Here is a 144,179-nt window from a genome sequence, read left to right as displayed (position 1 = left end):
TGGCTTGGTGTAGGAAAACAAAGTGTTCCTCAAAATGCTGAAAAGTAATGTTAAATTTGTACGTCTCCTAAATGGTTAAAAAAAACGAAAGTTTTTCCAATGTGCGCCCAAAATAAAGTAAACGGATGGAAATCTAAATCTTAGCAAAAATTTCTATATTATGTTTGCACATATTTGAGATATTGCAGTTGGAAATGTGAAAAAATGACGATTCTTTCAAAATTTACCCAATTTTGGCGCTTTTAATAAATAAACACAAACTCTATCAGACTATTTTTTCCGCCTAAATGAAGTACAACATGTGGCGAAAAAACAATGTCAGAATCGCTTGGATAAGGAAAACCTTTCTAGTGTTTTTCCATGTTAAAGTGACACATGCCAGATTTGCAAAATTTGGCCTGGTCATTAAAGGGGTTGTCTCGCGTCGAAAGTGATTTTTTTCTTTTTAAATGGACCCCTGCATTCTGCCCTGTGAAAAAGAAAGCATTTGTTAGTTTTTAAAAAGCACATTGCGCTTACCTGCATCAGCGTTCTGCAGCTTCTTCATTTCTTCTTTTAAAGATGGCGCCACTGGTCTTCTCCCACGGTGCACCGCGGGTCTTCCCATGGTGCACCGTGGAGTTTCTTCTTCTGTCTTCCGCGTTCCATTGCCGATTCCAGCCTCCTGATTGGCTGGAATCGGCACACGTGACGGGGCGGAGCTACGATGACGACGCGGTGACCAGCTCTCCGGCACGAGCGGCCCCATTCACCAGGCAGAAGACCGCACAGCGCAAGCGCGTCTAAAAAAGCAAGAAGACAGCGAAATTAGACGGAGCCATGGCGACCGGGACGCTAGCAACGGAGCAGGTAAGTGAATAACTTCTGTATGGCTCATATTTAATGCACAATGTATATTACAAAGTGCATTAACATGGCCATACAGAAGTGCTTAACCCCACTTACTTTCGCGAGACAACCCCTTTAAGGCGCAAATAGGCTTGGTCACTAAGGGGTTAACCTCTCAAGCGCTGCAGTTGTGCAACACATACTGGAAATGACAAGACAGGCTTGCACAGTGCATCTACATGAGACAAACATGTATGACATTTATGGAGGGGACCAGGATGATGCGCTGGGACAATACATAATTAAATTCAGTTCTTTGAAAAAATGTGTGCTGCCTCTGTCTGCCACCGTCGTGCCATGCAACAACACCCACCTGCAGCACTACCACCGGAACCTACTTATCCCCTTTATTTTGCAATACGCAGAGAGTAGAGCCCATTGATTTCAATGAGTTGATTCACACCTCCTTTTACTACACACCCATTTCTCACACGTGCAAAAATTAGAACATGCTCTATGATGTGGGGATTTGAATACCAAAGGGCCTCATAAAAGTCTATGGGGGGTGCCCAACTGTACACACAACACACAAGGGGATGTACGAAATACAGCGCAAAGCCGCAGGGAAAATAATACGTCTGGACCTCATTAGGCTAAATAGGCTTTTAAATCAGGGGGATTGTGGGGGTGCGTGTGAATAGGCCCTACATGTGCAAACAAGTACAGTACATTGCGCAGATGTGCACAAATCAAGCTTGTTCATAGCGCAAATATGTTGCGCAGAAGCGAGCATATTTGCAAGTATGTTCATCTGAAGGACCCCTAAGGCTGTATTCACATGGATGATTTTCCTGTGTGAGTTCTGTCCGATGACGCGTACAAGGGGGCGGAGCCAAAACGCCGATGGTGCCAAGCCGAGCCGAAGGGAGAAGACGGATCTGCGCAAGCGCGTCTAAAAAAGCAAGAAGACACCGAAATTAGACGGCACCATGGCGACGGGGACGCTAGCAACGGAGCAGGTAAGTGAATAACTTCTGTATGGCTCATATTTAATGCACAATGTATATTACAAAGTGCATTAATATGGCCATACAGAAGTGTATAGACCCACTTGATTTCGCGAGACAACCCCTTTAAACTATCATAATACAAGGTGGGCCACGGAAAAGTAGCCTGTCTAAAAACCACAAACTTTATTTGTTGCCCAAAGCAACCAATCACAGCGCAACTTTCATTTTATCCTTTTATAAGAAATGAAAGCTGTGCTGTGATTGGTTGCTTTGGACAACAATAAAATATTTTCTTTTAGACACCTTTCGGGGTCAGAAGCGGGCTACTTTAAAGATAACCTTCAATCAATACTAGAGGTGATAATGAAATACAGGAACAATAGCCTACAGCAGCAACAAGCAGGGCTAATAAAAACAAACCAATGTAATGCTATACTGAATAGTTTAAAGAGACCCTGTCACCTAGTCCTGTGAGCTAAGCTTATGGGCTGATAGTAGGTGACCCTCTGAGTCTGGGGATGTATGTGGTATACTTACCTCCTCTATCGTCCCCCCTGTGTCAGCGCTGGAAGCCACCGCTCAGTGCACACCACCTACTTTTAACCCATAAGCTTAGTTTATTGGGCTAAAAGTAGGTGAAAGATTCCCTTTAAGTTAAAAACTGTAGATGATGGAGAGGTTTCCTCTCCCCCCATCTTCAGGGTTACGATGTGCAATGCAAGATGATCTTGTAATATGGGCTGAGGGCCCCTGGGGGTCAGGGTGGGATACAGGCCGTAACTCTAAGGGCTCCCACCCACTGGCGATATTTTCTTTCTTGCGCTGCGAGAGCACGAGAAAAATCTCGCATCGCAGCGCAAGAAAGAGGCCGGTATAGAACCGGCATATCGCAAATGGTTTCAATGGGGCTAGCGACAGCAGCGCTAGCCCCATTGAAAGCATAGAGAGAATGCCGCGGACTTCTGCCACAGCTGTCACAGCTGTGGCAGGAGTTTCCTTCATCCCCGCGGGGACCGCGGGGATGAAGGAATCCTCTGCCACAGCTGTCACAGCTGTCACAGCTGTGGCAGAAGTCCGCGGCATACTATTCTATTGCTTTCAATGGGATCTGCACTGCTGCCGATCCCATTGAAATCAATGGTTTCAGAAAGCCCTGCAGAATGATTCGGGGAAGGGCTTGAAATATAAGCCCTTCCCCAATAATCATTAATAAGTGTGAAAAAAAAATTTAAAAAATCATACTCACCTCTCTTGCTCTCAGCCGCGTCCTCCTGTTGGCTCCCCGGCACTGCTACTGAGCTCTTTCAGCAGTCGGGGATTTAAAAATCCCCGCCTCCTGAACGGGCTGTGAAGATTGGCTGAGGGCTCAGCCAATAGCAGCTACTGCTTAGCTATTGGCTGAGCGCTCAGCCAATCACACATAGCTCTTAGCTATTCATTCATAGCTAAGGGCTATGTGTGATTGGCTGAGCGCTCAGCCAATCTGCACAGCCCTTTCAGGAGGCGGGGATTTTTAAATCCCCGACTGCGGAAAGAGCTAAGTAGCAGTGCCGGGGAGCCAGCAGGAGGACGCGGCTGAGAGCAGGAGAGGTGAGTATAATTTTTTTTTTCACACTTATTGATGATAATTGGGGAAGGGCTTATATTTCAAGCCCTTCCCCGATAATCATTCCACGGGGCTTGCCAAAGCAGTGCTTTCAATGGGATCGGCAGCTGTGCCGATCCCATTGAAAGCAATGGAATAGAATGCCGGGGACTTCTGCCACAGTTGTGACAGCTGTGGCAGAGGATTCCTTCATCCCCGCGGTCCCTGCGGGGATGAAGGAAACTCCTGCCACAGCTGTCACAGCTGTCACAGCTGTGGCAGAAGTCCCCGGCATTCTCCATGTCTTTTCAATGGGGCTAGCACTGCTGCCGCTGGCCCCATTGAAAAGACTGGCGATATGTCGGCGTGATGCCGATTTTTTTCTCACACTGCGATGCGAAACTTTAACTTTAGAATCGCATCGCAGTGGAGAAAATATCGCCAGTGGGTGGGAGCCCTAAGGATGGCACAGTATGAGGCAAAGGAAGATGAACAGATGCCACACAACACTAGAACTTGCCTTCACAGATATACCTAGTGTGGGGATCTAGTTCCTTCAATAAGCCTCTCTATGGGGATAGTTGTGCACATAAAATGGTGCTCGTATACACTAAAGTTGGTGGTTACACACGGCAAGTCCCTGCTAGGACACGGAGCGGTCTCTGACTACTTCACCACTGGAAGCAAGGATTCATTTTTTTAATGGTTTCTACACTCCAATTATTGGGTAACTCTTATCAAACATGAACCAGGAGTTTATGAGGCTCCAAACATTGTTTGATCATGCAAACTTGATAACCTTTCTTCATACAAACTCAGCCCCATTGTCTTCCAAGCCTTCTACTTGTCCTCTTTACCGGCTGGCTAACGGGGAATTTTAAGTATATAAAGATGGGGATAAAGTAGAAGGGGCTCAAATCGGACCAAACATATAGGCACTGTTAAGCTGCCTTCACATCTGTGTTGGTGGTTCCATTTTCCTGCTGTGTTCGGGGAGCAGGAAACCCCAGCCGAATGGTTCTGTCTTATGACGAAACCGAAGAGCACTAAATTGATCCCAATGACTAGAATGGGGTCTGTTTGGTTTATGCTCAACTGCCCGTAATTTTAGCAGATGAGAAAGCTCTTCATGTACTGCTTTGTCTTCTGGTATTTTGTGCCCGATCGGTGATGTAAGATGTGAATGTGGCCTTACGCTCATTGAATTCCTAGGTTCTTTGTGCATGCCACTTTAAGAACTGACCGTAGCTGAGTGATCTATTGGTTTCTCATTTCACTTTGTTATTATTTGCTGATTATTATCCGTGTGAGGTTGGTTTTACACAGCCAAGACAATTGCACGATTTTCGCCTGATGCAAAACTCTGTAAAAAAGCAGAATAGGAAACCAATGATTTACAATGGTTCCTTCCCATCTGCGATGTTTTCACTGTGAGCATTTTTTTATCATTCACACTGAATGATTATCACTCAAATTCGTTTGTTTGAATCGTTAAGTGTAAATGGGCCTTTACTCCCCCACATCTGAATGCCTGCCCCTCTGTTGTATGTAGTAGCTAGCATGGTTCCCTGTCACTAGAGAAGCTAAATGCCTAACAACAGGCAGTGGATTGCAAAGTTGCCTGAAGAGAGACACTTCAAAGATTGATGATGCACACATAGGCTGATAGATGAACAGAAGTTGTATGAAACATTAGTGTCATTTAAATGTCCACACCACAGGTGATCTTCAATGTGGACATAATTTGGAGCCATATGAATTAGATCAAATCTCATCTACTCAGCTGGTTCTGTAATCCACTGCAGTTTCCAGAAGCTGTTAAAAAAGGCTAGTCCCTTTTTGCTGCTGACATGTTGAGTATTCCCTTGTTCCGCGGCTGGTCTCCGTACTCCCAGCTTCAGCGATGACAGGTTATCAAGCTGGTGATTGTCTGTTGCAGTCAGTGTGTCCAGACATCATCGCGGGAGGACCCTGAACACGGCCAGGAGACAAGTGAAGGCTCACCATGGAAGCAATCACATCATTTTCCTCATCTGTAGGTTTTACTACTGATCTGCAGATAACTGGAAGCAAATGGGTTTTGGCACTATGGTGTTGCCATGGTTTCACAAAAACTGCAGTTTTGTGGAAATTGCAGTTAAAAAATGCAACTTGACCGATTCTTTTGAATAAGCCTTTAATATAATTCATCATTGTGTAATCAGCAGGAAAGATTATTGATTCATGCTGCTTGCGCCAGTTTCTGAACCTTCCAACATCATGGGGCAGCAGAAATCTAGATTCATATAGCCAGGTGATGTTTTTTCCACTGTCACTGATCCAACTTTTGTGCTCTTTTGCCAACTGGACTTTCACCTTTCTGTTACCCTTAGACAGGCATCATACTGGTTGTCTGCTGTTATAGCCCATCCATGCTAAGGAGCAACGAGTTCTGCTTTTGGACATATTAGTTGGAGCACCAACATTGGATTCATCTGCAGTTTGATTGACTGTGCCCTGCCTGTTCATCAGAACAAGTTTTGACATCCTCCTCCGACCCATTTCATGGTTGAGTTTTTTACATCTACAGAAGCCCCTTGGATGTTTTTACTGGATCCCACCATTCACAATATACAGTTAACACTGTTGCATGAGAAAACCCTACATTACGGACAATTTTTGAAAGACCGGCTTTGGCTAGTCTGGCACGCATGATCATGCCTTGTTCGAACTAACTCAGAATTCTCAATTTTCCCACTGAAACTGATCTACAGAAGCCTTGCTAATGTGATTTCATACTGCAATTCTGAGAAGAAAGTAGGAACAAGACCCAGGCAGTATTCGGGAGGCTCAGAGGTAAGTTGCAGCTTTGGGTGATGGGAAGTTTTCCTTGTGAAGGCCTTTGTCATCCAGAGGACAGGAGTTGGGCGGGTAATTAAATTAAAATCAGGGAGCAGGGATGGGAGTTGGAAGTGGTACTCGCAGTTTTAGTGAGAACCAGGCTGCCCTAGGTATATGGGTACATTCCACAGATTTTTTTCCAATGCCCTAGGCCAGTGGTGGCGAACTTATGGCACATGTGCCAGAGGTGGCACGCAGAGACCTCCCAGCTGGCACACAGAGTCGTCAGCCGCTCACCACGAGAGTGAATACTGGCAGAGGTGCCGCGGCTCCCCTGCCGGCATTCACTCAGTGGCGCTGCTAGCGGTGGTGATCCTGGCACACACTGTGACATCAGTGTGCAGCCGAGATCCTCCTCCCCCCTCCCCTGATGTCTCCTACATGGTTCCGCAAGAGCAGGGGGAGGAGGCGTCCTGCAGCACACTAACGTCGTAAAGGGGGAGGGGTTACGCATATGTGTCTCAGGGGGGAACTATCAGTACTGGGGTCACTGTGGGGTATCACTATTACTGCAGGGGCCACTGTGAGGTGTCACTATTACTACTGGGCCGCTGTGGGGTGGTCACTCCCCTGTGTCTCCAGTGCTAAGACTGGGCTGGAGAGACCGAAAAGGAGTCAGGCTCTGATGCTAAGTGGTTATGTGACTGAGTGGAGGTGACAGGAAGTTTGAGCTGAAAGGTCAGAGGCAGACAGCAGACATCATAATGTGGCAATCAAGGGGGGCCCGGTCCTAATTGTGACCCCTGAGACCCTTATGGCTGCGCCACTTAGCCTTGTAGCACTCACTGCACATGTTCAGCAGAAACAATCATGCACGCTACTGGGTGATCATAGCTGTTGACTGAATGATCATCTATCTTTATCACTTGGGCACCAAGAGAGCTTGTCTGTACTCTTCAAACAGCAGATATCTAAGCGGTTGCTCTGCATTCATCTACTTATTTTATGTTCTGCTGCACTTTGTTTCCAGCAACAAGACAGCTGTTTGCTATCGAAATAATAATTGCATAGATTTTTTGATTACCCAAAGAATACAGAATGTTTGCTGGAGTGCGGGGCCTTGCTGATTAATAGGCCCAGTCTACTATTGAAAGATAAGTCACGATCCGGGGAAGATAAATGATTCTAAACGGATTCTCAAGTCTTTTATTGTCAAGCCCTCTAACACTTGAAAGCCAACTCGCTCAGGCTATTAGTTCTAGATATGTTTGTTGAGACTGGCGTAGCACGGAGAACGCCTTTGGCTTCAATTCCAAGTAATTATCTGATTTCATGAAAGCCGGCATGCCTGTGCAAACAATGTACTGATAACACCTAAAGTGAAACATAATATAGAGGTGGGAAAATGATGGCATCCACTTTTCATACACAATCGTCTACATCTCAGAGAAAGCAGCATCGACTGAAGATTTCAGGATCGAGTGATCAATTAAAGAACAAGCTCAGCTCTGGCCAGGCATAATGTGCAACTGGAACATAATGGTATACTTTACTAGGTTTGTCGTGACCAGAAACCTCAGTAACATGAAGGCTGTGGACACTTTAGGGCCTCATTCACACAAACGTTTTATTGCGGCTATACTCCAGACGGCCACATAGGAATCATCAATAAATCTCAGTATTATCTTCAGAGGTTCAGTAGGCTTCTGCACTGTTATATAACTGTATACACTTCTTGTCACTGGCAAGGGTAATTACTCACTACGGCTCCCTCTTGTGGTGGGACTTTGTGGGGAAAACATTTAGGCTCACTCACTCCCATGTGCTTCATATACGGTCCGGCGGTCTCTCCTTTTCCTCCATCTTCAGCTGCACAAGGGCTGATGGTGCCCACATGTGCCTCTGTGGTAGCAAACCCTCAGGTGTGAGATGGGCGCTCCTCAGTAGCCTCAAGGCGGACTCCGAACTCCACTCTGGAACCCAATCACTCATACTTATAGACTCATGCACTCCACGTCACATGACATAGCAAGATAGGTACACACAACATGCAACCAAACTTACAGCAATGAGTTTAATGTAATTAACCCTTCAGACACTGCAGCTGTGCAACACACATACAGAAAATTAGACATGACAGCTTTGCACAGTGCATTTACATAGGACAAACATGTATGACAATATGGAGGGGTCCAGAATGATGTTCTGGGACACTACAAGAGCACTGTGTGTCTTAGTGTATGTGTATGTGCCTGTGGGTCTAAGTGTGTGTCCTAAGGTGGGTGTGCCTGGGGGTCTAAGTGTTTGTCTGTGACTAAGTGAGGGGGTATTAGAGTGTGCAATGGTCTGTGTGTAAGGTGTAAGTGAAGGAGGATTAGGGGATTGAGAGAGAGTGCGAGCGTTGGTTAAAAAGAAAAAGTTTGTTAGCGGTTGAGCACGGGCGGCGAACTGTGAGCGGTTGCCACCGGCGGCGAGGTGTGAGCGGTTGCGCACAGGCAGTGAGATGTGAGCGGTTGCGCACGAGCAGCGAAGTGTGAGCAATTGCGCACCGGCGGCGAGGTGTGCATGGTTGCGCACGGGCGGCGAGGTGTGAGCGGTTGCACACGGGCAGTGAGGTGTGGGCATTTTCGCATGGACAGCGAGGTATGAGCGGTTGCGCACGGGCAGTAAGGTGTGGGCGGTTGCGCACGGGCAGTGAGGTGTGAGCGGTTGCGCACGGGCAGTGAGGTGGGAGCGGTTGCGCACGGGCAGTGAGGTGGGAGCGGTTGCGCACGGGCAGTGAGGTGGGAGCGGTTGCGCACGGGCAGTGAGGTGGGAGCGGTTGCGCACGGGCAGTGAGGTGGGAGCGGTTGCGCACGAGCAGCACGCGTTTAGAGTGTGAGAAAGTCTATCTTCACTATTTCCACAAGTAAATTGTCAAACCCCTTTTAGGATGAGCTCCATGCCTGGCAATGTCATCCAGTGTGCTACTTGTGCAATGCATGCGGTCCTTGATCAGCTGATCGAGGGTGCATACTGTTGGACAAGATGCGTGCACGTCACACATTTGGAAGCCCAAATCCTGGATCTAAATGAGCGACTTGTGACACTCAGATCCATTGACAACATGGAAAGGAGTTTGGTGCTCACTGAGCAGGCACTCGCTGGGGTAGAGGTTGGGGCGGATGGCAGCACGGATGAGCAGGGGGAGCAGGCAGTCAGCTGGGTGTCAGATAGAAGGAGGGTAGAGGGAAGAGAACCAGGAAGGCTGGTCCTGAACTGGCACAACCCAACAAGTGTGCAAAGTTGGCAGATGAGGGGGATGCCATTACAGAGCTAGCACCGCTGCATCATGACATGCCCTCTGAATGCCAGGGAGATGACTGCTGCAGTGAGATGGGAACTGGGAGCACAGGGCAGGTTAGGCAGATCCTAGTGATGGGGGATTCAATTATAAGGGGGATAGATAGGGCAATCTGCCTTAAAAACCAGGATTGTCGAACGGTGTGTTGTCTTCCTGGCGCTCGAGTTCGACACATCGCGGATCGGATTGACAGATTACTGGGAGGGGCTGGTGAGGATCCAGCGGTCATGGTGCATGTTGGCACTAATGAACAAATTAAACGTCAATGGAGGGCCCTCAAAAATGATTTCAGGGATTTAGGGTCCAAACTTAGGGCGAGGACCTCCAGAGTCGTTTTCTCGGAAATACTGCCTGCACCTAAAGCCTCACTAGAAAGGCAGCAGGATCTTAGGGAGGTAAACAAGTGGCTCCGAGGTTGGTGTAAGGAGGAGGGATTTGGGTTCCTGGAGAACTGGGCTGACTTTGCTGTCAGCTACAGGCTCTACTGTAGGGATGGGCTCCATCTTAATGGGGAGGGTGCAGCTGTGCTGGGGGAGAAGATGGCTAGAAGGCTGGAGGAGTGTTTAAACTAGGGATTGGGGGGAGGGCAAAAAGAGAAATAAGGGGGTAGTCAGTGTAGCTAGCGACCTGGGTCTAAGTAATGGGAATGGGGGTCGAGCAGGGGGTGGGGTTAGTACAGTTAGAACTGACAGAACAGCAAATAGTACCAAAATTAATTTAAAGAACAAAAACAACCATATAAATTGTATGACCACGAATGTAAGAAGTCTGATCGGTAAAGTGGGTGAGCTTGAAGCGAGAATGATCGACAAAAACTCCGATATAGTCAGAATAACGGAAACATGGCTTGTAGAGATGAGCGAGCGTACTCGGAAAAGCACTACTCGCTCGAGTAATTGGCTTTATCCGAGTATCGCTGTGCTCGGGTCTGAAGATTCGGGTGCCGGCACGGAGCGGGGAGCTGCAGGGGAGAGCGGGGAGGAACGAAGGTAAGATCTTTCTCTCCCTCTCTCCCACCCGCTCTCCCCTGCTCCCCGCTGCGACTCACCTGTCAGCCGCAGCGGCACCCGAATCTTCAGACTCAAGCACAGCGATACTCGGATAAAGCAAATTACTCGAGCGAGTAGTGCTTTTCCGAGTACGCTCGCTCATCTCTAATGGCTTGATGATAAGTGTGATTGGGCGGTGAATTTACAGGGGTACAATCTCTTCAGAAGAGAACGAAGGAACCAGAAAGGGGGAGGGGTATGCCTGTACGTTAAATCCTACTTAATGCCGAGACTACGGGAGGATATAGGGGTAGGAGATGAACAGGTGGAATCTCTGTGTGTAGAAATACAGGGAAGAAGAAATAACAAAATCCTGATAGGGGTTTTCTATAGGCCACCAAAAGCAACATAAGAAACTGAAAACTTACTATTAAGGCAGATAGAAGAGGTGTCAAACCGCAATGAAGTAATTATCACGGGAGACTTTAATTATCCGGATATAATGTAGGATAACGAGACCTGCAAATCTCATAGGGGTGATAAGTTCTTGAGAACAATTAAAGACAACTACCTTATCCAACTTGTGCGGGAGCTAACTAGAGGGAGGGCTACTCTGGAGTTAGTATTAAAGGGGTTGACTCGCGAAATCAAGTGGGGTTATACACTTCTGTATGGCCATATTAATGCACTTTGTAATATACATCGTGCATTAAATATGAGCCATACAGAAGTTATTCACTTACCTGCTCCGTTGCTAGCGTCCCCGTCGCCATGGTTCCGTCTAATTTCGGTGTCTTCTTGCTTTTTTAGACGCGCTTGCGCAGATGGGTCTTCTCCCTTCGGCTCGGCTCAGCAGCATCAGCGTTTTGGCTCCGCCCCTTGTACGCGTCATCGCGTAGCTCCGCCCCCGTCACGTGCCGATTCCAGCCAATCAGGAGGCTGGAACCGGCACACGTCATGGGGCGGAGCTACGCGATGACGCGTACAAGGGGGCGGAGCCAAAACGCCGATGCTGCAGAGCCGAGCCGAAGGGAGAAGACCCATCTGCGCAAGCGCGTCTAAAAAAGCTAGAAGACACCGAAATTAGACGGAACCATGGAGACGGGGACGCTAGCAATGGAGCAGGTAAGTGAATAACTTCTGTATGGCTCATATTTAATGCACGATGTATATTGCAAAGTGCATTAATATGGCCATACAGAAGTGTATAACCCCACTTGATTTCGCGAGACAACCCCTTTAACTAACAAACCGGACCGAATAATGGGGGTACAGGTTGAGGGACACTTGGGGAACAGTGACCACAATATAATCAACTTCCAGCTGTCATTCAATAAGGAGCCTTATCAGGGAGCGACAAACAAACTAAACTTTAGTAAAGGAAAATTTGAGCAGCTGAGAACTACTATCGGTAACATTAATTTGGACAACATCCTCAAAAATAACAGTACAGAGGAGAAATGGGAAAAGTTTAAAAGGATCCTAATCGCCTCATGTGAGCAGTTCATTCCCTTTAAAAATAAAAGAACCACAAGTAAAAGAAAACCAATGTGGCTCAACAAGACGGCAATAAACGAAAAAAAGAAAGTGTTTAAACTACTAAAACAAGAAGGCAGCGAAGAAGCACTAAAGGCATACAGGGAAAAAAACTTAATATGCCAAGATAAGATCAAAACTGCTAAGGAGGAGGCGGAGAGACTGATCGCCAAAGAGAGCAAAAACAACCCTAAACTATTCTTCAATTTTATTAACAGCAAAAGGATTTGCAGGGAGAGTACTGGCCCTTTAAAGAAGATTAAAATTGATAAATTGCCAGGCCTAGATGGAATACACCCAAGGGTACTAAAGGAACTAAGTGATGTGATAGCTAGGCCGCTATATCTAATATTTGTGGATACTATCAAGACCGGGGTTGTACCACTGGATTGGCGCATTGCCAATGTAGTTTCAATATACAAAAGGGGTCCGAAAGAGAGCCTGGAAACTACAGGCTAGTAAGTCTCACTTCAGTAACTGGAAAAATATTCGAGGGGTTTCTAAGAGACACCATTGAATAATACCTCAAGGAGAACAAGGGAATAACTCCTCACCAGCATGGGTTCATGAAGGGTCGATCATGTCAAACAAATCTGATCAGCTTCTACGATGAAGTAAGCTCTAGGCTGGACCTGGGAGAGTCTATTGATCTCGTATATCTGGACTTCTCTAAAGCATTTGACACCGTGCCGCATGATAGGCTGATATATAAAATGAGACAGCTCGGTCTGGGCGAAAACGTGTGTATCTGGGTAAAGAATTGGCTCAATGATAGAAAGCAGAGGGTGGTAATAAATGGCTCATACTCTGATTGGGCCACAGTCGCTAGCGGGGGCCACAGGGTTCAGTGTTAGGCCCCATTCTGTTCAATTTATTTATCAACGACCTGATAGAGGGACTGAACAATAAAATATCAATATTTGCAGATGACACAAAATTATACAATATAATCAATGCAACGGAGGACAATGTGCAGCTACAAACGGACCGAGATAAGCTGGGGGCTTGGGCAGAAAAATGGCAAATGAAGTTCAATGGTGATAAATGTAAGGTTATGCACATGGGCAGGAGAAACGGATGTCACCAATATACACTAAATGGGGTACAGCTAGGGAAAAGTGCATGGAAAAAGACCTGGGGGTACTAGTGGATTGTAGACTAAACTGGAACAATCAATGCCAGTCAGCTGCTGCAAAGGCAAATAAAGTCTTGGGGTGTATTAAAAGTGGTATAGGGGTGAAGAACGAGAACATTATCCTTCCATTATATAAGGCACTTGCCAGGCCCCACATGGAATACTGCGTACAGTTCTGGTCACCGGTGCTCAGGAAAGATGTTACAGTGCTGGAGGGGGTTCAAAGAAGGGCAACTAAACTAATAAATGGAATGAAGGGACTGGAATACCCAGAGAGGCATCAAAATGGGGATTATTTACCCTGGAAAAAAGACGGCTAAGGGGCGATCAAATAACTATGTATGAATACATGAGGGGACAATACAAGGATCTCTCCCAGGATCTGTTTATACCCAAGACTGCGACGGTAACAAGAGGGCATCCACTACGTCTAGAGGAAAGCAGGTTTCATCACCAACATAGAAGGGGGTTCGTTACTGTAAGAGCAGTGAGACTGTGGAACTCTCTGCCTGAGGATGTGGTGATGGCAAAATCCATAGAGCAGTTTAAGAGGGACTAGATGTCTTTCTAGAGTGGAAGAATATTACAGGATATAAATTTTAGGTGATCAGCGGGTTGTTGATCAGGGTATACAGACAGGTAGGAACTATTAGGGATTGATCCAGGGATTATTCTGATTGACATTAGGGAGTCAGGAAGGAATTTTCCCCCCAAAAGGGCTAATTGGCTTCTGCCTCTTGGTTTTTTTTTGCTTTCCTCTTAACAGGCTGAACTAGATGGACATTATCTTCATTCGGCCTTACATACTATGTTACTATGCCTGAAGTTTAGTGTGTCAGTGATTGCCCGGATATTTTTGGTAGCGCGTTCCAGAGGACTGGTGCTGCTCTGGAGAAGTCTTGGAGGTAGGAATGAGAGGTTCGAATTAGAGGGGCACTTAGTATGATTTCATTAGCAGAGCAGATGGCGCAGGCTGGGTGGTGAATAGAGATGAGGGAAGCAATGTAGGGCGGCACGTTGCTGTGGAGAGCTTTATGGATGAGGGTAGTGAGTTTAAATTGTATTCTGTATTTGACGGGCAGCCGGTGCAGTGACTTGCGCAGGGCGGAGGCGTCCGGGTAGCGACTGGACAAAAAGATGAGCCTGGCTGCCGCATTCAGGATGGATTGGAGAGGGTAGAGTCTGGTGCAGGGGCGGCCGATCAGCAACAAATTACAATAATTGAGCCACTGAGATAGACATGTCACGATGAGGTTGATTAGTAGAGAGCGGAACCAGAAGAAGGTCAGTTTTTTAGAGTTTCAGTTTTAGGAGAGAGGACATAGTATTAGAGACAGTGGATAGACAGTCGGTGGCATTCTGGAGAAATGTAACTGTGATGTCATGGGAGGAGGTGTATAGCTGGGTATCATCAGCCTAGAGATGGTACTGGAAACGAAATCTCCTGATGGTCTGTCTAGACGGAAAAGAGGAGGGGGCCAAGGACCGAGCCCTGGGGGACCCCAACAGCAAGGAGAAGAGGAGGGGAAGTAGAGCCAGCAATGCAGACACTGAAGGAGCGGTCAGATAGGTAGGAGGAGAACCAGGAGAGGGCAGTGTCCTTTAGTCCAATGGAGCAAAGCATACTGGGGAGGAGTTTGTGGTCAACAGTGTTGAATGTTGCAGAGAAGTTGAGGAGGATAAGTTGGGAGTAGTCGCCCCTCAGTTTGGCCATCAGGAGGTCGTTTGATACTTTAGTCTGGGCGACTTGAGTGTAGAGGGCAGAAGATGGACTGTAGAGGGTGAAGAAGAGAGTTTTCTGAGACATAGCGTATAAGGCGGAAGTAAACCAGGCGTTCTAGTAGTTTGGAGATGAAGGGGAGCTTTGAGATGGGTCGATAGTTGGCAGCATTGGTCGAATCAAGAGTTGTTTTTTTTTAGCAGCGGGGATATGATAGCATGTTTGAATGAGGAGGGGAAAATGCCAGAGGTCAGAGAAAGATTGAATATAGTGGTGAGGTGAGAGATGACAACCAGGGAGAGGGACCAGAGGAGGTGTGAGGGGAGAGGGTCGCTAGTGCAGGTGGTGGGGCGAGTGGAGGAGAGCAATCTGAAGACTTCCTCCCCTGTCTTTGGTCTAAGTACAGAGAGTGAGCAGGCGCTAGATGCAGTACTGGCAAGACTAGGGTCGGGGCCAGTCTGGGATTGGGAGGTTATTTCCTGCCGGATGTCGTCAATTTTTTTTGAAGTAAGCAGTACTGAGATCTGTCATGGGGGGGGGGGGAGGGCTGCAGTTTTGGGCTGAGAAGGCAGTCTATCTTTGTTGTGATCATAAATTGCTGATAAAAGTGCAGGAGAGAAGAGATCAGCGCTGAGAACTAAGCAGTCACTTCAGTCCCGCTGACCGATCTCCTATTAAGACTTAGGGCTCATTCACACGGACGTATGCGTACAACGCTGCGAGTCTCCTGCAATATTACACACATTACTGCCTAAAATATCTTTGGAATAAAATAAAATAATTTTCTTCCCCCATCTTCTGTTGACACAGATTTATTTATTCTTCCTCTGACATACTTGTGCGAGGGCTCGGGTTTTTTGTGGGACATCGTGTACTTTCTATTGCTACCATTTTGGAGTACATACAACTTTATGATTGCATTTTCAATACATTTTTTTTTTGGAGATGGAATGACCAAGAAAGCGCAATTGTGACGTTGTGTATTTTTTTTTCTGATGACGTTCACTGTGGAGGGTAAATAATGTGTCACTTTGATAGATCGGACGTTTATGGATGCAGCGATACAAAATATGTTTTATTTTTTTCTATTTTGATTATTTTTCTTATAAATATGGGAAAAGGGTTTTTTTTCAAAAACTTTTATCACCTTTTATTTTCTTAACAATTAATAGAACTTTTTAAAACTGATTTTTACACTTTTTTTAGTCCCCATAGGGAACTTGAACTTGCGATCATTTGATTGCTCCTGCAGTACAATGTAATACCATAGTATTATAGTACACCGCAATCTGACAGGCATTCTAAGCCACACCTCGGGCAATCTCCAATGGTAGCCCAGGGGACTTTTAGAAAGCCCTCAGCTCCAATTGGGGCATTTAAATACCACTATCAGAATTGATGGCATCATTTGAAGGGTTAACAGCCACAATCAGCGTGAGTGCTGATCACAGCTGTTGCCAGTGAGTGTGGAGCGGGATCGACTTCTGATCCCACTCCATACAAACCCTGCATGCCCAGGACGTAACTGTATATCCTGGAGTGTTAAGGGGTTAATATGAGAAATAAAGGGATGAGGGTGATTGGATTATGATTCCTTTATCAAGTTGTCTCGGGACCACCTGACAGACTGCAGCTTGCTATTGGCATTATGTAATAGTATATAATATATGTGTACTGGCTTTGTTTATATACTGTACCTGCCTTGATCGCAGCTGTTCTGACAGGAAAGCCCAATTATACAGCACTTTACGCCAAATAATTTGAAGAACGAAGAACAGCTATTACTTCTGTGTATACTAAGGCAATTATGGGCAATTTCTGCCCAAGTAACAAAAGAAAAGACCGAGAGCGCAAACAGCAGTGCCAAGAGAAACATGATAATACATGAAAAACAAAATTGATTTTTTTCCCTCGTCTTTAGGTAAACAACTTTTTTCAATTTAACTTGCTGGATTTTATTACTCAATGTCAATACAGTTCAGTAAATACTCAATCTCGTTGTCCCTAGGTCTACAATATTTGTCAAATGTCTAATGTTCTGTATACACTTAAGATTGATCTGTGGTATTATGTCTATCAATATCCTAATAGGATTTAATTGTACAAATCAGGAATGTCAGCTTACATAGACCCGAAGATAGAGATGTTTGAAATCATTCTCCAACGTGTACAGAATCGACACAATGCATTGTGCTTTTCACCGCTTCCAGAGGCATATATAAGGAAGCGCTCGGTGGGACATGTGCCTTGGGTGCTGGATGTCAGGGGTAGGTGTGGGATGGGGGTAGAGGGGTCAAGAACCCACTTTGTCTATGCCTGTGTACTGTGCTAGAAGTTTAGTACAGCAAACTGAATCTAAGGGATTATACACAGGGGTGTATCACGATATACGCTGCCCCTCTGATGCATTGGCTTACAATGCATCAGTGCACAGGGGTGTATTTCCACAGTGTAAGAGCGCCCAAGTTGCAAAGATTCCTATAGGAGCCTATGCTAGCTGCCAGATAAGGGAGGTAGGAGGGAGTTTAGCAGCATGACTGGTAAACTTCTTCCAGCCTCAGTCCCTTGCCGCTGTTTGCAATGGGAGGGGGTGGCGCGGGGGTGGAGCTAAGCTCTGCCACCTACCACTGCTGGCTGTGGACAAGGGGTGGGGAGGGGGCGGGAGCTCAGCTCCGCCCCATCCCATCCCCACCCTGCCCCCTCCCATTGCAAACAGCCAGAGGGGAGGAGAGAGGAGGTGAGATGGCGAGGGGGAGGGAAAGGGGAATGTTTACCCAGGCCCCATGGCATTGCGCCCTCAGCATATATGCATCGGACCCTTTGCCGTTCAGGCGTTTTTACGGCACTGGCGGGCACACGTAAAGTGCCTACGACCATGTAAGTGGGCCATTAAGGCCATTTTACATGGTTTGAAAACCTTACAATTCGTGTTTGCCCAAGCGAATGAGCTGGTGACGTTATCAGAAGCTCATCCACGATATTGCAGCTTGTATGAACTGCATGATTCTTGCTGAGAATTGTGCAGTTCCCATGCAGTATTCGTTTAGTGCCTCACAGCATGAGCCGGCTTTGGTTTTTATGCTGGCTGAAACTGAATGACGAACAAGAACCTCACGATTCTCATTCGGTTTTGCTTGTTTGAACGATAATTGTTTTGTCTACATGGGGCATTAGACCCAGGTTAAAGGAATATTAGTCTTACCTCAATTTCTGCATTGATCACTAATAAAATATGAGCTGATTGTTATCAATTATAGACAAACTAACGATCAGGTGCGGGTGCAAAGCATCTTATTGTGACCAGTGAGGGCCGCTAGCATGGTCAGGTGAAGCCAGAGGTCGGTACACAGGTTGTATCAGTTGTGGTATAAAGGAGCAGACAGGTAGCATAGTCAGGGTGAAGCCAGAGATCGGTACACGGGAAATGGCAATTGTAAAAGGAGAAGCAGGCAGGTAGAGGAGTGTGAGTACAGGCTGTAAGCACAATAATCATGCATGGAGGAAATGGCAGATTAGGTTTAAATAGGGTGAGAGGAGACAGTCATACAGACAGGAACTGGACTGCAGGAGCAGTGACTAGGATAAAGTTCAGCAGACTAGCTGTCCAGAATGCTGGATAGCTCAGTAGGGGGAGCTATTGCTTGGAGCACAAGGGTTCCAGGCTTAGAGCCGTGGCACAAACATAGGGCAAATAAGATAATAGCACACAAACTGTTGCACTGTTCATATAGTTTTTGAGCACATTACATAAACACCCATAGTGCAGGGAGAAAAAGTAAATGAACTTCTGCGTTATTGACTTCTCTAACAGCTATAGTAATTGGCAAATGGTGTTTCAATTAAGGAGATGAAATTAGAAGTGTTTTACAGGTGATTTGTCCATTACATAAAGGTACACAAAGAAAACTTCAGTAGTGTGAAACAGCACCCGAGTACCAGGGATCACTTTCGGTTTCGCCCACTACCTCCTTGACTGATGACACTGAGCCCATGCAGGTTAATCAGGTTAAACTATCTGAGGAGGACAGCATGCACAAATGCTTTCAGAGACTGTGCATGTACTGTGGAACTCTAGGTCTCCAGGTTTGTATTTACCTCTGACACTGTCTGTTTCCGATACGCCATTCCTCTTGTCAGCCTGGATTCTGGTTCGGCAGTAAATTTCGTGCATTAGGCCTTGGTGGACCACTACCAGATTCCCATTCGGCGTCTGGAGAGACCTCTAGTGGTGACAACTGTGGGTGGTGGTATCCTTTCCGAGACTGACCTGTTTGTCACAGAGCTGCTAGTTCTGAAAGTAGGTCCTCACCACTCAGAGAGAACGTCTTTGCTGGTTATTTCAATTTTCACCAGTGCCGTCATGCGGCGTCAGCCAATCACAGCTAGTCAATGTTGAATGGCTGTGATTGGCTGACGCCCCGTGAGTTATCCAATCACAGCCATTCAATGATGTCATTGAATGGCTGTGATTGGCTGACAGCGCGTGAGTTAGCCAATCACAGCATTAGCTTTCTGGAGGCGGGGATTTCAAGCCCCGCATCCAGAAAGCAATGCTCTGTCGGGGGCGAGGAGGGAGCGACAGCCTGCAGAAGCGCCGCAGAACACCGGGGAAGGTGAGTATTGATTTTTCTTTTGACACTTTTGTTTTTTGGTATACTGTATTCCAGGCGTATAAGGCAACAGTTGGGAGATCGTCTTATACACCCAGTCGCCTTATACGCCGGAATATACGGTAGGAATTATGTGTTCACATAGCGACATACACCTGGGGCATAAACATATGTTAATCATCAGTGTCGTTACATACTAGGCCAATTATGAGTTGTTATGATGATGGGAGGGGTATGCACGTAATTGGTGTGTCATATTCAAGTATAACTGTATTGTACATCCTTTCAATAATCCAGAAGGGTATGTGGATCACGGGGAGTATCCATGAGTTCATCATACATATATTCATGCATGAAGCCTCTCATGATAACCAATCTGGAGCAAACCAGTGAAATCTTCTGGAATATGATTTATTCCTATAACATTGCGAAATCCCAACCCTCATCCTACCCGACTTCAACATCCCTACTAATGACCACATCTGCCTCCCAGCTCCTAACACTTACCTCCACCCTCAGTCCATTATCACAGATTCTCCCAAGCACAGAGATGGCAATGCTCTCGACCTAATATTCCTCCGCCTCTGCTCTGCCTCATATTTCACCTACTCCCCCTTCCCAATCTCGAACCACAAGCTCCTCTCCTTCTCTATCAGGCACCCCAGCACCTCTCTCGACCCCCCCCCCCCCCCACCTATCGCACATACAGGAACCTCTGGACTGTCCATACACAACAGTTCACCGAGACTTTGCCGCATGGTGAGACTACCCTGACATAGGCATAGCAGGGAGGAGGAAGCAGAAATAGTACGACCAGGCTCATCAAACATCCTCCAAAATGTCTTCACAAATATACTTAGGTCATTGACCATAGCATCATCTCTCTCCCAGAGAGGGTTCACCCTGGCCAATGCCTTTCTGGAAAGGTGTGACATCATAAAATTCACTTTAGCGTGGTCAGTAGGGAACTGGTGAGACAACAGCTAGAATTGTAATGAACACTAATTAATAAACCCACAGCATTGACTAGGTTCTCCCTCCTAATGGGAGGAGAGGGGGCAGATAATTGAGGACCGGATCTAGCCGCAGTAACCGACTATGCGAACAGAGCCGGAGTTGCATCTGCTACGGTAGACTGCAGTACCACTGCATCAGTAGAAATGGAATTCAGGGGAGCGTTCAGATTGTATAAGTATGAAAGGATCTGTTCCTGATGATCTCACTGCTGAACCAAGTCTGAGATTCCCCGTAGGCAGGGTCAGGGGAATCCACGGCCTCAGCATACTGTTAAGGCTCAGGGTGTGGACCCATTGTGATAACCAACCAAACCTGGCTTTCAGACCAGTCCTAGTATGACTGGTAGCTTACCCCAAAGGTCAGAGGTACTGCAGCAGGGACTAAAATGGGTAACTTGCCCTTAGCTAAGCTGAAAGATGTAGAGCGATCGTCCTGATAAGAATGGCCCTGTGCGGGAACCTCGGGGCTAACTATCTCTGACAAGACACAGGGACTATGAGCTGAACACAGGGCACATAGAACACAGAACAGGTCTGACTTACCAAGAAGATGGGAATGAGACAAAGACTGGAAGCAAACCAACAGACGCACACAGGGAGAAGAACAAAGCAAAGAGCATACAAGATAAACAGATACAGGTACAGATACACAGACAAAACAATCCAGAGACTGGCAACCTAGATATGCTGAGTGTCTGGAGCAAACACACATCAATACTGAGGCTAGGTAGAGGGTCCCCAGCTCACTTAAATAAGAGGTTAATTGCTGTTAGTAGCAGCTAGCCTGTGAGCACTGAGAGAGGTTAACTCCTTTATTGCTGGTATAAAATAGAATAAAGAGTACATTCAAACAAAAGAAGCACAGTGATGCCTGTGTCTGCCTGGAATAGCAAAAGGGCGGCAGACACAGGTAGCAGACCGAACCGCCCCTTTAATTCAATCCTCTTATTCTTGCCTCCAAGATTTCTCTAGAGCAGCACCAGGCCTCTGGAATGCTCTACCCAAAACTATCCGGGCAATCACTGATGCACAAAACTTCAGGCGGGCTCTAAAAACGCACCTCTTCAGGGAGGCATACCATATCCCCTAAACCAAACCCCTCTGTACTCTACCTGATAACATGCGCCCTGACCTACTGACTGCATGCTCTGCTAGCTGTATTCAACCACCGCATGCTGTCATAATGATTCGGCCACTATACGGCCTGACCGTTGTCTATATGTATAGCACCCTTCACACTCCACCTCTCCATACCATGCACATCTCCAGCCCCTTAACCTTCTGTATCACCCCATTATCTGTAGTATGTAAGCTCATTGGAGCAGGCCCCTCACCCCTACTGTCTCCATCCACTGATTACCACATGTAACTGTGGTTTTGTCTTTATTCCCTGTCTTGTAGGCGCTGCGGAATATGTTGGTGTTATATAAATAAAGATTATTATTATTAAGAAGGGACTGTTTGTGATTATTACATGTGGGTTATAGGTAATAGATAATATCTACCTTACCATGATTTATTATCATGCCCTGTCATTTTGTGGAGTTGCCTATATTCAGCATGAAGCCTGCCTGATCGGAGTGCACCTCTGTATCTAAGCCGACTAGTAATCATTAGTAAATTATAGTCCCAGTGTTTCTGGGGGCCATTTGTGGACGAAACGTCGCAATTTTTTTGGATGGAATGAATAAAATGTAGTTTTAAATGACACCATTGATGCTGCCGCTGCCTCTTTTCTACACGGATCATCACAGGTCCTGTCAGCACACGGCTGTTGTCCGTCAGTGCATATTTTTGCAGCACCTGTGATAAAGTCACTGTAATGTGATCAGGGGTGGAGCTAAGAGCCGGTAACTGATACCATGGCGGTGACATCAGTAAAGGTGCTGTCAGCACACGGCTGTTGTCAGGCTCTGCATGTTTTATGTATGACTTCCTGCGATGACGTCACCATCATGTAGTCAGGGGCGGAGCATGTAACTCACAACACATACAGACTCACGGACAAGTGTTCGTTAGCACCTTGATTATTAGCAGATGACCATCCCTTTCCCCTCTTCCAAGTATTTTTTCCATTGGAACCCCCCCCCCCCCCCCCCCCCACCTTCTCAGGCACACCTACCAGCCTTACGTTATTTTATGTAGGTGATTTTTCCAAATGATCTTTATTAACAACGGCCTCCAACGCTCTATCGTGCCTCTGTACTCTGCCTGGAGAGGTGGCTTTCACATCACAGCACAGTAAAGCAATGTCCTCTTTTATGCTTCCCGCTTGCATGTTAAGTGTATTGCAGCAATAGCAATTATTCCTATTTTATAAACCCTGACATGATACCCGTTGGCCGTCAGACGGTTGCCTCCACAACTATGCCACACAGTATGCAGCGGCGTCCCTCTGTGCCGGATATCAGGTTGGGTGAAGGAGTATGCCCGCACAATTCCTTTAATTAACCCTTTCCAATCTACTGTTTGACATCTAAAGACATTCTGATTTAAGGCTGAACAGCTCCGATGTCGGAAAACGTCCGACAGGGTATTCTTACTGTATATTACTGCCCGCTCTGTTGTCGGAGGCCTCTCCAACATGTCACATACCGCAGTACTGGCTCTCATTGTATAATGGCAGAAAGAGAAAGCCCCCTAGGAAACCCTGAATCCAAAATTGGATTGCAGAGGGTGAATCGAAGTATGCAACGATAGGCAACAGGCAGCAAACCTTTCTACTTAGTCCAGGGAAAATATCTGAGGTTGCCCATAGACGCTGCATAAAAGCAGGTGGACTTCCAGTGATTGCCATCAATGCCAGGCGGCACATGGACTTGTGCAGGGGGCAGCTGGGAATCAGCGGAAATCACCATATCGTTATGGCAGAGACCCATGGCATGTACAGGTAACCTTATACAAGCAGAGCTACACAATGCATCTCATAGAGATCAGAGCTTTCATGGTTCAAGTTCTCTACAGGGACATAAAAAAGGTAAAAAAAAAAAACCTTTTATGCACACTTTACCGCTTTTTAATTTAAAAAAAATCAAACACCCACATATTTGGTATCAATATATCTGTAACGACCCGTACAATGAATTGAATACACTATTTATTCTGCACGACAAAAATATTTTAAAAAACTTTCAAATTGAGGCAAAAAGCCTGAAAACAACTCTGTAAAAGTGATCAAAAAAGCAGTATGTACCCCAAAATGGGTTCCAGTAAGTCAACCTCCATAGAGAGTTGTTTGCAACTCTGGGGAACTATATAGATTCCAACAGGCTCTTGCAGCGTTATGAAGGAAGGTTTGCTGGGGCTTGTAGTTCTAAGCAGCTGCTGAGTTAGTTTGGGGCTTTGTAGAAGGTAGTTTATTCTGGGTGGGATTACATTGTCATTCTCAGGGACTACTGATCCCAGCATGCCCTGTCAGCTGGTGAGGGGTGTTTTTTTTTGTCAGAGGCTGTTACAGCATACTGTGACTTTTAGTTCATCACCAGTCTGCTGCCTATGCCACGGCTGTAAGTTTTTGCACCTTGCCCTGTGTTCTACAGCTGAATCCTCCTATAGTACAAAGTTCTGCAACTTTCTAATATACTTTATGTAACAATTCCTTAGTATTTTTAAAGCTGTCTGCTTGCTGTTAGTGAACGTTGTTAAAGCCTCCCTTAGCTCCTGAGAGATGTGTGACCTGGGCATGAGGAATGGGCGGTGCATGTGGGGAGGTGTATGTGCGCCAGCCAATCCCCAGCTCTGGCCATCACCTAGGCGTACCATATAACTCAGGACTCCCAACCCATGTCTCCACCCATATTTCTGGTGGAGACAAGATGCACCAGTACCCAGCCGGCCATACTGAAAAGTTCTTTTATTTACCTGGTAGAGTTGGACTACAGATCCTAGCAGGCAATGACAGTTGGAGGTCTGCTGGTTCATGATCCTAGTCCCCCGCCCTTGTGCCAGGGTCAAATCTAGTCATCTCCCACCCACCCTATATCGGCCCCAGTAATAATTGTATTACAACTGAGTCCACTGTGGGGGTCACTATTACTACTTAAATCACAGTGAGGGTCACTATTACTACTAAGATCCCTGTGGGGGGTCACAATTACTACTTAGCAGGGGAACACTATTACTACTGGGGCACTTTGCATGTGGCAGCATAAATCAAGCTGACTTACGCTATGTTTACGTATGGCAGAAATGTTGCAGAATGTCCACAGCAGAAATTTTCAGTCAAAAGCCGCACCAATGGTACAGATTTTTACAGGTTTTTTTTAGAAATTGCTGTGAAAATTCCTGCTGTGGACATTCCTCGGCATTTCCGCCATGTTTCCACCACAGTGGTCTCAGTAATAATGGTGACCCCCACAGTGGTCTCAGTAGTAATAGTGATCCCCACAGTGGCCCTCAGCAATATTAGTGTCCCTCACAGTGGTCTCAATAATAATAGTGACCCTCACAGTGACCCCAGTACTAGTGACCCCCACAGTAGCCCTCAGTAGTAATAGTGACCCCTAAAGTGGCCTCAGTAGTAATGGTGACCCCCCACAGTGGCCCTCAGTAGTAATAGTGTCCTCTATGGTAGCCCTCAGTAGTAATAGTGACCCCCACAGTAGCCCTCAGTAGTAATAGTGACCCCTAAAGTGGCCTCAGTAGTAATAGTGACCCCCCACAGTGGCCCTCAGTAGTAATAGTGTCCTCTATGGTAGCCCTCAGTAGTAATAGTGACTCCCACAGTAGCCATCAGTAGTAATAGTTTCCTCCACAGTAGGCCTCAGTAGTAATAGTGACCCCGACAGTAGCCCTCAGTAGTAATAGTGACCCCCACAGTAGCAATAGTAACCCCCACAGTAGCCCTCAGTAGTAATAGTGACCCCCACAATAGCGCAGGCCTCATGTGCTTTTGGCCTTAGTGGTTGTTGGCAGTTGTGAGTTGGTGTTACTGTTAGTGGAACGTACATTAGGTATATTTGCATTTTTTTCCGTATTTCGAGCCCCTTCTGTTTTTGGCTCACGAAATACTGATGAAAAAATGTCCATGTGAAGAAGCTTTTGGTTTTTATGGGCTTGTCCTCATTTCTCTTCTTTGCACATGCAAAAGCCATTGACGGGATGCCGGCAGCAGGATTCTCTACCACAGCTGTCATGTGTGACAGCTGCAGTTGAGAATTGAAGAATTCCTCTGCTGCATCTGCCACAGCAGCGACGTCACTGCAGGTCCTTCAGCCCACCGGATCTCTTCTACCAAACTACACAATGGTTCCTCCCACAGTAGTGACGTCATTGCAGGTCTTTCGGCCCACTGGATTTCCGTGGTGGGAGTAGGTCGGTGTCTCCTGTCCGGACTGCTGTGCTGTGTCTAACATAATAACGGCTTAGTTGTATTCTCATTTTGTTATTTTTGTCCTCCCCTTCTAAGAGCCCTAACTTTCTTGTTCTTCTGTCGGTCAGGATCTGTGCTTTATACATGTTGTAGGACCTGCAATGATGTCACCAGGGGGCGGAGCATGAGAAGCACCCACACACAAACATACATACACATGGTCAAGTGGTCGTTAGTAGTTTGATAACATGACTGTGAAGCGGGAGGGGCACATTAAACACTGAGTCCTCTGGCAGGTATAGCACATATAACAGGGCTGGAGAGTTTCAACAGACAACAGATCGGGGTCCTGCAGTGACAGGAAGAAGGCAACACATTGTCTGTCATTTGTAACTTCGTGTTAGTGGTGAAGGGGGTTGTTGGGCCCTTCTGGCTTACGTTCCTTACAGTTGTGACCATTATTGCTACTCCACTACTCAGGGAGGGTGCCACAACCAGTCTGTACACTTGCACTTCGGCAAGTCTTATGTATGTTTCAGAATACTTGGGGATCCCCTTAGGGATGCGGGCCCTGGGCAATTACCCAGTTTGCCCTCCCCTAATGTCAGCCATGTGGGAGCATGTGCACATTTACCTATGCAATCGTGCGCATTTGTGCAAACAAAAAATAAAAAACACTTAACCCTTCATGCTCCCATTCATTTAAACGCGCAATTATTGTAATCAATGGGGTTCTATTCATTGCATATTACAAGCGCAAATTTTTCATGTGTAATACACTGCGCAAATACATTTGCATGAATCGGGCCTTGGTGAAGTCAGTTAAGTAACAGCAAGAAATTCAAACGATCTTAACCCTTTCCAATCCAATTTGTATCCTGGTTTTCCTAGGGGGCTTACTCTTTTTCTGCCGTTATACAATGGCGCTATCTGCTGGCTAAAGCCAGTACTGCATGAGGTGACACGTTCGATAGGCTCCAACAGCAGAGAGGCTGGCAATATACAGTAAGAGAACCCCGACGGACGTCTTCCAACATCGGAGCTGTAAAGCCTTAAATCATAATGTCTTCAGTGGATTGGAAAGGGTTAATTGAAAGGTTGTTTTATGTGGTTCTAAATGACGTATCTGTATGCTGATTTTTCCTTCTGGGTTACGAGTTGTACACATGGCTTTCCAGGTAGAGCGTGGTGGTAAGTGGTGTCACCCGGTGAAGATTTGTGTACTTTACCTTATTTAAAACAGCTTCTGTCATGTATTATATCTAATAAAAAAGGAATTATCAAGCAGCTCGTCCGATCCGCCTCGGAAGGAACTGATGCTTGCTGTAAAAATGTAAAGTAGCCATAAAGGTCACCTTCTGTGAACGAGAGCAAAGCTTAGGGACAGCGCTCCGGGGAGCTTGGAATAATTAATAGAAAGAGTGACGTGGGACTCACCTGGGGTTCGCGGCCAAACCCAAAAGGATTTCAAGCCGACCACAATGGCTAAGAAGGTCCCAGGAGCAGACGAGCATTTATCCTTATGTATAACCACACATCTACAGGATCGGAGAGCGTCCGGAATGACACCGAATATCAGGGTAGAAATCCAGGGAATCAGAGAGAATAAGTGTGAAAAACACTATCCAGCACTCAGAAGGATATAGTATAGGATAAGTAAGAGAAAAGTTACTTAGGAGGGAGGACTCATGTCCTTGAGGCCCCCCCCAGTAAGGAGTAGATAGCCAATCAAAATGGTATTATTCAATTGCATTAGTGGTACAGTAGCAGGAAAGTACAGAAGGTAAAACAGAACGTGGGAGTTGTACGACGCATTTCGGGGCGCAAAGACCCCTTTCTCAAGCTATCTACTCCTTACTAGAGCGGAGACTCAAGGACATGGGACCTCCCTCCTAAGTTTGCTTTTCTCTTACTTATCTTACACTATATCCGTATGAGCGCTGGATAGATTATTTACACCATAAGTGCTCTCACATGACTAGAAGATGTTGCCCTCTCAGTGCATGTAGTATGTTACTATGTTACATACTAACCCTATGTTACATATGGAAACCCTTTAGCCCCACCCCTATATCTCCAAATATAGGAAGATCTCTAGGAGATCCCCTGTAGCTACACTGCCTCTCTCTCCTCACTATGGGGGATTCCTTCAGCTTTGCAAGGATGCAAGGCGGTTTTTCATGTAAAAATGCGTCACATCCAGGGGTTTTAGAAGGTTTGCAAGAACAATATCGGGCTGTGAATCACAGGCTGATATCTCTCTCGCTAGTGTGCAGGAGCCCTCATAGATACACACACACCAGAGAGGGGGGGAGGAAAGTGGCATAGAGGGAGTAGAAAGAAGCGGCATAGAGAGGGGGGAAAGAGAAGCGGCTTAGAGAGGGGGGAGAGAGAAGCGGCATGGAGAGGGGGGAGAGAGAAGCGGCATGGAGAGGGGGGAGAGAGAAGCGGCATGGAGAGGGGGGAGAGAGAAGCAGCATAGAGAAGGGAGAAAGAGAAGCAGTATGCAGAGGGGGGAGAGAGAAGCAGCATGGAAAGCGGGATAGAAAAGTGGCATGTAGAGGGAGGAGATAAAATTGGCCTGGAGAGGTGGTAAAGCGGCATGGAGAGAGGGAGAGAGAAGCAGCACGGAGAGTGGGGGAGTGAAGCAGCACGGAGAGTGGGGGAGTGAAGCAGTGTGGAGAGTGGGGGAGTGAAGCAGCATGGAGAGGAGAGGAGAAAGAAGCGGCATTGAGGGGGAGAGAGAAGCATCATGGAGAGGCGGCAGAGACAATCGGCAGGCAGAGAGGGAGAGAGACGTGGCATGGTGGGGGTAAGAAGCGGCATGGAGAGGGGGTGAGAGAGAAGCAGTATGGAAAGGGAGAAAGAGAAGTGGCATGTAGAGAGGGGGAGTCGTATGGAGAGGGGGAGAGAGAGAAACAGCAAGGAGGGAGGAGAGAAGCGGCATGGAGGGGGGGGGGGGGAGAAAAACAGCATGGACAGGGGGGAGGGAGGGAGAGAGAGAGGGTGAGGATAACAGCAACATGTAAAGAGAATGGTCAGAGAGGGGGAGATTCACAACAACCATTCTCCCAAACATTTTATGCTTACATAGCGCACATTGGGTCCATCTACTATATATAAATACAACCAAAATACTGAATGAATACAACAAAGAACAAAATAAGATTTTTGACCTCTCTTTATTTTGCAGCACCCAGAAAGGAAAACTGTACAAACCATCTTGTTAAATAAAATACTAATCTTTATTAAACAACATGATTAAAATATCATTCCATATGATGAAATACAGCTATGATAAAAAAAAAAAACAGACGGAAGGGGACCACAAACCGAAGTGTGCTGAAAACTTGTGCAATGTATAGCAACTAGCATAATAAAGTATATAAAGTAAAAATGCAGACTAGTCAAACCTCAGCTGCAAACAAGTATGCTGATAGAATACAAAGTATATACAAAAGTTCTATAAATTCTATATAATCTATTGATATGAATCAATACATGAGCAAAGAGCACAGTGCAGATACAGAGACATTACCGATATGCAAAAGGCATCAGTAGACAAGCAACCCGGAAATACAGCCATGAATATGTCAGTCACTAGGAAAATGGGATAAAATGCACATTGTGAACATATATAAACCAATAGCAGCAAATCAACATATAGGAGTGGAAATCTACTACTAAATATATATATTAAACAGTCACAACCTTCAGGTGGGTACGCCCCAGAGGTACGTTTTTCCTTCTGCTCTCTCCTCCCTGAATCCAGAAGTATTATGCTCGGTGTGCACAAGCAGAATTGCAGGTTGCGCCTGAAATGGAATAGGGCCATTTTTTCTTCATGTGGACCGTGTGTATAGCCTCATAGGCTATAATGGAGCTATGTGCTGTCTGTGGAATTACATAGACAGTACACGGCCTAAAGTGCACCTAGCCAAAAATATGCAAAAACTCCAAGCTGCCGTCATACCGGATTTATTTTTTTCATTAGTAAAGAGGTTTTTAGACATTTATATAGAGCCTGCTGACAGGAAGAAAGAACAACATGCTGCTGGAAGGTGAAGAAGATGCCACATTACGAGATACTTTTCTAAGTTTTGCATATTTCGGGTGTCCGTGCTTCTGTCCTCTGGCAAGATTGGTTGGTAAGCTGGTGTTTTCCCTTTTTGTCTCTTTTGCATTGTTACGCCCTCCATACAGAAATCTGCATGGGGATGGAAACCAGGATGGAACATAGATAGCGACATAGGGGGGAATACATAAGACCTCTTTGGTCTCCACCTTATAATCTTCCCTACGGTGCTGTCCAAGTGTTATCCTGGTTTCTGTCCCTATGCGGGTTTCTGCATGAAGAATAGAATAAGTGATTGACTATAAGAAAAAGTGTGTAAAAAGAGCTTAAACCTTTAACGATTAGAGATGAGCGAACGTACTCGGTAAGGGAGATTTCGCAATCGAGCACCGCGATTTTCGAGTACTTCACTACTCGGGTGAAAAGTACTCGGGTGCGCTGTGGGTGAGCGGGGGGTTGCAGCGGGGAGTGGGGGGAGGGAGAGGGAGAGAGAGAGGGCTCCCCCCTGTTCCCCGCTGCTACCCCCCACTCCCCTCTGCAACCCCCCGCCCCACAGCGCACCCAAGTACTTTTCACCCGAGTAGTGAAGTACTCGAAAATCGCGGTGCTCGATTGCGAAATCGGCCTTACCGAGTACGTTCGCTCATCTCTATTAACGATCAAGCACAATACATTTACAGCGCTTGGTCCTCGGCTTTAATCCCGGCTGATAGTAAAAAAACAATACGGTGCGGATTAAAGCTTCTGTTCCTGCAATCAAGCAGGAGCAGGTGGGGTCCTCGGCTGTTAGTCACAACTAAGGACCCAGAGGAGAAGGCGGAAGCATTTTTTAACTACTTCTGCCTTCTTTACAGGCTGCATATGGCTCAATGAATGCTATATATTGAAGAGAGGAAGCGGAAGTGTTACATCCGCTATTCATCCTGGTCATCATGTAACCACCAGGTGCCCCCTGCCATGCAAAGCTGCAGGGTCCTACCTGGATCAGCTCTGTTAGGGCCTACTATTACCACAGGGGATGTTTTTCCCTGTAACTGAGGCTCCTATGGATGCCCAGCTACAGTGGAAGAGTATGAAAAAAAATAACAATGTGAATGTCCCCCAGAGGTCTTATATCACATCCTGGGGGGACATAGATGGTAAACAAATAGTTTTAAAAATAAGTTTAAAAAAAATTACAAACTAAAATAAAAAATACTTACATAAAAAATTAAATGACCCACCATTGACGCCAACCATAACTGTCACCATATGAGCCCTGTAATCCAAAACCACACATATTATATATCAAAACATCCCAAGCAATTATTCCTGTACTTTATTTTAGCGAAAATATACTAATTTTAGAGATAAACAACTATAAATTAAAAAAAAAATCATTTTTTAGCCTTTATAAACTCCCAATAAAACTAAAAAGCGGGAAAAAAAAGGTCAGCGAAAAAAATATTTAAAAAATAGCCCTATATGTAATGGAAACATTGGAAACAATGCAACAAAATAATTGTGGTAGCTGAAGAAAAAATAAATAGGGCCGTAAAACTACCACATGGGTAAACTCCATAAAAAGTTCACGCATGAAGTTTTTGATGAAGTTTCTTTTGTCCAATGCCAAGCGTGGGGGGTGCATGTTTTAGGCTGATATACAGGCTTGGCGCTACAGAAGCTGAAGGAGAATTACTCTTGGTTCGACTATCTGATTTCTCAGCGGCAGTTTAACCGCTTTTCGCTCGCTGCGCCGTTCCGGACACCTTGGTATATATTATTGAACGTATCTAAAGAGCAGCGCCTCTTTATGGAGGAATGTTTGCAGAGGTGAATGTGATCCTCACAGGTTTGTATTAAAGAATCATAAGGCGGAACGTTGCGGTGACCTTCAGACTTATGAGTCCGGCTATGTGCTTTGCCTCTCGTGGGATATCGCTTGCTATTTACATTTTAGAGCAGTGTATTGCCTCCGGTCTGGTAGCATGGCCGAGGACATTTACAGGCCACCTCGTCTTTAACACTTTCTACGTTACGTTCCGGCTTTGTAAGCAGCATGAGGCTAATGAGTTAATATTAATATTTCTGTCTCCTGTAGTGCAGTAAATTGTGACATTTCTCATAACATAGATTCCCTCTGAAACAGAAGAGGCTTCATATTGACTGGGATCTGGAACACACAGAAGCATGTATTCGACTGTCTTGAACAGATTAATCCCTGAAGGACACAGCATTTTTTTTTCTTTTTTGTTGTTGCATTCCGAAAACCTTAACATCTTTATTCTTCATATATACAACTGCTGAGGGCTTGTGGTTTGGGGGTTAGCTTGTATTTTCCATTGGTACCATTGACCAGGGCTGTGCTTACCCCTAGTCACTGGACCTTCAGTGCACCTTTCAGGGGCAGGCCACAGCTTTGGGACAAATGTCGATTTTTTTTCTTTTGTTAACTCCTCTTGTGCCGGAATTCCTAGCAAAACCACTGGAGGAGCCGTGGGTGGGAGGTGTTGTGGGCGGACAGTAAGGTTCCAATTTTGACTCTTCCCATCATCTCTGGAGCACACTCTTCTTTTGGTGTAGGAGACGGGAAGAAGAGTCAGCTGTGCCGAAGATGAGGGAATGAATTGACATAGTCATGCGGGTGTGCATAGTATTGACGATAGGGGGAGGCGTCAGTATAGCCATGTGTGATAAAGAAGAGGCTTGGAACCTTGCAGCCTGACTGGAGGGTCTGGACTGAGAGGGAAGTGGTTTTACTAACTGAGCTATAGAAGGGTACAGGAAGGGAAACTATTACTAAATAGGGATCACAAAGGGAGAACTATCACTAAGTAGGGGCCACAGAGGAGCACAATCATTAAATGGGTCTACAAAGGAGGCACTATTAATTGGGGTCACAGAGGGCGCACTATTAACAATTGAGAGCATAAAAAGGACATTAATATTACATGAGGCCACAGAAGGGGCACTATTTGTAAATGGAGACACTGAGGGGGTGCTATTACTTAATGGCACCATAGAGGGGGCACTATTACTAAGTGGGGGCAGAAAAGGGGCATGAATACTTCATGGGGCGCTGTTACCTAGCGGTGCTAGTGGACACTATTAATAACTGGAGCACAAAGAGGGCACAAATACTACATAGTGCCTCAGAGGGGGGCATTTCTGGTGAGAGGGGGCTGGAGACTCCTGAGAATACTGAGGTCGAGGACAGATCAAGAGCGAATCAGCCCCCACCAGACGAAAAAAAAAACATATAAGGCCTCTTTCAGATGAGCGCTATTTTTGTGCACAAATAGCTTTGCAAAAAGATCGCCGCTCACGTGTGAAAAAATCGCGTGAACGAAGCTAAAGGTGCGATCTGCATTCGTACATAATTTGCTCATTCACACAATCCATGGTGTGTGCTGCGTGTTTCATCCAGCCCCCCTGGGAGTCAATGGGAACTCCTGCCCAACACGCACCAAAGGTCTTATGTTTCCTCGCAGCACGGTCCTTCGATGCGGGCATTGTAGCCACGCATGTCCTATCTTTTGCAGGTGTGAGTGTTTTGCACATCTAAAAATCGCTCATGTGAACGCTTCAATAGGAAATCATTGGTTCCAAGGCCTAATGTCCACGGGGAAAATCAGGCCCGCTACGGATTCTCCATGGAGAATCCGTAGCGGGTCCCTCCTGCCCGCGGACATGAGGGCTGAAAATAAGAATAAACGTACCTGCTGCGGACCGTGCAGGTCTTCTCTTCTTCAGGGCCGGATCTTCTTTCTTTGGCCTGGCGGATGTGCTTGGAACGCCAGCTGCGTGCTGCGCGCATGCGCCGAGCCGAAGAAAGAAGATGCTGCTGAGAAGGAAAGAAGATCTGCATCGCCTGGAGCAGGTGAGTTTAATTCAGGCGCGGGTCTCCTGCGGATCCGGACGGCTTCCATAGGCTTTAATAGAAGCCTGCGGGAGCCGTCCCCGCGGGAGACCTGCACGAAAATGGAGCATGTCCATTTTTTTCATGCTCCAGGATTTTTTTAATTCACTTTTATTGACCATCCGCGGGTATTTATCTACCCGCAGGTGGTCAATGCATCCCTATGGGATGTGGATCCGCGTGCGGGTGATCCGCTGCGGATTCTAAATCTTCTTTTCCCCGTGTACATGAGGCCTAATAGTGTGGCTATTTGTGTGCAAAAGAAAACACTCGTCTGAACGAGGCCTTAAGCTGTTGCCCTTTATCAAGTGCTGTGCCTTCATCTATATCAGAGGTTCCCAAACTTTTTTGCCCCTTTTGCCGATTTTATTGTTTTCCGTAGACTCCCTGCCTGTCTAAGCCCGGCTGCACATGACCAGGTTGGATTTCGCATGTGGGAACCCTCAGCAGAATCCGACCCTGTGTCCATCCGGCATCCGCGTGTACCTATCATTTCTTTTTCTTTTCTGTGCTGTGGATGGTCTGTACTGCTTGCCGTCGGACCATCCATGACCTCTCCACAAGGTAATTGCGGGAGGGACGTGGGTTGGATTGCTTCAATTGACTTTAATGGAAGCCGTCTGTTAAAGGGATATTTCAGGACTTTTTGATGTTTTCCTTTTGATCACGGTCGGTTAGCTGGTTCCTGGGGTCGCTGTCACTGCAGTCAGTGCAGGAAGCAAAAAGTGCTGACTGAAGTGTGGTGGCTTGGGTTGGTATTGCAGGTGCAGCTCCTGTTGAAAACAGTGGGATCTGCGCCTGCAGTACCGTTCACGGCCACTGTTCTACTTTCACCATGATCTGCTTTCAGAATCGACTACAGTGACAGGGTTCAGCTGGTCCGCGTGGATCCCAAACAAAGGATCCCTGCCAATCATCTATTGATTACCTGTCGCTCATCAAGAGAAAACAAAATAAAAAAGTTCCGGAATACCCCTTTAACAAGGTAAATTACAAAGGGAGAATATAAGTTGGAACTACGTTCCTAGCATACCCATGCTGTTATGTGATAGGGAAAAAAACATTACAAGGAGTATAAAAGAACTACAACTCCCAGCACACACAGGCTATTATAATAGGAAGTCAGAAGAGAAGAGAACTACAACTCCCAGCATATACCCATGGCTATGAGATCTCACACAAAAATCTACTTCTGAGCTCTGACCGTTGTGACATCATCATAGGTTCTTCAGCACCAGCATACAGTATATTCTCCACCTCTTCACAGAACACAACTGGGCTTAAGTGAGGAGGGTGGGGGGGTTGGGCATACATCTTACTGCCCGGGACTGCCGGACGGCATCCAACATCTGTGACAGTCCTGCAGAATCCAGGATAGTTGGGAGGCCTGCAGTTACCTAATACACATTTTAAATGGCTCCAAAAAGTAGATTTATATTTTAAAGTTCTGATTGTTGAGAGTCCAACCCTGGAATCCACATTGATCAGCAGAGGATACAAAGAGTTGGTACTGGTGCATCTTGTCTCCACCGGAACTTTGGGTGGAGACCTGGGATTGTCGGGGTGGAGTACTAGTGAATGCCCACAGCAGCCAATTGGCTACCTGGATGGAGGGTGAAGAAAGCAAGTGACAGCCGCCAGAGAACTGGGGAGAGAGCATTCTGACAGCTGGCGAGGAACAAGGAGAAGTGACAGCTGAAGAGGAGATCTGACAGCCGGCGGGGGACAGAGACAGCAAGGCCGTCAAGGTGACAGCATGGCTGCCTTCAGGGACGGAAGGCTGTTGGGGTGACAGCACATGAGCCGTGAGGGAAGAAGGGTGAGCGGGCACAAGAAGACTGGAGCAGCAAGTGGAGATTCTGGACAGCCACCAGGGAACGGGGACAGAGACAGCGAGGCCAGCAAGGTGAAGGCGCAGCCGGCTTCAGTGACGGCAGAATGTATAACAGCTGATATGGGAGGCCGTGGGGGGGGAGAAGGGTGAGCGGCCGTGAGGGTGACAGGAGCCAGAAGGAGATTATAGTACAGCAGCAGCAAATGTAACAGCTAATCAGCCTAGAACTCCACAGGGCAATCCCAGGTCTCCACCCATAGTTCCGGTGGAGACAAGATACATTTGCTGCTACTGCAGCAGGTTTACTGAACAGCTGACTGCAGTCAGAACAAACAGCACAGTGAAGAACTGGAACGGGTGGAGTGGGGCAAGCTGGGATAGGTAAGTATCAGCTGCTTTTACACCATGGGAGACCTGTTGAGATGTCTTTTACATAACTTGAACAACCCCTTTAAGATCCAGGCAGAAACAAACTGTGCCTAGATTAACAATGAAGGTGCAATGTCCTGCGGATTGGTGGGGGTCCCAGGGGTCAGATACCCACTGATCATACAGTGATGGCATATTCTAAAGAAAAGTAGTCAATTGGAAGTCCAGGAAACCTCTTGATATTTTCATATGGTAAAACAAACACCAAAAATGTTATTGCTGAAATAGCAGACCCCGAAAAACAGGAATTACAAGTGACATCAGACATTACATCACGCCGTGTTCCTACAATTAGATATAGGAAATAAAGAAGCAAAAGACTGCAAGTAACTTCCTGGTGTGTAATATTTATTACATGACTGATGGGAAAGCTTGGAAAAACCTTTCATTTTGTTATAGTGTTAAAGCGCCATCATGTGGCCGAAATATTTATTGTCTCTTGTACTTCACAGGCAAAACAGCATTAGATACTACTGAAGGGCAGCAGAAAAGTGGATGGATGTTTATTAACAAGGGGAGAATATGGTATGTAAGACATGTGTCCATCCAGCTCAGCCCATTACCCCCCAATGCAACAGACCAGAGATAAGCGTGTACATGATAGTGCTGTATTCCTTGGTTATGCGCAGAATGGACATGTGGGGTTTATTTCTGTGCAATACAAGTTTTATTAAACAAAAGGTATTTTATTTTAAAAAAGGCGTTTTCTTTTCTTCTTTTCTTCTAAGGTCCATTAAAGGACTTCAGTTTTAAGTATTTGAGTTTTAGTTTCAGTTTCAGTCTTCCCCCTGGCATCTGCATGCGCCATCCTGTACTCAGCGCGGACGCCGAGGGGGAGAGGTCAGTGGTCACAGACTCAGCACTGCTGCCAGGCCGGAGCTGTAGGCTGGATAAGTGGAAAGCCTGTACGGATACTGGCTGGCCAGAGGCCAATAGGAGGGGTTGCTATTACCATAGGGACTACTATGGGGGTCAATTATTAATACTAGGGACACTATTACTACTGGATCCACCATTGGGGAAACTCTTGCTACAGGGACTACTATGGGGTCACTTAGAAGTACTGGGGCCACTATTACTATTGGGAACACTCTGAGGGTCACTATTACTACTGTGGCCACTATGGGGGTCATTATTACTAGTGAGGCCACTATGAGGGTCACTATTACTACTGGGGCCACTATGGGGGTCACTATCACTACTGAGGCCACTATAAGGGTCACTATTACTAATGAGGCCACTATGAGGGTCACTATTACTACCGGAGTCACTATGGGGGTTACTATTACTACTTGGGTCACTATGGGGGTCACTATTACTACTGGGGCCACTATGGGGGTCACTATTACTACTAGGGCCATTGTGAGGGTCAATCTTACTACTGGAGCCACTATGGGGGTCATTATTACTACTGGGCAACTATGAGGGGCCACTATTACTACTAGGGCCATTATGAGGGTCAATCATACTACTGGGACCACTATGGGGGTCATTATTACTACTGGGGCCACTATGGGGGTCACTTATAAGTACTGGGGTCACTATTACCATTGGGAATATTATGAGGGTCACTCTTACTACTGGGGCCACAATGGGGACCATTATTACTACTGGGGCCACTACGGAGGTCACTATTACTACTGGGGCCACTATGACAGTAACCATTACTACTGAGGCCACTATGGAGGTCAGTGTTACTATTGCGGCCACTATGGGGGTCACTATTACTACTAGGGCTATTACGAAGGTCACTATTACTACTGTGGTCACTATGGGGGTCACTATTACTACCAGGGCCATTGTAGGGGACACTATCACTATGCAATTACTATTACTATACTATTACAATTACAATCAGCCAGTTGAAGGCAACAATTGGGCTGATGTGGACCTCAGTTAAAATGCGTTTGACACCTCTGTTTTATGGGCATACAGTGGCATTGTACCCATGCGTAAAAGCCCCAAGGTATACTGAAGAGACACGCTTTTAGCATACCCTGAATGCGTGGAGGCTGATGTTCTGCGTATGTAGAAGAAACTTTCCCAGCATGCACTATGTAGTAGTGAATATGTAGCATGAATATGTAGTAAAAGCAAGATGAGAACCAAGCCTTATGGAGAGGTGTAAATCTTCCCACTATACTCAGGGGTATCATGCTTAACCCCTTAATGACATGGCCTATTTTGGCCATAAGTACACAGATTTTGGGGGGAATTTTAATCTCCACTTTTTAAAAGCTATACATTTTTATTTTTCCGTTGATGCGGCCATATAAGGGCTTGTTTTTTGCGTGGCGAACTGTAGTTTTTCTTGGTACTATTTTTGGGGTGCATATAATGTATTGTAAAATGTTTATAAATCTTTTTTTGAAGGCAGTGAGAAAAAAACACAACAATTCCGCCATTGTTTTTTTTGCAGCGTTAATTATGTAGCACAGTTGACATGATACATTTTTTCTGTGTGTCGGTACAGTTACAAAGATACCAAAATTATATATATTTTTTTAGGCTCTTCCACTTCCAAAATAATAAAAACTCTTTTTTGGATTTTTTTTTATATCGTTGCAGTCAAAGTCCCATACCTTTTTTATTTTTCCATTGATGGAGTTATATGAGGGCTTGCTGTTTGCCGGATGAGCGGTAGATTTTATTGGTACCATTTCAGGGTACATACTGCTTTTTTGATCAATTTTATTGTGCTTGTTTTGGATGGAAAATTTAAAAAATAAGCATTTTGCCTCTGATTTTTGGTAGTTTTTTTAGTTTTTGCTGTATACATGGGTTTTTATAAAAATATATATTTTTTATATAAACAGGGGAATGTTGTTTTTTTTTTACATTTATCACATTTTTTTTACACAATTTTTATTTTTTATTTACATTTTTTCATGTCCTTAGGGCCCGTTCAAACGAGCGTGTTTTGGTGCGTACTTAGGTGCGTACATACATCCGCACCTAGGTACGAGCAAAAGCACGCGTGAATACAGCTGCGTGCTTGTTGTCAATGGAGCAGCGGCTGCTGCCGGCGGCTCCATTGAAAACAATGCTCTGCCGGTCCCCTGCATTCTTTTCCAGGGAAGGGCTTTACATATAAGCCCTTCCCTGAAAAAGAAACATTTTAGTGCAAAACAAAAAAAGAATAAAAAAAAAACTTACCTCTCCGCGACCCTCGCTAGTTAAAAGAATTCCCTGCTGCTACATCTGCCACATCTGTGGCAGATGCAGCAAAAGGAATTCTTCAATTCTCAACCACAGCTGTCACACATGACAGCTGCGGTAAAGAATGCTGCTGCCGGCATCCTGAACAGCTGATCAGCAGTTCAGCACCACAGTGCAGGGGACAGCAGGAGAAGACGCAGCTGTGCCCCGGCAGCTGAAGGGAGGTGAGTATCTATTTTTTGTGTTTTAAATCACTTTTAATTGATTTCCAGAGAAGGGCTTATATGTAAAGCCCTTCCCTGAAAAACAATTCAGGTGTGCCACAGACCATTGTATTCAATGGAGCCGCCGCCAGCAGCAGCGGCTCCATTGAAGTGAATGGCTGCATTTTTTTTTTTTTACACTAAAATCTTTCTTTTTCAGGGAAGGTCTTATATGTAAAGTCCTTCCCTGAAAAGGAATGCAGGGAGCCAGCAGGTCATTGTTTTCAATGGAGCCGCCGGCAGCCGCGGCTCCATTGAAAACAATGCGTGCATTCCCTATGGTGCACGCATGTCCTATATTTGCAGGCACGCACCTGCAAAGTACGGACATGTGCACACACCATAGGGAATGCAGTGATGTAAATACAAGCGTGTTTTTGTGCGTGCGTATGCACACACCAAAACACGCTCGTCTGAACGAGCCCTTATAGTGGAGTTGAACCAGTACAGCTCTGATCATTATGATAATGCATTGTAGTACTTCTGTACTGCAATGCATTAACACTCACAATAGCGATCGCGGGCCATGCCATGACAAGCACTTGCAGACAAACACAATAATTGCTCACAGTGCAGCAGCCAAAACAAACTGACAAATAATAAATGGGAAGTCTTTCCCTAAATATGTAAAGAATGAGGGAGAGGGCCCTGCCTGACACAGCAGACTGATCGCGTCGATAGATGCGGGCCTGCACTTGTTCCTGGGACCTAAGTAACCCTAATTGGCCAAACTGATAAAGGACAAAACAAAATAAAATATAGCACTCAGCTTTAGTAGAATAAGCCGTAGCACACAGAGCCATCCGAAGTAAGGAACCATAGACACCACGCTGTCCTTCAGAGACACTAACTGCCAGCTCAGACAGCGAGCAAATGACAATTTACAGCACCTTAGCTTCCTATCCATCCCAGCTAAATATCCAGCTAATTATTCACAGATGTGAGCATACTGTGTCACACCTACTAAGATAGAAGGTGCAGAACCATGTCTAAAACCCGCACCGGACTCCGTCAACCCGGCACGATCTCAGCACTGATGCAGCAACTATCTCAAGGATCTTTCAGCTGAGACATGTGACCTAAAGGTCCTGCTAAAGTAAAACACTTACGAACCAATGATAGGAGCTAAAAATGCAGTTAAGCCAACTTGTGGAATAACTTGGTAATTGCAAGCATTATAATCATATCACAATTAAATGTAGGTAATTTGTTCAAAATTACTTGGCATCCTCAAACAGTAAGCAGAGCTATTAAAATGTAACAGTCGGCCCCCTTAGATGCTAGTGCAGCTTTCCTGGTGTTACAATAATAAACCTTAGATAGCGGCCAGGCATTATATTTGTATCATGATCTGCATGTCTAGACCTTGTGCCCTTTGCACTTCTATGACCTTGCAGCCACAAAGGTGCAACTCACATCGAATGCATACCTTCCCAGTGTCCCTCTTGTGGATGGATAGTTCCTGGTTTTGACCCAAGTCCCTCCTTTGGCCCTTAACCCTTTCCAATACAATGTCGGGCCTGCCCCAACATCATCATTTCCCTCCACAGCTCCGATGTCGGGGCAGGCTCGACACTGCAGTGCAGGAGTGCATCTGCACCTGATCATCAGACACATCGGGGGCAGATGCACTCCTGCACTGATCCTCATCATGGACCCCCGAGGAGAAGGCAGAAAGGGTTTTTAACCCCAGCGGTCACATGATCGCCGAGTCAGGAGGCAGAAGGGAGAATGCGGAAGTATCACTTCCGCATTCCCCCACGGTGCAGTGAGCACATGCACCCTCCTGAACTCTGTCAGATCAGGAGGGTGCAGGGAAAATGTATTTTTTCTCATCCATTCTCCCCAGCTCCAATTTATTTGGAGCTGGGGAGAATGGATGAGAAAAAATAAATGCATTGGAAAGGGTTAAATATCCTTCTTTTTGACACTGGAAATAGATTTCATTAATAAACTTACCATATTGCTCCATAAACTATCTGTAATGTTCTTAACTATATTTGAAACCCCATCAGTGGGGCATTGTGACTCAGGACATGTGGATTGGTCCAGCCTACCACTCTTCAATGAGTTCTTGCTAATGTATATACATATCATTGGTGAGTTTCAATGGGTATAAAAAGTCTATTAAAATGCCGTGTGTTTGTCATGTATTCCCCCCCCCCCCCCCATGTGACCCGTTATCTGTACAATTCCATTGAAAAACAACTGAGATCTTCTAGGGTGGAAAAACAAAAAGAACAAAACTTAGATGATGCGGTTCCATAAGTGTTCACACCCTCTTATATTTGGGGGTGTGGTTGTGTTCAGTATTAGCCAATCAAATGTAACCCCCTGATAGCTAGTAGTCAGCACTCCGCTGTCATTATTTACAGGGATTCGAATTTCCCCCATATAAAGTTTGTCTCTTCTAGGAGGATTTTCCTGACATTTTCTTAGTTGGTCCGTAAAGATCTTACAGAAAATCAAAGGGGTCTGATTGTTGGAAGGTGTCAGTCAGGAGACGGGGACCTAAACATCACATTGGCGAAGAGGCGAACAGCAACATTAAAGGAGCCACAGGAGTTTCTGGCAAGTAGTGGTTGTGCAGTCATGTGACAACCATCTCTTGTGTTCTTTATATGTCTGGGCTGTGTGTGTGTGTGTGTGTGGGGGGGGGGGGGGGGGGCAGGTTGGAAGCCTTTACTAGCAAAGAAAAGCATCCTAGCCCGGCTATGTGTTGCCAAAACCTCCATCCCATCTGCCAGAAGGCTGTGGAGAACGCGTTCTGTCTGAGACCGAGGGGATTTGTTGGCCAGAATTCAAGAAGGTATGTTAGTCACAAAGCCAACATTGTGCATCACCAGAAGACCACCAACCCGCAGTAAGGATAGGAAGGGGGGGGGGGCAGCATTATACTTTGGGGCTGTTTTTCTGCTGGTGGGGCTGGGGCTTTAGTCAAGGTGGAGGGAATTATGAACAGTCCCAAATATCTGTCCATTTTGGCAAAAAAGCTGAAGATGAAGAGGAACTTCACCTTTCAGCGCAATATGGACCCAAAGCAGACCTCCAAATCACCAAAAGAATGGCTTCACCAGAAGAAGATCAGAGGTTTGGAATGGCCCAGCAAGAGCCCAGACCTGAATCCCATTGAAGATCTGTGGGTGACCTGAAGAGGGCGCTACACATGAGATGCCCTCCAATCTGACAGATTTGTAGCGCTTTTGCAACGAAGAGCGGGCAAAGATTGCCAAGTCAAGATGAGCCATGCTGATAGACACTGACCCAAAAAGACTGAATTCTGACAGAAAGGCAAAAGCTACATCAACAAAGTATTAGTTTTAGGGAGTCCATATTTATGCTACCACATTATTTTATTTTTCTTTTATCATTTTTCCACCCTAAAATATTTCAGTTTATGAATGGAATTTTACAGATTACGGGTCACATGGAGCTGGAAAATCTGATATTATTTGTCTTTGTCTGATTTTTTTACATATAAACCATGGCATTTAAACAGGGGTGTGTAGACTTTTTATATCCACTGAGGAGGTCCATGAAACATGATTGGGTACTTCCAGAGCAATGGTCTCTCCCCTTTTCCATTTAAGAAGTTTCAAATATGGGGTTTCCTGCTCATAGCCCCATTTCTCTGATGTCAGCAGTTGGTTGGGGAAATGTGTCAGGGGGTCGTGTAGTGTAGTATTTCAAGTCAGGTCTCATTTACGTTATGTATGAGCTCTTGTATCCCTGTCCACAGCGGAAATCCCCTAATTAACTGTTGGATACAGTTGTATGCACTCATTGTCGACAACAATCCCTCCCCTAGAAGTTATCGGGATGGAATAAAACTTTCTCTGTGTGATTGTAACGTCGATATAAGTAAGTGATTACAATATCAGCGCAAAAGCATCATATATTGTGGAGAACCGACCCCTTGTAGGGAGGATCCAGTACCATGTTGTACCACCTCTAGCTTGGATACAAGATGTGATACGGGCAGACATGGTAGCTCTAGTTCTCTATTGTACCGCCTCTAGCTGGGATACAAGATGTGATACGGGTGGGCATTGAGGCTCTAGTACCCTGTTGTACTGCCTCTAGCTTGTATGCAAGATGTGATAAGGGCGGGCATTGAGGCTCTAGTACCATGTTGTACCACCTCTAGCTTGGATACAAGATGTGATACGGGTGGGCATGGAGGCTCTAGTACCCTGTTGTACCACCTCTAGCTTGGATACAAGATGTGATACGGGCAGGCATGGAGGCTCTAGTAACTTGTTGTACCACCTCTAGCTTGGATACAAGATGTGATACGGGCAAACATGGCAGCTCTAGTACTCTGTTGTACCATATCTAGCTGGGATACAAGATGTGATATGTGTGGTCATGGAGGCTCCAGTACCATGTTGTACCACCTCTAGCTTGGATACAAGATGTGATATGGGTGGGGATGGAAGCTCTAGTACCCTGCTGTACCACCTCTAGCTTGGATACAAGATGTGATATGGGTGGGCATTGCGGCTCTAGTACCCTGTTGTACCGCCCCTAGATTGGATGCAAGATGTGATACAGGCGGGCATGGAGGCTCTAGTACCATGTTGTACCGCCTCTAGTTTGGATACAAGATGTAATATGGACGGGCATGGAAGTTCTAGTACCCTGTTGGGTAACCTCTAGCTTAAATACAAATTTTCCAAGATTGTACATCTTTTCCCACTGCCTGGTCTCCCATCTGAGTGTCTCTTCTTTTTTGTTGAAGTATTTTCCATCTCCCCCAGCAGGAGGGCACTTTGCGGCTACTTGGCATCAAGTTGGATTTTTCCATCACTTACCACCCCTAATAACTTTAATAGGTAAATTAGACTTTAAAAGTCTACTTGTAGTACTTTGTGTCTTCAGAACAAGACACGTGGGTCTCACTTCTGACCTGGGCAGAGTTTTCATATAATAATTATGTGACTGAGTCTGCTGAAGTCTCTGCGTTCTTTGCAGTTTATGGATAACCTACTTTAGTCCTGCTTCCGGTGACTCCCTCATTTAAAGTGCATGCTGCTAACATCTCTCATTAGCAGGAGACAAGAAAGTTCTTGTTGCAGACAGGCATCAGCATGAAACAAAGTGCTGACAAAAATCAGAGACCTCCTCCTAACTATTCTCATGGACACCGAGTCTCACTCTCTTCCAATAATATTCACCTGAGGATACTGCTTTTGAAATTTACACCCGGGTATCTGGGACTATTCCAAGTTATCAACCAGTTGAACCTAGTGGCCTTCAAGCTCTGTCTTGTCCTTTCTGGCAGATTACAATTTTTTTTCATATCTCCATCCTGAAGCCTTTCTCCAGGTCCTCCATCATTACTTCTGTATGCACCTGTTCTAAAGAAGAATTTGAGTTGAAGGGGATCCAAGATGTCAAGAGAGTAGGAGGAAGACTACATTACTTGGTGGAGTGAAGAGGCTTTTGTCCAGAAGAGAGATCTTGGAAGTCTACTGAAAACTTCAACGCCTCAGCCTCCTTGAAGAAATTAGATCAACAGTTCGAACTAAAGAAGAGGGGAGTAGGTGGGGGTACTGTCATGGCCAGTGGCTTTGACCTCTGGCTCCTCTTACCTCCCTCCTTTGGCAGTCACAGTCCCCATCTATCTTCTGTCAGATGTGGCAGACACCACACTGCTCTACATGCTAGGGCCTCTGTCACTGCTGCCCGAAGGATATGCCCAGCCTGCCTTTTAACAATTTTACTCATGCCTTTTCCACTCAGCTTTTCCGTCTTCTCCACTCTTGACCTTGGTTTGTTTATTAACCATGCTTACTCTTTTCTGCTGCTTGCCCTGACCTTTGGCCTGATACATCTTTATGCAAGAATACCGCCTGCCTCAACCTCAACCCTGTTCTACCACCACATCTCTTGCCTGCTCCTCTAGTACCGCATTACGCATAACCTGACTAGTTTGCATTAGCTGTCACATTTTCTACACTACTTCTGGGAAAACGGTCTTAGGATCCCTGCAGTGAAGATCGTATCCTATTGGGTGCGATTAAACAGTGAACACCAGGGGATTCCTGGTGCTGCTCCAGGATTAGCCAAATATGTCTACACCCGCTACATTGACACATATGTAATTTGTCAGGGGCACATAACTAAACTCTATCAATCATGGGGGCAGGATTTCAAAGCGTTTGCTGAACTTATGTATCATAGTCTTAAAGGGGCTGTCCATAAAAAGTAAAACATGTCTGGTATCTTTCATAAATTGTGTCCTTGGGTGATTCTGGCCTTGCTCAGCTCCATTCAGCTCAATGCCAGCTTGAGCTCCACAAGTACAGTACAATTCCTTGCCCTGTAAATGCTCTACCTTGATAGACTTGCAACATCTTTTCAATGTTTTGCTTTTCTTGCTGTTTTGACACAAAGTATCTTTTCAGACATTCAGAGTAAATAACCAGCAATAGTCATGATTTAACAAGCCCTGGGCTGTGATCCTTGCCAGGAAAATGAGCGTGCAGTTCCTAATCAGCCGAGCTGCAGCTTCCTGCCAGATAACTTGTTCTTTACAGTATCTAGTAAAAAATGGACATAAATGCAGGGCGTCGCATAGCAGAGCCAGCCCATAACCGTGCTATTGGCTTCCATAGCAAAACAAAAGAAGGTAATGAGTGAAGGCAAAATACAAGTAGGAAGTTCGCTCCCTGCCCCTTCTGTGTTGCATGCACTGAGCAAGAGGGCTGAGAAATTGATTTCATAACTTTGTAACTATAATCACTACTTCATCCTGATTTGCTGGGGACATCTGTGTCTATTTGGCAATCACTATCACTAGGACAAGGCGATCTCTCGGAAAGTAGACAATCACCATAGAGAGATAAGCTGTCGTCGCCATCACACTGCAGCAGGCTCTCCAGTCCAGCACCATTGTACGGGAGAACAGCACAACCTCTGCACATCAACAGGTGAGCAACTACAAGTCCTTCTCTGCAAACTCTGCTCGCTTATTATTACATAGGGTTAAGTGAATATGCGTCCACCTCAAGGGCAGATGGATAGACTGTTAGAACGCACTATACAAATCTATATTGACTGCTGGACACTCATGATATAAAACAGGGGCCGACTGCAAGTAGGAAATAAAATGTTAAGAGCTCTTCCACACTTGCGTTTTTCTTGCACGCTTTTTTATGTGATATCGCTGCATTTTTTTTAAATCTCGGAGCTTCGCTACAAAAGAAAATCCGCACTTGCAAATAAACACATTGAAATCAATGTTCAATAACACACTAATGTTCCATCCATACCGCTATCAGATTGAACTCGCTCCGGAAACTCGCACCTGTGAATGCACCCTTAGGGCTCCTTTCCACTAGCGATGTTTAAGGGCAAGCTGCGATGTGAGGATTAAAAATCACAGCAGGAGGATTGTTTCAGCGTTTTGCATTTTTCTGTTGCCCATACAGTGCAATGGCAAAACAGATTCTCGCATCGCAACGCAAAAGCTTGCGTTTTGGCAGTGATGCGATTTTAACATTGCGATTTTCTCACAGCGATATGACTATCGCCAGTGGAACTACAGTTCTTCTTCACTGCAAAATTTGCAGCGTATTTTTTCTTCAGGGGTCTATGAGACTTGTTAATGTTAAAATCGCGATCTCGCAAAATTGCAATTTTGCGGTAAATTGCGATTTTGCGCGATCGCGATTTTAACATAACAAGTCCCATAGACCCCCGGAGAAAAAAAATGCGCCAGATTTGTGCGATGCGAGACACACAAATCTTGCATGAATATGAACTCTATTCTTTTGAATTGGGTCATATACAAGAGTGATTTTTTTCCTGCAACACATCACAGTGTGGGAAAAAAATCGCGGCATGTCCGATCTTTGGGCATTCTCTCTAACCGCCTCACCCATTGTTTTCAATGGGGATGAAAGAACATTGCACGGTGTGCAAGGAAACACTTGTTGGTCCTCACACAAAAACATCTTACATCCGCAGGGACATTGAACGTTCTCGAGCGCGATATTGGAACGAGTTTCATGGCCCGATATCGCGCTCGCCTGTGTGAAGTTAGCCTTAGTGAGGAACTTCTGTGCTCATATTCCCTGCCTTTTCAAGAGCCTTACGGGGCCCAGAAGATCTCTCTTCCTTCTAGCAAGTAACCAGTACTATGAATGATTATAGTTGGGGGGGGGGGGGGGGGGGCAGCAGTTTGAAGTTACACCTTTGACTAGGACTGTATCAGCATCACCATTGGCAGGTTTGGACCAACATGGGATATCTGAGCTTTGCAGAGCAGGTATTTGGGCACTATCAGGTGTTAATATTTGCACACAGTGTATCACTGACTTCACATTAGTTTTGTCTGGGCACTATATGGCAGTAGTGTCCATGCTCTGCCTAGTACTGGCCTACTATAGGCATCTGTGCATTGTATGGTAGTTTTTTGCTACAGTTTCCAATCTCCTGATCTAGTAGTACAGTCCATAGTATAGTCCCAGTAGTCTTATCTAGCATCTCTTGCCTGGAGCTTGTGTCTGAGCGCTCCTTTCTCGCAGACATGGATCTGACTCTCTTAGGTTACACTTATCGTTCTTCTAGTCTATCATACAGTCTCGGTCCTCATCCTGCGGTACCAGAGAGGGTCCGTTCCTCGTCCCAACTGATTACTTGCTCCATCCTAAATCTATTTATATAACTGCTGCACAGTGTATGATCGCAGCCTTGGGGTCTTTTATTGGAGTTGGGGGGAACTTTAGAGTCACTAGCCTTGGCTATGTTCTTTGACTAGAAATGCACAGAAAGCTCATCTGTCAGATTAAATATATTCTGCCTATATGTGATTTTCACAATATTTACCTAGAAAGCAATATCTACGTTGGCTTTGAAACCAGATGCAGTTATATCATGTTGTTAGGATATGGCATCATTTTCTGAAGGATGGTTTGTCTGATTTCTGGACCCCCCACTGATTTTAGGAAAAAAGGGTCAGTATTGCTAATTAAGCAGCAATTCCTTGCACATTGATGTTCCTACCACCTTAAATGGGGCTGTTTTGCACTTCCTTGCACAGCAGGTGCCAGGAACACTTCTGTCCAGATGAAGCCTGAAAGGGACGTCTGTTTTTTTTGCTTTTAGGATTAGGGGGGTTCCCAAAGCTTGATCAGAATGTTATGGCATGTTCTGGCATTGTGTCATGCGAACCTCCCCTTTACATTTGCTGGCTCTTTCACAACTTATATTCTTGCTTCGTTTCTCCATGCATTTGAGAAGTTTCAGGTCTATTTAAAGTGTTTGTCTAAGGTTCCTCATAGGTGCGATGATCGGTTCCTGGAGGCCTCCAGACGGAAGGTCCCCTCTGCCAGATCAGGCATACTGATGGCCAGTCTAGGCTGCCTAAAGCGTTGTCCAGGAGGGTCCATCAGGAATTAGCCCAGGCTAGGATGTATCGGGGAGATAGGTGTAGGGCCATAGGCTGTCCAGTGTGAAGTATAGCGCAATATCAAGTCCTGCAGCTCTCTGGTCAATGAATGTGAGGACCACGTGGTTGTTGGACAAAGACTCGTCTTTACTGAATAACGGTAGAACGAAGCTTCACAATAGTCTCTTTCTTCAAGCGGGGGCAGCCTGGTATAAATGCACAACTGATTCGGTACCGATGGCGCAGAATTTGATGCCTTTCTCCAATCAGGGGATAGAACTAAAAAACTGGCAGTGGAGAAGGCGCAACACTCCAGGTTAAAGCAAATAGGAAGTGACCAAAGGTTTAGGAAACTTCTTTTATTTAATAAAGTACGTGATCAGCTTATGAAAATGTGTTTTGGGGAGAACCCCTTCATCAGTTCAGCTGGTGTTTAAAACATACAAGCTATAAAATACACATTAGAAGGCAGAGTGGGTGGTAGAGGGTGCGAGAGTAGAAGAAAAAAAAAAAGGGGGGGGGGACAAAAATATATTATATGTATTTGTTATATAAACTCATGCGGGTTAAATAAATATAAGTAATGTACATTGTGCATTAATTATGAGCCATACAGAAGTTATAAAAAGTTTTATACTTACCTGCTCCGTTGCTGGCGTCCTCGTCTCCATGGTGCCGACTAATTTTCGCCCTCCGATGGCCAAATTAGCCGCGCTTGCGCAGTCCGGGTCTTCTCCTCTTCTCTATGGGGCTCCGTGTAGCTCCGTGTAGCTCCGCCCCGTCACGTGCCGATTCCAGCCAATCAGGAGGCTGGAATCGGCAATGGACCGCACAGAAGCCCTGCGGTCCATGAAGACAGAGGATCCCGGCGGCCATCTTCAGCAGGTGAGTATGAAGACGCCGGACCGCCGGGATTCAGTTAAGCGCTGTGCGGGTGGTTTTTTTAACCCCTGCATCGGGGTTGTCTCGCGCCGAACGGGGGGGGGGTTTAAAAAAAAAAAAAACCGTTTCGGCGCGGGACATCTCCTTTAAAAATATATATATATCGGTCTAAAATCAATGACCCTAGGTATAGTAAAAGACTATTCACCAAAACTATGTGATAAAGGTGGAAGTACATAGAAAATAAGTAGACACATAAATATAATAAAATAAACGAAAATCCTAGTATAAAATAATATAATAATAATAAACTAGAATTTTTATTTTAGTTTTTTAGTTCTATTCTCTTACTCCATCACGCCCACCCAGGTGGTGCGTCATCTGGTCAGGCAGCACCTCCACTATTGAAGTTACCACTTCACTCTCTTCACCCCTTTTACAGTATCATTTTTCACAACAAACACACCTGTACGGGTTTTGCTCCACCCCTCTTTTTCCTCCTTGTCCACATTTCTCCTATCAGAGTCACTTACTGTCCGTAGGGCAGGTTTAGGTAGCGGTAATCATCTCTTGGATGACAGGGACTGCGCCTTTTCTTGAGCCGACTGTGCTTTATGCTAATCCATCTCTCGCTAGGATGCTCCTCATCTCACAACTATCGCCAGACTACCGCGCTCTCCGGACTTTAGTCCTGCCCACATCCCCTGATCCTCACCTGCGCACTCACCAGGCCTAATCTCTTTTAGGCCGCCTGCACACTGCACAGCCGGACTCCGCATGCGGGAGACTGCAGGAGAATCCAACCCTGACAGCAGCGGCATCCGTGCGTACCTGTCATTTCTCCTCTTCATCTGTACTGCGGATGGACCCAGCGGCTTGCCGTCAGACATGCACAGTACAGATAGTTTTTCTTATGCCGTCGCTAGGCAATAATGAGGAATCCGCGACCTGTCTGCAATGTTAATTGCGGACGGGACGCGGGTCAGACGGGTTGCATTGACTTGAATGGAAACAGTCCATGTGGAATCCGAGCAAAAATGGAGCATGCTGCAATTTTTCTCCGCTCGCAAAAACTGCAATTGGTTTTTGCAAGTGTTCAGGAAAAAAGTTTTTCCATAGCATGCTATGGACGGTATTTGCTGCGGATCTGCGGTGTGGGCGCCCGCCGAGGATTGCGCAGCAAAAATTCGCCTGTGTGCAGGTGGCCTTAAAGGAACATTTACATCAACAAAATAAACATTACGAACTAAGCATATTATGCAGTCTGAGCAACCTGGGGATAGTTAGTAGCTGTGTAGAAATATCTGAAGGGCTGAGAGGAGACTTACTAGCTGCCTACAAATATCTGAAGGGCTGTCACAGTGCAGAGGGATCAGCCTTATTCTCATCTGCACAAGGAAAGACCAGAAGCAATGGGATGAAACTGAAAGGGAGGAGACACAGATTAGATATTAGACAGTGAGGGTGATCAATGAGTGGAACAGGTTGCCACAGGAGGTGGTGAGTTCTCCTTCAATGGAAGTCTTCAGAGGCTGGACAGACATCTGTCTGGGATGATTTAGTGATCCTGCACTGAGTAGGGGGACCAGATGACCCTGGAGGTCCCTTCCTACTCTACCAGTCTATCGTTCTTTGATAAGGGAGCTCTACCGCCATCCCTCTTACATTTGTCCATCTATAAGCAATTGATGACCTATCCTCGGGATAGCACAATAAGGCCACCTGCAGACGGGCGGAAATTCCACGGTGGGATTCCCTGCAGAATTTCCGCCCGGACACGCCTGCATAGGATTGCATTACAACACGCAATCCTATGCAGACGGCCGTAGTTTGGCTGCACGAAATCCCGTGCAGCAAACAAATCGCAGCATTGCCTAATTCTGTGCGGGGCTCTGCGAGCCCCGCACAGAAACGTCACTCGCCGGCTCCGCTCTGCGCATGCGCCGGTTGCCTAGCAACTGGCACATAAAAGAGCCGGAGCTGCGGGAGCGGGTGAGTTCCGCTGGGTCCTGCTCCAACGAGCTTACATACTACAAGTAATGGGGGGATACAGAAGGTAAAGGCTGGAGATGTGCCCGGTATGGGGAGGTGGAGAGTGAGGGATGCTATACACATAGACAGTGGTCAGACATTTAGCCGTGTGACGGCAGAATCGGTGTGACTGCAGGAGCGGTTTATGATGGCTAGCAGGGATTGCAGTCAGTAGGTCAGGGAGCATGTTATCAGGCGGAGTACAGAGGGGTTTGTTTAGGGAATGCGGTATGTCTCCCTGAAGAGGTGCGGTTTTAGAGCACGCCTGAAGTTCTGCCATTCCTGGATTGCCCGGGTATCCTTTGGTAGTGCGTTCCAGAGGACTAGTGCTGCTCTGGAGAAGTCTTGGAGGCGGGAATGAGAAGTTCGAATTAAAGGGGCGCTCAGTCTGGTTTCGTTAGCAGAGCGGAGAGCGCAGGCTGGGTGATGGATTGAGATGAGGGAGGCAATATAGGGGGGCGCTGCGCTGTGGAGGGCTTTGTGGATAAAGGTAGCGAGCTTAAATTGAATTCTGTATTTGACGGGCAGCCAGTGCAGTGACCGGCACAGGGCAAAGGGGTCCGAGTAGCGGCTGGACAGGAAGATGAGCCTGGCTGCCGCATTCAGGATGGATTGGAGAGGGTAGAGTCTAGTGCAGGGGAGGCCGATCAGCAACGAGTTGCAATAATTAAGCTGAGAGTGGATGAGGGCAACAGTAAGCGTTTTTAGTGTGTCCATGGTGAGAAAAGAGCGGATTCTTGTGATGTTCTTGAGGTGCAGCTGACATGTTCGGGCCAGAGATTGGATGTAGGGGGTAAATGATAGATTGTAGTCGAATATTACCCCAAGGCAGCGGGCGTGCTGGGAGTTATGGTGCCACACACTGAGATGGAGATGTCAGGATGAGGTCGGTTAGTGGAGGGCGGAAACACCAGTAGGTCAGTATTAGAGAGGTTTAGTTTTAAGCTTTATTACCGCAGGTGCATATCGGCCGCCATTTTCATGGCCGGCCAATATACGCTACGTTGGGAGCAGAAGATCTGGTGAACGGGCACACAAATCAAAAGTTTGCTTGCTCGTTCAGATGGTGAATGCACCGAGCTCACCAGGCCATTGCCCATTTCCCCTCCCTACCGATCGCAGGCTCACCTCTGTTCCTACCTGCTCGTTCTGTGAAATGGGAGGATGGCTATGTTTTAGAGGCGGCGAGAGGTCTCACCAGGCCATCTGAATGGGCGCACAAACATTTGATTAGTGCGCCTGTTCACCAGATCTACCGCTCACAACGTAGCGTATATCGGCCGGCCGTGAAAACGGGCTGTGGTGTATATACGTTGCACCTGGCCATGTGAATGGGCAAGAGAACACGGAATTTAGCCGTGACTTGGTCGCAACTTTCTGACGTTCATGTGATTTTCGGCCGCCATGTGAATGAAGCCTAATAGTGTGTGATATTAAATAGGAGAGAAAGGGAACTTCATTATCCATAGATGCAGAAACCATTAAGTGTTGTGAATCCACCTCACTGCGTTCCTATCAGTAGCCGCCTTACTGGCCCATGCAGTGACAGTTGGGGGTTGTGCAGCCATTTGATCCTGGCGACCTACTTAGCATTGCCATTCACTGTGGATCTTGACTCTCCTGTGAACACGCCCTATAGTTTCAGCATGACAGGGGTTAACTATTCTCTCATTCTACTAATCAGCAGGTGCTCCTTAGCAATTTAGCCAGACTATATGACTGCTATTACACGTGTGCTGGCGATTGCCTTTAGCGCACGCATTTTCCCAATGATCACTGGACTGCAATTGCAAAGGTAGCTTGGAAATTAGCGCTACTATACAAGCATTGACGGTGTCTGTGTAATAATGGCCTGAGGCTGCAATTACACTAAAGTGTTTTTGTTGGCATTTAAAAGTACATAGAAAACGCACGTAAAAAGTCATGTTTTTGAAAAACGCATGTGTTTTGTGTATTTTGTTACTCTGTAGCTGTAGTGGATTGCTTTCTTGGACTATTGTCCTGCCTACCCTCTGACACTTCTCTGGATTTGCCCTCTCTAAGGCTGCCTGTCCACGGGTGTTGTGGTATCCCACGGCTGAGATCCACCGCCCGGGAGCAGGAGACAGCAGACGGATCTTCACTGTCAGCCTATCTGACAGATAGGCTGACCACGGAGAATCTCAATGATACTCCGCTCGTGGACAAGGGGGAAGCGCTCTCCATAGCAACGCTATGGAGACCTTTCACTGCGTTCCCCGTGACTGGATTATTGCCGCGGGGAACACAATTCAAACCCACCTGTGGACAGGCACCCTTAATTTACTTGGTACCTGACCCCGATCTGCATGGCCTTGCTACCCTGCAATCCAATAATACTCTGGCCTATGCTTGTTCCATACCTAGATTTTACTCATCAGTTTGGGCTGATATGATGTGCTTCCCTAGTATTAACTCCTGGCTTTCCACAGTTTACGTGTTTTCTGTCTGGTTGGCCCATGATTGCTCTGTGGATGTAACCAGAAAGCTAATTCCAACCCTCTGTGGGGAGGCCAAGGGTGAAAAGCAGATGGGGCAATGGGATGCTTGTGGAGGTGCACAGGAGACACGTGTTGTGTTGGTAGGGGTGAATTAAGAGGGTTGTATCAAAATCACATTATTCCCTACTCACAGGATAAGGAATAACTTACTGGTTGTTTTGGGTCTTTCTGCTGAGATCCCCACTGATCTCAAAAACGAGGGACCTGTGTCCCCCTCTGTCTGTCACTGCTTTTTTTGCCTGCAGTGACATTACTGTGAAGGGAGTGCTGGACCAGCATACACAGTCGGGGGCTCATTCATTTCAATGGCACTGAGGGAAATACCCAAGCTGTACCTGCTTGGGTATCTCCACAGTCCCATGGAAAATGAATGGAGCATTTGCACAACCACCGCTCTTTACTGTGGGGTGTGCAATCATCCTGCAGTGAGGAAGAGGGGGGGCACAGGACTGCCATTCTCAGGATTGGTGGGGATCTCGGTTTTGAGACCCCTATCAATCAGTAAATAATCCCCTATCCTGCAGATAGGGGATAACTTGTGAATCTGGTACAACCCCTTTAAATGCACATGGGGGGTAGTGGGATGCTTGTAGGGTACCCAGCATGTTTGTGGAGTGGGAGTGATATGAAAAGCACATGCAGCTGTAGGGTGCCTTTGGGGGTGCACATGGTGAGTTTCTGGTGGTAGATGGTGAATTGAGAATGTATGGGGGCAGTGAGATACTTGTGGAGTGGGTAGAAGGAGTTCTGATGTCCTTTTACCCTTCCATTCTAGCCTTTTTCTTACAGCGGACTACATTGCTACATGGGGACCACAAGGGGATGCCTGATTACTGTGGGGGCCATATGGGGGATGTCTGATTACCATGGGAGATGGAGGGGACTTAATTAGTGTGAAGCAACAAAGGGGGCAATATTACTTTGTGAGGGACATTGGAGGTAATGGCAGGATAGGTACAGAGTGTAGAGAGGTGTTGTGGCTGGAAGAAATCTTATTAATGATTCTGGCCCAGATAGCAAAGAAAAGAAGATCATTTCTGGGGGCATGGCATGTAGTATAATTTATTTAGATTATTCTGTTCCTTCCCCTCTCTGTCTAATTCTGTCCCTTCTTCAGCTGGCTGTGTGAGCACACCCTTCCATAGAGATACTTGGGATCAAATATCATGAAAGGTTCCCTTTAAATACAGTTGTAGTCACATGCCTCACCACAAAAAATGACTGATACATTTCCCGTTATACAAAGTGCTTGTCACAGCTGGTAAGGGGCTGCTGAAATGTTGCTGAATAGAGATGAGCGAGTATACTCGCTAAGGCACATTACTCGAGTGAGTAGTGCCTTAGCCGAGTATCTCCCCGCTTGTCTCTGAAGATTCGGGGGCCGCCGCGGGTGGCAGGTGAGTTGCGGCGGGGAGCGGGGGGAGAGAGGGAGAGAGAGATCTCCCCTCCGTTCCTCCCCGCTCTCCCCCGCCGCTCCCTGCCTCCCGCCGGCCCCCGAATCTTTAGAGACGAGTGGGGAGATACTCGGCTAAGGCACTACTCGCTCGAGTAATGTGCCTTAGCGAGTATACTCGCTCATCTTTATTGCTGAACGTTTTGAACAAAGAAATGATTTCATTTTCTTCACACACAGAAACACATCCCACTTAATGATTATAGTTCACAAAACAGTGGCACACCACACTTATCAGTTACGGCTCACACTGGATAGGATGTAGCACTTGATAGTTGAAGAATATCAACTTAATAATTTAAGAAGCAGTCTATCACAGGGAGATGGATCACAATGCACTCAGGATAGCTGCCAGCTCTTGTCACTGTGGGTCTTTACATTACCCCACTTAGCAGGATTTCACAAGCCACTTACTTAGATTTGCCCTGTGCCTCCACCTTTATCTTATATGCAGCCCTTAGAATACCATTGCCTGCCTTTTAGTAGATACTGTAGGATACCAAAGCCATCTCATATATAAATGAGATTAACTCACATCATACACTATTCTGAAAGGCTATGCTCCCAATGTTACTAGAATATACTTTTATGCATAGTTGCGTAGGCCTGTAACAGGGCAGTGTGCTGCCTGTGGATTAACACATACAGCCCCAAATACTCTAGTGTGCTGGAGTTCTGACACCGTCAGCAGTTTTTAAAGTTTATGTGGATAGTAAGTGCAGCCAAAACCCCAACTTCCTCACAGATACACGTTGCAAAATTATTTTAGACCTCAGTCTGCTAAGATATTTGCAAATTAAAGTTTCAGGGTGAGTTCACACAGAGCGGAACTGATGTGGAATTTCGGCTGCAAAATGTGCACTGCGCTAGATGGGAGGTAAATAATGAGAATGGTACTAGTTATCCTAAAGTCACAGTGGCTATCACTAGCAATTACCAAAACAGCAGCGTCTGCAGTGGTAAAGTGGTCTGATAATTTGTCGTGACGCCAGTGCTATACAACACAGAGATGTGAGACAAACAATCAGGCAGAGACTGAAGATTGTAGCAGAACCACTTTGCAACAGTTTACTGAACTCTACAGGTTTATAACATTCACAGTCTCTCAGCCTACAGTTATTTACAATCTTCGGCAACTGTACAGTGTCAGTAAGGTGGCCTGAATTGCCGTTTGCATAAAACTAGGCCGTGCTGCGTCCTATATAAGGAATAAATGGCCTTTATGAAAAAGGAGGCTTCTGTGGCAGAGGCGCTGGTCTCTGTGTAGTCACGCCATGAATGGACTAAGGCACTGGATGCTGTTCTGACTCACTCTCCCAGGGGACTGGACCAGGCCCAAGGCGGTCAGGCGCTCTAACTCACAATTACAGGCTTGCTTGTGACTTCGTTGGGAAGAAGGGCCTTTCCGGACGCCTTCCTAAAGAGTGCTCACCAGTACCAGACCTTCTCCACGCTCTGCTCCTTGTTTCCCTCCCGCTCCCAGGCTTCTCCTCACCGCTTCTCTCACTACTCTCTCCCTCACCGCACCTACGTCTGCTCTCCTTGCTTTCCTTAGAAAGACTCTCCAAACACTCTGCACTTCCGGTCTTCCTGTGCAGGACCTTTTCTTCTCTCCTCTCCCGTGACCAATCATGGGTTCCCTTTGTCTGTAATACCACAGTCTATCAGTCAATCCCAAAAACTTTTTCATAGGGCAGACTGGCCAATGAGAAATGGGACTGCCAGCAACCAATAGCAAGAGTCTATTGGTCACTGTTGTTATGCAGATTTCCCTTCACTTAATGGGCACTATTTTTAACCCGTTGTGGGATGTAGGTGAATGCCTGAATCACCTCACCACAGCAACAGCTTCGTTTAGGACCCTTCTGGGTCACTACAAATGCAGGATAGGTCATCAATTATTGATCGAAGGGGATCCGCCGTCGATCAACTGATTCCTGGCTCTGCTGACCTCGTTAACAGCGCTGGAAACAGCGTTGTCAAAATTGCATTGACCAGGCTTGGTACTGCAGTTACAGCGCTCATTGAATTCAATGGGAGCTGTGTCTGCAGTAGCAAAACTGGGCCACTACAATACAGACAGCACCTCTGCTTCTCGCACCATCCAAACTGACAGTGGTACCGGGAATCAGCTGATTGGCAGGTTTCCTGAGGGCGCAACCCCACAGATCAACTACTGATGAATAGGTCATCAATAGTAAAAGTCCTGGAGAACCCCTTTAAAAAATGATTGCATGAATATCTAATTTCTATATCTTTACCGTTGTGAAATTTCTGCAACTACGTCATCCCTGCTACAAGAGTTACAGCTCTCTAGGTTTTACTGGCTTCTAGGGGACGGACCTTCATCAGGTGCGAAGGAAACCTGGCAGTGAAAGAACAATGTAATTTACTGCCTATACACTTCGTAGGTGTGCCAGTTCAAAAGCTAACTCTTAATGTTTTTGTTTTGTAAAGTGCTACTTAGGTCTGTAAGAAAACACCCATGATTCTACTTCAGCTCCTTTACATAGTTCACAAAAAGAAGTACATAAAAAGCATGATATAGTGCAGCGTCCCACAGGGTGACCTCGGATACATGGCATACGCCGAGGAGCTGGGAGGGCAAGATGCTGGCTTGTCACAGCGGCACTTACCATGCTCCCTCTTGGAGGGACACACGCAGCCAAGGCCGGGGCAGCGCTGGGCCTCCTCCGGACACCCCTAGGATGGTGATGCCCAATAGGGATTGCAGTTATCATGAGTGATGCCACCGTTCTGGTATCCCCACATGAACATCGCGAGGAAATAATGAAGCCACAGACAGGAGTATAGTACCTCAGGTCCACAGGAACGGTCAGGGCCTGGAATAACTTTACTTGAATAAACACTCCAATGTTACAAGGCATAAATAGGGAGTATTCCAAGGGCAGGTAGAATTATAGATATATACAGACAGACTTGAAGAAGAGTACCTCCACACAGCGATCCCAGACTTCAGGACGCCTGTGTGTGAACAATTGAAAAGAAGAGTACCTCTGCACTGGGCCTTGTGTAGGAAAGACTTAGGATTGGCTCCCGCTCTCTCTCTCTCTCTGGGGTAGGCTGACTTACTGCTCATACTGATCCTTGCACTCGGGAAATCTCTCCTCCTCTTCCATCTTCAACACATGAGGTCTGAAGGTGCCCTCATGTGCCTTTGTGCTTTGCTCTCACAGCTCCAGAAAATGGAAGACAACTACTCCTTTCCCGCTCTCAATCACTCATATTTATAGCCTCTGTCATACCACGTGACAGGACATAAATTGATACATTTACAGATAGTCAGCTCACACTTTGCAGACATTAACCTCTCATTTGCTGCAGACAGTTTTGCACAGAGCATCTACATAAGACATACATGTATGACATTATGGAGGGGTGCAGAAAAGCATGTACTGGGCCACTACAATAGAATAGAACTAAAATAGGCATAGGGACGAGAACATTATCCTCCCACTATATAAGGCACTTGTCAGGCCTCACATTGAATACTGTGAACAGTTCTGGACACCGATGCTCAGGAAGGATTTTGCAATGCTTGGGGGGGTTCAAAGTAGGGCAACTAAACTAATACATGGAATGGAAGAACAGGAATACCCAGAGAGGCTATCATAATTAGCATTAACTTTTTTGGCAATCTGTGCTACAGAAGCTCTTCTGCGGCATCAGACCAAATGGGACCTTGCACCCCACACACATTAATGGGCCTTAAACCCCTATGATCCTACAGTATCCCCTTTTCACTGCATACCAGTAACACCCTACAAGACCTGCTGTTTTGGACTTGCTCTGACCCAGCCATTTAGCCATTTGGCATGTGTCAGTCGCTCAGGTGCTTCCACGTGTCCATTTTTCCTGCTTCCATCACATCAATTGAAGAATTGACTATTCACTTGCTGCCTCTTGACAGATGTCACCATCAAATGATAATGAATGTTAATGACTTTATCTGTCAGCAGTTTGAGTTCTCAAAGTTAATGTTTTGGAAGCAGGAAAAAAAAGAGCAAGTGTGAGGATCTGACCCTGGGTCCAAATAGTGATGGCTAAATGTCTGGGTCTAAGCAACTCCAAAAGAGCAGGCCTTGTGGGTGTTTCCAGCATGCAGAGGTGAATACCTGTGGTCCAACGAAGGACGATCGGTCAATAGGAGGCACATTATTGAGCACAGGGAGCAAAGGCTGGCCTGCCTGGCCCCAACTTGTAGAAGGTGTATGTAATATGTTAGTAAACATTCTCCCTACTTGCTACCATTTGTTTTCTTTCAGGTCATATAAACAGCATTGAGTTGGTAAATAAGTGTATGTCAACAATTTATATATATAAGCCCTTCAAGGATGTAGGTTTGTAATAGTTTGTCATTGTTTATAGAGTTGCCGTACTGTCAGTAGTTCACACATTACGTCACATCGGTGAGTCATATTGTCCATCATGACAACTTATTGCAATAACATTGTGTTTCTCAGGGTGGTTTCTGATCTACGTTGGAGGCTTCGGTCGGAGGTTCCATTGCAGATCCGGCACAAAATACTGGAAGAAAGCTTCTGGCTAAATATTAAGCAGCTGAGCGGAAACTGAACGGACCCTGTTATAGTCAATGGGGTCTGTTCAGCGCTTTTGGCTCTGCCAGAAGACGGAGCTGTTCTGCTTGGGGATTCCCCTTTCCAGTTCCCCAAATGGAGTAGGAAACCAGAACTCCCAATGCAGATGTGAACCCACCCCCATTCTGGTTAGGTGTTGAGGAAGATGGTCATTTATGCATTTTTTCCTCAGCACCCTCATTACTATAGAGCTCTATTCTTGCCTAGGACTTGAGTATAGAATCGCTTTTGCCAATAGAATAATCCCAAAACTTCTCTGCCTCCTTATATTTATGGGATAAGACAATGGTGGAAATAGTCAGAGGAGTAGTATGATAGACCTCTGTAAGTTATATGTTCTTTTATTTTGTATTAACCCTTTGCAATCCAATTTTGGATTCAGGGTTTCCTAGGGGACTTTCTCTTTCTGCGATTATACTATGGCGCCACCTGCTGCTAAGGCCAGCACTGCGGTATGGGACATGCTGGAGAGGCCCCTAACAACAGAGCGGCCAGTAATATACAGTAAGAATACTCTGCCGGACGTCTTCCAACATTGGAGCTGTACAGCCTTCAATCAGAATGTCTTCAGTTGTCAGACAATGGATTGGAAAGGGTTAATAGTGTGCAAATAATGACTAGTACATGAATATAAGCACGTATTTACTTGTTTCTGCGTATAATTCAATTAAATAACATGAGATGCTTATGATATGACCAGAAATCCCCTGTCTGTGGCATGGCCTTGAGGAAATAGGGAAATTCGGCTGGTCATGGAAATCATTTATGTTCCCTGTTTTCACATTTTGATCTATAGTCAAATAAGCGCCGATACCCGATACCTACGGTGGGCTTACCAAGGTGCCTTGTGCATTAGGTTGTATAAGGGTGTGTTGGTACAAGCTGTTATTAGCATGCTGAGATTTGCATGTTCTAGTTGGTCAGGTTTGCATGTCTCTCGCTCTTCATTAGAATATAACTTTGCATAGTAAAGCAGGTGAGCCCAGACATTACCACACAATGCTCGCTTCATGCTTAGTTTGTGTTCTGCTTTCTCTGTTTCTTTGGTACTGTTAAGAATTGCGTAGTGTATTGTGTTATAGTGCTTTACACTTGTCAGTAGTGCTGGATATGGATCATAAGGTTAAACTTAGGCTGGGTTCACACGGGGCGGACTTTCATCGGAAATCTCGCGGTTTGGCCGCAGCAAAAACCGCGAGATTTCCGCCAGGAGAACCGCCGCGGTTTAAGCCGCGGCGGCTTTGAAGCGGCCCTGCCGCGCTGCGGCCGGCGCTCCCATAGAGGAGAGCGCAGCCGCAGCGAAGAATGGACATGCTGCTTCTTCTGAAACCGCGGCTGCGGCCGCCGCAGCCGCGGTTTCAACCGGATTTACCGCAGCGGATTAGCCGTCCCGTGTGGACGAGATTTCTGAGAAATTAGCGGCCGCGGGCGATTTTGCCGCGGGCGGATCTGCTGCGGCAAAACCGCGGCAAATCCGCCCTGTGTGACCCTAACCTTAGGCAGGGTTCACACGGGGCGTATTCCCGTCGGAAATCTCGCGGTTTGGCTGCAGCAAAAACCGCAAGATTTCCGCCGGGAGAGCCGCCGCGGTTTAAGCCGCGGCTGTTTTGAAGCGGCCCGACCGCTCGCTATTTTGCTGCGGCCGGCGCTCCCATAGAGGAGAGCGCGGCCGCAGCGGAATGAAAAAAAGAATGGACATGCTGCTTCTTGTGAAACCGCGGCTGCGGCCGCCGCAGCCGCGGTTCCAGCCGGATTTACCGCAGCGGATTAGCCGTCACGTGTGGATGAGATTTCTGAGAAATCTCATCCACATGGCTGGCTAATCCCGGGATTAGCGGCCGCCGGCGGTTTTGCCGCGGGCGGATCTGCTGCGGCAAAACCGCGGCAAATCCGCCCTGTGTGACCCTAGCCTTAAGGCCACAGTCAGACGAGCGATTTTTTTTGCGTCCCTGTGTGCGCAAAAATATCGTGTCTGCTAGAACCATTGGGTTCCTATGAAGTGCTCACATGTCCGTTGTTTAGAGGTGCAAAATACTCTCACCTGCAAAAGGTAGGACATGTGTGCCTATAATGTGTGCCGGTAAGATCCCTGCTACATGTAAAGACATCGTGTGATGTCCGTTAATCACCGCGGGGAGTCCCCTCTTCACTGAACACTGTGGTCTCTGAAAAATGGCCTGGAGAAAGGTAAGGAAGGACCCCAAATCAGTAAGGGGCTTCTTCATTTCTGAGGCCTGTGGTTGAGTCTGTGGTTCAGGTTGTATGAAGGCTCTCTGGATATATTCTTTCCAACTGTTCTCCCAAAACTGTTTCTGTTTTTACTCTCCAGTAAGGTCAGACTGGTCTACTAGGGTACCAGAGGATCCTTCAGGAGGCCCAGCCTCTGATAATATAGTGAGACCTAAAGGTCCAGCACCAGACAATGACATTTGGAATTGAGCATCTTAGAACCAACCACTTGCAACAAGGCTCTATGTCTGATGAGATGTTTTATAAATAACCTATTGGATATATAGATGACATTTCCTATGTGTGCGATGATGTAAACAAAGCATAAGATACAATTAAAAGGGGACATTGACATGTTCTGTACAGGTGGAGAGTGGTGTGGTGGGGGGGAATCAGGATCATTTTCTTTGGTGGGCCAAAGGAGACTCAATCTGACACTGCTCTTCAAGCACCAAGAAGTTTCTTCTAACATGGATCATATGAAGTGTCTTGCATCATGTTATAGCAACTCAATCACCTACTTTTAGCCCTATAAGCTAAGTTGAATCCAGGGATGTAAGTGTTATGCTTACCTCCCCTGTCAATCCCCAAGTGTGAGCACTAAAAATGTAGCTCCCACAGTTGTGGATGGGGCACGGGTGGCAGCAAACGGCAGCAGCCGTGGCTCCACTACCTTCTGTCCCAAACTGCACGTACGGATAAAATGCCGCAGTGTGAATGGTGTTTAGCTTTTGGTTTTGGGTGCTACAAGTGAAATTGGGCAGGGTAAATTGGTGGTTTGTCAAGTTTGTGATGCAAGTCCTTATGTAAGCCAAAACCTACTTTGGACAAAATAATAAGTAAAATGTAAAAATAAAACAAAAAGGGAAATTGTCCTGTGGTACCTCAGTGCAGATGTTGTTGGTGGTGGGAAGAGATTCCTAGGAGGCAGATTGAACGGTAAATCAAAGGAACGTTTTTTTTTTTTGAGAGAGAGATGTTCACTAAATGGCGATTACACAGTTTGCATTACGTTCACTAATGGTAGATGATTACAGTTTCAAGTGCAGCATCTTACATCTGTAGTCTTTGCTTTAGTGAAGGGTTACTATCAGTATAGGGACACAATTCTATACCCATTACTTTTCCTTTCTGTTACTCTCTCCCTCTCTCTCTCTTATTTGCTGTAGACTGATCTCCTTTGCTTTCTTTGAATCTATCTCCTTCTTCTGACTGTCAATTCTTCTTTCTACCTACTTCCTGGCGTAACGTCTCTCTCCTACTGACTTTCTGTACGTTCTATATAAACTGGCTTTAGTACTCACACTTATCCACTTCCCACTGCACTGGCTCTTCTGTTCTTCCTTCTTATCTTGTTCCTTCTCCTCCTTACTCAGGTTCTTCTCTCTCCTAGACTCTCTTAAGCTCCACACCTCTCCCTTTTAACTGCCTCCTCTCACCCAACTTGTGCAGAGGGCTGATCCTCCAATCACAAGCCCTCTTTCTTCCTGCTACCTGACCACTCCTCAGGCTGTTGCTAGGTGATGGAAACCCAATGAGAATAGGGTAGCTGCCTGTCAATAGAACAGTGAGGAAGTAGAATATAAATGAAAAACACAACCTTTAACACTTAAAGCAATAAACATATTTAACCATGAAGCTAAACCATATAAGTGCAGTAGTGACCCTAATCCAGGTCACTACAAAAGCTGCTGGTCAATACATCGACTACATGCATGCATGCTTGACTACGCCAAGTAGTCTGCCCATTATAAAGTTAGAACGGGAGGACTACGTTGCATCGTCACTCAACGCACTGAGCAGCGGCTTTCACTGGGGGAACAACGGGGGAGGTAAGTATAACACTTACATCCCTAGAGTCAGCAGGTCACCTACATTCAGCCCATAAGATCAGCTCATAGGACTAATGACTCATGCCCATGGATGGAGCTGGATACTCCTGTGGTTTTACGCCACAGGAACCCCGCGGGAATAAACAAAAAAGTCCCCGCAGTCTCCATTAATACTATACTAATGGAGACTCCCCGCCGTGGAAAAAAGCGGTAAAATAGAACACGCCGCAATTTTTTTCCCGCGGTAGAATCCCGCATGTGAGGACTGAGCTATTGGGTTCAATAGAACCTAATAGCTGGGTTATTCCACCACGGATTTACGCCAAAGGGAATGCGCCATAAATCCATCTGTGGGCATTAGTCCTTAAAAGTAGGTTATGGATCCGCTTGATATACAAAAGTTATGTTTCGAAGTGTTTGAGCAGCAGCGCACAGCAGAAGAGGTTATCTTGTGGTAACGCAGAGCTTATAATTCACAGGATCTGATTCAGCATTTCCCTCGGTGTGCCGGCCCGGCAGTAATGTGTGATCTCATGTCGTTGTAAACTGCCTTTTGTTTATGTTCTTAGAGGATTATGGGACTTAAACTTCTCCACCAAAAAGTAAACCCTACCTTTGTTCATGTAAATGTTCTTATGTTCTTAGACTCTGCTTGTTAGAGCGACACGACTGCTCCAGAATAACCTTCTCTACTGTATACAAGAACTAAACTGTCCGCCTGTACCTTGGAGGCCATATAAGACTTAGGCCGCCTGCAGACGAGCGGGTCGGATCCGGCAGCGAGAATTCTCGCCGCGGGACCCGACCCAAGAGCCTGCAGGGACGAGCGCGTACTCACCCGCGCCTGGCGGCCCCGGCTCTTTCATGTGCCGGCTGCGGCGCAGCCGGCACATGCGCAGACCGGAGCCGGCGGCCGGGTGAGTGCGTGCCCCGCACAAAGATAGGACATGCCGCGGTTTGTTTGCCGCGCGAGATTTCGCACGGCCAAACCGCGGCCGTCTGCATAGGAGTGCGTATTGCAATGCACTCCTATGCAAACTTTCAGTGGCGGAAATCCCGTGGGAAATACCGCCGCGGGATTTCCGCCCGTGTGCAGGCGGCCTTATTTGGTCACCCACCTGGAAAAAGGATGGCATATGTTGCAGCTTGCCAGGGCATTATTCTGTTCAGTGCCATATAAAAAAAATTCCCCTTTCTATGCCTATTACTATGACAACTCACATAAAAGGTATTATCTATATATATAAAGCTGAAAGCCCTCACTGACTCACTGACTGACTGACTCACTGACTCACTGACTCACTGACTGACTGACTGACTCACTGACTGACTGACTGACTGACTCACTGACTGACTGACTGACTCACTGACTGACTGACTCGCCAAAAGTTCTCCAACTTCCCGATGTCGTAGAAACATGAATTTTGGCGCGAGCATAGATTATCTCCAAAATAGGAAAAGTAATTGGGTCCCAACTCGATTATTCAATTCTAGCGCAAAAGAATTGGCGTCGAAATTTTACGTACATAATCTAAATCACTCACTTCCCAATGCCTTAGAAACTTAAAATTTGGCACGGGCATTGATTATGTCATAAATAGGAAAAGCTAATGGGTCCCAACTCGATTATTCAATTCTAGCGCAATAGAATTGGCGTCAAAGTTTTACGTGCGGAATGTAATTTTTTCACTTTCCGGTGTCATAGAAACGGGAAATTTGGCACAAGCATTGATTATGTCATACATAGGAAAAGCTAATGGGTCCCAACTCCATTATTCAATTTTATGCGCAAAAGAATTAGCGTCCAAATTTTACGTGCGGAATGTAATTTTTTCACTTTCCTGTGTCATAGAAACGTGAAATTTGGCACGGGCATTGATTATGTCATAAATAGGAAAAGTTCATAGGTCCCAACTCCATTATTCAATTCTAGCGCAAAAGAATTGCCGTCGAAATTTTACGTGCGGAATGTAATTTTTTCACTTTCCGGTGTCATAGAAACAGGAAATTTGGCACGGGCATTGATTAAGTCATAAATAGGAAAAGCTAATGGGTCCCAACTCCATTATTCAATTCTATGCGCAAAAGAATTAGCGTCCAAATTTTATGTACGGAATGTAATTTTTTAACTTTCCGGTGTCATAGAAACGTGAAATTTGGCACAAGCATTGATTATGTCATAAATAGGAAACGCTAATGGGTCCCAACTCGATTATTCAATTCTAGTGCAAAAGAATTGGCGTCAAAATTTTACGTGCGGAATGTAATTTTTTCACTTTCCGGTGTCATAGAAACAGGAAATTTGGCACGAGCATTGATTATGTCATAAATAGGAAAAGCTAATGGGTCCCAACTCGATTATTCAATTCTAAGTGCAAAAGAATTAGTGCCCACATTTTACGTACGTAATCTAATTCTCTCACTTCCTGATGTCATTTTATATAAAGGAAACGTCTCATGGTTACCTCCACGTGGTGTTTCCTGGGTAACACAGAGAACTATGCAAAATGGTGAACATATTTTTTTTCCTCAGTATCTCTAAAGTAACCATGGCTTAATAAGCTTTTCCGTGTGAACACCAGATAAACACCAGTACCAAATTAACTCGGGCGAAGCCGGGTATATCAGCTAGTTACTTATATACCGTACATTAAGACACGCCACATTTAATAACTATCCACAACCATAGGAAGTAAATTAGTGTATATAGAAAGAACTAAAAGTAAAAAAGAACTCCTGCGCTCAGGGTATCTAGTATCACTTTCACTTTTTTCACTTAGAGCAGGAGTTCTTTCTTCACTTTTAGTCCTTTCTATATACACTGGGGCACATCTCGGTTCCCCCAGGATCTCTCCTTGCTCTAGCTCTCCTTGGATATCCCTCTGGACAGGGTAACACCCACCACGAGCACCCTTGGCTTGCGCCTCCTTTGATAACCATCACAGATCTTGTGATGCACAATAAATGAGCTTCAATCAATCTGCCCCATCTACAGAGGCGCTTACCAATTGGAAGTAAACTGGCGTCATTAGTTGTGTCATTAGTTGTGGCGTCATATGTTCTCCGAATAGAAATATATATGTTGCTTTCTTGTAGAGATAACATTGGTGTTTTTTCTTTTAGCGACCCCCGATGAGCGCTCAACGATGTCCTCTATCCAGGAGGTTCTGACCAAGGTCTTCGGTCCAGTACGCCAGTGCCTTTTTCTAGCTGTGGCTGCACTGTTCATGATGTGGCAACACTTCAAAGCTTTCACTTCGCTGTGGTATGTCATTCCTTCCGGCTGCTGGACAATTTCCACACGTTCCTCTTTCACAACTATTTCCAATAACTTGTCTACTTGATTTCAGGTGTAACATTACATGCCAAGGCCATCCTAAACAAAAGAGTAAGTATCCAGTGATAACTATAGGTGAAATGTGTGTTGTGGGTAATCTTACTGTTCTTGTTTACATCTGTGTTCAGGAAACTGGAGCATGAATGCAGAAGTCGACATGCTGTCCTATTGTTCTAAAAAATGGAAAGGGGAAGCCCTTAATGCTAAGCAAATGAGGAAGGTAAACATTATACTCTTTCTTGCATTGCTCTACTTGTAAAGTATGTGTAGAGAATGTGTAGAATGGGGCACTATGGCAGAGTCCTTCACCCAGGATCAGGATCGGCCTGATATAGAAGGGGGTTCTTTACTGTAAGAGCAGTGAGACTGTGGAACTCTCTGCCTGAGGATGTGGTGATGGCAAAATCCATGAAGGAGTTTAAGAAGGGGACTAGATGTCTTTGATATTGTCAAATCTGATACTGGCATGGATATCAAACAACTAAAAGAAGTCGTGCAAAACCAAAAAACATGGAGGGAGCTCGCCTTTAGGGTCACCGAGAATCGTGAACTACTAAACGGCTAATAACAACAACAAGATGTCTTTTTGGAGCGCTATGACATTACAGGATATAGACATTAAATAACCAGCTGTACCTATTATAGATTTATGCTTATATTATATATAGGTGCTTAGTAGATTATCACACTGCCACACACTGACATTATACCTGTGCATACCATTATATAGGTCTATGAAGATGTCTACTGGAAACGCAACATCAAGACCTTACAGCCCATAAAAGAGGATAACTACTCTATGCTTAGGGCTGTCATGTTCCAGGTCTTCAGCCAAGCAATTCCTTTCCCTGGATGGATGAAGGAGACAGATATCCTGAAGGTGCTCTCTATATCATGATGAAGGGGCTGCATAGGGGATTGGATTGAAAATAATGGGGATCAGCCAGAAAAACACCTTCTAAAAGGGGCTATCCCATGAAAAACGTTAATCACCTGCCCACAAGGTAGTTGATAAATGTACAACTGCGAGGGGCCAAACAGTGAATGGAGCAGCTGTGCGCATGCGGGACCACTACTCCATTTACTTCTATGGAATTGAGGGAGATGGACAGTGATGACAAGGTCACACATGCACTCCACTGTCCCATTCATCTGGGGGATTAAGGGTGCTCCATTCTCATGATCAGTGGTGGGCTCAGTGGGCTCCCACTTATGATACATTTATCACCTATCCTGTAAAATACTGAGAATCCTATTTCAATGTGTTCAAAATAGCAAAACAATGCACTGACCCATAAGATTTTTATTTTCAAAATGCTCCGTTCTCCAGATATGACAGCTATTGATTCCTCTGGTTGTTTACTGCCCGTTGCCAGGGAAACAGACCACTTCTTCTATGGTCTTTCATCTAAATCTGTTAGCCAGGATCTCAGTAGCACATGCAGACTAGCTCCGGCCCGGCCACCAGCTACCATTGTGCTCTGCTAGTTCTGTCCATAGAAGAGGTAGTCCGCTTCCCCGGCAGTGAGCAGTAAACAGCCAGAGGACAAAGGAATCAATATCTGGAGAACGGAGCATTTTGGAGATAACATCTTATGGGTGACTGCATTGTTCTCCAATATAGAACACATTGCAATAGGATTCCCGAGATGACAATACCCCTTTAAGCACCGGACACATTTTTGTGACACAGATTTTCTGTACGTGTCAAGAAAAAATAGCTTGCAAATTGAGTTACATATAGTACAAAGGATTAGGGTACACCAGATATAGGCCGGTAGCTACAGTATGAGATATTTCTACACTACTGTTGCATGCTGGGAATATTGCGTATGTCCCAGTGTATGTTACTCATCCTTAATGTCTGTTTTCCCCTTACAGCTTCCTGAAAAGCTTCTATACTCTCAAGGATGTAACTGGATACAGCAATTCAGCTTTGGCCCGGAGAGATACGCCGGTCCGAAAGTCTTTGGAAAATTACGCAGCTGTCTAGAGCTCTTTAAAAAGGAGGTAATTACCATATAAAAACAGACGCCAAACCAGACCCCCTAAAAAAATACAGACCACAGGATAAATACAGACTGCTTCCCAGAATACAGACCCTGGAATATGTTCCCCTAAAGAAATACAGATCCCAGACCAAGCCCCAAAATAATTAAAGATTGCAGGTCCCCTAAATGACTATGGACTCCAGACCCCGCAGTTCTGTTCTCTGGTCATGTGACCATATATGTAGCAATTCTGATGGTACTGCGATTTGGTCGGGCCTCTCAAGGTTCTCGGAGTACTCTGGGGCCACATACCTTCTGCATGTAGATAGTTCCAAGGCCGCTCTCACACAGGCGCTTGTAAAAACGCTACGTTTACTGCGTTTTCAGCTTCATTGATATGCAGTAACCACATTCTACCATGTTTTCAGCAGCACTGAACCTGCACCCCATTTATTTCAATGGGCAAGGAATCGCATTTTATACCGCAGAAACGCATGCAAATAGAACAGGCAGCACTTGAGAAAGGCTGCGTTCTAACGCTTGTCTGAGAAGCCCTATTAAAATCAATGGTAGCGTTTAACAGCGTTTAGCGCAGCGCTGAAATTGCAGCGTTAAACACAGGAAAAAACGCATGTGTGAGAGAGGTCTTGACTGGCCTGTCAAACTGCCCCAGCCTTGTCTCCACCAAAAACAAAATATGGGCTCACCTCGCCAGCAGTATCTTCCAATGTAGCAGGGAGATCTGAGTTTCAATGGGAGCTCTGTCCTCGAACAGCCGGCGGCAGATGGCTAAATTCCATATAAAGAAAAATAGAAGTGGAGAGGAGCTGCTACCGTTCAAAAATTTTTCATTCTTTATTGAGTAAAAAGCATACAGCTCACAGGTCCACGCTGAACGCGTTTCGGCTACAGTAGCCTTTGTCAACGGCTGTTGACAAAGGGTACTGCAGCCGAAACGTGTTCAGCGTGGACCTGTCAGCCTCGTCTCCACCCATCATTTCCGGTGGCATCAAGATACAAGAATACCGTATCATTGTACCTCGGTGTGTTCCAATATACTGTAGAGTAATTGTATCAAAGTTCTAAATCCATGTACAACTTTTACGTAAATATGGTCATAATAATACATTGCATCATGTTCACTGACAAAGAGAAGGAACATATCTTTGTAAACATTGGTCCTAGGTATCGCCATTGCAGGAGCTGTTAGCATTGTTTATTGTTGCATCAGAGGTGTAAAATAATGTAAACTTCAAAATCAGAAACATGAATTTAAATTCAATAATAGGTCAAATTAGCAAACATGTTCTATTGTGGAGAACGAAGAAAACAGGATATATAGAATGAAGCAACTTTATTTACAGATGTAGCAATACTGATGTCCACGGGGAAAATCAGGCTCGCTACGGATTCTCCATGGAGAATCCACAGCGGGTCCCTCCTGCCCTGCGGACATGAGGGCTGAAAATAAGAATAAATAAGAATAAACTTACCTCCCACCCGCTCCGGATACTTCCTTCGCTGCCGCGTCATCTTCTCTGCGTCGCAGCCGGATCTTCTTTCTTCGGCCCGGCGGATGCGCAGGATGACGTCGGTGACGTGCCCTGCACATGCGCCGGCCCGAAGAAAAAAGATCCGGCCGCGACGGAAAGAAGATGGCGCCGCGGCGAAGAGAAGAACCGGAGCGGGTGAGTAAAATCTGATTTTTGTCTCCCGCGGATCCGGACGGCTTCCATAGGCTTCAATAGAAGCCCGCGGGAGCCGTCCCTGCGGGAGACCCGCATGAAAATGGAGCATGGTCCAGATTTTTTCATGCTCCATTTTTTTTTTAAATTACTTTTATTGACCATCCGCGGGTATTTATCTACCCGAGGGTGGTCAATGCATCCCTATGGGATGTGGATCCGTGGGCAGGAGAAGAGTTAAAATCCGCTGCAGATTTTAATTCTTCTTTTGCCCGTGGACATGAGGCCTAAGTGCAGACTTTATGGCATAACTCTTTCAATCTCATGTTATTGGGATATGTATCTTGTGGCTGCATTAGGTTCCCTTTATACATGTCACTTGTTTGACACAGCAAAAGTAGTGACAGCTCAAACTCAAACAGTATATATCAGCATCACTGGTGTAACTATAGGGGATGCAGTGGCACCCGGGCCCCAGGAGCCTTAAGGGGCCCATAAGGCCTCTCTTCTCCATATAGGGAGCCCAGTAGCATGAATGAAGCATTATAGTTGGGGGCCCTGTTACAGGTTTTGTACTGGGGCCCAGGAGCTTCAAGTTACGCCTCTGCATTAAGGGGTTAAGAGAAGTTGGGGGGCCCCAAAATAAACTTTTGCTCCCGGGCCCATGAGCCTTTAGCTACGCCCCTGCTCACCATGACATTCTTTTACTTGTTTTTAAAATAAAACAACTTTGTAAACTATATCTGTGTTTCATAAAGTACCGTTCTGGCAGGGGGACAGCCTGTCCTCCACTGGGTCCTCCTGGCCTTAAGTAAAGAGCTCTACGGTGCTGTTTTCCCCCTCCCAATATTCCTGAATGTATATAGTGTAGAAATATGGTTCAAGACAAGGGGCCACTAGGTATGTCATTGGGGCGACCTTCCGGTTGTCCCTGGACCTATGTGGATGAGTAATATTAACAGCTGACTTCTATGGTCTGGGCTCACACGAGCGTATTTAAATTGTGGATTCCGTAATCGGATTTTCCTTCACACTCGTGGATATGGATTGCATATTCTGCGTGCGGAAGAAAATTCGCAGCATGCTCTATTTTACAGTGGAATCTACGTGGATGGCCTCCATTGATGTCAATGGAGGCGTACGACCAACAGCCCATACACAATTAACATTGCATATGGGCTACGGGTACCCGCGTCATTGCTTAGCACCGGCGGGGGAAATTGAAAAAAAAAACACCTGTACTGCACATGAGTCCATGACCATTTGCGAGCCTCCGCGGTCATCCGCAATACAGTTAAGTGAGGTACTGGCTGAGCTTACAGCTGGAATCTGCTGCAGGTCTCCCACATGTGGAATCTGACCCGTTCGTGTGCGCCCGGCCTTCCAAAATGGCTACAGCACTTTTCTGTATATCTGATTTTTTATTGATTATATTATAACAACAGAACAAGAAATCTCACACAGTTAGTGACGGAACAATCCCATACAGAAGCAAAGAAAAGGGAAAAACACAGATATTATAATTTGTTTCAGTGCAGAATAAAGTCAAAGTCCAAATAATCCTCACTGAGCAAAATAATAGATTGTATACTAACAGTCGGGAGACAAGAGGGAGACATACAGCAATCAAAGAGAGCAAACATTCTCTGTGCATAGAGTTAATAGAGATATCATTTGAATAATTAGGTCAGGAAGGGCATCGTTTCTCCTTAAAGGGGTGGTCTCGCGAAAGCAAGTGGGTCTATACACTTCTGTATGGCCATATTAATGCACTTTGTAATATACATCGTGCATTAAATATAAGCCATACAGAAGTTATTCACTTACCTGCTCCGTTGCTAGCGTCCCCGTTGCCATGGTTCCGTCTAACTTCGGTGTCTTCTTGCTTTTTTAGACGCGCTTGCGCAGATGCATCTTCTCCCTTCGGCTGGTCTTGGAAGCATCGGAGTTTTGGCTCCGCCCCCTTTTCGCGTCATCGCGTAGCTCCGCCCCCGTCATGTGCCGATTCCAGCCAATCAGGAGGCTGGAACCGGCACACGTCATGGGGCGGAGCTACGCGATGATGCGTACAAGGGGGCGGAGCCAAAATGCCGATGCTGCCGAGCGGAGCCGAAGGGAGAAGAAGGGAGAAGACGGATCTGCGCAAGCGCGTCTAAAAAGGCAAGAAGACACCGAAATTAGACGGAACCATGGCGACGGGGACGCTAGCAACGGAGCAGGTAAGTGAATAACTTCTGTATGGCTCATATTTAATGCACGATGTATATTACAAAGTGCATTAATATGGCCATACAGAAGTGTATAGACCCACTTGCTTTCGCGAGACCACCCCTTTAAGGAGAGCAATTAGAAGGTGTGAGGAGCCTTATAAAGCCATCCATGTTCCTCTGGGAAATATGCAAATAGGGAAGATGGATCAATACCACTGCAGTGCCACCTATTGGAAGGCTGCATTCCTGCAAGGTTTCTGCCTGCAGAGGTATTCCTATTTGAACAATTAGGTCTTGCATATTCCAATAATTTGAGTCATCATTGCAATAATAAGAAAAATAAAATAATTCTGTTCTACAAAGGGAAGTAGGTTCAATGAAGAACTTAGGGTGCATTCACATGAACGCATATCGGCTCGGTTTTCACGCCGAGCCGATAAGTTGTCCTCGTGTGCAGGGGTGGGGGAGGATGGAAGAGCCTGGAGCAGGAACTGAGCTCCCGCCCCCTCCCTGCCTCCTCTCCGCCCCTCTGCACTATTTGCAATAGGGAGAGGTGGGCCGGGGGCGGGGCTAATTCTCATAACTTAGCCCCGCCCCCGGCCCGCCTCTCCCCATTGCAAATAGTGCAGTGGAAGCAGAGAGTGGGCAGGAGCTCAGTTCCTGCTCCTGGCTCTTCCATCCTCCCCCCTGCACACGAGGACACCATATATCGGCTCGGCGTGAAACCCAAGCCGATATACGTTCATCTGAATGCAGCCTTAGAATGAGCAGAGTTAACATTGGTCCCCAGAATGTTGATCATTTCCCTACTTGACTACCTATCAAATGTTCCATAATACAGTTAGAATGAGTTATTTGTAAAATCTCAAATACGGTAGCAACAGTTAAGCTTTTACACCTTCGAGCTATACATGACCCAGCGGCAGCTAACACATATGTAATAATATGTAAATCATCCCTGGACTCAACCTCAAATCAATATTAGTAATGCCACTGGGCCCCATGAGAAATCATGCTGCAAAACCATTTTCAGTAGGTCCTAAATCATCAACCAAAAGGGTTGGATGTTGTCATAACTCCACCATACATGAAGTAGGTTGATGGTTAAACAACCGTTGAACAAATGATTGCTTGGTGAATGATTGTTTCACAGACACAGCCATACACATTTCAGTCCATATTGGCCATCACAGTTCTTTAAACTGGCCATACATGTTTAACCCTTTCCAGTCCAATTTGTATCCTGGTTTTCCTAGGGGGCTTACTCTTTTTCTGCCATTACACAACGGCGCTATCTGCTGGCTAAAGCCAGTACTGCATGAGGTGACACGTTGGATAGGCTCCAACAGCAGAGAGGCTGGCAATATACAGTAAGAGAACCCCGACGGACGTCTTCTAACATCGGAGCTGTACAGCCTTAAATCATAATGTCTTCAGACGTCAGACAGTGGATTGGAAAGGGTTAATGACACTGGCCAATGGACAAGAAATGTTCAGAGAATATTCTTTTGAAGGAAGATCATTTGTGGATAAAAGATCTTTCAGCTGATAAATTTCAAACACGGTCAACTTCTTTCCACATGATGACTATTTGCCATTGGTCAGCTGAAGCTCACATCATAGGAGGCACTGATGTTATTTGTGGTTTGAGTTTCATTTCTTTGCTTGTGGTTGTTACTCAAGAGTAGTCTCCAAATGAAAGGGATATCTTACTGTCCCGCTGTCTGTTTTAGTATATAGAAAGATTGCAAAGGGAGAATTCACCACATTCAGCATTTTTTTTTCAGTATTTATGTCACATGACCAAAACCTGTCAAATAACATAACAGGGACTATTTGAAGTCACTGGAAAAAAATGTTAATATTAGAAATGCATGATTTGTGGTTGGTTGTCCCCTTGAGAGGTATTTGGAATATGTTATTATACCCAAGGGACTGGGGGGAGGGGGGGATTTTGAAGATGCAGGAATTATGCAAGAGTGAGAAGATATGGTTTAGACTTTTCTCTATTAGGACTGTACAATTTATTTTTAACGGAAATCAGATCAATTTGATGAATACAGAAAAGGAACTTTATCTTTTTGTTAGATTAAAACCATATAGAAGAAGTTGAAAATGATTTTAAAATATATAATAGAATTTAGCAGAAAGAAATGGAGATGATAGAAAAGAAAATAAAAGAGTTAAAGAAGATGATATGTTTTATGCATCTTAAGATCTCCGTATCAAGCGCTAGATGGCTTAAGGAACATCTGTAGTGAGAAAGGAAGTTTCATTAATTGAAATAGGGTGGAGAGTAATAATACGTTCCTTACCCTGTACCAATATCACCCCCAAAAGTGATCAACAGAAGGTTCAACATGAATGACAACAGTGAATCTCTTAGGGAGGAAGCCAGTAATGTAGTAATTGGATGTCCCAGAATGAACAGAATGAGAACTCCATCATAGTGTGATTGTTCTCAGTGACAGAATCCAAGTAATCTTGTAGATCTGATACCTTTTAATGGTTACAAAAATACATGATGTTACAGCGAGCTTTCGGGTCTTCTATCGATCCTTCATTTAAGCCTCATTATAATAAGTTTTGGTTTAGATTTGTAATAATTATAAACTTTATCTATATTTATGTTGCTTGTTTATAAAAGCTTTGTGTTATTATCAGCAGGGTATTATTATCTATACATTTTTATAGTTTTATTACTAAATCATTTTATGAATAAAGGTTTTTCAATGTGTATGTTTTTACCTTATTTAGTGGATACAAATTAAAAGGGGTTTTCTGTATACAGTAATCCCTCATCTATCGCGGGGGTTACGTTCCAGAGACCCCCGCAATACATGAAAATCCGCAAAGTAACGGCGTTATATTTACACTAATGAATCTGCCGGGTGAACTGCCAAACAATCGCAAAAGTGAACAAACAGACCAATGCTACAATCAGTGAGCCAATCAGCACCCAGGATACAGAACACATTCCATCAGCCAATAGTGTGCCAATCTCGTACTGTATTTCCTGTATGAATCTCAAAATTCCGCGATATATTGAAAAACTCAGCGAAAACAGAATTCTATGTGGTCTATCTAAAATCCGCGATGCACTGAAGCCGCAATCATTGAACCGCGATATAGCGAGGGGTCACTGTATATTGTTATATGATCATTATTATATTATCACTTCACTAAAGCGATTTGTTACATATTTCAATGTTTTTCTTTGTTTCAGTGGGTAGATTTTTACACTTGTAAGGATCGGATGGAAAGGAAAAAAATGTGCAGGTCATTGTTTTCTGATGACGCCAAAGAAAATAAAGTCTATGAAGCCGTAAAATTCATAATGTTGCACTTAATAATTGAAGCTCATGAGAATCTGAAGTCTGAAGAACCAATCCCCAGCTTCTTCCACTATTTCTTTTCACGGGACTCATCCTCTGATCCTCTTAGCTACATGATGAACCATTTGAACCCAGTTGGTGACACCATAGGTCTCGAGCAGGTAAGTGTTTTATTATTTCAGACATATTTACATAAAATAGAATGTTTTCTGTACTTCTTATACTGCTATATTATAGTGGGGTCAACGGAATGTACACACAATATGTATGTCTTGACCTCCACCGAACCCCGAGACCGACTCATCGAACCCAGGTTAAAAACCACCATGCTATAAGCTGTTAATGTAATTCTATTACCCCAGATTTGCTGATTTACATGTTCACCACTTGGGGGTTACTCACTCACGGGGATCGCCATCTTCTCCATCTAAAATGGTTGGCATGACTGAGAGTGACTCTGGACTACCAATTTCTTGAAACTCCGGCTTCTTCCAGCTATATTGCACAAAGCAAAGGTTTACAGCATCAACATACTGTATATTCACCTGAACAGAACACAATTTCTGGGTTGACAACCCAAGGTTTTTTGTTGCTATCCCAACCATGGTATCTAGGGGGCGTCCTTCCCTGACAGACTCACGACATACACAGTCTGGTCCGCACCAGACTTCAGGCTTGCGGCTCCTGTAGCTGCCACCGCAGCCTCTCTTCCCTTGAGCTGGAGTGTGTCTGGAGGTTTTATCTCTTCCAACCACACACCTACAACTGTTCCAGCTAATTTAGCACACAGAATTCCTGATTTCATGCCCCCTAATGGCCATCCTGTGAGCTGCACTTCTACACACTCCATAGAATACATTGTATGCGAAAAGGGAAATAGAAAAAGCGGCTCCCCTAGTGCAAAACATCTAATTTAGTCTGCTGACTTGGCTTCTGTTATAAATTACCATCTCCTGTTCAAAGTTAATTGCTTTGAGGAGGTGTGATAGTTACAGCAGCGGCCTGGCTGATGTCCCTATGGGCCTCTCTGGGTCCGCACACTGAATGGGCAACATTATAGAAGGAAGAAATGGACAATTGACAATGTGCATACCAGAAGAAAATATCTGAAATCTAAATGCTCATGCCTTCATTGATTTATTGGGCCCGTTATCTATTTTTATGTGAAACCCAGATCTGTGAATAAAAATAAAAGATCCATAAAAGATCCACTTTATTATCTACATAATTCAGGAATACGCATACAAAGAGGCAAACAGGCAGCAAAGGATGGTGTGGATGTAATGCATCTGGTCTGTAATTGTGCTAAATTGTGTGAGTTCAGGAATGGGTGAGTGCTGCCTCTGATTGGCTGAGCACAGGGACCAATCACAGGCAGCTCTCAGCTGTCATTCAATAGCTGAGAGCTGCCTCTGATTGGTCACAGTGCTCCGCCAATCAGAGCCAGCCCTTTCAGCAGGTGGGGCACCACACTTTTTGAGCAGAAAAACGCAGCTAGGTATGTTTTTTCCTGTGCGCCGCCCACCTGGGTCATGCGAATTTTTGAACGTATCAGTTATGCGCAACAAAATTTGTGCATCAAAACGCCCATGTGACTGAGCCCTTAAAGATAAGTTAAAAAAAATATCTTGTCGATATAGGTCCTAATCCCCGAATTTGTATATTGGATATTGTTGATAGGCTTGATGGGCGTACTCTGCTGGGAAACTGATTACTGCCCGTTGGATGCAGCCTGTCCCCTTGATGTCACAAAGTTAAGAGAGGTTAGATCTTTGGAAAGGTGGAAAGATCAAAAAAGTAAATTTAGGAAATATTGTCTGATATATATAATGGATAGTTCATATCAAGTGCTGTTTGTTGGCTCCCGACGAAGCTATTCTTGGCCTTATGCACGTTAAGGCGGTTGGTTTGTGGGTCGGCTGATACTGCACTATGACTCAGGGTAGTTAATGGTTTACAATTAGTTATACATTTATATGGATGGAGTTATCCCTACTAGTACTATATATGTATACCTTTCCTGCTAGCCATTGATATGTGATGCTCATTATATTAGATGCATTTGGTATATAGGGCATTGGGTATTTGACCCGATTTATATGTTTTCCACTTGGATTCGTTTTGATCCATTGACTACATGCAGCTTACTGTGAAGGCTGCATATATTGACACCCACATTGTTGCTTCATTACTGGGACCATAATCACATTGAGAGGGTACAGATAGATTAGTATCATTTTTGGGGGGACTAATATAACTTTGGAGTGAAATAGAGGGATAACTATAACTTTGGGAGGACTGAGAAGACAGGGGCCAGCATTACTTGGGAGAGCACTATTATCTTATTGGGGGCACAAAGGGGGCTTATTACTTTGGACACAAAAAGGGGTATTATTACTGTGGGACATAGACGGGGCATTATTACTTTGTGGGGACACAAAGGCACAATTCTTACTGTGTATAAGCCCATAAGGGGTCAGTTATTTATTTGAGGGTGCACAAAGAAGGGAAGTGTTTTACTCCGAGGCACAAAGGAGGTATTATTTTGTGAAGAAACTATGGGAGAATTATTACTTTGCGGATAACTGAGTTGAGCCCCTGTGTCTACGCCTGTCATGGTATAATCGTTGTCTTACATGCTGTATATGCCAAATGTACACATTTGTAGGGTTGTGAACTGTGGGGTAAAGTGGCATACGCGGGGAGGGGGGCCCATATGTCTTCGGTTGAACCTGATGTGAGTACCGTATGTCTTTTTTTTAACCATAGTAGCTACTATATATGTCATATACCTATATCCTCTCTTTTATTACAGGCTGAGCTGTGTTTGGTGGGATATGCTCTGGAAGTTAAGATAAAACTATTGCGATTGACCAAATTTAACACAGAAGACTTTGAAACGATTTATCCTGCAGACCACAAACGAGACTGGCATGAAATTACTCTAATGACGGATGACGATCGACACTATAACATACCTGTCATTGCCAACTAAGTCATCTACCACTAGTTCTACCAGACAATATTGCCCAATAGAAATAAACTGTACCAGTTGAGGTTTATGGTAGACCATCTCCAGATGTCAAGGATTGCGTATATTCTAATGGAGTATCAACTTGTAACAAAAACTGTACTCTTATGGTGAGATCTGTTCCTATTGGCCCATCGGATGACTTGAGGTTGATTGGAGAGAAGACCCTGGATATGTAGTATGGAGTCTGTAAATCTAGGGATCTACTACACAGACTTGTTTGCTTCTACAATAATGTGCTTAAGTTGTCCATGCAAATGGTGTACATTAGTGGTTGGGCTTTTCTCTCTAACACTGTCTAGTAGTACTTACTCTACGCCTTCGAACAGCTTTATGTACTCAATGTAAAAAAGAAGCTGTGAAAATACCAGAAGTGAAAAGCTTAATATGTAAGTGATAAAACTAGAGTAACTAAATCACTACATGAACATTGGGATCAAAATAGTAAAAGCTCTGAGGCAGAAAAAAACACCACATCTAAGTCTTAAAAGGGTTTTATCAGGAGTATAAAAACTTTTCCAGCAGCTGGGCCTGTTTTAACCTATTAAGGACCGGACGCTGTAAATATACGGCACCTGGTCCTGGGCTTAAAATCCCGTCGATAGTAAAAAATACAGCAGCGTTTTAAGCTTCCTGCTCTGCAATCAATCAGAAGCAAGATGGGTTATCAGCTGTTAGTAACAGCTGATAACGCAGAGGACAAGGCAGGAGGGGTTTTTCACCCTTTCTGCATTTTCCTTCCTTGAGTACACAGCGCTCAATGAGCACTGTGTACTAGAAAGTGAAAGTGGAAAGGTAACTTCCACTACGGGAGCCCGGGGGTCATGTGACCGCTGAGGTTCCCTGAAACAGCAGAGCTGGAGGGTCATACTAGACCCTAACCAGCTCTGCCAGTGACTAATGTCACTACAGGCACCGCGGTAATGTGAGCCGATCAGCTCTGCGTTGGGGTCTGAGGAGAGGTATTAGTTACTTTTTTTAAACGGGCCCAACTGCTGTAAAAATGTCTAAGCTCACGATAAAACTCCTTTAACTCTAATGAAAACTATTCAATCTATTCTAGTATAATACAACATGGCTTCCATAGTTACATAGAATGCATTCGGAAACTCTTCAGACCGTTTTACTTTTTTATACGTTGTGTTATGTTGTGGCATATCACCCCCCCCCCCCCCCCCCCCTATCATTCTGCATTCAATACACCATAATGAAAAAGTGGTAAAAGAGTGGTAGAAAAATCATTGTGATAATCCTTTTGCATGTTTTCTTCGTGTCTGACCGCTGCTGAGGTGAAGCCAAGTAACCATCACAGATGTGGCATTTTATATAAAAAATAGCAAAATGACACTTTTTATAAATGTACAGTTATTGACTAGGTTTCACCATGAGAGGGGATGATACATTGTAGCCACTGGTGTAACTGTAGAGGATGCAGGGGATGCGGTTGCACCCCGGCCCAGGAGCCTTAGGGGGCCCATAAGGCCTCTCTTCTCCATATAGGGAACCCAGTACTATGAATAAAGCATTATAGTTGGGGGCCCTGTTACAAGTTTTGCCTCGGGGCCTGGGAGCTTCAAGTTACGCCTCTGATTGTAGCCTCTAGGGGCTCATGCCCACGGACGGAGCGAGATACGCCACGGGAATCCCGCGGTGATAAACAAAAAAGTCCCTGCTGTCATTCGCTGGAAAACGCGCTTTTTACCGCGTTTTTTTGTGGTCTCTATTAATACTATATTAACCGCCCGCCGCAGAAAAACGTGGTAAAATAGAACATGCCGTGTTTTTTTTTTGCGGCGGCATAAATCTGCGGCAGAATCCCACATGTAAGGACTGAACTATTAGATTCAATAGAACCTAATAGCTGTGTTGTTCCGCTGCAGATTTGCACCATGGGGAACGCGGCATAAATCCGTCTGTGGGCATTAGCCCTATTACAGACTTTATCGGCTTTGCACTCTATAGGGCAGGCAGTCTGTCTGAGGTTTGCGGTAGATCGAATCTGCAGGAGTCCCTATAGAGGTTGTGTCCACATTACACTGGCCGGCAGGAGGACATCAACCTGCAACCATCGTAGTGAGGGCTACCTGCTACTAAGAAGAGAACCCAAGATCTATGCTCCAGGCCCTTGTCTATGCTGTGGACCACAGATGAACTAAAAGAAACTTTCCGAGCAGTTGATGGCTCTTGCTATGCCAACTGCTTACTTTTATGGCAGGAGCTATCCCCTCTTTAGTCCTTTATCAGGCATGGATTGACTAGGGAATGCAGCTGCAACAGTCCCTATATAGCAACAGTTCAGGTCCTTTTAAGACTGCCGGTCAGCACTTGACTGTCACTAGGATGCTCAACTGGGTAATGAGTTCACAACTTCTCAGTAACAGCAATACTAAAGTAATAAATGCTTCTCAGTACTTATCACTTCTCATTGTAGAAAGGAGATGATGGCATGCAGAGGCGTAATTTGGGCTCTGATGCAAAATCTGTAACAGGGCCCCCTATCTACCATGTGCCATTTATAATAATGGCGTCCTGGTATGTAACAGGGGAGCCTTTGAGCCCCCTAAGGCTCCTGGGCCCGGTAGCAAGTGCTACCTCTGCACCCCCTATAGTTACACCCCTGATGGCAGATATTGTATGAGAAGGTCTCACAGTCTACAGATCTCTGGGGTAGCCCTCACACATGAACCCTTCTGTAAGGAATGGTAGATTGACTTAAATAAGGCTGTATCGGCTCTTATTAATTCTAAGGATGCTTCCCAGAATCTCAATTGAATTGGTCATTCACCTTGCACCTTCAGTAGTCATACACTGACTACTTCTCCTTGCCTATATCTACCATCTCCTTACGTGTTGCGGTTCCTGACTTTGTGTTGCAGCGCTATGAAACGCCCCTCTGCCCAGACCTCCCTTCACGGAGCGTCTTCGCCTGTTCTCTGCATGTGAAGCACATTCTCATCTTGACACTCAAAACTGCAATTAAAAAGTAGATCACAAAGGTGAGCTTATCCTATAAATGGCATCTAGTGTTAGCTGAGATATCACTGCCAATGGAAGCCTCTAGGGCGGCAATTACCATAACATCATGGGTCTATGAACATTTTGGAATTGCTGTTTATACAATGCAGTATTATATAGGGAAAGCCTGTGAGGGCATGTGTGAGGGAGAAGGGGGTCTCTCAACCGCACTGACCAGACGAAGACAGCTGCAGAAATAATGGCAATAGTGAAGAACAGACTGCTAACCAAGCCTATGACGGATGAGCTGAGAGGCACCCATGGTAGGAGATGGAGTCTCCACTATACTGCTAAGTGAGAGAGCCAAAGTCTAGGAGGACACATGAAGCACCAGGGCTATCAGGATCAAGAGGAGCTAATGGTTTGATCCATACATCAACCCCCTTCTACCACAGAACTATGGGTGGGATGAATTCCCCAGGTGAGTAGACGTTACTGTAGGTGAGGAGACCGCAAGCCAATCCTGCTATATTGGTGCGAATGGTCCGGACCCATGTGGCTGCTGCATTTAACCTTTGATCCCTGCCCCATGCTTGGGAGTGAGGGGTGCTGCTTGTAAACCTTGGTTTACTGAGACCCCAAGCCAAGACACCACAGATGATCGCTGTGGTATCAGAGAATTTCCCCTTGGGACTACAGATATACTTTGAAGATAGTTGTCAAGAGACTATTTCTTTATGTGGCCATAAGGCATTTTCCCCAAATCCTTTTTGAACTGTTTAGTTAAGCAATGTGCCCTCTCATAGAGTATATAGATGTACAGTAAAAGTTTAAAATTGTGCTACAAATTGTATAGCATCTACCTGCGTGCCATTTCCATCTAAAGCAATCTACATTTCACAAGCCCGTAACAAGTCCTCAATGTGTTCTGGCCTCGGCTTATTACATTTCTCCCCAAGAAATAGATAGTAGGGCTTCTGTATGAACTCTTAAAATCCAGACTGTGGTCAATGACATGCATCCTTCACTGAGGTAGTGATGACCATGCACACCCAATTTGTATCAGTGGCCAGGGGTAACCTCTTGAGAAGTTGGAAAATTGATAGTCAATGGCTCCAGCAGTTCAGTCGATTTTATAACCGGTGGTTCTTTTAACTGTTCTGCAACTTCATGGACTACACCTACTATAACTAACAGATTGGACTAACTGTATCGCCCCCCCCCAACCAGAAAATACATAAAACCAACCTCTTTTTGATTAAAAATTATTGATAGGATAGTTTACTAATAGAAAACGTATAATTTGTAGCACCTAGAGATGAGCGAACACCCAAATGCTCGGGTCCACGTTATTCGAGTCGAGCTTTTCGTAAAATTCGAGAGCTCTACTCGAGTAACGAACCCCATTGGCTACAATGGGAGACTCGAGCATTTTTGTATGTGGGACGCTGGGTCCCAAGCTTTTTTTTTTCTCTCTAGGTTCGTTCGTCTCTCTCTCTCTCTCTCTTTTTCTCCCCTAGCCACCCAGCCAAAAAATTTGCCATTGACGCGGGCGCTGTGTCGCGGTGGGGAGGAGCCAAAAACTGGGGCGGGGTTGAACACGGCGTGATGCTCGTTCGAGTAACAAACACCATTGAGTACGCTAATACTCGAACGAGCATCAAGCTCGGCAGAGTACGTTCGCTCAACTCTAGTAGCACCTCATTCGTAACAACCAGTAGTAGAAAGTTTAATCACTGATTGGACTACGAACTAAATATAAAATAAACTTTATTAAATATCATTAAAATTTTAAATGAACAAACATACATAATGGAATATTTATCAGAGAGATGTCTGTCTCATAGGCTTTTACCTCGTCTAAATGTGATGGTCGGGAAGCTGGTGCTAAATCTTTGATGTCTTTGTCGTCTTTAAGCATATCCCAGAATTGACCTACGATGGTGCGTATTTGCGATACCCCAGTGTCAAAAGTATCTATGACACGCATGGTATCAGATTGTTGTTTCTTATTGACTTGCATTAATCCAGATCTATTTTGTCTTGCCGCAAAGGTATAGGCCTCCTGGACTGGATCTTCAGGGTAGCCCCTTTCCCGGCATCTTGTTGATAGTTTTATGCCCTCTGTGGTAAATTCTTCCTCAGAGGAGCAAATTCGTCAGACTCTTAAAAATTGGCCATTCGGGATTCCCCTGCCTAAAGAATAGGGATGGTGACTTTCCCAGGCCAGGAAAGAGTTAGTAGCCATTTTTCCCCCCGAAAGATTGTTGTTGAAAGGGTGCCATCTGGTTCCTTAGTTGATTTTAAGATCAAGGAATGCTGCTGAGTATTGATCACACTGGTAGGTCATTTTCAAGTTCAGACTATTGATGTTAAGTCTGTCCAAAAAATTACTGAATGATTCCTGTGCTTAAATTCAAGGACCATCTTAGTATGAAAAAAATGGTTTCCAATCATCTATCTTAGGATCCGTAGTGGCAGAAAATAGTGAAATAATAAGAATCGGCGCCCACTATAATTTTTTAGGGAGGATACGTGATGTCATTCCTCACGGTTTTCATCAGTGATTCATGTGACACTTATTAACTAACCTTGAGGTACTAAAAGGATTTTTACCTCCTTGGTTATTCTCATTTTCTTTTTTAAGGATATTTAATAAATAGAGTTGAGCGAAGTACTCTGTCGAGCTTGATGCTTACTCGAAGCGTACGCGATGGTGCTCATTACTCGAACGACCATCACACCGTGTTCGACCCTGCCGCAGTTTTTGGCTCCTCCCCACTGTAATGTGCCTGTTTTGGCCCTCCCTGCCGCGACACAGCGCACGCGTCAATGGCCAATTTTTTGGCTGGCAGGCAGGCAGAGGGAGAGAGAGAGAAAGAGAAAGAGAGACACACAACACACACACACGAACCAAGGAAAAAAAAAAAGCTCGGCACCCGGCAAAAATGCTTGAGTCTCCCATTGTAGTCAATGGGGTTCGTTACTTGAGTAGAGCTCTCGAATTTTACCAAAAGTTCGACTCGAATAACGGGGACCCGAGCATTTGGGTGCTCGCTCATCCCTACTAATAAAGTTTATTTTATATTTAGATAGTAGTCCAATCAGTGATTAGAGCCCCCAAGCCTTTGGACTACCCTAGCCTCAGTGAACTAGTAGTAGGAAGTTCATGTATCACTTATACTACGCAGCACACGCTACATGAAAAAAGTTACTGGACTTGCTGTTTTTACAGCTACTGTATGTTGACAGAAAAATAAAAATGCTATGGTTCTTGGAATGCGGTGACTCAAAAATACCTTTTTTTTTCATAAAACATGTTAGTGATGGCTACACGAGCTCACTATAGTTTATGAGGTTTCTTTAGCCACTAGAGTGATCTTACAAAACTCTTGTCTTACTTCTGGGATTCAAAATGGCCTCTGGGCGCTCTGCAAGAGAGGGCAAGTTCTAGAAGACAGTTCTGTCATTTATTGTATGCAGAGCCAATATGGAGCTAAATTGTAGGTGGTTTTTTAGGTGATTTTGAGCCCCCTAACCAGGCATTGAGCAGGGGGTTGGACCGGATGACCCTGGAGGTCCTTTCCAACTCTACTATTCTATGATAGGCAACTTTCTAATGACTATGTATGTACGTTCATGCTGACATAAGGGCAAATGCATAACCTTCACATCATTGATCTACTCCTTATGCAGGTATTTACAGATCTGCATAGAACATATCTCCATAGCTGCTCTCTTGCAGCTGCTTTCTAGGCAGTTTAATGGCAATTACCTGAGTGCGACTGAGTTGCAATACGACACAGAACCCATGATCAAGGATGGCACTGATCCTAGAAGAGAAAGTAGCCATGTTTTTCTAATCGCATACAACCCCTTTATGGCTGATTATTGGAAATAACCTTGATATGTGATATCCGGTAAGCCGAGGTTTCCTTGCATAGTATCTGTTTCTTCTACATTTAGTGACAATAGTGTAGATGTGGCGCAGATCGAGTACTGAGTTGTACAAGCTGCCATTCTAAAATGATGACAAGCTCATATTCTTATCATAATGGTCCCCTTTAGGCTAACTTCACACTGGCGAGCGCGATATGGGGACGTGAATCACAGCCTCATATCGCGCTCCCCACCATATGAATTCCCTGAGAATGCGAGGCGTTTTCATGGCAAAACCGTATCGCATCACTTCGGGGAAGTAGCCATCCCCTGTCAGCCGTGATAGAGGATCATGGAGTTTCTCGCATTGTTTTCAATGGGAGACCTCACATCGCATCCTGTGCACCTAGCATGTGGTGCGATGGGGCTGCCGACCCAATTGTGGGGCAGCGATGCGAGAGCACACACAGAGATAGAACATGCCACGATTTGTTTCCTGCATGGTGGTGCCATGCAGGAAAACATTGCTCGTGTGTATGACGCCATTCAAGAGAATGGGGTTCATAGTTGTGCGAGATTTATGCGTCTTACAATGCACAAATCTCGCACGATTTTCTTGCCCATGTGAAGCCGGCCTTAAAGGGTTCAATTGGTGGTGAAATCCTAGCTAAATCCAGATGCACTAGGGTAAGCTCATCTTCATTATCTATAGGTTTACTGCTCCAAGAAGCAACTTTATAAATAGTCCCTATGGCTTGTAGTCCTGCTGTCATGCACCTCTTCATCTTCGCCTTACTTCTTGGTAGCATGCATACAGTAACACTAGCAAGAAGTAGGGGACAGGTGGAATGAAATATGGCTTCAGGGTCAGACTACGCTGGGATCATTCGTAGTCTGTAACCATGGAAACACAAAGGTCCTGTAAAAGAGCTGCAAACACAAAATAGTTGGATGTTTTTAATAGAGACTAATTTTAAAGTCCTGCCATTTTCTATTTTACAAGCTTTGGACCGTTAAAAATAATGGTTGCAAAAGTGTACCCTTTAAACCCTAAGTCTTTCTGAGGGTCAGCAGGGGTAGGCTTATGTTGGATAGTCTGGTCAATAAAGAGTATACAGCGTCACTGCTTTATCCATATGCCATAGAGGTGCCCTGAAAAAAATATGTCAAAAATTGCACCAAAATCGAAGTGTGTGCCAACATTTACACCAAATTTTGTTGCATCGGAACTGAGCATGCTCACTGAGCTAATGCTGATTGGTGAATGCCCTGATATAACAGGACAATGTCTTACTGTGTAGTGAGCACAGAGAATGCCAGAGGAGTACAGGAGCTGCTGGCTATGAGGAAAGAGGAATAGCGTAGCTGCGGCCCAGAGGGCAAGAGAACTGACCGCCACCAGCAAGAGGATTGAGAGAAGAGCACCCCTGACCCTTCAGACAATGCTGTGGACCATTGGGGTCAATGAAAGCTGCGTCCTCCACACATTGACTTGTAGGTGAAGCTCGCCTCATAAGGGACAGGTATGTCATGGGAGGGAAGTGGTTCATGCAAAATTCCATACATGCACCGCATGTAGATGACGTGGACTCAGGAGCGGGACCACAGCGGGAACTCACTGTTATGTACAGCTGGGATCTCTCAGCAACAACGGGGACCGGACAGAACTCTTATTCTCAGACTTACTTCTTACATCCTGCAATCCATGTTGATCAAGCATATAAGAGATTAACAGAGGAAGTGAGTTGCCCCTGTAATGTTATCCGCCTTCCTTTATCCAGGTTTGGAGGATTAATGGGTTGCCATGGGAACCACATGCCTGACACCGGCCTCCTGGTCTGCAGAGGCTTCTGATGGTAAAGCTAAGAGATAATATACTGCACTAGAAAAGTAATGCCGTGTACTATTGAAGCGATCATAGGATCACAGGTTCAAGTCCTTTACAGGGACTTAAAAAAAAGGTAAAAATAAAAGTCCCAAAAATATCAATTTAAAAAAAATTAAAACCATACAATACACAAGCCCTGCCCTTGGTTTTGCAAGAAAAGTTGAATGTTAGTGGTCAGACTGGCCTAGTTTTGAAAATGGACTGTTGACGTGAATCACTTTGCTGTATATAGCACATAAAAGCTGATGCAACCCGGGCTGAACTGTGGGATTTGAAGAGCCAGAGATAAACACCCATTACTAAACTAAAAGGGATCCGAGCTCAGGTTCACCGACAGATCTGAAGGGGAAGTCAGTCTGCAGTTACTGTATAAACATGCAGTGATATACAGAAGCTGCAGAAGTCCAATGGTGGCAGGTTTATAACTAACTTCTTTAATTACATTTTTTATAAAACCCTATGGCAAAAAGGATTTTCAGCCCAAAATACGTGCAGTCAAGTGAAAAAAATTGCCTGCAGAGGTGGCCATAGGCGTTAAGCATAAAACGTATCTGGCAAGAACTTAATTTGTATAGCCTGGTGGAGAGAAGAAGGGAGAGGGGTGAATGATCAAAACCTTTAGAAATGTTGTAGGTAGAAAAAAGACTCAAGAGGGAAGAGTTTTTATTAAAAAACTAGCTTACCCGTTGCGCGTTGCTGCAACATCAGAAGAAAGGAAAATCAAGGGAACTCGTTCTTATAACATTGAATTTACATTGTGTCTTATGTTGTTTTAATTCTATGTATTTAATCAAGTGCTTGTGGATACACAATATTTTTTGTTTTTCCGTCTGGTGCGTAGACGAATAAATCCGAAGGTTTTCCGAGGCGTGAGCCGGCCACATACAGTTGTCCATGTGAGAAGCACGGATTCTCCAAATCTAGCCCACACACTTGCAGCGATTGTCCTTGTGCTCTGTTGATGGTCATTGCAAAAGCGAGTCGCATCGGAAACTGTAAACGTTTGAATTCCAATGGCATATCTGTTGGGATAATTGGAATACGTGACAACAGGACATCTTCCCCTGTGAATTTCCCATTCAGAATTGTAGCTACGATGACATTGTTCATCATCTTTTTCACTGAAAGTCTTGTACCGTTGCAAAGTCGTGGTGGATGGATGTTTCGGAGAAGAATGATAGGCACGCCTATTTTCAATGTTAAAATGTGCGGTGGCATACCTGGAAAATCGAGTGAATTCAAGAATTCCGTTGGGTAATTGACAGCTTCATCTTGATTCATCACGGTATCGATGGACTTATACGTTGTCGCTTCGCCTGGTATTCCGTTTTGAATGCTGAAATTGATGGCATTGACATCGTTGTTGGTAGCTGCTAATATAGGTCGTGCGCTGAGCCACTGATGATTGTTGTAATTCCGCGCAATATTTGGGAACACCTTTTGGATCAATTCGTCTTTGGTTGATGTCATCTTTCCAAAGTTTGTTGGCAATGTGATACATTGTGTAGATCTGTCGAATTTCAAGTTTCTATGACATTGGGAAGAAATTTCAAGTTTCTATGACATTGGGAAGCGAGAAAATTAGATTCCGTACGTAAAATTTGGACGCTAATTCTTTGGCGCTTAGAATTAAATAATCAAGTTGGGACCCATTAACTTTTCCTATTTATGACATAATCAATGCTCGTGCCAAATTTCAAGTTTCTATGACATTGGAAAGTGAGAGAAATAGATTCCGTACGTAAAATTTGGACGCTAATTCTTTGGCGCTTAGAATTAAATAATCAAGTTGGGACCCATTAACTTTTCCTATTTATGACATAATCAATGCTCGTGCCAAATTTCAAGTTTCTATGACATTGGGAAGCGAGAAAATTAGATTCTGTACGTAAAATTTGGACGCTAATTCTTTGGCGCATAGAATTGAATAATCGAGTTGGGACCCATTAGCTTTTCCTATTCATGACATAATCAATGCTCGTGCCAAATTTCATGTTTCTACAACATCGGGAAGTGAGAGAATTAGTGGTAATGATAGAAATCGAACAATCTACGTGGGGGGGTCATAACTGTTGACGATGCACGCACGCGCGTCATTTATCGTAGCATAAATGTACTATGCCTATAATCTTCCCAGGAGTGTACTCAACAACTTCACAAAGTTTCATGGCGATCGGATGAATGGTGTAGTAGCGCATAAAGGACAAACAGACACGCACGCAAATTCCGTACGTAAAATTTGGACGCTAATTCTTTGGCACTTAGAATTGAATAATCGAGTTGGGACCCATTAACTTTTCCTATTTATGACATAATCAATGCTCGTGCCAAATTTCATGTTTCTACAACATCGGGAACTGAGAGAATTAGTGGCAATGTTGGAAATCGAACGATCTACGTGGGGGGGCGTAACTGTTGATGACGCTCGCACGCGCGCCATTTATCATAGCATAATTGTACTATGCCTATAATCTTCCCAGGAGTGCACTCAACAACTTCCCAAAGTTTCATGGCGATTAGATGAATGGTGTAGTAGCGCATAAAGGACAAACAGACACGCACGCATACAGACATACATTCAATTTTATATATATAGATGAAACAAAAGAACAAGCGAGACAATCTGAGATAAACTGGGGAAGTTCGGAAGCAGAGAGAGAATATCATTTTACTGGAAGAGTAGTAGACGCTCGGAGCAAACTTCCAGCAGATGTGGTTGGAAAGTCAATGATAAATGAATTCCAGCTGCCGGGGTAAACAGAGACCGATCCTGAGAGAGAGATAAGAAGGAAACAATATAAGACTGGTTGGACCAGGGGATCTTCTGCCGTCCATCTTCAGGGTCTTTATATCTCACATGCCCAACTTTTATATCTACTGTCTCCTCCTCCAGTAGATACACAAACTTCCAGCAGACGTGGTTGGAAAGTCAACGACAAATGAATTCAAGCTGCCTGGGATAAGTTTAGATCTATCCTAAGGCTGGTTTTACATGGCCAAGATTCTGTCAGACGCACAAATCTCGCACGCATATGAACGCATTCTTTTGAATGTGGTCATACACATGGGTGTGCCCTCACATTGCCCATTGCTGTCAATGGGGCTGGCGGCAACATTGCACAGCATGCTAAGTGCATGCAAGTGCAATGTGTGGTTTCCCATTGAAAACAATGGGAAGCACTCTGTGATCCTACTTCCCCGAAGTGATGCATCCACGGCGAAATCCCATGTTGGCGAGCGCAATATCGAGCCGAATTTCATGGCCTGATATCGCACTCGCCCGTATGAAATTAGCCTAAGAGAGATAAAAAGGAAACAATATAAGGGCAGACGAGACAGACCATGTGAGCTTTTTCTGCCGTCATTCTTCTATGTTTCGGCCACCCCTTAGATGCAGTCAGTACTCACCACAGCATCCAAGTGTTTTGCAGGAGTGCCGTCCTCTGTGACTCCAGCATCCCCCCTCTCCCTGCAAGGTTTGGGACTTCTCTCTAGAAAAAGAATCACAAAATGTTTCAGTTGAGTTACTTCAGAGGAATACTTCTTTCACAACAGAGGTATTGACGGTTATTAAACACACTTGTAGCACAATATGCTTAACCCTTTCCAATGCAGTCTTAAGACATTATGATTTAAGGTTGTACGATGCTGGAAGACATCCGTCGGGGTTCTCTTACTGTATATTGCCAGCCTCTCTGCTGTTGGAGCCTATCCAACGTGTCACCTCATGCAGTACTGGCTTTAGCCAGCAGATAGCGCTGTTGTATAACAGCAGAAAAAGATTAAGCCCCCCTAGGAAAACCAGGATACAAATTGGATTGGGAAGGGTTAATGGTTGTTGGATATTCTTAACCCCGTAACGCCACTGGACGTAAATGTACATCCTGGTTGCGGGTTGCCTAACACAACAGGGCATACAGTTATGCCCTGGGGATAGCGCGAGTTTAGAAGAGATCCTGCGCTATTCGGCAACGGGAGCTGTATGTCACCGATAGGCGGCCTCCTGCTGCAACAGCGGGGGTGCATCGGGACAGCAACCCCTGCTGTTAACCCCTTCCCTGCCACAATCTACGTAGATCACGGCATGTAAATGGTTCACAGAGGGAGCACGCTCCCTCTGTGATGTCATCAGACTCCCGCGATGTAATCACGGAGACCCGACGGGTTGCCATTGCAACAGGACGCCAGATACAGGCGTCTGGCATTGCCAGTGCCTATGATCGCTAGAACAAGCGATAAGGCATTGCGGGAGAGAAGTCCTGCAATGCCTTATCATAGCGATCATTAGTGCAATTGTACAAGTCCCCCACAGGGGCATAAAAAGTGTAAAAGACATTTTTTAAACGTAAAATCCCACATATTTGGTATCGTCATATCCGTAACGATGTGTCCAATAAATTGAAAACACGTTTTATCCTGCACGGCAAAAAACGTAAAATAACCCCCATAAAAACAGGCAAAATGCTTATTTTTTTCCTTCCCAAAAAAACACAATAAAAGTGATTTAAAAAGCCGTGTGTACCCCTAAATAGTACCAATAAAAACTACATCTCATCTCGCAACAAATATGCCTTTACAGAACTCCATTGAGGGAAAAATAAATAAGTTATAGGACTTTGAGTGCAGCGATTAAGGGAAAAAAAATAATTAAAAAAAAGGGGGGTTTATTTCAGAAAAATGGAAAAGCCTGAAAAAAATAGGAATTTTTTTGGTAACATTGAATTGATGCGTTTTCTCTCCCTGCGATCATAAAAAAAATTAACAAACGCTTTACAATATAGTCTATGTACAAAAAAATGGTACCAATAAAAACTACAGTTCGCCGCGCAAAAAACAAGCCCTTATACGGCCGCACCGACGGAAAAATAAAGCAGTAATGGCTTTTGAAAAATGAAGATGAAAATCCGTGAAAAATCGTTGCGTTCTTAAGCCCAAAATAGGCCGTGTCATTAAGGGGTTAAAGGCATAATAGGTGTTTGTAAATAACACTTAAAAGTTGCAGAACACTTTTAATAACAGGAACAGTTTTGGCGCGGTCCCTGTTGGGGCTCTGGACCACTAACTACTCCAACAGACCCGCAGCCGGTTGCATCCAAAGTGACTGCTGTCCGTCCTTCTAAGCTGCTGTGGATTAAGGGGAAGCTATTTCCTGCCGCAGCCTATGAAGGATTCACCTACGGGGCTGCACCAATCACATTGGTGTACTGTCCTTTTAAGGTCCGCTCACTTCGGTTTGCATCAACAACAACCCAGTAGTACAACTGCAGCGGCGCTTCAGCCAATCATATTTTATCACTCAGTCCACTTTAACTACTTGTACTCAGGCCGGGCTCACACGGCGGTATGCGGAATCTGCTGTGAGTCCGGTCATTATAGGTGCATAATGTACTGCATACGCACACAGGCGGTCATACGTATGCGTAGTACACCTTTTTCTGTTAGTTTATATTTCCCACGCCTTCACTTAGTGATGAGACGGATACCCGCAGCCCCTACGTAATGCAATTGTGTATGATCTGCAGGTATGTCTGCGACCATAGGGAGCAATGGGTTCTATGTCGCGGATTCCATGGTAAAATAGAACCTTACGTAATTCCGACTGGCTAATGTGAGCGGAATGGTGTAATCCACTGCATTGGATTGACCAGCTACTGGCTTCTTGTACTATTATACTGCCAACACTCGTCACCATCCAACGTCTCCCTGGTCAACCGGACAGCTTTAAGTCATCCTCTGTGTGCGAACCGTGCAGGGGGAGAGGGAGCACAACACAGACAGAAGCTAGTGTACACTCACACTTACATCCAGGAGACCAAGCAGACATGTATTCATTCCATACAATAGTCACATATAGCGTCACGCTCCATTCGCATTCTGTGCACTGCGTTCTGCTGCAGGGCATCATCGCCATCTAGTGGACAAAACATCCCATTTTTCTGAATACAGTATTTGGAACTACGAGTGGAAAAAAGTCCATTTTAAAGAAATATTGCCCTGAGTACATTGCAACATTTGCAGGTGGGAATGATTTTCTGTGTATAGTTGCAGACATATCCAGCAGTCTAAGGCCTCATGTCCACGGGGAAATTCGGGCCCGCAGGAATTCGCGCGCAGAATCTCGCAGCGGATCCCTCCTGGCCCGCAGACATGAGGCCAGAAAATAGACTATACTTACCTCTCCGTACACTACGGGTCTCTCCTCTGTTGCGGCTGGATCTTCTTTCTTCAGCCTGGGGGATGAGCTCGGCATGCCGGCAGCGTGCCCCCCGCAATACGCCGTGGACCCGTTTTCTTTTTTAACTCCTGCATTCCCGCAGTCCATGGCACGCATGCAGTTACAGCTGCGTCCGTGATGCGGGTCCGGACGGGTGCCATCCGTATGGGAAAAACGCACGAAATGGAGCATGCTGCGGGTGCTTTCCTGCACGTGGATCCGTGCGCTGGGGAAAAATGACATGCGCAGGTATTTAGTTACCTGCAGGGGTCCAATAGTTTCCTATGGGCGCGGATCACATGTGCGGGAGACCCGCACGGTTATAGTAATTCCTTTTTGCCTGTGGACATTGGGCCTAAGGTATTTGTCTATCATGGCTCATATATTGTACGCATCATGGATTCCGCCGCTCGGTTGTCAGACGCAGAATAACCACCGACTTATAAGCACCTGCCCCTCCCCGCCCCTTGTCTGCAGCCAGCCAATGGGAGGGGTGGAGCAGGGCAGAGCTTAGTTCTGCAGCCACCCCGCCCCCTCCCATTGCAAGCAGCCGGAGGGGAGTAGAGAAAAGGGAGGGAGTTTAGCAGTCATGGTGCTAAACTTCCTCCCACCTCCCTTCTCCAGCCGCTGTCATTGGCTCCCATAGGAGTCTATGGCAGTGGTCATAGTCCGGCCGGTAGGATATTTCCAACCCAGCGCAAAAGCCTTTTACGCCGCAGGAATACACCTGTGTGATCTGATGCATTGGAATCCCATGCATCAGATGGTAGCATATATCGGCCAGCCATGAAAACGCCAGCCAATATACACTCATGTGAATAAGCCCTGAGGCTGAGAAATGGCAAGTGGGCGGATCATTTGTTTATTTAACCCATTAATGAACAGAGTATTTTAGACCTATATGACCAGACACTTTTTAGTCATCTTATGCTTGTGGGGGCTTAGCAGACTTTTTAATTGGGTTTCTAAAATTATTTTTTTTAATTTCCATGACATCTGGGGCTGCTTCCGATACATTGGTTTCTATTATTTCATTAGGGGTAATGTGTATAAAAGATTATTTTTTGTTGTTGTAAATTGTGTTTTAATTAAATCTACAGTAAAATAAGGCTGGGGTCACACTGGGCGTATTCCCGCCGGAAATCACGCGGTTTGGCCGCAGCAAAAACCGCGAGATTTCCGCCGGGAGAAGAGCCGCGGAAAAACCTGCGGCGGCTTTGAAGCAGTCCGGCCGATTGCTCTTCCGCTGTGGCCGGTGCTCCCATAGAGGAGAGCGCAGCCGTAACGGAAAGAAAAAAGAATGGACATGCTGCGGTCGGCAAAGCCGCGCCGCAGCCGCGGTTTCGGCCAGATTAACTGCAGCGGATTGGCCGTCCCGTGTGGACAAGATTTCTGAGAAAACTCATCCACATGGCTGGCTAATGCCGAGATTAGCGGCCGCAGGCGGATTCAGCGCACGGAAATTCCGTCCGGAATTTCCGCGGCAAATCTGCCCTGTGTGAATCCAGCCTTACGTCGATCCATGCAGGTTCAAAACATTAACTAGAACTTTTTGCACATTATAACATAAATATTTATATTCTTTTTTTGAACCGTCTCTTTTTGTTGAGAGAACATTTAGGATTTGAAGAGGCGAATAAATAAAGTTTATATAAACAAAGACAAGAAACAAAAAAATATATATAAAAAGTTTCCCATATTGTTTTGGTCATTTTGATGATATAACTAGTATAATCTTAGTTTAAGACTCTGGATTTGGTTTGTTGCCGATGGCTCAGCACATGTTGGAAGACATTTCGGACAAAACTAGATTCAACCCCAACTCATTTCAGTGGTTGACACTTTTTCTCCTTTCACTCGGTCACAAATGTTATCCAACTATTCCCTTTTCATTTGGACTTGTGTCGTTGGATCTTACAGCAGGAAAATATTTAAAGGGGTTATACCAAGATTGGAAGCCATGCCCTATCCATAGCGGATCGGTGGGGGTCTCTGCCAATCTCCAGAATGGGATTCACATAGCCTATTCTACTTGCCATTGCGGGGGGTCACTTCTATGCCTGCAGTGACGTCAGCATGAAGGGAGCCCTCCTGAGCATGTGCGGTCCGTGCTCCATTTGTTTAATGGGGCTGACAAAAATACTTGAGTGGAATCCGCTCAGGTGTCTCTGCAATCCCATGGAAAGTGAATGAAGTGCTTGTGCACCATTCAGTCTCCTCTTCACTGCAGGGGGTGCAGTAAGCCCAATGTGAGGGGGACAGGGGATATGGGACCCCTGATCAGGATTTCAGTAGGGGTCTCAGCACCCCCAGGGTGAGTTTGAGAAATCAAAGTGGCTCTGGAAAATCTTAAAAAGTGGCCCATGTTGTAGGTAGCCACAAATCAGCAGTAAGTGGGGCAAATAAGTAAGCTGGGGTCAGCAAATCACGAGCGGCAGCCACAGAGGTAGTAGGAGGGGAGAAGCCTATTTAGTGTGTATAGCTCACCGCAGCAAATTTACTATGAAGCACAGAACATGTTAGAACTGCAGGTATACATTAAGGCACCGCCTATTCTTAACGCGTTAAAGGGAGCCGGTCATTATTATTAAGTCCCATGAACTATGTTATGGGGCTTAAAGGTCAGGGAATAGGGAGCCCGGGGAGCAGTGCATCATATTCACCGGGTAGCCGTTTCCTGCACTGTGAAGTTTCAGACGGCTCTGTACAGCGGATGCCCCATTCATCTCTATGGGAGATCTCGCAGTCAGAGCTGTCGGAAAAGAGTCATGCTGTGTCTGTCAAAGGGACACAGCGCAGAAATTGGGCACCCAGTAGTATCAAACACAGCTCCTTGGACTCCCTGTTCACTCATAGCATAGTTTATGGGTCTCAAAGTTGATTACAGCTTCCCTCCATGACATCAATGAACATCATAGACCGGCTTGTATTTAGCCTCTTTGACACATTTATGTCATGAGTCCTGCGGCCGCCTGATCCCTGTGTTGACTGACAGCCAAGCTCTTACTCTAATGGCCAGGATTTGAAAAACTATTATTTTTGTTATATAACTCCCTGGATGCCATGGTCAATAGCGACCATGGCATCCAGATGGTTAGACAGAGGGCGGGAGCTCCCTTTGACCCCATTAACACCCCACAAATTCAATCACAGGATGCTAATTGGTAACCATGGCAACCACAGACCTGAGGAAAGACCCCCAGGTATGCCATGGCTGTATGACTATTACGATGAGTCTTCAATACCACCTAGTAGATTGCTTTGTAGTTTTAGACACACATGGAATAATTCTTTGCTATATACTGCGTATACTAAACATTGTGACGTCCCTGACCACATAATACCCCTAGTGTTGCTGAAAAAAACATATACAAAGACCATTATTACCACCCCTCTCCAATACAGTGACCGTATAGCAGTATTTACTAGATATACACTGGCACTCTGCAGACCGTATAAATGATTAGAGTATCATTATATCCAGTGATTACAGGTGACGTCTTCTCTGACTGGAGTCGTTCACTTTCCATTTCCCTTGATCTAACCCAGACCATCATGATGACTTCTACTGGTCACAGCAGGGGGTGGGGTTAGTACAGTTAGAACTGCTAGATCAGCCATAAGTACGAATAGCAACAAAACAAATTTAAAAAACAAAAAAATGATATAAATTGTATGACCACGAATGCACGAAGTCTGATTGGTAAAGTTGGGTGAGCTTGAAGCGAGAATGACTGATGAAAATTATGATATAGTCGGAATTACGGAAACATGGCTTGATGATAAGTGCGATTGGGCGGCGAATTTGCAGGGGTACAATCTCTTCAAAAGGGACGGAAGGAACCAGAAAGGGGGAGGGGTATGTCTGTACATCAAATCGATCTTGAAGCCGAGGCTACGGGAGAATGTAGGGGTAGGAGACGAACAGGTGGAATCTCTGTGGGTAGAAATACAGGGAGGAAACAATAACAAAATCCTGATAGGGGTCGTCTATAGACCACCAAAAGCAACAGAAGAAACTGAAAACTTACTACTAAGGCAGATAGAAGAGGTGTCAAACCGCAATGAAGTAATTATCATGGGGGACTTTAATTATCCGGATATAATATGGGAGAAGGAAACCTGCAAATCTCACAGGGGTGATAAGTTCTTGAGAGTAATTAAAGACAATTACCTGAACCAACTTGTGCAGGAACCAACAAGAGGGTGCAGGTTGAGGGGCACTTGGGGAACAGCGACCACAATATAATCAACTTCCAGCTGTCATTCAATAGGAAGCCTTATCAGGGAGTGACAAAGAAACTAAACTTTAGTAAAGCAAAATTTGATGAGCTTAGAACTACTATCGGTAACATTAATTGGGATAACATCCTCAAAAATAACGGTACAGAGGACAAATGGGAAAAGTTTAAAAGGATCCTAATCACCTCATGTGAGCAATTCATTCCCTTTAAAAATAAAAGAAACTCAACTAAAAGGAAACCAATGTGGCTCGACAAGACGGTAAGAGGGGCAATAAATGAAAAAAAGAAAGCGTTCAAACTACTAAAGCAAGAAGGCAGCGAAGAAGCGCTAAAATCATACAGGGAAAAAAACAAAATATGCAAACATAAGATCAAAACTGCCAAGGAGGAGGCGGAAAGACGGATCGCCAAAGAGAGCAAAAACAACCCGAAGCTATTTTTCAACTATATTAACAGCAAAAGGATTTGCAGGGAGAGCGCTGGCCCTTTAAAAAACAATGCAGGAGAAATCATTGATGATGACGAAGGGAAAGCAAATCTACTAAACAGTTTCTTCTCAAGTGTATTCACAAACGAAAAGGAAATGCCACACGAGATGCAGGGGAATAAAATAAACCCCTCACAAAACATCTCATACCTAATGCAGGAGGAGGTGCGGAAGCGTCTAAAGAAAACTAAAATTGATAAATCGCCAGGCCCAGATGGATTACACCCAAGGATACTAAGGGAACTAAGTGACGAGATAGCTAGGCCTCTATACCTAATATTTCTAGACACTATCAAGACCGGAGTAGTAACATTGGATTGGCGCATTGCCAACGTGGTTCCAATTTACAAAAAAGGGAGCAAAAGTGAGCCTGGTAACTACAGGCCAGTAAGTCTCACTTCAGTAATGGGAAAAATTTTCGAGGGGATTCTGAGAGACGCCATCGATGAGTACCTCAAGGAGAATAAGGTAATAACTCCTCACCAGCATGGATTCATGAAGGGTCGCTCATGTCAGACAAATCTGATTGTTTCTATGATGAAGTAAGCTCTAAGCTGGACCAGGGACAATCTATTGATCTCGTATATCTGGACTTCTCTAAAGCCTTTGACACCGTGCCACATAATAGGCTAATATACAAAATGAGGCAGCTCGGACTGGGCGAAAAAGTGTGTAATTGGGTAAAGAATTGGCTCAATGATAGAAAGCAGAGGGTGGTAATAAATGGTGCGTACTCTGATTGGATCATAGTCGCTAGCGGGGTGCCACAGGGTTCAGTATTAGGCCCCACTCTGTTCAACATATTTATCAACGACCTGATAGAGGGACTGCACAGCAAAATATCAATATTTGCAGATGACACAAAATTATACAATATAATTAATGCAACGGAGGACAATGTGCGGCTACAAACGGACCTGGATAAGCTGGGGGCTTGGGCAGAAAAATGGCAAATGAAGTTCAATGTTGAAAAATGTAAGACTATGCACATGGGCAGGAGAAACGGATGTCACCAATATTCACTTAATGGGGTACCGCTGGGGAAAAGTGATATGGAAAAGGATCTGGGGGTATTAGTGGATAATAGACTAAACTGGAGTAACCAATGCCAGTCAGCTGCTGCAAAGTCAAATAAAGTCTTGGGGTGCAATAAAAGTGGTATAGAGGCGAAGGACGAGAACATTATCCTTCCATTATATAAGGCACTTGTCAGGCCTCACATGGAATACTGCGTACAATTCTGGTCACCGGTGCTCAGGAAAGATGTTACAGTACTGGAAGGGGTTCAAAGAAGAGCAACTAAACTAATACATGGAATGAAGGGACTGGAATACCCAGAGAGGCACCAAAACTGGGACTATTTACTCTAGAAAAAAGAAGGTTAAGAGGCGATCAAATAACCATGTATAAGTACATGAGGGGACAATACAAGGATCTCTCCCATGATCTGTTTACACCCAGGACCACGACGGTAACAAGAGGACATCCGCTACGTTTAGAGGAAAGCAGTTTTCATCACCAACACAGAAAGGGGTTCTTTACTGTAAGAGCAGTTAGACTGTGGAACTCTCTGCCGGAGGAAGTGGTGATGGCAAAATCCATAGAGGAGTTTAAAAGGGGACTTGATGTCTTTCTGGAGAGGAAGGATATTACAGGATATAAATCTTAGGTTAATTGTTAATCCGGGTATACAGGCAGGTAGGAACTATTAGGGGTTGATCCAGGGAACAGTCTGATTGCCATTAGGGAGTCGGGAAGGAATTTTTTCCCCAAAAGGGCTAATTGGCTTCTGGCCCTGGGGTTTTTTGCCTTCCTCTGGATCAACACAGGAGGATAGACAGGCTGGACTAGATGGACATTGTCTTCATTCAGCCTTACATACTATGTTACTATGTTACAACATATCTCTGCAGAATTCAACACAAACGTCTTTGAGTTCTCAATTTTCCAAGGACCTTGGTTTGTTTTCCAAACTTATACATAATCTCCCTATGCAAAATGCCCAACTGGTAGTAAAGCCACCTTTGGAGACCCATACATTAATAGTATTCCCCATTTTGTACTCCCTGTAGGCCCCACACAGTAAGTGCCATTTGTTGTGCCCCGCACACAGTAAAAGTGCCCCCATTCAGTAATAATGCCCCATGTAGGCCTTTACTCAGTAGTAATGCCCCTCACAGGCCCCCATGCATTATTAATGCCCCAAATATGCCCTCACTCAGTAATATGTCTCCACTCAGTAACAATGCCCCTCAGAGACCCCTGCTTATTAATAATTCCACTCACAGGCCCCAGACCCCTCTTCCCCCTCCCACTCAATAACGGTGCCCTCATAGTCTCCAGACCCCCACAATGACATTTATATATAGCAAAATATAAACCTGTTATCTTCACCTGTGTCGCTCCTCCTGCTCTCAGCCTCTGCAGTCTGCACCTTGTTCACCTGCTCAGTTCCTGGTAGAATGATCATGTCATTGCTGTGGCCATTTCCTGGCAGCAACAATCACATGTTTGTCACATGATCGCCCTACTTGGAACTCAATGGGTGAACAGTGTGGCGCTGAGCACGGACCGCTGAGGCGGGGAGCAGGAGGAGCGACACACGTGAGTATAACAGTAGATTTCAAAAAATGTCTTCCTCTCCACCGGCCCAGAACTTGACCGGCCTACTGACAATTTTCCTGGAGAGTTGAAGGGCCAGTCCGCCCCGTCCCCACTGATCAGCAAGCTATCCCCTATTCTATACAGATGAAGATAACTTGCAATCTTAGTACAACCCTTCAAGCGTTTCCCCGGCTAGGACCACTTGCTGTGCATCATCACCTTTCAGAACAGGGCATCTAGTTTAACCCCTTTCCACTCCATGACGTACCGGTACGTCATGGGAGGCGAGTACTTTGCGCAAAATCACGTACCGGTACGTCATCGGGATAGCGCGAGATCATGACTGACCTTGCGCTATACCGCAGCGGGAGCCGGCTGTCAGTCCCAGCCGGCGTCCCGCTGCATCAGAGATGCCCCCCCCCCCCCCCCCCCCGCTGTTAACCCCATCTCTGCCGCAATCTTAGTAGATCGCGGCAGGGAAAGAGTTCACAGAGGAAGCGCGCTCCCTCTGTGTCTCCGGTCGGCTCTCGCGATGTTATCGCAAGAGCCCGGCCTGTCACCATGGCAACAGGACGCCAGACACTGGCGTCCTGTATTGCCAATGCCTATGATCGCTTTATAAGCGATAAGGCATGGCAGGGCAGTAGGTCTGCCATGCCTTATCACAGCGATCATAGGCACAGTGCTGCAAGTCCCTCAGAGCGGCTCAAATAGTTTTTTAAAAAGTAAAGAAAAATGTAAAAAAAAAGAAAAATGTAGAAAAAAACCTTTTTTGTGCTTTTTTTAATATTAGCATAAAAAAGGTAAAAAAAATTAAAACCCCACATATTTGGTATTGATGCGTCCCTAACGACTAGAGATGAGCGAACGTACTCGTCCGAGCTTGATGCTCGGGCGAATATTAGGGTGTTCGGGATGTTCGTTATTCGTAACGAACACCACACGATGTTCGGATGTTCGGGTTACTTTAACTTTCTTCCCTGAGAAATCATTTCTATATGCGCTCAATGGGGCCGGCGGCAACAGCGCCAACCCCATTGAGAACATATAGAAGACAAATCCTTCTTCTCTGCCACAGCTGTAACAGCTGTGACAGAGAAGAACGATGTTTGCCCATTGAATTCAATGGAACCGGCAATACAGCTGACTCCACTGAATGCAATGGGCTGCCGGCGTGCGCGGGGTGAATTGTCGGAAAGGGGTTAAATATATAAGCCCTTTCCTGCAATTCATCCAGAAATGTGTAAAAATAAAATATATATATATACTCACCTGGTGCCGACAGACGGAGTTCAGCGCGGCAGGCTGCAGTTCTCCTGAACTGCTCTGAACAGCTGTGAGTAGTATTCAGCAGCCGGGGATTTAAAATCCCCGCCTGCTGAATAAGATGCCTCTGAATGGTCACAGCCTGACCAATCAGAGGCCAGCCCTCACTCACACCCATTCATGAATTCATGAATGGGTGAGTGAGGGCTGCCTCTGATTGGCTCAGGGGCAGCTCTCCTGCCGTGCCACGAATAATGGCAGCTCAGCACTGGAGGAGTCTCACAATATTCTTCCCTCCATCCTCTTCCCTTTGCTCACCCCCCCTCTGCTCCTCTCCTCCTTACAAGTCCTGTCATGGCCACCTTCTTCCAGCTTCGCCTCCATCTGGCTCCTCTTTATTTCACCAAGACAGTAAAAGTCTTCATCACTAATAATGAAAATATTAAAATCATTGCTACAAAATATTATAATACAGAACTTACGATTTCATATATTCTGAAGACTTTACATCAAGCTCTGAACTTCCATTCTGTTTGTCTCTCTCCTCACTTCCCAGTTTAGAAGCCACAACCTGGCAGCCTCTATGCAGGCCAAGCGGAGCCCCGGGGCTTGGAATAGACAAACAGGATCTCCCATGTCATTTCTGTCACAGTCAAATTCAATGATTCACAGTTGATGTCTTTTTTTCTTCTTCTGCTCGGCCACAGTGAACATGCTGGGATATTCTTCACCGGAGTTTACGGCATTAACTTGTGCTTGAAGTCTAGGAAGCCGTCTTTATTCCTGTTATTATTACACCAGCCGGATGCGCCGTCTATATTTATATGCTGGGTCATTGTATATATTGGGTATTTATGAGACTAAAAGAGTTATAAACCATAAGGTATGCAAGTAGGGGATGGAAAAGTCCCTCCACAGCACCACCTATGAGAAGAGGACTTCCCTATAAGTCAATGTTAAGCCTTTCAACAGGCCTTGAGAACTTGACTAAGGATATACGTTTTCTCTAGAAGGAAGAGACACTCATCTGCAAGCGGTTTTGAGGTTTTTGCCCCTCATCAGTGCAGAGCAGGGTACTATTTGGCTGGGTGAGAAGCCTTTAACATGGGTGTGGGCAAGATAAAGTTCCTCCTTGAGCCAGGCCTGTCACCCAGCCAACCAGTACCCTGCTCTGCACTGATTAGACCCCAAAACAGCCTGTTTGCAGATAAGCATATTTTCTTTCCTGGAGAAAACTCTGGTTTTGACTTATATCCTCAGTCTTGTTGTTTTGGCCTGTTGAAAGGTCCAATATTGATTTATAGGGAAGTCACCTTCCCATAGGTGGCGCTGTGGAGGTACTCTTCACATCTCTACTCTGTTTCCCAGAAAATAAGGCCTGTGCTGAAAATGAGCCCTACCATGATTTTTCGGGGAGACTTAAAATACAGGCCCTACCCAAAAAATAAGCTCTAGCTGCTTAAAAAAAAAAGGAATACTTAGCTAACAGGCTCGGGCTAGTCCTGTGGGTCCTGCAGTCATCATTCACCCACAGAAGATCACTTTCTGGTTACGGGATTCATAAATCCCACCTCCAGGAAGACATCCCTCTGATTGGTTTCCAAGCGCTGCCCAGCCAATCAATGCAGCGGTCGAAGAACCAATCACAGCCATCGCGTTGTGGAGACAGGATTTATGAATTGGCCAATTAATGCCGCGGCTCAATGCATCAGAGCTCTTGAGGTCAGAGGGAGGGACCTGGACCAAGCCTGCTAAAAACAATAAGACATTCCCCGAAAATAAGACCTAGTTCCTCTTTTGGGGCAAAAATAAATATAAGACAGGGTCTTATGTTCTGGGAACCACATTATTTGCACACTTTTTGCCCAGGGAACATTTCATTGCCTATATAAGACTCCCTACGCCAACTTGGCGCTCTCCTCAAGGAGAAACTATTTTCCCCTAGACCTGTAGTGGCGAACCTATGGCACACATACCAGAGGGGGCACGTAGAGCACTCTCTGTGGGCACACACACCGATGGCTGCTCACCATGAAAGGGATTACTAGCCAGGGCGCTGCGGCTCCCAGGCTGGTAATCACTCAGTGGCACTGTATGGGTGCACACACTGACAGCAGTGTGTGCACCCTGGATTCTCCTCCCCTGACCATTCCTTCTTGGTTCTGCAGGTGGAGAGGAGAAGGGAGGAGGAGTCCGGGTGCATACATTTCCGCCCGCAGCAGTGCTGAGCAGCGGAGTAATGGCGCTTCAACGACAAGAAGGAGGTAAGTATATGGGTTTCAGGGGGGGGGGGCTATCACTACTGATGCTGATATAGGGGACACTATTAGTAATAATATTCCCAATATCGATTCCAGTAGTAATATTATTACTATCGAGGCTTATATAGGGGACACTTACTACCACTGTGGGGGGCACTTACTACTAAGGGCACTGTGGGGGACACTATTACTACTAAGGCCAACATAGGGGACACTATTACTACTGAGACCATTTGGGGGGCCCTATTACTACTGGTGCCAATCTGCACTTGGCATCATACCTCAAGCTAGTTTATTTGGGATTCACATGGAGTGGAATTGCCACGGACTCTCCGCACGGATAATCCGCTGCATTTACAGTAGCAGCAAAGTGGACATCTCCATTGCAGAATTCACCCGTCTCAAAGAGGGGGGTGAATTCTTCACAGGAATTCTTGATGAAACCCACTTCAAAACCTGCGCCAAATGGTGCAGCTTTGGAGGCAGGCTTTCTACGGCTGATGTGCAGTGGAATCCGCCCCGTGTGAACCCAGACTAAAGCTAACTTCACACAGGTGAGTGTGATATTGTGCTGCGATTCGTGATATTGTGCTCACCAACATGCAATTTTCCCATGGATGCAAGGCATTTTTATATCAAGACCGCCTCACATCACTTCAGAACCAGAAGCTGGGGAGCCCTGACAGCGGAAAGCCTTCGGAGGAGGTGAGGGGGAGCGCCGCATAGCATGAAATCAGTTACAGGTACGCAGCCGATTTGCAGTCAAAAACCGCAACAATTATTCCCCTGTGCTCCAGCTAGGCAAAAAATACATGGCGTTCCTACCCATCTATTTTGAAATGACCCGGTCCTTTTTATAATGACAGAGGTAAAATCATCCATCGTGATAAGCCCCGCCCCCTGACGTGTTCGCACTTTGCAATAAATAAGTGGGTTTTAAGTTGCAGTTTGGGCACTCAGAATGTAAAAGGTTCCCCATCACTGCCCTAGGCCATAAGGTGAATTCCAAATGATTAATAAGTTTTGTGTAACAACTGAGTATATACCATACTTATTGAGAAAATGACCAAATCTGGGATTAACAAGGCAACTGTTAGGTGGATTCACAACTGGCTGAATGATCATACTCAGAGTGGTCATAAATGGCTGTACATCCAAGTGGAAGAATGTATCAAGTGGGGACCACAAGGCTCTGTCCCAGGCCCAGTGTTGGGCAACATTTTATAAATGACCCCGAGGAGTATTCAAAAAGATCTAGAAAAGCTTGAACAGTGGGCGGCGACTAACAGAATGGTATTAAACAAGGAGAAATGCAAAGTCCTACATCTGAAAAAAGCAAATACAGAATGGGAGGAATTAAGGTAAACTGCAGCACATTTAAAAAAGACTTGGGTATACTAAAAGATCACTGAACATGAGCCAACAATGTGATGCAGCAGCCAAAAAGGCAAACACAATTCTGGGATGTATTAAGAGAAGCATAGAGTCTAGATCATGTGAGGTCATTATCCCCCTCTACTCTTCCTTAGTCAGACCTCATCTGGAATACTGTGTCCAGTTCTGGGCACCCAACTTTAAAAAAGACATCAACAAACTGTAGCAAGTTCAGAGAAGAGTTACCAAGATGGTGAGCGGTTTGCAAATCATGTCCTATGAGGAACGGTTAAAGGATCTGGGAATGTTTAGCTTGTAAAAAAGCAAGCTGAGAGGAAACGTAATAGCTGTCTACAAATATCTGAAGGGCTGTCACAGTGCAGAGGGAGCAGCCCTATTCTCATCTGCACAAGGAAAGACTAGAAGCAATGGGATGAAACTGAAAGGGAGGAGACACAGATTAGATATTAGACAGTGAGGGGGATCAATGAGTGGAACAGGTTGCCATGGGAAGTGGTGAGTTCTCCTTCAATAGAAGTCTTCAGAAGCAGGACAGACATCAGTCTGGGATGATTTAGTGACTCCTGCACTGAGCAGGGGGTTGGACCAGATGACCCTGGAAGTCCCTTTCAACTCTACCATTCTAGCATTCTATGAGTTTTTGTGGCCCCGGACGTCTCTCCAGATCTACTGGATTGCAGACAAAGGACTATACACGCATACTATGTATTGCTTGAGAAAGGCATGTATATGTAATGCCGAAACGCGTTGCAATAAAACTTTGCATTTAATCTACGGAGTATTACACTCAAAAAGTTGAAGTAATACTACCCCTAAGTCCACATTGAGTGCGGGGCGCACCTTTTTTTAGCTCTTTATCAGTACCCTTGTTAAAAACTCCTGGTAATCCAGAACATGAGTCAACAATGTGATGCAGCAGCCAAAAAGGCAAACACAATTCTGGGATGTATTAAGAGAAGCATAGAGTCTAGATCACGTGCGGTCATTATCCCCCTCTACTCTTCCTTAGTCAGACCTCATCTGGAATACCGTGTTCAGTTCTTGGCACCCCGCTTTTAAAAAGACAGACAAACTGAAGCAAGTTCGTAGAAGAGTTACCAAGATGGTGAGCGGTCTGCAAATTATGTCCTATGAGGAACGGTTAAAGGATCTGGGAATGTTTAGCTTGCAGAAGAGAAGGCTGAGAGGAGACTTAATAGCGGTCTACAAATATCTGAAAGGCTGTCACAGTGCAGAGGGAGCAGCCCTATTCTCATTTGCACAAGGAAAGACTAGAAGCAATGGGATGAAACTGAAAGGGTGGAGACACAGATTAGATATTAGACAGTGAGGGTGATCAATGAGTGGAACAGGTTACAACGGGAGATGGTGAGTTCTCCTACAATGGAAATGTTCAAACAAAGGCTGGACAAATATCTGTCTGGGATGATTTAGTGAATCCTGCACTGAGCAGGGGGTTGGACCAGATCACCCCGGAGGTCCCGATGACTCTGGAGGTCCCTTCCAACTCTACCAATCTATGATTCTATGATATGAAACTAATTATTTAACCTCCTTGCAGCAAGACCTTATAGGGTTAACTGTGTTGGAGTGCGGTTATAAGTGCAGGTTTTACAATGCAGTTTTTGAAGCCAACAGGTTTGGAGCAAAGAAGGAGAGAATGTATTGCGGCCTGAGAATACTGCGACACTCTCTCAATTCTATCCCTGGTTTTGGCATCACCCGAAAGGTGGAGAATGAGGGAATGTTCCCGACATTTACTCCACTTACTTCTGCAATTCATTGTAAGCACAAACACTTAAAGGGATCCTTCACACGGGCCAGAATTACGCGGCAGGACGCAGCCGAATCCGCAACTGCAGAATTCCACACCAAAGTCCGCAGGTCTGAGGGCTCCTGCATATAAGTGTATGCATATATACGCATGACGTGGTTGTGTTGTGAACGGAGCGCTATTACATGCTTTCGCACATTCTATTGTGCTCTCTGTGCCCATCCACATCAGTTAATGAAAATCATGGCAGTTCGGCCAAATGCCCACAGCCGGGTTGGATTATGACTGCAAGATCTTGCAGTGGAATCAGACCCTGTGCCCTGGCGGTGCCCACCGCGTACCTGTCATGTTGTCTTCTCCGTGCTCAGCGGACGTGCCAGCTGACAAGCCACTGCACATGCGCAGTGCAGAAAATGACACGCCGGTGATGACACAGATGTGTGGCGACTCGCGTGATGGCGTGATGGACGGCTTCTGTTGACTGCAATGGAAGCTGTCTGTGCAGGCCCGCACTAGAATAGGACATGCTGTGGGCATGGAAAAGCGTTTTGCAAAGTATGTCTATGGGCAGTATTTGCCGTGTGCACTGGGCCCTACACAGTGATACTGAGGATGAGACTGCTTCATACATTAGCTTATGTGATCTGTGCGCTTGGCATGGCTTATATTAACACTTTTCTGCATCACATTTTTTGTGCTACTTTGTATATTTTTGATACTAATGTTACTAGGCCTAGTGCCCGCGACCGTGAGGGGGTCCGCAAGCGGAGTCCGTCACGGCGCCCCCCCAAAGACCCCATACTCACCTCCGGATCCGGTGCCCGACGTCCCGCATCCTGTACCGGCGCACATGCGCAGTACAGTGCATGACGGCAGCATCATACGACACGCCCACAGTGTCACATGACGCGGTTGTCGGGCAGGGAAGCGTGTTCACGCTATCAATTACAGACAGACAGAGTTACTTTCGCATTTATAGTCTTCGTATGTGTTTGCGTTACTCTATGGGGGATCCAGCACTGTTTTCGGGAGTCCATGACTCCTGCGGTACATTATTAGGGCAGCTCTGATGCCGCTTCCATGGGATTATTCTTTGCCCAAAACATGAGATTTCTTCCAGCGCTCACATGAAGTAAAAGCAAAACTCTTATTGTAGCTTCCTTAAAGACATCCTTATTAGAGATAAGCGAGCATACTTGCTAAGGCACATTCCTCGAGCGAGTAGTGCCTTAGCCGGGTATCTCCCCGCTCCTCTCTAAAGATTCGGGGGCCGGCGGCTGGCGGGGAGCGGCGGGGGAGAGCGGGGAGGAACGGAGGGGAGATTTCTCTCTCCCTCTCTCCCCCCCGCTCCCCGCCGCAACTCACCTGTCACCAGCGCCGGCCCCCGAATCTTTAGAGACGAGCGGGGAGATACTCGGCTAAGGCACTACTCGCTCGAGTAATGTGCCTTAGCGAGTATACTCGCTCATCTCTAATCCTCATAGAAGCAGAAAGAGAAAAAGGGGAACGCTTCCATCCTCCAAGCCTCCCTCGCCGGGTTCCTCCAGATGTCATTCCCAACCCCGTGCCTCACTTCTCCCCACATGGTGAATAATCAACCAATCACATCAAGGCTGGATTCACACAAACGTATTTGTGCAGAGTTTTGCGCACACAATGCGCAGTCAATAGAACGCATTGCTTTCTACTGTTCCGCTCACATAAGTGTATTTTGCAGCGTTCTCTATCTTCCTGCACATTTGCGCACAAATTGAGCTAATTACACCGATTTCCAGTTTCAATGAATGGGGGCACGGATGTGTGTATTTTTGCAAGCGCAAATGGGCATGATTTGCGCAAGTGAAAAATACAGAAAAAAAAACATGCACATATATGCGCAAATACGCAACGCCCAATGTGCGAATATGTGGCTAAAATGCGCAGGTAAATGCGCTTATATCCTAAGGATACAGATGACCTCAAATCACCATGTTCTGCTAGTAGATGCTAACGCAAATCATCAGTAAGGTCTCCAGAACACGAGCGCGGGCATATATACATATATACTGTATATATATATATATATATATATATAGACTAGCTGATATACCCGGCTTCGCCCGAGTTAATTTGGTACTGGTGTTTATCTGGTGTTCACATGGAAAATCTTATGAAGTCGTGGTTACTTTAGAGATACTGAAGGAAAACATATGTTCACCATTTTGCATAGTTCTCTGTGTTACCCAGAAAACACCACGTGGAGGTAACCATGCGGCGTTTCCGTCATATAAAATGACATCAGGAAGTGACAAAATTACATTCCATACGTAAAATTTGGACGCTAATTCTTTTGCGCTTAGAATTGAATAATGGAGTTGGGACCCATTAGCTTTTCCTATTTATTACATATTCAATGCCCGTGCCAATTTTCAAGTTTCTATGACATTGGGAAGTGAGAGAATTAGATAACGTACGTAAAATTTGGACGCTAATTCTTTTGCGCTAGAATTGAATAATCGAGTTGGGACCCATTTGCTTTTCCTATTTTGGTCATAATCTATGCTTGTGCCAAATTTCATGTTTCTACGACATCGGGAACTTGGAGAATTAGTGGCGAGTCAGCTAGTCAGTCAGTGAGTGAGTCAGTCAGTGAGGGCTTTCGTCTTTATATATATAGATATATATGCTCGCAGGGGAATGATGGGATTGCACTGTGAATGGAGCTTTTGCGCATGTATCTGAACATTCTACTGTACTTTTTTGCACTGTTGGGCCCGTTCAGGTGCGCCAAAGTATTATTGAACCAGCTTAGTACCCTAGTTAGTCCCCAGTATCATCAATTATCACTGCACGATTGCGCAGTTCTGTGCCCAATTTAATGCGGGCTTGGTGCTCATTTCGCACCCCCAAAAATTCATAATTTTTTTCGCCTGATGAAAAAGCGCACGCAAAAACAATGACTGCGAGGAAACGCATTGTAATCTATGGATTCTAGTGTCAGCGGTTTTGTGAAGAAGCGTATTTGTGCAACGGGTGCTGCATATTTGCGCACATGTGCATGTTTTACTACACTGCCGTTCATTGAAATGGGCAGTCGGTGTAGTTAGTACAACATGCGCTCTTTAACCTGCGCGAATGCCGCAAATCCGCTTATGTGAACGCACCCCTTGCATTCTACGGGCTCTATTCTCTGCATATTGTGCGCACTCATTTTTCGTGGATAACGTGCCGTGCAAATACATTCACGTAAATCCGATCCAACTGCGCATTCTGATGCGGAGCTGCCGGCAGGCTTTTAAGTCATTTGAAATTCTGCATCAAAATCCGCAGATTGCGTCTGGATTTCGGCGCGGAATTTACTGCAGCTTGTGGTGCATCGCGGAAGAAATCCCAAACAGTTTCTAGAGTATTTGGGGGAGTTTGGCATCATTGCTGGGACTCATTCAAAGTGCCCAAATTATTTTTCATGGCACATAAGCAGATGAAGGTACCTGCACACTGCGGCCACTAGGTGGCAATATTTTACTCTTTTTTTAATCTGTACCAAAACTCTCAGGCGCTTCCCAGCTTTGAGGACCATTGTAGATCATTTAGAAGCAGACAGCATAACGCAAATTTGCATGTTTTCTATAGAACGGTTGCTTTTAGATCTTGGCGTCTGATCAGCTCCTAAAGCGCCTCTAAATTCTAAGCCGAAGGGTCGCTCACAAGTCAGAAGACCCCCCCCCCCCGTCCTCCTCCTCTTCCTCTGCAGAGCTTTTTAATATATGAAGCAAATAAACTGATTTTATTGCTACAGACTAAGGACGGCCGCACACGAAGGATTTGCGTTGCAGAATCTGCGGTCAGCGTCCCCGCTGCGGTTCCGCAGGAAATACTGTTCAGAACATGCTATGCAAAATCGCTTTTTCCTACACACTCGCGATATTGAATTGCGATTTCCGCAAGCAGAGGAAAAATCGCAGCATGTTCTATTTTAGGGCGGATTACACACAGACGGCTTCCTTGAAGTCAATGGAAGCTGTCAGACCCTCGGCCTGTCTGTAAGTGACAATGCAGATGGGTCACAGGTGACCGCGTCATCGCGGTGGCGTGGCAGCAGTAAGGATTGAGAAAAAAAAAAATCTGTACTGCGCATGTCCAACAGCGGCCCACTGCATCCATCTACAATACAGATTTCAACAGATACGCACGGACACATGTGGAATCCGACCCGTTCGTGTGCCGCTGCCCTAACATTGGTTTGCACTAGCGTTCAGCCCGGTTTCAACTTTGATTGGAATGATATCTCATCAATTGTCAGCATCTTCTTGCAGCGCTCACTGAGAGCACCAAGAGGTAGTGCCAATATAAAGAATGCATCAGAATTGCGCCTTGTGCAGCAGAACTCTTAGTATATGGAAAGTGAAAAGACCCGGTGCTCGGTGGGCTGACCAAAGGAAAATCCCCCCCGCACCCGCAGTCCAAGTATGCGTGTATAGTCCCTTGTCCGCGATCCAGTTGATCTGGAGAGATGTCCTGGGCCACAAAAGCTCATAGAATCCTAGAATGGTGGAGTTGTAAGAGACCTCCAGGGTCATCGGGTCCAACTCCCTGCTCAGTGCAGGATTTACTAAATCATCCCAGACAGATGTCTGTCCAGCTTCTGAAGACTTCCATTGAAGGAGAATTCACCACCTCTCGTGGCAACCTGTTCCACCCATTGATCATCCTCACTGTCTAATATCTAATCTGTGTCTCCTCCCTTTCAGTTTTATCCCATTGCTATACATGCTAAACATTCTCAGATCCTTTAACCGTTCCTCACAGGACATGATTTGCAGACCGCTCACCATCTTGGTAACTCTTCTCTGAGCTTGCTTCAAGTTGTTGAGGTCTTTTATAAAGTGGGGTGCCCAGAACTGGACACAGTATTCCAGATGAGGTCTGACTAAGGAAGAGTAGAGGGGGATAATTACCTCACGTGATCTAGATTCTATTCTTCTCTTAATACATCTCAGAATGGTGTTTGCCGTTTTGGCTGCTGCATCACATTGTTGACTCATGTTCTGGATCACCAGGAGCTTTCAACAAGGGAACTGATAAAGGGATAAAAAAGGCACACCCCGCACTCAATGTGGACTTAGGGGTAGTATTACTTCAACTTATTGAATTTAATACTCCGTGGATTAAATGCAAAGTTTTATTGTAACGCGTTTCGGCATTACATATACATGCCTTGTGTCGCCCGTCCAAAGTACTCCTTGTTCACTGTGACGTCATCCTCTAGGAGGGGCTAACCCTCTTTTGCGTGAATAGAGCACATGACTGGTGGCTGGAATGCAACGTGCGTTCCAAATACAGATTGAACTTTATTAAGTATGTCTCTTGTTGACAGAGATATTCTCTTTTTTTCCCTCCCCTCCGCTGGAATCAGAATACAGTGACTATTCTGAATTGACTCGCTATCTAGAGCCTTAGCTGCCTGCTTTAAACATCCTAAACATACAGATTTAATATATAGACATGTATAATAAAAAAAATTGCTAAGCACAAACTCGCAAGTTGTGTGTGATGCGTTTTTAACATTAGAAAGTCCTATTGACATTTGCGTTAAAAAAAGCAGCGATATCGCGATCGCCGGGGTGCAGGAACCCTGAGGCCAATGTAATATTTGTATCATAACAGATCCCAAATAATTATGTCTGTGAACATTAATATTTGTGAAACCTGCAGATCCTTCAGCGTACAGACGCCTAAGTGCAGACATATAGGAATACATTATGGCTGATGGCTTCTGTCATGTATTGCATGGCACACAATTCTCTCAAATAATTCAGCAGTTTCAGGGTAAAAGGTTGATTTTTTGAATGCTTTTTTTTTTCCCTTGGAGTTACTATGGAAACAACGAATGTTGCTAAGGAAGTGATGCTGTAACAATTCAATAGGTAGAGACGCGTTTTGCATCAGGCAGTCGTATCGGACCATATTCGGTAAGAAGAGGCATGAGGTGCAGTGATGCCTCCCAAGTGGGAACATGTGTAGAATAAGCAGAGACTGAGCCGTGCATCCTCACCCTCTGCATCCTCACCTTCTGCATCCTCACCCTCTGCATCCTCACCCTCTGCATCCTCACCCTGTGCATCCTCACCTTCTGCATCCTCACCTTCTGCATCCTCACCCTCTGCATCCTCACCTTCTGCATCCTCACCTTCTGCATCCTCACCCTCTGCATCCTCACCTTCTGCATCCTCACCCTCTGCATCCTCACCCTCTGCATCCTCACCCTCTGCACCCTCACCCTCTGCATCCTCACCCTCTGCATCCTCACCCTCTGCATCCTCACCCTCTGCATCCTCACCCTCTGCATCCTCACCCACTGCTTCCTCACCCTCTGCATCCTCACCCTCTGCATCCTCACCCTCTGCATCCTCCTCCCCTGCATCCTCCTCCCATGCATCCTCACCCTTTGCATCCTCACCCTCTGCATTCTCCTCCCCTGCATCCTCCTCCCCTGCACCCTCACCCTCTGCATCCTCACCCTCTGCATCCTCACCCTCTGCATCCTCACCCTCTGCATCCTCACCCTCTGCACCCTCACCCTCTGCATCCTCCCTCCCTGCATCCTCACCCTTTGCATCCTCAGCCTCTGCATCCTCACCCTCTGCCCCCTTACCCCCTGCATCCTCACCCTCTGCAACCTCCCTCCCTGCATCCTCCCTCCCTGCATCCTCACCCTCTGCTGCAGTAGACTGTATTCTGATACAATGTAACGTTGCTGCAGGTTTACATTTGTCTTCATGAACATTTGCTTTCACTCTTCAAAACTGCTAAAAATAACCGTAATTGTGAAACGATTCAAAGCAAATAGATTTAATGAAGCCAATAAAGGGAGCCACACTGATATAAGCATCCGTCAGTAGAGGGCGGTCTGTCTGGAATATGCTGCAGCTCTACAAATCACTAGTAAAATATCGCTATTAGGGCGCCCACCCACTGGCGTTTTTTTACCTGCGTTTTGCGTTTTTCCTGCACAGGCATAGAGATAACGTGTTCCTGTCCACTGGCGTTTTTTTTGTGTTGCGTTTGCGTTTTTAACATAGGAACTGTCAGTTGCATATGTGGCCTTATTTTTCTCCTAATGCACCCATGAATGTCAATGGAAATTAACGGAAAAGCCGCGAAAACGCCGCAAAAAACGCCGCGAAAAACGCGCGGAAAAATCGCGGGAAACGCGGCGAAAACGCCAGTGGGTGGGCGCCCTTAGAGGGCAGCAGACTCCCAGGGAGCTGAAAACAGTTGTGCGTCACATTACAAGTTTTCTCCTTAGGGAGAGCACCTTGGCGGTGAGTGAGGAGACTCAAAAGGCCATTCATGCTCCTCTGGGTAATATGCAAATAAGGAAGATGGAATAATACCTCCACAGTGCCACCTATTGGAAGGCAGTCTAACTTTGGCTTGAAGGAATGCTGCCTTCCAATAGGTGGCACAGTGGAGATATTAGCTCCCTTATTTGCTTATTACATGTTTTGCTATATAAACATGAATATAAAGCATTCGTCCTCTACATGCTACATGTGCGTTACACACAGCAAACAAAGGGCTGCTACATACATTGTTCATTAGCATCTGCTGGTTTAGGATCTCTGATGAGGTCACCGTCGTGTGATCAGGGGTGGAGCTAAGAGACGGTGGCTGATGACATGACAATGACATCATCACAGGTCCTGTCCACACACGGCTGCTGTCTTGCTTTGCAGGTTTTTAATAAAGTGAAGCATCTGTGATGATGTGACCATCATGTGATCAGGGTAGGAGGTCAGAGCCCAGTTGACTGATTACATGATGGTGACATGATCACAGGTCCTTTTAGCACACGGCTGTCAGGCTCTGCATGTTTTATTATGGTTTAGGACCTGTGATGACATCACTGCCATGTGATCAGGGGCGGAGCATGTAACACACTCACTCACGGACAAGTGGATGTTAGCACTTTGATAAGCAAAGTCATTATTCAATCCCCATATCATTGGTGTAAAGAAACATCCTTATTATGCTTTGTAACTTACTCGGCACCTTAAGCAATAATTTCGAACAACAGTTTCCACAGATTGATATCCGCCTTCAGAGGCACATAGAATTTCTAAGGCCCGATAGCAAAACTCAGAATTGTGCCCCTCCCCCAAAAAACAATTTCTATTAGAGGGCCCCGATACAGCTGCTCAGCTCTAGCTAGCATTCCTCTAACTAAGGCCTTGTTCAGAGGAGCGCGGTTTTAGTATAGTATAGGCGCATGAAAAGATCGCGGCTATACTGCACTAACAATAGCGTGAACGGGCGATTTCCAGCTATTAAGTCTTGAGCTTAAAGGGGTTGTCCCGCGCCAAAACGTTTTGTTTTTTTTTCAATAGCCCCCCCGTTCGGCGCGAGACAAACCCGATGCAGGGATAAAAAAAAAAAAACGGGTAGTACTTACCCGAATCCCCGCGCTTCGGTGACTTCTTACTTACCTTGTGAAGATGGCCACCGGGATCTTCACCCTCGGGGGACCGCAGGTCTTCTGTGCGGTCCATTGCCGATTCCAGCCTCCTGATTGGCTGGAATCGGCACACGTGACGGGGCGGAGCTACGAGGAGCCGCTCTCTGGCACGAGCGGCCCCATTCAGAAGACAGAAGACAGGACTGCGCAAGCGCGTCTAATCGGGCGATTAGACGCTGAAGATTAGACGGCACCATGGAGACGAGGACGCTAGCAACGGAACAGGTAAGTGAATAACGATGTATATTACAAAGTGCATTAATATGGCCATACAGAAGTGTATACCCCCACTTTGTTTCGCGGGACAACCCCTTTAATTACCAGTGACATTGCCCGTTCACACGATGGGGAGCTGCGTGTCATCCAGCAACCATAGGAGTCTATGGAAACCCCTGCGCAGCTCGCAGCACAGATAGGTCTGGTCTTACCTTGTATACGCAGCACGGACCTCAGATGCGGCTTTGTAGCCAGGCAGGTCCTATCTTTGAATGCTTCATCTGAACGCTTCTATAGGAAAGCATTGGTTCTATTAGACGCAATCTTTTCACTGGCCTAATCTGCGCTAAAACCACGCTCGTGCGAATGAGGCCTAATGCAGTCATCATATAATAGATGCCAGTGATTACATCGTAAATTCAAAACGTCACTATTTTTTTGCACAACATGATTTGCACCAAAATGTAACTTTTTTCACCAATTATGGCCTCAGAAATCCCCCCCCCTAGTTCTCACGTAGCTGCTAATTACTTGCTACAATGTCCAATAGTAAACTGTGGAGTAGAGTCCATCTAACGCAATAACCGAGCCGGACGCCGGGGATGTGCAACATATTTACGCCGTGAACAAAATTGATTTGCGCATGTGTCTGTGCATATTACTGTACGTTTCTGGGCACATGGGGCACGTTTACATATTTGTGCAATATCCCCCCCGCCCTGATGTAAAACGCTGTTTTGCTTAGTGAGGTCCAGATGTGTTCTATTTTTCACGGAATTGCGCAGTATATTGCACATTTGCGCACCTCACATAGACTTTAATGGGACCCTTAGTGCGCAAAAATGCAGGATATTACAGCAGAAATGTGCTCAAAAAACGAACCCATTGAAATCAATCGGTTCTATACTCTGTGTATTGCATGCGTATATCATGCATGCAGAAAAACACGCGCAAGTACGTCCGTGTGAAGGAATCCTCAGGGTGGTTTCACACGGGTGAGAAAAAAACGTACAATTTTCGCCTGATGCGAGAGTCAGTAAAAAATATTATGAAACCAATGATTTACAAGGATTTCCTTCCAATCTGCGATGTTTTCACTCATGCGATGTTGAGAGAGCAAAGAATGGCGGCGCGCTCTGTCTTTCTGCGATGTGCGATTTTTTTTTTTTTTTTTTAATTTTAATCTCCTATGTTTCCTTATGCGATGCGATTTTAACATTAGAACATTCACAGTTAAAAAATTGCGTGTTGTTCTCGTGCGATTTCATCGCGATCGCCCGTGTGAGACTAGCCCTATAGTATATTTCTATGCAAAAAAAGTACTAATCATACTTTAGTAAATCCAATAGGTATAATGGAAAACGTTTGGTTCCTGTCCACTGGCGTTTTTTTTGCGTTGCGTTTGCGTTTTTAACATAGGAACTGTCAGTTGCATATGTGTCCCTATTTTTCTCCTAATGCACCCATGAAAGTCAATGGAAATTAATGGAAAAGCCGCGAAAACGCGCGGAAAAATCGCGGAAAACGCAAACGCCAGTGGGTTGGCGCCCTTAAATGGGTTGTCCCGCGCCGAAACGGGGTTTTTTTTTTCAACCCCCCCCCCCGTTCGGCGCGAGACAACCCCGATGCAGGGACGTACAGAAAGCTTACCGGAGCGCTTACCTTAATCCCCGCGCTCCGGTGACTTCTATACTTACCTGTGAAGATGGCCGCCGGAATCCTCTTCCTCCGTGGACCGCAGCTCTTCTGTGCGGTCCATTGCCGATTCCAGCCTCCTGATTGGCTGGAATCGGCACGTGACGGGGCGGAGCTACACGGAGCCTGCATTCTGCACGAGCGGCTCCATTGAAGAGAGCAGAAGACCCGGACTGCGCAAGCGCGGCTAATTTGGCCATCGGAGGGCGAAAATTAGTCGGCACCATGGAGACGAGGACGCCAGCAACGGAGCAGGTAAGTAAAAAACTTTTTATAACTTCTGTATGGCTCATAATTAATGCACAATGTACATTACAAAGTGCATTAATATGGCCATACAGAAGTGTATAGACCCACTTGCTGCCGCGGGACAACCCCTTTAAGCCTGAAGAAGAACCCTGCATTGGTTTGAAAGCTCGCTATAACATCATGTATTTTTGTTAGCCATTGAAAGGTCTCATATCTACAAGACGGAGAACAATCACATTTTAGTAAATCCAAAGTTTGGCAATCATATTTTTTGCTCAGAGATTGTTTTTGCTGCCGTGCGTCACACAGCAAAGGAGTTCACAACTGCGGGTGAAGGGGAAAATCATAAGACTTCAATGGGTTCCTTCACAGGTGTATTTTTTTTCCTGTGCATTCTGAGCGCGGGAAAAAACGCAACATGCTCTTTTTCTTGCGCAATTGCGCAAAGAAGGCTCCAATTTCCCGAAATCACACACTGAACTGCGCAATTTTGCGGGCTTAAACATAAGCACCTGGGACTAGCAAGTCAGTTTACCCACCTATAAGTCAGTTGTCCCGCCTACCAAGTCAGCTGATCTGCTTACAAGTAGGCTGCCCCGCCTACTCCAACATGGAGCTGCTTGGACCGTGCTGATATGAGCGGGCCTAGCAGTGCAATACAGTACAGTAAAATGGGCCGATGCAGGTGCAATAACCGTGATCGTGCATCATGCATAGCACGTATATGTTCTGAAATATCGAGCGCATACGTGCTTACGTTCGTGTGAGGCCGCCCTCACACCGCATCGCATCGAGGAGTCATTGTGAAAACGAAGTTTTGGATGTCCTCTTGATTTAGTTCATGATGCCACGCACAAATTACAGAGTAGCGGCACTTTTTAGAAACTTTTCACATGTTAGAAAGACGTATAAAGCTATTCATCAATAGGGGTCTCGCTGCTGAGACCCCCACTGATTACTGTAGCAAGGAAGCCACATCACTCACCCACACTGTGCCCCTTTACTGCCTGTCAGCTGAAGATGGATGCATAGACGTCTGTAGAAGATATCTATGGAGCTCTGTGTGTCTTCAGCTGCAGAGAGGAGCCACCAAGGAACAAAAACAACTGAAGAGGAACTGCGGTCCAGTCAGGGCTACAGCCCCCTCATTACAGCAGTCAGAGGGGGTCTTGGCAGCAGGGCTCCCATTGATCACAACCTTTGACATGTCAAAAGTTTGTAAAAAGTGTAGTTAATCTTTAATGCCTCCTGAGGTTCCCTGGATGTGGATGGTTTCTTCTACACAGCAGTGGTGCCCAACTGGTCCCAACAACCTTCTATAGGGATAGGATCTGGACTGCTGCAGCTGAGGCTAAAACTTCAATAGTTTTTCATGAGCCTTTTTTTTCTCTTGAAAAAATATTATATTAGTAAAGAGGTTTCTGTAATATGCTGTAAATACAGAAACTAATGACGGATTAGACAAGAAATGACCAATTTGACTCTATAACGCCGAATCGTTATGAACAACTGCCATCACCAGAGCGGTCCCTCATGGTGAGAAGTCCCTTCCTCCTCAGAATGGTTTTGTATGCCTCAACATTTATGTAACCCTTCGCCAAGTCCTGGCGTCCAACTCCTATATAGGAAAAGCACCCCTTAGCCATCCGAGATACTGGATGCTCTTCAACGCCAAGCAGTTTGATTCCTATCTGACCCATGCTTGCTTGTCTCTGAGAGAATTTCCCATTTCCACAGTCTTTTGGCCCAAGTGCCATGGTCTTCTGACCTTTTACGATGGGCAGCTTCCATTTTTGGCGTTGAGAAATTTCTCTCTTAGATAATGTGCAACCACACCACTGAAAATCAGATGTCTCCGAATAGCTTTGGTCCTCCACATGCCTGATCCCACATAGTTCTGAGGACAAAAGTTGAAGATCTTCTGTTCTCAAGGCCAAATGCAGCAGATACTGATCTTGTGGTTCTGAGGGCTTCTTGGGACGTCCACTTCCTTTCTTCTTCTTTGTGTCTGCCACTTTCTACCGAAGTAAAACTTACGAATAGTTAGAATGCATGCGGTTCGCTATCTGGGATGCTTGTCCCCCTCATTATGCAGGGCCACAGCAACACTGCTCTGACAATACTTCAGTATGATCAACACTGTCTAAAAGAGAAACTGTTTGTTGCCCATAGCAACCGATCTCACCCCGCTTTCATCTATACCAGCAGTTTAAGAAGTCAAAGCTGTGCTGTGATTGATTGCTTTGGGCAAGAAAGACAGGTTTCTCTTTTAGACTTTGATATAGTTTATGTTTTGCAATAACTCTGTGTTACAAAAAAAAAAAAGTTTCTTATTTGTTCTGGACAAAAGTTTTGCGTTTCTTACAGAGTTTTCGGGGCTGATTCCAAACTTTTGCTCAGATTTTGACGGTCAGGAACAGATTTGCAGATACAAATTTTAACAGTAGAATGAAGAAGTGCAGATAGCATTGCAATTAAGTCTGTTTTATAAATATACTTACAAACACTAAATCCTGGGGTAACATACAGTTATAAGCAGGACATGAGATCACCAGGTGGCAGAGGTAGAATAATGTCCAATGGCCACGGGTGGATCGGATTCATGTGGGAGCCCGTAGCAGAATCCAACCCTGCCCGCGGCCGAGTACACTGCGATACTTGTCCGGGTCATCTGTGTGCTGTCCAGGTCTTCTATTTCCTGGTCTGTGCGGGCACACATGTACAGCGTCCAAGGAGCAGGTCCTCGGCCAAGGAAACAGCAGGGTAGAGATGTTAAACTTGTCACGGGGCTCTACCATCTCCTCCCTAAGGGTGGCTTCGGGACCTGACCTCGTTACTGCTGGGGGAGATCACAGGGACAGTAACCATGGTTACCTGTAGTTCAACGTGTCACTCGTGACACCAATGTTCCGTCCTCTGACGTCAATTCCGAGATATAAAGTAGTCCACCCACAAAGTACACTTTTCTGCACAGGAACCGGGAACGTTCAGTTCTGCTTGTTTACTGAACAAGTATAAATGACAATAGTCCAACAATTCTTACAGTGGTGATTCGGGGAGGAATCATGGGGTATTTGTATCTCTACAATCCCAGTTATCTGCAGGCATTAACTCCTGGTAACTCCCTCCCTCCTGCCAGTCACTCACACTTCTCTTGTTGCCAGCGGTTCCTTTCTCCCACTCCAGACTCATGCAATTTCCACGCATTTCTTTCAGTCCGGGTACATTCGCTTCTTTTTGGAGATGAAGGCTAAGGGGAGTTTCTCTACAAGGCTAGGCCCAGGTGGGAACAACGGACCACCTCTCGGACTCTTCCATTTTCTAATCCTCCAGTTCTCTCACTCAGGCCGACTGACTCCTATATATCGACTCTCTCTCTCTCTTTCTTTCTCTGGCCCGGACAACAGCAACAGCTGCAGCAGACTGGCACAGACCTGGACAGACCTACCACACATCACATGACCAGACTTTTATACCACACCAGACAAAACGATACATTTTCTAGACATGACTCAGGCATTAACCATTTCATGTCTGCAGCCATCCAATACACATAAACCTGATGCATTCCACAAACACGACAGTGCATGAGACAAACATAGAACATTATGGAGGGGACCCTATTCACTTTGGTCCACTACACACCCGCAGTAAATTTTTTTTGAACTCCTGCTTTCCCGGGCCGCGGATCAGACGGCTTCCATTGGCTTAATTAACTGTGGACAAATACACTCGTGTAAAGGATCACTCTGGCTGCTTTCACACCAGAACTAGCGCTCAGTTCAGGGTTTCCATCTCTTTGCTCCATTTTTGGAGAAACCTGAAATAACATGGAAAAAAATGGATACGTTTCCTTTTCCCACTGATTTCAATGGCGTTTAAAAAAAAGAAGAAAAAAAACGGCAAGCAAATGGAAAGGCTTCCATTTGCCTCCGTTGCATTAGGTTTTCACTTTTTTGGACGGGGGAGTAGAGCAGTCTGCAGTGTTATTCTTCTGTCTACAAAAAACGGAAATCTGAAGGGATGGAAGCAAACAGAAGCCTTTCCAATTGCTTTACTTTTTTTTTTTTTTTTTTTTAAACCACATTGAAATCAATGGGAAAGAAACAGATCCGTTTTTTTCCCATTTTGTTTCAGTTTCTCTTCTCTAAAAATGGAGCAGAAAGACAGAAACTCTGAACTGACCCTAACGCCGGTGTGAGAGCCGCCTGACCCTAACACAGTCTGCGAAGAAGAATCTTAAATATAAGGATGATAGGACAATTAGATGAATAGCAGCCCACCAACAAAGAGTGATGAGCTGACGATCCCACTATCCATCTGCTGTGGGAGCGATGAAATAGTCTCTTCATATGGTTCATATCCCAGAACGGAAGCTCATCTGTGGATTTCGTCTTGTAATAACAAATACTTCCAGGACAAAGTCACTTACCATGTGATGCACATAAAAAGGTGAGTACAACACACCATCTATATAGTGTGCGCTACCGCAGGACTGGGTAACCCCAGAGCGGTGGCGATCTACCGTTGTAACTACCAAACATACAGGAGTATACAGCACTGACCGCTTACAAAGAACGTAATTACATGAAGTCACAGGTGACGCTATTTTCCTTCCTCTTCTCTATTCACAAAATCATTTGCGAAAACTGCATCCAAAAGAACCCATTGGTTTCAATGGGTTCCCTTACATAAAGGTTTTTTGCACCTGCATTTCGTTGGGAGAAAAAAGTCCTTGACACGCTTTTTTTTTTGCGCACCCATTTTGCACAAATGCGCACCCCGTCTGCACAAAATCATGCACTGAACTGCGCAATTTCGCCTGGGACTAAGTAGGCTGCTCTACCTACTAATTAGTCTGCCCGCCTGTTCAAACGTGGCACGGATGTGTCCTGGGCTGATGTTAACGAGCCCGGCAGCGGAAAAATACAGTAATGAATTTGGATCCACTCACAAAAGGACGTGATAGCGCTCCATTCAGAACGCAATCATGTCACACTTTCGTGAGCGTTAAAACATCACGCTCCTCTGCAGGAGGCCTGGAAACCACTTCCAGACATGATTGATCTCTGCAGATCTTGTCCACCATCAGTAATAGTGCCCAAAAACCATGGCCAGCACTCCGACACGTGTGAGGCCTACATACAACCACACGCTAACAGAAGAACTATATCCTTGGTTACTCTCCAACTTCACTGTAGGTTACCCTACCTGCGGAGAGAAGTTGGTGCTGGGCGGTGAATCCGGACTAGTAATCCTAATCCGACCGTGGAAGGCGGAGATGATTCACAATGACCAACCGGCGTGGAAACAGAATCTCCGGCTTTCAGCTGATTCTCGGTGCAGAGAGGGGCCGCTTCACAATGGCGATCGCTAGAAAATCGCATCACAAATCACAATTTTATTCATGAGAAGCCTGAGCTTCAGCGATACTTTTTCTTGCAAAAACATGGCTGCCGCTTGTGATTTTTTTCGCCGGAACACCCACAAGCCAGATCCAGAAGGGGACGCGGGGGTCACTGGGATTCCACTGCGGGATCCGACCCGGCGGTCTACATGCGGCCTAAAGAAGTCAAACTTTCAGCGTTCCAGCAATATCTAGAAGAGTCTCCAGCCCTCCTGCACTGAGCTATACAGACATACGTGACACCAGAGAGTTGCAGCTGGTCCCATGTTACTTGAAAGTGAATGTTTATCTGTTTAGTCAGTAATTGCTGCTGTGTAATTACTACTATTACTGCTAAGTGCTTCTATACTTCTAGCATACTTTATATGTAAACAGGTACAAAGAATAAGCAGTGGAAGAAGTGAAGCAGCCCACTCCCCCCCCCCCCCCGGACGCCATGCTGGAGTCTGAGGCAACTGTCACACGGGCGCTATGTTAGCGCTGACTAGTTGTGTCAAAAAATTGCCCATGGTTTGCTGTAGGTACTTTCAGAGAAGCGATTTCTTGACGCACCAAGAAAATCACACGTCAAAACATAGCACAATAGGCGCACTTTTTTGGCGCCGAGATTTCTCGCCTCAAAAGATAGGACATGTCCTATCTTATGACAGCGCCGGCGGCTCTCATAGACTCCTATGGGAGCCGACCGGCAAAGGGAGGGGAGCGGTAATCGCAGCCGACATAAATGTTCAGCATTTAAATAGAGTCAGCTGACATGGTTGATCAGCGCTAGCCGTGGCTGAACTCCCTCCCCCTCCCTATGCCGGCAGCTCCCATAGAAGCCTATGGGAGCTGCTGGCTGATTGTGGCCAAAAGATAGAACGAGACCTATCATTTCCTGCCACGTCAAAACATCGGCCGGCGTTTTTTGGCTGTCATGTCCTTTTATTGCCGGCTGTGATGTTTTGATGAGGCTAAAAAGGGGCCATCTGAATGAATCCATTGGAATTCAATGCTTCGGATGGTCGCGATTTTCGCCCGTTTTATTGCGGCAAAATAGCGTTTGTAGGAGGCCTTACTAACTATTTCACTCTACATATAGTGGATGTCATCACTTGTTCCTCATGTAAATTACAGTACGTGGGATCAACCATAGGACCGCTATAAAATATGTATTGAAGGACATATATATATATATATATAACGACGAAAGCCCTCACTGACTCACTCACTCACTGACTGGCTCACTCACTGACTCACTGACTGACTGGCCACTAATTCTCCAACTTCCCGATGTCGTAGAAACATGAAATTTGGCACAAGCATAGATTATGCCCAAAATAGGAAAAGTAAAGGGGTCCCAACGCGATTATTCAATTCTAGCGCAAACGAATTAGCGTCCAAAGTTTATGTATGTAATCCAATTCTCTTACTTCCCGATGTCATAGAAACTTGAAATTCGGCACGAGCATTGATTATATCATATATAGGAAAAGCTAATGGGTCCCAACTCGATTATTCAATTCTAAGCGCAAAAGAATTAGTGTCCAAATTTTATGTACGTAATCTAATTCTCTCACTTCCTGATGTCCTTTTATATAAAGGAAACGTCGCATGGTTGCCTCCACATGGTGTTTCCTGGGTAACCCAAAGAACCATGCAAAATGGTGAACATATGTTTTTCCGGTATCTCTAACGTAACCACGACTTCATAGGATTTTCCGTGTAAACACCAGATAAACACCAGTACCAAATTAACTCGGGCGAAGCCGAGTATGTCAGCTAGTATAAATCTATATATCTATATATATATATATATATATATATATATATATATTTATGTATATATATATATATATATATATATATATATATGTTCTGGTGACCCCAGAATTTCTACAGTATCGCAACACTTTCTATCTGTACATTCGGGCAATCATATCATTTTAGGTTCCGGGTGTTGAGAGGGTTAACAAGCCTCATAGAGGGGGTGAACGGGATGCAAAATAGAGAAGCCTTTTGGATAGCGGTTCTGGGCAGTCGCCGTCCTGGAGGTTTGTATTACCGTTCGGATTGACTTTACATTTATTGATGTTTTGTTTTAGCGTGTTCCACCGGTGATTGGAGGTCATGTGCCTCCGTAGGCCGCTCTCCCACGGATGCATTTACGTCTGCCTTTAAGATGCATATTTGTGCAGTGGGTGTTGCGTATTTGTGTGTGCGTGGTTTAATGTATTTTTTGGCGTTCGTGAATCATGCGCAAAAAAAGCATGCAACCATCCAGGGTTTCATCGGGTAACTATCATGATTTTCATTAAGCAGTGATAAGTTTATTGGGACCCTGTCGCCTCCATCTCACCCCTAAAACTGACTTCAATGTCTGTCGGGTGATGCACTTTCCAAAGTTAATCGGCAGTATATGCAAATCAGCAGAGAAGAGGAAATTCCCAACGCCACTTAAAGGGGTTGTCCCGCGCCGAAACGGGTTTTTATTTTTTTCACCCCCCCCCCCCCGTTCGGCGCGAGACAACCCCGATGCAGGGGTTAAAAAAGAACACCGGACAGCGCTTACCTGAATCCCCGCGCTCCGGTGACTTCTTACTTACCCGGTGAAGATGGCCGCCGGCATCTTCTCCCTCCGTGGACCGCAGGGCTTCTGTGCGGTCCATTGCCGATTCCAGCCTCCTGATTGGCTGGAATCGGCACGTGACGGGGCGGAGCTACACGGAGCTACACGGAGCCCCATTGAGAAGATAAGAAGACCCGGACTGCGCAAGCGCGTCTAATTTGACCATTAGACGGCGAAAATTAGACGGCAACCATGGAGACGAGGACGCCAGCAACGGAACAGGTAAGTGAATAACTTTTGATAACTTCTGTATGGCTCATAATTAATGCACAATGTACATTACAAAGTGCATTATTATGGCCATACAGAAGTGTATAGACCCACTTGCTGCCGCGGGACAACCCCTTTAACCCAGAAGCACATTTTAAATGTCCCACTGTAAACTCCTGTTAGTCCCCATGGGGATGAGGGGAAGCCCCAAGGGTTCTGTTCATCTCCCCAGGGGTTCCCTTAATCCCAGCGGGGACTAACAGGAGTTTACAGCAAGACATTTAAAATGTGTTTCTGGACTCCTTCCACCTCTTTTCCAAGCATTGTGTTCCCCAAGGGATTTCCCCATAGTGGGGAAAGAGGGGAGGCGGGGTTAGAGGGCTTCCCCAAGAGCTGGAACAGGGCTAGAAGATCCACCTTCTAACCCCGTCTCCTCTCAACTTGCAATGGAAAAATCCCAGGGAGGAGACCTCTAGCCCCTCCCTCTGCACTATGGGGATATCCCTCGGGGATACCCTGTTGCCCCACCCCCTCTCTCCCTGCGCTATGAGTATATCTCTCAGGGATTTATGTGTGCGTTGGTGCTGCTATTTGTGGATTGGGCATTGCAAATAGTACAAACTTAGATTCGGATTTTAGTGCAGATTTGTCTTGGACTTTTTTAGCTGCAGGAAATCCACAAGTCAGCTACGTGTGAACGCGCCGCTAGAGTTACTTATTGGAATGTGAGGCGTCTGTGGATACGGCCGTTTTCACACAAGCGATAAAATCGTGTGATGCGAGAGTGAGTGAAAACGCAGAATTATGAAACCAATGGTTTTCAATGGTTTCCTTCGCTTTTGCAATGTCTTCACTTCTGCGATGTTGTGTGAAAAAAAAGGTTGCAGCACGTCTTTTCTGCGTTTTGCTCTTTTTTATCATCCATGTTTCCCCATGAAGCCTTCGTTTTATCGCATCGCACGAACCTGCGATTTTCATTCAATGTGTTTTTAACATAACAAAGTCTTATTGTCTTGCAAGAAAATTGCAAGCAGCACCGACGCTCAGACATCTAGTGGGCAGAATTGCGATATTGCTGCGATTTTCTCGCGGTGATATCGTGCTCACCTGTGTGAAACTACCCTTAGGCTGCATTCACACGAACGTATATCGGCTCGGTTTTCACGCCGAGCCGATATACGTTGTCTCTCTCTGCAGGGGGGGGGGGGAGGATGGAAGAGCCAGGAGCAGCAACTGAGCTCCCGCCCCCTCTATGCCTCCTCTCCACCCCCTCTCCGCCCCTCTGCACTATTTGCAATGAGAGGGGGCGGGGCTAAGTGGGGGCAAATTAGCCCCCGCCTGTCCCGCCTCTCCCCATTGCAAATAGTGCAGAGGGGCGGAGAGGGGGTGGAGAGGAGGCTGAGAGGGGGCGGGAGCTCAGTTCCTGCTCCTGGCTCTTTCAGCCTCCCCCCCTGCAGAGAGAGACAACGTATATCAGCTCGGTGTGAAAATCCGGCCGATATATGTTCGTGTGAATGCAGCCTTAGGGTGCCTTCACACTTGCGAGAAAATCGTGCGTTTTTTGAGCAATGTGAGAGTGTGTGAAAACGTAGATTTCTGATGATTTCCAATGATTTCCCACGGTTTCATTAATATCTGCGCTATCTGTCATGCGATTTTGCGAGATTTGTAAATCACGGCATGCCCTATCGTTCTGCGCTTTGCTTTTCTTATCGCCCATGTTTATCTAAGCGGACTTTGTTTTATCGCATCACAAAGCGCGAACTTGCGATTTTCGTGTGATGCAATGCGTTTTTTTATATTAGAAACTCCGACCGTCTATCATGAGAAGAAACCGCGCAATCACAAGTGGCAGTAATGTTTGTGCAAGAAAAAGCATCGCTAACGATCAGACATCTCGTAACGATCAGGAGCAAAATTGCGATATTGACGCGATTTTCTTGTGGCGATTTCGCGATCGCCAGGGTAAAGCAGCCCTAATTTACTATAGTGATTAGTTTCCTGCTTGCTACAAAAAAACCAACTCATTAAATATCAAAGAGACTTGGAGTTCTATTAAAAGCCAAGGAATGCTTTGCACAAACCCTGGTGTTTTGCCTGAGGAATGCCTAAATTGGGCGCTGTTCTTGTCTTCGGCACCGCCGTCACCTGTCACTGGATATAGACGCAGCTGCCATCAATTTCCTTGTTGCAGAAACTTTCAAGGTGAAGATATACTTGTTACAGACACTCTCCTTCCTTACGGGACTCTACTAGCAGCTCATTGAGTTTTGCTTTCACATTGTTCGCAGTTGTCATAATTATAGAAGCCAAATATATCATTTATTTCATTCAATGGTCAATAACCTATAAAAGTAACCGTGTCAGTCAATATCATGACTAGAGATGAGCGAGTATACTCACTAAAGGCAATTGCTCGAGCGAGCATTGCCTTTAGCGAGTATCTGCCCCGCTCGAGACTGCAGGTTCGGGTGCCGGCACGGAGCTGCGGGGAGAGCGGGGCGGAACGGAGGGGAGATCTCTCTCTCCCACTCTCCCCCCGCTCCCTCCTGCTGACTGCTGCTACTCACCGCTCCCCCGCGAACCTTCTGTCTCGAGCGGGGGAGATACTCGCTAAAGGCAATGCTCGATCGAGCAATTGCCTTTAGCGAGTATACTTGCTCATCTCTAATCATGACATGAATATTAACCATTTGCAATCCAATTTTGGATTCAGGGTTTCCTATGGGGCTTTCTCTTTCTTTCATTATACAATGGCGCCATCTGCTGGCTAGAGCCAGTACTGCAATGAGTGGCCAGTAATATACAGTAAGAATACCCTGCCGGACGTCTTCCTACATCGGAGCTGTACAGCCTTAAAGCAGAATGTCTTTAGATGTCAGACAGTGGTTTGGAAAGGGTGAATGTGACACTTGGTATATTTGTGGACAGTTTTCGGCTCCGGTATTCAAGAAGGACATATCAGAGCTTGAGCGGGTACAAACTATATATAGATATATCAGGGGTCCCTACAGAGATCTCTTCTATCATCTATTTATATCCAGGACTGTAACAAGGGGGCGCTCTAATAACTATACATAGATATATCAGGGTCAGTACAGAGATCTCTCCCATCATCTATTTATACCCAGGACTGTAACAAGGGGGCGCTCTAATAACTATGTATAAATATATCAGAGGACAATACAGAGATCTCTCCCATCATCTATTTATACCCAGGACTGTAACAAGGTGGCGCTCTAATGATTATGTATAATATATCAGGGGACAATACAGAGATCTCTCCCATCATCTATTATACCCAGGACTGTAACAAGGGGGCACTCTAATAACTATGTATAGATATATCAGGGGTCACTACAGAGATCTCTCCCATCGTCGACAGCTACTCACAGGAATAAAAATCTAATGCAGCTCTCTCCCTCTTCCATGCTCCGCTCAAAGTGTTATGTTTCTTTTCTGCTGAAAGGTTATACACCTGGAAGTATATATTATATAGGCATGTGGCAGGCATGAGACGACATCAAGAAAACTCGGGAGGTTGAGCGAGTTAGTAACCGGTGACCTAGACTGGAGAACGGAAGTCTAAGTCCATTTTCCTCTTGTAGACGTCTCTTGGTTCATAGTGCCAGGCTACTTTACACTAGAAAGTAACAAGCCGATATCCTGCACCTCACAAGATGATCCACACATCCACTCAGCGGGTAATTTGGGTAATTTGAAAGTGAAACAGAAAGTGACAAAATTAGTCTTCACACATGGCATAGGCAGACTGGAGCCAAGTTCATATCCCGCCAAAGAACATTATCGTATATGATACAAGGTGCATTGAAAAGGTAACATACATAGATTAGTATGGGGCCCCTAAGATTTACAATCCGACAACTGGTGCGACACCCAGGATAATGTAGGAAATGAACTTTATTTTTACATCAACACGACTCAGAGGGATCTATAGATATGGTCACAAATCTCTGAGTTGCTATTACATCACCTACATAAAGGCCCATTTAGACACAGCGATAATCGCTCAAAATATGTTGCTCAAGCGACTTTTGAGCGATCATCATTGTGTCATTTACAGTGCAAGATGATCGCTCAAGATGAGTGACCACCTTGCGCTGAGAGCGGAGGCTGCAGAAGACAAACGGGGTGTCCCTGCTTGTCTTCTGCATCCATCTGTTCCCCCACTCCGAGCGCCCGGCTGTTATACAGCTGAGCGCTCAAAGCAGAGGATGCAGAAGACAAGTGGGGTGTCCCTGTTTGTCTTCTACATACAGCTGTTCCCCGCTGGGAGCACCAAGCTGTCATACAGCTGAGCGCTCCCAGCGGAGGATGCAGAAGACAAGCAGGGTGTCCCCGCTTGTCTTCTGCATCCAGATGTTTTCTGCACGGAGCACCCGGCTGTTATACAGCCGAGCGCTTCGAGCGGGGTATGGAGAACAGCATACCCAGCCCGTTATCAGGAAGAGGAATACAGCTGAAACAATAGTATCAGCTCCATCTCACTGTGAATCCCTGATAAGGCTCATCCTCAGCACGCTAAAAGACAATGATGAGCGATGGTGTAACGAAAACCGAACGATGTCAGTGCAGTTACACACAACGATTATCGCTCAAAAGATGGCTTTTAAGCGAATTTTGAGCGATATTCGTTGTGTCTAAATGGGCCTTACGTTTATATAGTGAGTAGGCAGTATTGGCTCATGTTATCTTTTATATCAAATAAAGAAACCAGGAAGTACCCGGTTTCCCCAAAAATAAGACCTAACCTGAAAATAAGACCTACCCTGATTTTCCGGGGAGGCTTGAAATATAAGCCCCACCCAAAAAATAAGCTCTAGCTGCATTACATAAGAGAAAAAACAAAAGGAATACATTACCTAGAAGGCTCGATCCAGGTCCCTTCCGCTGCTCTCCGGAGCTCTGACGTGCTTCTTGCAGTTCTCAGATACTCACAGAAGCTTACTTCCTGGTTATTGGATTCATAAATCCCACTTCCAGGAAGCGATGGCTCTGATTGGTTCTTGAGCGCTGCTCAGTCAATATCAATGCAGCGCTTGATGAACCAATGCGATGGCTGTGATTGGTTCATCGAGGGCTGCATTGATTGGCTGAGCAGCCCTCGGGAACCTATCAGAGCCATCGATTCCTGGAGGCAGGATTTATGAATCCAGTAACCAGGAAGTAATCTTCTCCACATGTCATCGCGTTGTGGAGGCGGTATTTATGAATTGTCCGAGCCGCAGCATTGATTGGCTGGGAGGGACCTGGACCAAGCCTGCTAGGTAAGTATAATAGGACATACCCTGAAAATAAAATCTAGCGCCTTTTTGGGGGCAAAAATTTATATAGGACATGGTCTTATTTTCGGGGAAACATGGTAAATTTTACTAGCACTTAGTAAGGTAAGAAGGAGAAAGAAAGAGTAAGTGGGGGATTTGCAGCTACATTCCTCCTGGTATCCAATTACACACACTTGTTCATCAGATACAAGTTGAGAGACAGTATCACACAGGAGAGGATTAGATACATAGCCCAGCAGACTGTATCACACAGGAGAGGATTAGATACATAGCTCAGCAGACAGTATCACACAGGAGAGGATTAGATACATAGCCCAGCAGACTGTATCACACAGGAGAGGATTAGATACATAGCTCAGCAGACTGTATCACACAGGAGAGGATTAGATACATAGCCCAGCAGACTGTATCACACAGGAGAGGATTAGATACATAGCTCAGCAGACAGTATCACACAGGAGAGGATTAGATACATAGCCCAGCAGACTGTATCACACAGGAGAGGATTAGATACATAGCTCAGCAGACAGTATCACACAGGAGAGGATTAGATACATAGCTCAGCAGACAGTATCACACAGGAGAGGATTAGATACATAGCTCAGCAGACAGTATCACACAGGAGAGGATTAGATACATAGCCCAGCAGACTGTATCACACAGGAGAGGATTAGATACATAGCTCAGCAGACAGTATCACACAGGAGAGGATTAGATACATAGCTCAGCAGACAGTATCACACAGGAGAGGATTAGATACATAGCTCAGCAGACACTATCACACAGGAGAGGATTAGATACATAGCTCAGCAGACACTATCACACAGGAGAGGATTAGATACATAGCTCAGCAGACTGTATCACACAGGAGAGGATTAGATACATAGCTCAGCAGACTGTATCACACAGGAGAGGATTAGATACATAGCTCAGCAGACAGTATCACACAGGAGAGGATTAGATACACAACTCAGCAGACACTATCACACAGGAGAGGATTAGATACATAGCTCAGCAGACAGTATCACACAGGAGAGGATTAGATACATAACTCAGCAGACTGTATCACACAGGAGAGGATTAGATACATAGCTCAGCAGACAGTATCACACAGGAGAGGATTAGATACATAGCTCAGCAGACACTATCACACAGGAGAGGATTAGATACATAGCTCAGCAGACAGTATCACACAGGAGAGGATTAGATACATAACTCAGCAGACAGTATCACACAGGAGAGGATTAGATACATAGCTCAGCAGACAGTATCACACAGGAGAGGATTAGATACATAGCTCAGCAGACACTATCACACAGGAGAGGATTAGATACATAGCTCAGCAGACAGTATCACACAGGAGAGGATTAGATACATAACTCAGCAGACAGTATCACACAGGAGAGGATTAGATACATAACTCAGCAGACTGTATCACACAGGAGAGGATTAGATACATAACTCAGCAGACAGTATCACACAGGAGAGGATTAGATACATAACTCAGCAGACTGTATCACACAGGAGAGGATTAGATACATAGCTCAGCAGACAGTATCACACAGGAGAAGATTAGATACATAGCTCAGCAAACAGTATCACACAGGAGAGGATTAGATACATAACTCAGCAGACTGTATCACACAGGAGAGGATTAGATACACAGCTCAGCAGACAGTATCACACAGGAGAGGATTAGATACATAGCTCAGCAGACAGTATCACACAGGAGAGGATTAGATACATAGCTCAGCAGACAGTATCACACAGGAGAGGATTAGATACATAACTCAGCAGACAGTATCACACAGGAGAGGATTAGGTAGATAGCTCAGCAGACAGTATCACACAGGAGAGGATTAGATACATAGCTCAGCAGACAGTATCACACAGGAGAGGATTAGATACATAGCTCAGCAGACACTATCACACAGGAGAGGATTAGATACATAGCTCAGCAGACAGTATCACACAGGAGAGGATTAGATACATAACTCAGCAGACAGTATCACACAGGAGAGGATTAGATACATAACTCAGCAGACTGTATCACACAGGAGAGGATTAGATACATAACTCAGCAGACAGTATCACACAGGAGAGGATTAGATACATAACTCAGCAGACTGTATCACACAGGAGAGGATTAGATACATAGCTCAGCAGACAGTATCACACAGGAGAAGATTAGATACATAGCTCAGCAAACAGTATCACACAGGAGAGGATTAGATACATAACTCAGCAGACTGTATCACACAGGAGAGGATTAGATACATAGCTCAGCAGACAGTATCACACAGGAGAAGATTAGATACATAGCTCAGCAAACAGTATCACACAGGAGAGGATTAGATACATAACTCAGCAGACTGTATCACACAGGAGAGGATTAGATACACAGCTCAGCAGACAGTATCACACAGGAGAGGATTAGATACATAGCTCAGCAGACAGTATCACACAGGAGAGGATTAGATACATAGCTCAGCAGACAGTATCACACAGGAGAGGATTAGATACATAACTCAGCAGACAGTATCACACAGGAGAGGATTAGGTAGATAGCTCAGCAGACAGTATCACACAGGAGAGGATTAGATACATAGCTCAGCAGACAGTATCACACAGGAGAGGATTAGATACATAGCTCAGCAGACTGTATGTACAGTCAACTACGTTTTATACAAAGAGGAATGGAAGTTACTAAAGCAAAAGCTAGTATACAGGAGCTACATTTCATTTGGTAGATACATATGTAATAAAAAGTGCAATATATAATATGCTTCAGCCTTCAGGCTGATAACAGAGAAACAATAGTTTATCAGTCCTCGTACCACACCTATGCTTGTGGGGCCCCCAGGCAAGTGCCCATCAGGCCCATGCGTTAAGATGGCACTGCAAAAAGGGCCTGGCCGTCTTTCTCGAGTGCCTCAGTATTATGTATTATAGTCACTGACTACTTCAGAAGGGCCGGTGATCCGGGGATTATTCTGATCGCCAGATTCAGAGCCAGGGAGGAAATTTTTTTCTTAAATGAGGAAAATTAGCCTTTACGTCATGTTTTTTTTTTTGCCTTCCTCTGGATCAACGTTGGGGGGTAATAAGCTGAACTGGATGGACGTGTGTCTTTTTTTCAGCCTCACCTAATATGTTACTATCTCATGGTTACAGCTACTGAGATGCATAGAAATCCACATACACTTAAAGACGCACATCTTGAACACTATTTTCAGACATGCCATGATGAGGGCGGTGTGTTCCCCCTTATTTGTCTGATAAGTTAGTCACAAGGTTTATCCTTTTAGGACACATGTATATCTGGTAGCCTCATGGGATGGCTCTCTGTGTGGGTGATGTAACCTCTCCTTGTCTTATAGGATCATGTCAACTTTTTGGTGCTCACTTTACGGACTTATTCCCACGAGCGTTTATTGGCTCGCGTTTCCACGGCCGACCAATATATGCTTTCACCAAAGTAGTCCCCCCTTCACTCCCCCTCACCGGCTCTCTGCCTCTCTCCTCCACTCCGGCATTTGCAATGGGAGGGGGAGGGGCGGGGCGAATCTAAGCTCCCATTGCAAATCGCTCGGAGGGGAGGTGAGAAGCAGAGAGTCGGTAAGTGGGAGCGACAGCGTACATCGGCCGGGCATGAAAACCTGACCGATATGCGCACGTCTGAATAAGCCCTACAGCTGAGTATCTCTGCCCTTCTGCACTTTCTCCGAGCAACACGGCTCCTTGATTTCCTTTTCTTTGTTCTTTGTGTCTGCTGCTTTGGATTTCACCTGGATTGTTCCTAAACTCTCCCTTCGCCTACCTTGTTGCATGGACTCTCAGATTTGTATGACCACACTACATTGTATCAACTCTAGTATCAAACTGTGAGAGTTGCAATTAGAGATTACTCCGAGGACACCGGCTGGGGATTCCTCTAGAAATTTATGGTGCAGCAGGGAAACAAAAAAAGTTTAATGGAGGGAACATGGGGATTCCCCAACCCATCGTTTCTGATGATATTTTATTAATTCAGCACTGGGATTGTTTTTGGCCCATGTTGGATTACTAGGACTTTAAGAACATTGGGCTCATTAATGAAGGGTTTTGCCCAGCTTCTATTGCGTTAACATTAGAGATGAGCGAACACCAAAATGTTCGGGTGTTCGTTATTCAGAACGAACTTCCCGCGATGCTCGAGGGTTCGTTTCGAACAACGAACCCCATTGAAGTCAATGGGCGACCAGAACATTTTTGTATTTCGCCGATGCTCGCTAAGGTTTTCATGTGTGAAAATCTGGGCAATTCAACAAAGTGATGGGAATGACACAGTGACGGATAGGGCAGGCGAGGGGCTACATGTTGGGCTGCATCTCAAGTTCCCAGGTCCCACTATTAAGCCACAATACCGGCAAGAGTGGCCCCCCCCCCTCCCAAAAACTTTTACTTCTGAAAAGCCCTCATTAGCATGGCATACCTTTGCTAAGCACATCACTAGCTACAACAAAGCACAATCACTGCCTGCATGACACTCCACTGACACTTCTCCTGGGTTACATGCTGCCCAACCGCCCCCCCTCCCCCCCACAGCGCACACCAAAGTGTCCCTGGGCAGCCTTCAGCTGCCCTCATGCCACACCACGCTCATGTCTATTTAGAATTGCGTCTGCCATGACGAGGGACCGCAGGCACACACCGCAGAGGGTTGGCACGGCTAGGCAGCGACCCTCTTTAAAAGTGGCGGAGCGATAGCCCACAATGCTGTACAGAAGCAATGAGAAATAGAATCCTGTGCCACCGCCATCAGGAGCTGCACACGTGGGCATAGCAATGGGGAACCTATGTGCCACACACTATTCATTCTGTCAAGGTGTCTGCATGCCCCAGTCAGACCGGCCTTTTTAATTCATAGACACAGGCAGGTACAACTCCCTATTGTGAAGTCCCTGTCGACCGACAGCATGGGTGGCTCCCTGGAACCCACCGGCGGTACACAAAAATATCCCATTGCATTGCCCAACACAGCTGAGGTAGTAATGTCGTGCGTAATACAGGTGGGCTTCGGCCCACACTGCATGCCCCAGTCAGACTGGGGTTCTTTAGAAGTGGACACATGTAGGTTAAACTCCCTGTGGACCCACTGCCTGGGTGGGTGCCAGGAAGCCACCGGCGGTACATAGAAATATCCCATTGCATTGCCCAACACAGCTAAGGTAGTAATGTCGTGCGTAATACAGGTGGGCTTCGGCCCACACTGCATGCCCCAGTCAGACTGGGGTTCTTTAGAAGTGTACAGATGTATTAAAACCTCCGTGTGCACCTACAGCATGGGTGGCTCCCTGGAACCCACCGGCGGTACATAAAAATATCCCATTGCATTGCCCAACACAGCTGAGGTAGTAATGTCGTGCTTAATGCAGGTGGGCTTCGGCCCACACTGCATGCCCCAGTCAGACTGGGGTTCTTTAGAAGTGGACACATGTAGGTTAAACTCCCTGTGGACCCACTGCCTGGGTGGGTGCCAGGAAGCCACCGGCGGTACATAGAAATATCCCATTGCATTGCCCAACACAGCTAAGGTAGTAATGTCGTGCGTAATACAGGTGGGCTTCGGCCCACACTGCATGCCCCAGTCAGACGGGTTCTTTAGAAGTGTACAGATGTATTAAAAACTCAGTGTGCACCTACAGCATGGGTGGCTCCCTGGAACCCACCGGCGGTACATAAAAATATCCCATTGCATTGCCCAACACAGCTGAGGTAACGTCAGCTGTAATGCAGGTGGGCTAAAAATTAATTTGATTACACTGTAGGCGAGGGCCCACAAAAATTGCTGTATCAACAGTACTAATGTACATCCCAAAAATCGGCCATGGCCAGCCAAGAGGGCAGGTGAAACCCATTAATCGCTTTGGTTAATGTGGCTTAAGTGGTAACTAGGCCTGGAGGCAGCCCAGTGTAACGAAAAATTGGTTCAAGTTAAAGTTCCAACGCTTTTAAGCGCATTGAAACTTATAAAAATTGTTCAGAAAAATTATTTGAGTGAGCCTTGTGGCCCTAAGAAAAATTGCCCGTTCAGCGTGATTACGTGAGGTTTCAGGAGGAGGAGCAGGAGGAGGAGGAGGAGGAATATTAGACACAGATTGATGAAGCAGAAATGTCCCCGTTTTGGATGGTGAGAGAGAACGTAGCTTCCATCCGCGGGTGCAGCCTACGTATTGCTTACGTATCGCTGCTGTCCGCTGGTGGAGAAGAGAAGTCTGGGGAAATCCAGCCTTTGTTCATCTTGATGAGTGTTAGCCTGTCGGCACTGTCGGTTGACAAGCGGCTACGCTTATCTGTGATGATTCCCCCAGCCGCACTAAACACCCTCTCCGACAAGACGCTAGCCGCAGGACAAGCAAGCACCTCCAGGGCATACAGCGCGAGTTCAGGCCACGTGTCCAGCTTCGACACCCAGTAGTTGTAGGGGGCAGAGGCGTCACCAAGGATGGTCGTGCGATCCGCTACGTACTCCCTCACCATCCTTTTACAGTGCTCCCGCCGACTCAGCCTTGACTGGGGAGCGGTGACACAGTCTTGGTGGGGAGCCATAAAGCTGGCCAGGCCCTTAAAGACTGTTGCACTGCCTGGGATGTACATGCTGCTCGATCTACGCACATCCCGTGCTACCTTGCCCTCGGTACTGCGCCTTCTGCCACTAGCGCTGTCGGCTGGGAATTTTACCATCAGCTTGTCCGCAAGGGTCCTGTGGTATAGCAACACTCTCGAACCCCTTTCCTCTTCGGGAATCAGAGTGGGCAGGTTATCCTTATACCGTGGATCGAGCAGTGTGTACACCCAGTAATCCGTCGTGGCCAGAATGCGTGCAACGCGAGGGTCACGAGAAAGGCATCCTAACATGAAGTTAGCCATGTGTGCCAGGGTACCTGTACGCAACACATGGCTGTCTTCACTAGGAAGATCACTTTCAGGATCCTCCTCCTCCTCCTCCTCCTCCTCAGGCCATACACGCTGAAAGGATGACAGGCAATCAGCCGGTGTACCGTCAGCAGCGGCCCAAGCTGTCTCTTCCCCCTCCTCCTCATCCTCCTCATGCTCCTCCTCCTCCTCCTGTATGCGCTGAGAAATAGACAGGAGGGTGCCCTGACTATCCAGCGGCATACTGTCTTCCCCCGCCCCCGTTTCCGAGCGCAAAGCAGCTGCCTTTATGGTTTGCAGGGAATTTCTCAAGATGCATAGCAGAGGAATGGTGACGCTAATGATTGTAGCATCGCCGCTCACCACCTGGGTAGACTCCTCAAAATTACCAAGGACATGGCAGATGTCTGCCAACCAGGCCCACTCTTCTGAAAGGAATTGAGGAGGCTGACTCCCACTGCGCCGCCCATGTTGGAGTTGGTATTCGACTATAGCTCTACGTTGTTCATAGAGCCTGGCCAACATGTGGAGCGTAGAGTTCCACCGTGTGGGCACGTCACACAGCAGTCGGTGCACTGGCAGCTTAAAGTGATGTTGCAGGGTGCGCAGGGTGGCAGCGTCCGTGTGGGACTTGCGGAAATGTGCGCAGAGCCGGCGCGCCTTTACGAGCAGGTCTGACAAGCGTGGGTAGCTTTTCAGAAAGCGCTGAACCACCAAATTAAAGACGTGGGCCAGGCATGGCACGTGCGTGAGGCTGCCGAGCTGCAGAGCCGCCACCAGGTTACGGCCGTTGTCACACACGACCATGCCCGGTTGGAGGCTCAGCGGCGCAAGCCAGCGGTCGGTCTGCTGTGTCAGGCCCTGCAGCAGTTCGTGGGCCGTGTGCCTCTTATCGCCTAAGCTGAGTAGTTTCAGCACGGCCTGCTGACGCTTGCCCACCGCTGTGCTGCCACACCGCGCGACACCGACTGCTGGCGACATGCTGCTGCTAACACATCTTGATTGCGAGACAGAGGAGGAGGAAGAGGAGGAGGAGGGTGCTTTAGTGGAGGAAGCATACACCTCCGCAGATACCACCACCGAGCTGGGGCCCGCAATTCTGGGGGTGGGTAGGACGTGAGCGGTCCCAGGCTCTGACTCTGTCCCAGCCTCCACTAAATTCACCCAATGTGCCGTCAGGGAGATGTAGTGGCCCTGCCCGCCTGTGCTTGTCCACGTGTCCGTAGTTAAGTGGACCGTGGCAGTAACCGCGTTGGTGAGGGCGCGTACAATGTTGCGGGAGACGTGGTCGTGCAGGGCTGGGACGGCACATCGGGAAAAGTAGTGGCGACTGGGAACTGAGTAGCGCGGGGCCGCCGCCTCCATGATACTTTTGAAGGACTCCGTTTCCACAACCCTATACGGCAGCATCTCAAGGCTGATGAATTTTGCTATGCGGACGGTTAACGTTTGAGCGTGCGGGTGCGTGGCGGCGTACTTGCGCTTGCGCTCCAACAGTTGCGCAAGCGACGGCTGGACGGTGCGCTGAACTACACTGCTGGATGGGGCCGAGGACAGCGGAGGTGAGGGTGTGGGTGCAGGCCAGGAGACGGTAGTGCCTGTGTCCTGAGAGGGGGGTTGCATCTCAGTGGCAGGTTGGGGCACAGGGGGAGAGGCAGGGGTGCAAACCGGAGGCGCTGAACGGCCTTCGTCCCACCTTGCGGGGTGCTTGGCCATCATATGTCTGCGCATGGTGATGGTGGTGAGGCTGTTGGTGTTGGCTCCCCGGCTGAGCTTTGCGCGACAAAGGATGCACACCACTGTTCGTCGGTCGTCAGGCGTCTCTGTGAAAAACTGCCAGACCTTAGAGCACCTCGGCCTCTGCAGGGTGGCATGGCGCGAGGGGGCGCTTTGGGAAACACTTGGTGGATTATTCGGTCTGGCCCTGCCTCTACCCCTGGCCACCGCACTGCCTCTTGCAACCTGCCCTGCTGATGCCCTTGACTCCCCCTCTGAAGACCTGTCCTCCTGAGTAAGCGTTGCACACCAGGTGGGGTCAGTCACCTCATCGTCCTGCTGCTCTTCCTCCGAATCCTCTGTGTGCTGCTCCCTCGGACTTACTGCCCTTACTACTACCTCACTGCAAGACAACTGTGTCTGATCGTCATCGTCCTCCTCACCCACAGAAAGTTGTTGAGACAGTTGGCGGAAGTCCCCAGCCTCTTCCCCCGGACCCCGGGAACTTTCGAATGGTTGGGCATCAGTGACGATAAACTCCTCTGGTGGGAGAGGAACCGCTGCTGCCCAATCTAAGCAGGGGCCCGAGAACAGTTCCTGGGAGTGTTCCCGCTCCTGAGCAGGTGTTATTGTAGTGGAGTGAGGAGGCTGGGAGGAAGGAGGAGCAGCAGACAGAGGATTCGGATTGGCAGCAGTGGACGGCGCAGAACTGCGGGTAGACGATAGGTTGCTCGAAGCACTTTCTGCCATCCAGGACAGGACCTGCTCACACTGCTCATTTTCTAATAACCGTCTCCCGCGTGGACCCATTAATTGGGCGATGAATGTGGGGACGCCAGAAACGTGCCTCTCTCCTAATCGCGCAGCAGTCGGCTGCGACACACCTGGCTCAGGAGCTTGGCCTGTGCCCACACCCTGACTTGGCCCTCCGCGTCCTCGGCCGCGTCCACGTCCTCTAGGCCTACCCCTACCCCTCAGCATGCTGTATTACCAGTGATTTGATTTCACAGGCAGGAAATAAATTGGCGCAAGACTGCAGGCCAAATATAATTTTTTCCCTTTTTTGAAAACGAAAGGCCCCACTTCCTCTAGTGAATGAATAATCTAAGTTTAATAACTGTGCTGTTTTCCTGCTAATGTGTCACAGAACGTGAGGGTAGCAGAGTTATTAACTGTGGCAGAGCAGGTATTTTTTTTCCCAATTAAGGAAAGCAAATGGCGAAGCCAGGAGTAAAACGTAGCTGGGTGCGTATGATTTTTACAGGTTGCAGACGCAGCCGACACGTGTCCACCGGCGTTAGGACGGACAGAGGCAGGACAAATAGAATTATTTTCCGGTTTTTTGCACCAAAAGGCAGCACTGCGTATATTCTATGAACATGAGAAGTTTAATAACTGTGCTGTTTTCCTGCTAATGTGTCACAGAACGTGAGGGTAGCAGAGTTATTAACTGTGGCAGAGCAGGTATTTTTTTTCCCAATTAAGGAAAGCAAATGGCGAAGCCAGGAGTAAAATGTAGCTGGGTGCGTATGATTTTTACAGGTTGCACACGCAGCCGACACGTGTCCACCGGCGTTAGGACGGACAGAGGCAGGACAAATAGAATTATTTTCCGTTTTTTTGCACCAAAAGGCAGCACTGCGTATATTCAATGAATAATAACTGTGTTGTGGCCCTGCCTATACAATTCTTTCCCTGCAGTATCAATGAAGGGTGGAATGCTCTGCAGAGGCGATTTTGAGAAGCCAAAAAAAAATGCAGCACAGCTAACAGCAGCCTGGACAGTACTGCACACGGATAAATATGGCCCTAGAAAGGACCGTTGAGGTTCTTGAAGGCTACACTCACTCCTAACACTCTCCCTGCCTATGCAGCACTTCTGTCCCTAATGCCGGGTGCAACGCTCTGCAGAGCCGATTTTGAGAGAAAAAAAATGGCACTGCTAACAGCAGCCAACACACAGCTATCAGTGGCCCTAATAAGGACCTTTGGGGGGTCTTGAAGCCTACACTAACTACCAATTCTTTCCCTACAGCAGCTCCGGTATAAACAGCACTGTCCCTCATCTAACTCACCAGGCATCTGAGCCGAGCCGCGGGAGGGGCCGACTTTTATGTTCGGGTGACACCTGATCTTCCCAGCCACTCACAGCAGGGGGGTGGTATAGGGCTTGAATGTCACAGGGGGAAGTTGTAATGCCTTCCCTGTCTTTCAATTGGCCAAAAAAAGCACGCTAACGTCTCAGGGAAGGAAGTGAAAGTAACCCGAACACCGCATG

General features: G+C 45.9%; 1 protein-coding gene across 1 annotated transcript; it reads left to right on the top strand.

Moving 5' to 3' along the window:
• Positions 1–46,188: 46,188 nt before the first annotated feature.
• On the top strand, positions 46,189–86,347 carry OTULINL (OTU deubiquitinase with linear linkage specificity like). The gene is made up of 8 exons (XM_066579207.1): positions 46,189–46,496; positions 67,647–67,788; positions 67,874–67,911; positions 67,989–68,080; positions 68,591–68,740; positions 69,742–69,870; positions 76,973–77,242; positions 79,897–86,347. The coding sequence occupies exons 2-8, from the start codon at positions 67,670–67,672 to the stop codon at positions 80,074–80,076; spliced, it is 978 nt and encodes a 325-aa protein (XP_066435304.1). The 5' UTR covers positions 46,189–46,496; positions 67,647–67,669; the 3' UTR covers positions 80,077–86,347.
• Positions 86,348–144,179: the final 57,832 nt, after the last annotated feature.

Source organism: Eleutherodactylus coqui, chromosome 9, assembly GCF_035609145.1.
Source record: "Eleutherodactylus coqui strain aEleCoq1 chromosome 9, aEleCoq1.hap1, whole genome shotgun sequence".
Taxonomy (NCBI): domain Eukaryota; kingdom Metazoa; phylum Chordata; class Amphibia; order Anura; family Eleutherodactylidae; genus Eleutherodactylus; species Eleutherodactylus coqui.
This window is presented reverse-complemented; position numbering and strand designations above follow the sequence as displayed.

Bases quoted from the DNA above. Each gene is read 5' to 3' on its own strand.
- OTULINL (XM_066579207.1), top strand. From the start codon at position 67,670: ATGTCCTCTATCCAGGAGGTTCTGACCAAGGTCTTCGGTCCAGTACGC. The intron at 67,789-67,873 runs GTATGTCATTCC...ACTTGATTTCAG, and splicing joins AAAGCTTTCACTTCGCTGTG to GTGTAACATTACATGCCAAG. The intron at 67,912-67,988 runs GTAAGTATCCAG...ATCTGTGTTCAG, and splicing joins AGGCCATCCTAAACAAAAGA to GAAACTGGAGCATGAATGCA.